At 41.8% G+C, this 121896-nt stretch overlaps 7 protein-coding genes across 11 annotated transcripts; 4 read left to right on the top strand and 3 right to left on the bottom strand.

Annotated features, from left to right (window-relative positions):
• Nucleotides 1-895: 895 nt before the first annotated feature.
• Nucleotides 896-46333, top strand: LOC311265316 (prickle-like protein 2). 2 transcript variants are annotated; one of them, XM_084366844.1, is made up of 9 exons: nucleotides 896-1386; nucleotides 32911-33095; nucleotides 37530-37643; nucleotides 37806-37943; nucleotides 38392-38595; nucleotides 39770-39956; nucleotides 40631-40785; nucleotides 40889-41690; nucleotides 41781-46333. In XM_084366844.1, exons 2-9 carry the CDS (start codon nucleotides 32964-32966, stop codon nucleotides 42734-42736), a joined length of 2688 nt encoding a protein of 895 aa, XP_084222970.1. In that variant the 5' UTR covers nucleotides 896-1386; nucleotides 32911-32963; the 3' UTR covers nucleotides 42737-46333. The 2 variants fall into 2 exon arrangements, with proteins under 2 accessions (XP_084222970.1, XP_084222971.1); XM_084366845.1 differs by lacking the exon at nucleotides 896-1386 and adding an exon at nucleotides 1948-2030.
• Nucleotides 46334-46354: 21 nt separating this feature from the next.
• On the bottom strand, nucleotides 46355-56942 carry LOC311265318 (uncharacterized protein). Its single transcript, XM_084366847.1, has 7 exons — nucleotides 56597-56942; nucleotides 52313-52393; nucleotides 52128-52231; nucleotides 51774-51979; nucleotides 50309-50367; nucleotides 47766-47927; nucleotides 46355-46921 (listed from the first exon to the last, which is right to left on the bottom strand). Exons 1-7 carry the CDS (start codon nucleotides 56633-56635, stop codon nucleotides 46739-46741), a joined length of 834 nt encoding a protein of 277 aa, XP_084222973.1. The 5' UTR covers nucleotides 56636-56942; the 3' UTR covers nucleotides 46355-46738.
• Nucleotides 56943-58044: 1102 nt separating this feature from the next.
• On the top strand, nucleotides 58045-64248 carry LOC311265654 (receptor-type tyrosine-protein phosphatase V-like). The gene is made up of 11 exons (XM_084367544.1): nucleotides 58045-58124; nucleotides 58589-58685; nucleotides 60525-60624; nucleotides 60716-60806; nucleotides 60914-60990; nucleotides 61100-61234; nucleotides 61951-62073; nucleotides 62213-62370; nucleotides 62492-62627; nucleotides 63486-63547; nucleotides 63678-64248. The coding sequence occupies exons 2-11, from the start codon at nucleotides 58681-58683 to the stop codon at nucleotides 63898-63900; spliced, it is 1110 nt and encodes a 369-aa protein (XP_084223670.1). The 5' UTR covers nucleotides 58045-58124; nucleotides 58589-58680; the 3' UTR covers nucleotides 63901-64248.
• Nucleotides 64249-65738: 1490 nt separating this feature from the next.
• Nucleotides 65739-73901, bottom strand: LOC311265653 (transcriptional regulator QRICH1-like). Of its 2 annotated transcripts, none has more exons than XM_084367542.1 (12): nucleotides 73671-73901; nucleotides 72711-73001; nucleotides 72529-72624; nucleotides 71377-71517; nucleotides 70497-71288; nucleotides 70232-70409; nucleotides 69947-70101; nucleotides 69731-69845; nucleotides 68349-68457; nucleotides 67972-68120; nucleotides 67788-67878; nucleotides 65739-65962 (listed from the first exon to the last, which is right to left on the bottom strand). In XM_084367542.1, the coding sequence occupies exons 2-12, from the start codon at nucleotides 72963-72965 to the stop codon at nucleotides 65776-65778; spliced, it is 2268 nt and encodes a 755-aa protein (XP_084223668.1). In that variant the 5' UTR covers nucleotides 72966-73001; nucleotides 73671-73901; the 3' UTR covers nucleotides 65739-65775. The 2 variants fall into 2 exon arrangements, with proteins under 2 accessions (XP_084223668.1, XP_084223669.1); XM_084367543.1 differs by having other exon boundaries at nucleotides 70512-71288.
• Nucleotides 73902-75108: 1207 nt separating this feature from the next.
• qars1 (glutaminyl-tRNA synthetase 1) lies at nucleotides 75109-91973 on the bottom strand. Of its 2 annotated transcripts, XM_084366619.1 has the most exons (24): nucleotides 91874-91973; nucleotides 83103-83307; nucleotides 82549-82699; nucleotides 81853-81962; nucleotides 81687-81762; nucleotides 81525-81589; nucleotides 81347-81400; nucleotides 81162-81219; nucleotides 80988-81062; nucleotides 80785-80870; nucleotides 80592-80678; nucleotides 80403-80502; nucleotides 80239-80317; nucleotides 79909-80148; nucleotides 79728-79820; nucleotides 79470-79607; nucleotides 77875-77962; nucleotides 77620-77766; nucleotides 77400-77501; nucleotides 77196-77288; nucleotides 76119-76246; nucleotides 75975-76041; nucleotides 75758-75883; nucleotides 75109-75658 (listed from the first exon to the last, which is right to left on the bottom strand). In XM_084366619.1, exons 2-24 carry the CDS (start codon nucleotides 83211-83213, stop codon nucleotides 75608-75610), a joined length of 2325 nt encoding a protein of 774 aa, XP_084222745.1. In that variant the 5' UTR covers nucleotides 83214-83307; nucleotides 91874-91973; the 3' UTR covers nucleotides 75109-75607. The 2 variants fall into 2 exon arrangements, with proteins under 2 accessions (XP_084222745.1, XP_084222746.1); XM_084366620.1 differs by lacking the exon at nucleotides 91874-91973 and having other exon boundaries at nucleotides 83103-83315.
• ogg1 (8-oxoguanine DNA glycosylase) lies at nucleotides 83639-86837 on the top strand. The gene is made up of 7 exons (XM_084366621.1): nucleotides 83639-84007; nucleotides 84122-84486; nucleotides 84572-84751; nucleotides 85222-85400; nucleotides 85498-85645; nucleotides 85776-85825; nucleotides 85917-86837. The coding sequence occupies exons 1-7, from the start codon at nucleotides 83898-83900 to the stop codon at nucleotides 86115-86117; spliced, it is 1233 nt and encodes a 410-aa protein (XP_084222747.1). The 5' UTR covers nucleotides 83639-83897; the 3' UTR covers nucleotides 86118-86837.
• LOC311265211 (uncharacterized protein) lies at nucleotides 91187-107692 on the top strand. Of its 2 annotated transcripts, none has more exons than XM_084366617.1 (4): nucleotides 91187-91706; nucleotides 99628-100533; nucleotides 100764-101069; nucleotides 103319-107692. In XM_084366617.1, exons 2-4 carry the CDS (start codon nucleotides 99711-99713, stop codon nucleotides 105334-105336), a joined length of 3147 nt encoding a protein of 1048 aa, XP_084222743.1. In that variant the 5' UTR covers nucleotides 91187-91706; nucleotides 99628-99710; the 3' UTR covers nucleotides 105337-107692. The 2 variants fall into 2 exon arrangements, with proteins under 2 accessions (XP_084222743.1, XP_084222744.1); XM_084366618.1 differs by lacking the exon at nucleotides 91187-91706 and adding an exon at nucleotides 94813-94866.
• The last annotated feature ends 14204 nt before the right edge of the window (nucleotides 107693-121896 follow it).

Genomic DNA, 121896 nt, shown 5'->3' with positions numbered 1-121896 from the left:
CTTTGCTTTACTAACCGGTTAGCGTGCTAACTTCAGCAGATACCCGTGCAAAACAAAACATAGACTGTTGATAATTCCAGTTAAATTTTTAAAACTGCACTGATAATTTGTCACGAGTGATTAATTGTCTTGTTTGTACTGATGATTCGAACAGAGAAGCCTGACGTCCATCCGAGCCTTGCTCCAACTGCCAGTCACCGAACAATGTCCGTATTATAAAATGAGCAACAAAATAGCCCAGGATGACGTCCCCTACTTCACTTCACAAAAGGGCACATTTCATGGCAGGCAGTACGCTCTGCAGATTAGTGTGTAGCAGAGTAGTGGAGTGGTGCTCTATTTTAGTCCTTTTCCTTCATTTTACCAGGAAAGTTACGGTGGTCAGACTTCATTGTACTCAAACGTGGCAGCATCATACAGAATGAATCATATTGCACAGTGAGTCATGCCTCACAAAGGACTGATCATATTTTATCTTAATGCTGGGTGCTCTGTACATGGTCAAACGAATTACGAGACCTTACGAGATAATAACATGAAATTGTCAGGGAGAAAATTAAGGAGAAAGCGTCTGCTGTGTCGGTTTTTTGTTGTATAAATGATCCTGATCTTCCCAACCCAGAGCAAAGTATGTCAAGTCCTCCCAGACAATTCCCCATTTCATCTCCATCTCCTGAAAACAGGCGTGCATAAATACTCCTGTTATTCTAATCGGAGGCTGTGTGCCGCTGCACGATTGGCTGAGCGCTGATGACTCACTTCAACAGGCTGGTGTGGGGCTGGCAGAGGAGAGGGTTGGGTGGGTGGATGGTTGGGTAGGTGGTGGTGAAAAAAGGGGGGAGCAGGAGGCGGGAGTAAATCTCTCTTCCCACAGGCTTGTACGCCTGTGCGCATTGTTGTTGTCAGAGCACGCTGTTTTGTCACACACAAACACACACCGTACATAACTTGCAAAAAAGGGAGTCAACTTAATCTATAAACACTTTCCCACTGTTTTTCTGTTCATCTCCTCAGCTGCGGTCGCCTGTAGCCAGACTTGAGGAGAGACACAGAGCCTGGAGGAGGGAGAGAGAGAGAGGGAGAGAGTGGGAGAGAGAGCCTGATCACAGAGTCTGCAGCCCCCAGCCTTCCCTCTGTTGCTGCTGCTGCTGCTGCTTCTGCTGCTGCTGCTGCTGCTGCTGCTGCTGCTGCTACAGTACGTGTGAGAGGCAGAGAGGGGAGAGAGGCTGGTGTGTCTCTGAGACTCAGAGGGAAGAGGAGAGCGCTGTGAGCTGTGCGGTGCAGAGCAGAGCAGAGACCAGCCAGTCCTCTGGTATGTGTCCAGTGTGATTGACTCAGTCCAGTCCCTGCGCACACCAGGACTCTGACAGCAGCCGCACAAAACAGGTGAGTCTCAACAGCATCATGATGAACTACTCTATGCTGTGTGATGCCAATTTGACTTGACACTTTGATATGATAGTTAATGTGATTTTTCACTGGCGAATGTGTATTTATGTATGGATTTATCAAACATTTGGTTGCTGAAAGTTCGCCTAAGAAATGAGGCGTATCCATCATTAGTTGTGTGTGTATGTGGATGTGACGAGTGGGGGTGTTGTTTTTTCTTTTTCTTTTTTCTTCTTTTTTTTTTTATGTATGTTAGTTTGTGTGAAGGCTTGTTTACCTCTTGACTGACAGGTGAAAAAGACCACCGGGACTTGGGGAAAACGTTGATTTCATACCCCGTTTCCCCCCCCATGTGTGAATCCATGTGTCAGTGAAGGAGAAAGTGGGTGGAGTGGGAACAGCTCTGCTACTGTTACCTCAGTCTTGTTTAGAAACAGAGAGAGAGAAAAAAAAAAAAAAAAGAAGAAACACGATGAAGACCGTGCCATCTTAAATGCTGCACCACAGTATATGATGGTAATGCAGATTGTGGGTACATCTTGGTTCGTGGTGCGTGTGGACACAGCGATTTATCGACAACTGTCAGGAAAATCTGCGGGTGTTTACATTTTGCATTCACGCTGCTTTTTCGGGAGCTTAGTGTGAGTCTTTTGTCTCAACTGCGCAAGACTGCATCCATCCCTAGTTGCTGTGGCAGGATCATCGTAAGATTGTTCACAAAATTCTCAGTTTAAAGTCTAATCCATTACATGATGAGGTTGTCAACATGCTGGCAGAGCTGAAAGATCAAATCAAAGATCCATGTAATGAGCACGATTATCTGTAGTATTAGATATAAAGTTGTGATATTAAATGGTGGATTTTGTTGCACTGATTGTCCACATTTTGTCACATTTAATTTGTCAGATTTATTGATTTTTGGCTCAAACTTCATTCATTTTTATGATGATAGAAAGCTGTCTTCTAATCTGCCATCTAAACCAAACATTTCAGGATGCAGCACCTTCTCCTCCATGTTAGTACATAACAGTTGTTGCGTGTGCCGTTGCATCCTGAGCTGTAATTTGTGTGTGATGGCAGCTCAGTGTGTTTACCGCAGGGAGTCAGCAGGTTGGTCCAGAATGATTTCCTTCGGTGCACAACTTGTTGAATCAACTTCAGCTCTTTTGAAGTTTTTTGTCTGTGAAGTGAGTCCTAATCTGCCGTGACTCACTTCAAGCCTGTATGATTTGAGAACTGAGAGGGCAGAAAAAATACAAGACTTTGAATAGCACTGGCTGAATGAGATTTAATTGTCGGTGTCTGGATGGTTTAAACCCCTGAGCCATGTCCGTGATCTCGCTGCCATTGAGAGTGAAAAAAAAAAATCCCCTTGGTGTTTGTCTCTCTCACTGTGGATGCTGCTGTTGTTTGCCTCTGACTGTCAATCTGTCACAGGCTGTGATGTTGAGGAATCGGCCCCAGCTCCCTATTGACCCTGCCACATCCCTTTATCACCCTTCAATATATCTGTCCCCCCCATCCATCCATCCACCCATTCCCTTCCTTCATGTGTCTCCCACCGGATTTCAAATGTTTGTCTCTTCACTTTCAACGAGCACCTCCCTCCACCCCCCTTCGCTCTGGTCGCCACAGAAACGGCTGATTCAGGAAGGGTGGGCGGGTGTCTCAGAGCTCTTGCTGCTCTGCCCCATGCGGTGCTTTCACAGTACATTTCTGCTTCTGTGCTGCTTTTATGGCCCTGATATGCTGACAGTTCAGGTGGCTCAGTCAGATGTTATACAATTGTATCAGGCACACAAAGGCTGTTTGTTCATTTCCCTCAAAGGACGTGTTGGGTGTTTAGAGTTGTGTTGCCGTTCACGTCAGTTTTTCTTCTAATGACGGTACAAACAGAGGAAAACAGGCTGACAAATCACTGGTGCTGGGAGGTTTTTTATATAAGGTTTTGCTTTGCTGAATCTGCGCACACATTATTTATGTTTCTGACGTAAATGTCTGACTTCTGACAGGTCTGCTAATTAACTGTTGGGTTGATCCTGTGAGACCGCAGGCCTTTTTTTTGCTTAAACATATATGACACCAAGGTTAGCGTCACACTGTGTGTGTTTAGAGACTACACTGAGGTGATTAATAATGTAACGCACCGTGACCAAATCATTTAATAATAGATATGCTATGACCTTTTTCTTACATAAGGTCGATGAAGCAGAACGAGAGTGATGGCGTACAGGGTTTAAATAAATAGATGGAACCGAAAAGAAAATTCTTGGATAAATTACCATGTTCTAACCGTGCATTACAGTCGACCTCCCACTCAAAACACAGTGAGCGCCAGATAAAAGATTTGCTTCTGTAATTACAGATGAATTTATCACAAGTGGCTTTTTGTTTTTGTGTTTATTTTTTTATTTTTTCATCCCTTTTGTTGCATTTTTAGGATAGCTCCGGTTGCCATGGTGATAGTTTGTACAGTAGCTTAAAACGCCGCCTTTTAGAGAGGCTGCTTCTGAACAGGAAATGAAACCTGCGTTGCACAACAGTCAATTCCAAACAGGACCCTGTGAGCTCGTCCTGCTGTGCCTGATTAAATTAAAATGGGAATTTGTATTCACTGAGAGGGTAATGGCTAAGACCTACTCTGTCTAAATTGTTGTGCTCCCTGAAAACCAAGCACTCAGTGTTTTTGTGTTCATTCAACACATTATTGATCACAGAGTTACAGTCTTTCTGCTGCATCATATTTCTGACAAATTGGCTGTTGTAAAAAGTTACCTGCAGTTAATTTTATTTGACTATTTACTTGAATGAAGAAACAGTTAAAGTGATGCTGATAATAACGGCTCACTCAAAACACTTTTTGATCTCATCTCATTCAATGAAGATGAGGATGATTATGTCATTTCTTCTTTTTTTATATATTCGAGAACAAAAAGATATAAATATATGCAGGCTGCAGGGGTTTTTCCACCCTGCAGTGTTCAGCCATTACAGTCAGTGGTGACGCAGCCTGAGACTCACACAGCACACTGCAGACCCGTCACAAGACACTGCCAGAACAAAGAGCACACACACTGTCATCTAAGAGAAAAACTCAACATGGATGACAACACAGAAGCAGCTTTTTCACAATTCATTACAGGGACACTGTCCCAGGTTCTGGTGTGGTACTGGACACCTCTGGTCGGTGCCTTTAGATAACTTTGACGTCCCTGTATTTGTTCACTCTTTCATGGTGAACATGCGATGACGACATCCATTACGTCAGGTACTTAGATGTTATGTTTTTATGCCTGCAGCCTTAATTGATGGTGTAACAAACCCATAATTAGAGCACAAAGGTAAGTTTATAATATAAGAATCAGACACTGGACTTTAAATGGTGAAAAGGAGAACGTTGTTAATATATTAATGTCGACCCCAGCAAAGCTATCTGGGAATCTAAATGAAATAAACTGTGAAAAGAGATTTTTATTACAGAGATCCAATTTTGAAAGTAAAATGGAATAAATAATAAGTAACACTACTGCAAAAACTCCCTGTAACATAAAAAGACATCTGTTGGTACACAAATCCACTTAAAGTTCATTGAAAGGGACAGAAATGTGTGCTCCACACAATCTATATGCAGTATTTAACTTCAATTAAATTACGTATGGGGCGTCATTTAACTACGTAAGGGACTTAAAAGAACTCACCGTTAACTTTTGGTTTCACACTGGACATTGACACCTGTAATTGCTTAACCCAACCTCCTTCTTATGCGGACTTTGTCGCTCTTTATACTATACTACTTTACATCAGTTCCTCCTTTGCTGCTGTAATAATTACTACGGCCACTAGAGGTTGTCCAAGAACAACAAACACACAGACAGTACGGGCTTTAATAAGCTGCTTTCACAGTCATCCTGCTTGCTTGTTTTCCTGATGAGGACAGCCAGAATACATACAGAAATAGTATAAAAACTGAAAAGACAGAATTAGAATAGAAGAGTAATACTAGATAATAACCCTCTGTTAAACCTTTATGTTGCTGCTAAAGATTTATTTGCACGAGTAATCTGTTAAACGATAGATTGATCATATTTCAGAATTTATTACTTGAGGTCCCTTTCCTGTGTTGTGATCCTAGTTCCACTATTGGCCTCTGCACCCCCAAGATGATAGAAGGTCCTGCCTTCATGCCCCACTGTCACAGAGTCGCTGGCACAGGAGCTACATGTTAAAAACGAAAAGTTCAACAAGCTTGTTCGGTCGTTTGTCTCCAGAGGATGTGACACAGCCCTATTAACCAGCGAATGCCGCGACATAGAGGCAGTAAATAACATTTGTGAATCACAACGAGCAAAATAAAACTGTCTGAGGAAGATCTACTGTAAGAGGGCAAAACAGCAGCAGGTATCCTGCAATATCACAGACTGTTGGCAAGCATCAACCTGATTTACTATAACAATAAAGAGGAAAATCAAGGATAATAAAGGTAAAACCAAGCTTTAAAACATAGTATCTGGGACTTCAGTATATAAATAACTCCCCAGCAAACCAAACCATCAGGCACAATGTGGAATATAGATAGCTCTAAAAAACTTTTAAAGATAAGTCTGGGGATATTTTATATTTTTTTTACTGTTCCAATCCGACGACAAGACTAGCAACAACAATGAACCGATCCTGACACTGGGCTCCTTCAGTCAACATGTTCAAGTGTTTCTTAGGCAAGACACTGAACCCTGAATTATTCCCGGTGGGTGCACCATCGATGTGTGAGTGTGCATATAAATGGCTGTTGCTCCTGATGAGCAGGTGGTACGGGTGAACGTGTGTGTGAATGGGTGATTGCTGCCTTGTGCTGTACAGCGCCTTGAGGATTCTGTAAGACTAGAAAAGTGCAGGTTATTCCTCTCTGCTGTTGACCTCAATTGTTGTCCAAAAAGACACATCTGCTGCAGTAAATACTCTCTAGGGCCAAATCTACAGCTGAAAATACTCCCCAAATAATACACTATTTACTCCTGTCTAATAACTTCAACCTGTGGCCAGATGTTTAAGGAAATTGTTTGGCATTTCTTCTTATAATTAAAGTATATATTGGTGATCTTTTTTTTACTCCTGCACTCAAGTGCCACATAAAAGGCGGGGAAGTTTGAAGACTGACACAATCTTTCTTTGACAATAACACAAAGGCAGAGTATTGTCAGCTGTAACCTTTAAAGCCAAACCATCAGGATCTGTAAGAAACCAGCAGCTGACTTAAGTAATGTGGAAACATATTCAATAAAACCCAAGACTTGTATTCATCTAAAACAAATGTCGACACCTAGAAAAGACACACATTTATCAGTTCAATTCTGCAAACAACAAGCAAACCTCACATATATGCAGTAGGAATATCAGATATTTTTGATTTTGCTGCTGAGCACCAAAGCCAGATTTGGTTGTACTTGTGAAAAAAGATTAAAATTAAAATTAGCCAGGATCTCACTGCAGGGAGATCGTTCTCCTTTGCTTTGGTGAGCAGATTAATGATTATTGAGTCTTTCTTCCTTTATTAACTTTACTCTAACCACACTCAGCAGCCACCAAGATTGATTATTCCAATAAGTTGGCCCTGTCTTTTAAGTGAACTGTTCTGGTGAGGGACTGGGTAATGATTGGGTGTTGAAGACTTTCTCAAAAATGTTTCCACAAGGAATTAATGCAGATAAGTTCTTTGGTAATCTTGGCTGAGTGAAAAGTGACCGAATGTTCCACTGCCCACGAGCTAAATAAAACACACTCAGCTCAAAATAATCTCAGAGGTTATGCGAATGAATCATTCCCCATATAATGTTTGAGGTGCAAATGGCGTGAATATATACCCATGTGGAGTGAAAGGTGTAAATTACCACAATCAAGCTCCTCTTGAAGTAGATCCTGGATGATCCCTTGCAGCTGGCCTCTTTCTGATGACTAATCCTCTCCCAAGCGTCATATTAAGGCACCTTAATTGGTTAGAATAAATCAATCATTAGCTCGCTCATTAAAGCTTATTGTAGTGCCGAGACCACAGTGACTCCATCTTAACAAACTTCTGGGAGTGTTCCCAAAGCCGAGTCGTGGTCCTGTCTGTGACATTACTCAGGACTCATCAACACCAACGTCCTGACTCACTTTGGTTCTTTAAAGATTCCTCAGCACTTAGTGTCAGGGTGTTTCTGCACTAACCTCGCTGTTCTGGCCAAAAATCCCCATCTGGACCCACTCTTCCTGCCATCTGCTCCTCTGCTCTGTCATTGGCCGGTCCCTCTGACAGCTGTGAGGCCTCCAGTTCAAAATGGCCTCGCCACGCTTTTGTCGAGCAAAAAAAGAAGATTGAAGCTGAACTGGAGGAATACAGAAGGAGGCTACAGAGGCTTAGAGATACATAAAGCTCCGGGTTTTAACTCGATTCACCGCGGTGCGTTCCTTTGTAGCGGCGTGGCACTGTGCGTGAGTCTCAGCAATTTCAGCCCCATCTCTGTGTATCCTAGAAAGTGCTGACTGGCTTATGATAGGGATCACTAAGAGAACAATATGCAGTTTATGCTTAGTCAGAGGGAGACTGTTTCACTTAAATTAAAAGTTACAGCCAGAGAGGAGTTGAGAGAAACAGGGATAAATGGAGGCTTCTGTCATGGTGTAGCTGTATGGATTATTGCCAGGGGAGAGTGACAGCAGATTGTAAATGCTGCTGCTGCTGGTGTTGATTGTGGTGCTAGTTTGGCCTCGCTGACTGATGGATACTAGGAAAGTAAACTCCAGGGGAAAGATCTGTGGTGATGCTTTGCCCTGAGGTTTAGTATTCACTCTATCCTCATATTGAGCCATCATTACTTGGCTTCTGAAATAGAATTTTCCTACTCACCCAAATCTGGGCTGCACAATATACCGTTTCAGCATCGCCATTATAATGCAAAAAACAAAACAAAACGCAAATTAACTCAGCTCTTTGACATTTTAGATGATTATTTTGTTTTTTCATGGCATTTAAGCTGAATGCTAAGATAGATATTAAAAATGTTGCCTCTCAGTAGTATTTCTGCCACTCAGGTTGTAACCATGGTGACTTTCACCTACTGTGACGCCAAGTGCGTAGGCTCAGTACACACAGACACACATTAGCAGTGTTATAACACGTACCCAAAAGTTATACAGTGAAGATATCGTGTTGAAATATTACTTTGGTAAAAGTGAAAGCCAACCATACAAATAGTTCTCTAGTAAAAGTCTCTGATATCAAATGTACTTAAGAATCAAAAGTACAAGTAAAAGCAAATTCTACTATATTTACACATATGCCTCCAGAATGTAGGGCAGCGGAAGTATAAAGTAGCAGAGAATGTACCTCAAACATTGTACTTAAGTATAGTGCTTGAATAAATGTCCTTAGTTATGTTCCACCACTGCACACTAGAAGCAAATTACCCATTCTCCTGCACACACAAAAACTCTCACATGCACATTACTGAAAATGAATAAAACATATCCTTAATCAGACTGTAAGAAATGTATGCATACATGCATTTATGATTATAAATGACCTAAAACTGTTTAAAGTGGGAAATGTGAGATTTTACTTCATCTGTCTTACATTTATGAGTTAATATTGTACAAATAAGTGCTTTTCTGTGACACTGACTGAAGTAGTGAAGTATACGCCATGAGTTCTTCACTTTCTCACTCATATCTATCCCTGCCCTTATCTAGATAACAGCGAAGATATGAAATGCTGGAGGAACTAGCACAACATGTACCTGCCAAATGGGACATCTCTGCAAAAAGGCTTCTTTTTGAAGCTAGGTTAATTTGTAACATGATCCACAGCCAAATCAAATCTCTGTTTTAAACAGTAAAGATAGACGAATGCTCTATTATAATAGGCCTTGTATTTCTCTGCACATTTATGGCTACATACTTTTATTATTTTGATATAGCATGTCAGTTGTTCCCCATTTTTCCACATATCTACAGCAAATTGCTACTCAGCCGACTGTGTGGATAACAATCACTGAAACATCCCAGAATTAATAAATACATTCCAAGCGCCCTTTAAATCATCATCTGTAGTCGGTTTTATCGTCCTTTAACAGTCCAGTGAGATCAGCTGCAGGATCCAACTGCTAAATTAAATGTCTTGCGCATTGGCCAGCTGATGCTTTCAACTGATTAATCAGGCATGCACAATCTGACAGTATATAAGCAACAGAAGGCTCGACTAACTGGGATCATGTATTCCAAAGCACCCCTTTAATGGACACGACCATTTTGAAAATATTCCTGAACATCTATATTAATTTAGTCATCTCAAAAACAGCCTTGGAAGGTTTTTAACCTAATTTATTTAATAAAAGTGTTGAATATGTTAGAATCGACATGTTTATGGCAGGTTGTTAAAGTCACGTTCAGTATTAATGTACATTTGAGCAACTATAACCCTTCCTGTAGGCACCAGTACGTGGAGGCTGGTTTTTAAACAGATAATGATACTGTCTTGATAAAAGGAGTTATGATTGTTGACAAATAGTGTACATTCATTTACATTTATGTTGTAAATGCTAAATAGGGCACCTCAAAGATCAAAGAAAAAAGTCCTTTAAAAGATGAAGTTTAAAATGCATAGGACGCCCTTTACGACTGCTCCAAGCTGTTCTGGAAAGGTTCCTGCTCTTTGCAGAATCCATAAGGCATTTTACCAATTGGAGCGTTTTTTTAAGGATGGCGTACCTGAATCGATTTCCAGGTCACAGAGAAATGAAAGGGCAGGGATGTATAAATAAACAGCTGGAAAGAACCCCAGATCACCCCGATGTCCTGGATTCAAATCCAGCCGGGGCCTTTGCTATGTGTGTCATCTCCTTGACTCTCTCTCATTTTTTCCAGTCGCTCTTCAGTTTCATCTCTCGTAAATGCAAAAACCTTACAGTATTACAGATATAAAGGTTTATGATATCACTCATAAACTCGTAGACTGCAATCCTTTGACTTGCATTATGGTAAAACATTCATTTTCAAATCTCCAATTTATCTTTTTCACAGTTCCATCTGTCTCCTCGAATCTCATGACTTCCTCTGGAGCCCTCTTCACCTCTAATACAATTCAGGATGCACGAAACAATGTGAAGAGGATTTTTTCTTGTATTTGAGTGGGCATTCCACCTCGGCAAAAACTGTTGTAATCAGGATGGTGAGGCCAATACAGCAAATTCACAAACAATTTGTATTATGCGGAGGAGGCATCAGAGTAGTTTAGGATTCATTTCCCTTCAGACAGAAAAACAACATGAGAAAGGGGAATTTTCTACCTAACTTTTACATTACATGTGAACATGAGCTGAGTTTTGCGTGGTGGAGTGAGTGGTGGTGTGGTTACAGCTTGGCGAGAAGGCTTCCAAGCCAGTGACCACTGTTCAAGACTGTGTTTCAAAAATTTTAAGTGCCAAACTACTGGATAGTTTCGATAAGGGACCATGTTGTTTCAACATTCGTAAGCGTGACACCACTGGATATCTTTAAGGAGACCTCGGGAATTTCCAGCCGTGTTTGTGCCGACAAAACCAGATATTTATTTTAGATATTTTGATACATTATGGGATAGGAATAAATATTTTTAATTGTAGGCTCAGTCATATGAAACACAATAGACCTATACCTTCTATAATATAGCCTATAATGACATGACTTTATTTTAGTCCACAGAACAAGGAATGCATGGGTATATGTGATTCAAGACTGTAAATTAAAGTGCACTCGGAGGATTAGGCTTAGTCATTAGGCCTACCAAATACAGCTCATTTCAGTCACACAGAGGCTGAACAAAGAAATTATAGGCTCAGCTATATTTAACACACAGAGCCTATATTAATGTGGTCATGTTGGTGTGGATGGATTCTTAAAAAAACAACAATAAACTCTTCACTTTGGTGAGTAACACAGATTGTAATTCATTGCGTGACATAACTGTAGTGATATATTACTGAAATATCATTAGTAACGCATTACATTACTCTATGAGTAATATATTACTGTAACACTGGACATTCTCATCCCTGAGTGTCTACCCTCCCCAAAATAATAATCCCTTTAATGGAAAGAGTTAGAGGCACTGCTATTCATTATTTAAGTTGATTAAATTTTTAATTTTCTTACAAGGTAATTTATGTTATGTATGTAAATGGGAAATTACCACTACACTCTCGAGAAGATGTAGAACAAGTCAACAATGCCTGATTGAACCATTAAATCCTACGGTCCTGTGAGGCCACAGCCAAATTACTTCACAGACCAAAATCTTTGGTTTCCTCTTATGAGCTCTGCGTCACTCTAAACGGCTTTGACGAGATGAAAATGTGACGCCGGCGAAGCTGTTAACTATTACACCTCCTTTGTGAAAACTGCACACACACATAGACACACGCTCAAATACTTCTACCAACAGATCTTCTCCGTTGCTGCACCACCTGCCTCTCATCAACCCCCTCATCCAGCAGAATAAGATCACTGTTAATCCACTTGTCTCAGCCCATCGCGTACCAACAGCTCTCCCACTGCAGGGCTCAGCTGGTCCCCTAGGGCTCCCTGCAAGCCAAGAGTATAGAAAGGTGCTCACTGCCTACACACTCCCTTTATTTCTCTGCCTCCCTGACTTTCTTTTTCTCTCTGTTATACGTTGCCCTCTACTGTACTTGTATTGTTTTCTCTTATATAAAGGGCAAGGTTAGCGGACTTAAAATATTGTAATATTTGAAATATTGTACTCTTTACTCAACTACATTTTTTTCACCACAATAGTCATGAGTTCAAATTTTGTCACATTACAGATGTCTGTGGCCCTGTTCAGACCTGCTATAAACATAAATCCTGAGTGATACGATTACAAGGGACAGCTCTAACTACAGGTGTGAACGCCCCCTTTGGAGGATGCATTTGAGATCAAATCACTCAGACCACATTTGATCATGATAATAGGTTGCACACTGTCTGAGTTCCATTTAGTTCACTGTAATGCAAATTTCATGTTTGGGAACTCTTGCCAGTGTTAGCAGCAGATGTTTGGGAACACAACTGATCAAACCATTGAAGTAGTAACTGCAATATCTCCAGAATCCCTTAACAAATCCTGCACTTTTGAGAGTTGTTGAGTGAGGAGAAACTTAAATAACTTGGAAAGACAGCTACAGCTAAATCATTCACACCTTCTTGGTAATTCAGCCTGTATACTTCACGTTAAAAGTGTGTCTTCTCTGGCAACATTTAACAGCTGTTTGAACCCGCTGTCAACTGATATCAAGTTTACACTCAACTTGTTCAGAAGAGCAACATTTATTGATGTAAACATGCCAAATTTGAAATAATATAGGAAACGTTAACCAATGAAGGCTGCTTCTTTGTCAATTTTATGAGGTGTTGAGTCAGGAGGAGAAACTTCGAAACGCTCCCTATGACTTGTAAATTCTTAATTAGTTGGGCCTTTCTCAGAAATTCAGCAAATATTATGCATTCATTTCTTTCTTTGTGTAAAAAAACACTGTACATTTGTCCCAGTGATGTACATGTTTGTTTGCATACTGCATGTCGAGATGCATGCTAATGCCAGGCATGAATTGTCGGATGTAGAGCTGACCACTTGTGATTGGATCACCCAGGATGGATGTTAATACCAGGTCTAAACAGGGCCTCTGGGTTGTTAGCGGTAGGCATGGGACAATTTGATAATTTCATGTCACAATTATCCAACCCAACATAATTTCGATTCACGATGTAATCCCGATAATAATCATATTGTATCTTTAAAACTTTAAAATAAAAGCTAGAAGTGCACTAAAACATCATTTTAACTTTACCTTTTTTTTGGAAATAAAGATTTTTATTGCATCACAGACAGGACACACATCTTAAGAAAATGTAAAACATAAACTCTTCCTGCAGAAATACAGGATAAATAAAAGGTGGTAATCTTGTCTCCCTGTCGTTTTGTAGTTTGGAATCTGTAGTATTTAACTTTTTGTAGGGTGATACAAGCCTTGGTGACAGGCTTGAACAAAATATATCAAGAAACCAGTCTTCTTGAAATCTTTTATAGTCCCATCCCTTGTTGGTTAGTTAGTTATTGTCTTAAGTAAAAGATCTGAGTACTTCCTCCTCCCCTGGAAATGTTCCTGTGTGTGTCCTATCCCGCTGTGTGGTTACTCAGTCTTGTGGCAGGAACAAAGGTATTATTTTTTTCATAGCTCCCTAAATGTTTCTTCGAGTAGCTCTGATTGTGTTGTTAAGTCGATGGCGGCTCCTGATGGCGGGAGAGTTCACAGAGGTGGGGGAGTTATGGGAATTATCTTGGCCGCAAAGTCTTACAGAGGACCATCAGGAGAGATCAAGTACAGAGGAGTTAATTGAATTTGAGGTTTCAGCTAATGATTTTTCCAACAGCGGGACACCCCCCCTTCTCCTGGGCTTGCAGTGTCATGCATGGGCTGTACAGAGGCAAGCCCTAAATCAACCAATAATGGCTTTGGGGAAGCTAAGTACCTCTTACTCTTTTAACAGGTGTGTTTAAATGTCACTTGTTATTCCATACATATAACGAGCTTTCCATTTTGTGTGCGGTCTTAAAGGCTTTGCAGAGCAGATGTTAAACTAGATTCATTGCCTTTGGACAAGAGCATCATTGTTAAAAACCAATTAGGGGATAATGAATCTCAATAAGCTCAGGATACAATATTATATCCTCACATATGAATTCATTAGTTGTCTTATTTAGGTTCTTGTGTCTATAACTATACAGGGAATTTGTTTAACCCCAATCCACTCACATCTTTATCAGTGTTTCCAGAGCTTGAAGTGTGAAGTTCACTAATTACCTATGACCAGAGCAGTGAATGGTCTGTTTAATCTTTCCTGTCAGATGTCAGATATTGACATCTCAGCTTTAGGTTGGACAGTAGCTGCTTTAATATGGAGCCTAATATTCAGATTAGAATCGGTTTAAAAGACCAAACAGAATAAAATTGCGCCATTAAAAACACCTCAATCAGGATAAAAGAAATTTCCATTGGTTGCAGAGGGGTAGTTTTTACCTTTTCATAAAGTGATCAAGATAAAAATTGTCCGACGTAAACCATATACCCTCATTATTTTCCGGCTGAGTTCTTTCTGTGCATGCCCTCCATCTTGATATAAATGTGTAGTTATGTACGTTTCTCCACTTATCAAAGATGGCGGCTTCCGAGGAAAACACTGCGCTGCATGGATGTTACATATTCATCTTCAGGATAGGGAGCTGATCAAACACATGCCAAAAGAGATAAAATATCCGATGAGGAAGAAGAATGCATGATGTAGCATCACAATTAGCTGTTTCAAGTAAACACCAGACCCTATTAATCCCATCCCATGTAAACAGTTGACCCAAAATCTTCAATCAGAATTAGGAAATATTGTCTATGTATATATCCATGTAAACATAGTAGCTTTAACATCTATGAGACTTAGTTGATAGTAAAACATCTGATGACTATCTAAGTATCTTTAAAGTAGTGGAAGTATAAACTCTGTTAGACCTCATGCTGTTGTTTACCCCAGACAGATTGACAACATTGGAGCTGCAGTTAAATTTTAAACCTGCACTTCAAGGCTGATTGGTCTCCATTTGTAGTTCAGTCAGGAACAGAGACTTCTCCCCTTGGACCCCTCGTCTCCTCACCTCCATTGTTATCCTTTTATCCTTTTTTGCGTTGCTCCAAATATTCTACATCTCACTTTCTGTCTTTTCTATCACCAAATCTTATTCCGGTATCTACCCTCTATTAAGTCATAATATATTTATTTCTCCTTCCAGCTTGGAAGCAGCTCTTATCACAAAATGAGTGGGTATCATAATTGCTCCTCTTATCCCACCTCAGCTCAGCCCACTGCTTGCACACACACTCACACAGATATACACACACAAGCAGTCGTCCTCCCTGGTGCTACGTTATAACCCATTTAGGTGCGACATCTTGTCGTTGCCCTTCAGCTGCACAGACTCGCCGCTAATGGCCACCAGGTTTTTCTCATTAGTTAATTATGTTTTGTGATAAGGTCCACAGCTTTTAGCTGTTAGCTGAATGGCTTTTAGGCTAATAGTAACTAATCATCTCTGCAAACAGACCTAAATTGGCCTTTTTTTGGACTTGTTGCTTTGTCACGGCCATCTATTATGCCTGGCTGCATCCTTCACAGACAAGCTGGTGTTTGTCTTGGGAAGCTCTTCTGCACCATCCCATTGCACTGTGACTGAGGTCAGAGGCCAGTAAAAAAAATAAAAAGTCCCCATCAGAGATAATGGTGGCGCCCACTGATCTATATGCAATCACACTCTTACCGGTGGCTGCCCAGTATAATTTTCCTCTCAGCTTGCTATTCTGATCTTCCAGTTATGGAGGTGTAAGTGATTCACATATTTACAAGTTCACAGGGAACACCTGCAGCAGCTTCAAACTGTCACATACATACACTGATTTGTTCCCTTCAGAATGCTTCCCTGGCACTGATTTGATCCATCGAGATCTGATCGACTTGTCCCATCCCATTGTCTGCATCTTTTGTACTGTCACAGTCAATTTATACTTCTTTGTTCGCTTTGGAACGACTGTGGCGTGAGTCATTACATGTCCATTGTTTGCGTCGCTGCACAAAAGCATTGGTTCCCAAAAAGGCTGCAACAATGATGGAGGGTGTCAAATGAATCATGCCTTCAGTGGCTACTCTCTCCATGCTTTTAAATATGGGCTGCAACCCAACTCTACATAGTCAGTATTGGATTGTCTTTCTTTAAACCCAAGGCTTCAGTGGCAAACAGATGTTGTCGGTGCTGGATTTTCCACTAGCGAACTCTTTCTTGATTTTTCTTTTCTCCCCAGCACACCATTTTTTCAGTGCACATTGAGCTATCTGCTCGGCTTTACTCAGCAGCACAATGATGCATTGAAATCGTTGTGCCGAAGCAATATTTAAAAAAAACCTTCAGTCCAATTCAAACCTCTTGGGTCCATCTGCTGTTTCTTATAAAATAGTGTGAACACTTAAGAAGAGATTTTCTCTGTTCTCCGGTTTACCACTCATACTTAATCATGCTACCTCATCATGGCTGCACCGTTAAAGCAGTCCAGGAACAGTAGCTCACACGACTCATCTCCAGACTGAACACTAAAAGACACCTCTTTCATATGCACAGCCCTTTACACATACATGGAGAGCTGTAAACACTTCCCATATGGCAGCATCCACACATTTGTCGGCCCGTCTCCGTTAGATAAAAAAAACAAAAACGATTGCAGCCAGATCGCTGCCAGTAAAAAGAGATTATGGAAATGTAGTGAGATTTATAACATTATTTCTGGAGAGAGTGCTGAGATTGTGAAATTCATACAGTGCTGTCACGTCCATGCCAAGTTGGTATCAGTCTCACATGTCAGAAAAGAAAAGGCAGACTTTACTTAGCCCTAAACAGATTACCTTCTTTTATAAATCATTGCATCAGAAGTGTGTGGATACTGCTGTCTTATCCATTTGCCATTGTCAATGCTGGACCTAACTAATAAGTATACCTGTAGGTTGCATAAAAACCCTGATGTAATTATACTCGCCAACAAAGGAAGCAACATAATTACTTTTTTAAATGAACCCCTAATTATATCAGTTCATTTTCATATAACATCAGGTTCCTCTCAGGACCATATAGCACTGGTACTGCAGTGTTATAACGTCTCAGCTGCACACATTTAAAATATGCAGTTTTATGTCCTTATTTCAGCAACTTCCTTAAAACGACATTACGTGTGTTCAAGTGACAGAGTCTCTCTCAACTCAGAAGGAATTATCATAGGAGCAAAGGAAGATCTCAGGTGACCTTATTATTGAGTGACAAAGTCTGTATAGAGAAGTCAGGGTGGATGGATGGGTCAAAAATATACAAAATACTTATACGGGAAACTTCTGTTTGTTTCCTTATTCCTAAAAACATTCAGTGTTGGTTTTATTTAACCACGACTCCTTTACCACCTGTTTATTGTTGACCCAATCTTATATCATCCTGTGGTGTTGTTCCTGGAGCACATATTTGTAATGTTTAGCTTTGTGAAAAAATGGCCATAAAAATATGCACGTGGGAGAAGATATCCTTTGAAACATGTGTTTAACATTGTGCAAAGGTGTATTCTAACCCTAAACATGTTTTCCTTAACCTAACCAAGATTTTTTGTTGCCTAAACCTAATCAGTTGTTTTAATTGCCTAAACCTAACCAAGTATTTTAATTTGGCTGCACCTAACCAAGTATTTATGTTGCTTAAACCTAACCAAGTATTTTCTTTGCCTCAACCTAACCAAGTATTTTTGTTTCCTAAAGCTAACCAACTTAACAGTGATGGAAACTGAAAAGAAACAGGAAATAATAAGTGAAGTTATTAATGAGTGAGTAGTATAATAATATGTTCAAACAGGATACAAACCCCAGTCTACTGAGTGAGAGTCCTGTACTGTAATCAGCTACAACAGCGAAGAGAAACACTCTTTCGTTAGTTGAAGTGATGGTCCTGGAACAACATAAATCATGATGTTCTACAAACAAGAACAACATGGCGATATCAGATAGACATTATTGTTGTAACCGTGATGAAGAGCGTCCCTCCCTTGGCCTGAATGAAGTGCTTATTTTGACCTGAGGCAGGACCATTTCCCTGTAACATAATCAAGTGGTTTTGTGCCTAAACCTAACCAACCTTAACCGTAGTTTTGTCACGTTTTCTATGTGTTGTTCTAAAGTGCATAGACCAATGATATATTTGGTCATTTGACTTGAAGAACTTTATAAGCATGAAAACACCAAGTGACATTGTTTGTTGGTTTCCCACACGTTACTTTATTTACAAGAAGTGGAAGAAAGGAAGAAGTCGTTTCAGTCAGATATGCACCTAATATTTAAGCTATTACGTAACTCGAAAGTTACATAAGAACAAATATAGCCATGACACTTCACCACAGGTTAAACTGCAAAATAAAGTAGTGCTTTGATTCAACCATAAAAGACAGTGCACTTCCAGATTGCTCTGACCTCAAAATCCATCGAAGTAATGGTGCAATCTGGTGAAACAACAAGCAATTTATGGGGGTTCAAGCCCTTTTCCCCCACATCATCAAGACGACTCAGGGATATACCCGACCTCTAACGCTACGCTGAGGCTTTCACTGCTTTTACTGCTAAAGTGTTGTTGCATCACAGAAAAATGGCTCAGCTCTATGTGTTCAACTCATCTCTGCTGTGATGTTTCATGTGAAGAGACCAGTGGGAGGACGTGTAAAAATGCATAGCAACAGACTTTTTCTCTCCTGTTCTCTCTCACACATGCTCACACAGGCACATTAACACACACACACATGCACATGCGTAGACAAATAAATACACGCCTGCACTGAAATTAGACAAATGTAACCCCCCAACACAAGGCTCTGTGGAATAATAATGGCCCCATATTAAAGATTACACCCTGAGGCAAGTGATGTAAATGGCATCACACAGCAGGAATTAGCCTCAGTTTGTGAATCCCCAGCAGCAGTTGAGGCAGAACATGCGCTGCTGCCAGCCCAGCTGCACTGCTCGCACAGGTCATCAGCTCGGTCTGAAAACTGATCCTCACTTTGTGCATGTGGGTGTGTTGGCATTTCAGACTCATACCCCTTTCACACTGTGCATAACGCACTAACACCCACTAACATCTGGCATTTGTCTTCATAAAGAGCGGGGAAAGACTACAATAAGCATTTATCCCCATTGTTGTAGCCGCGGGCATTTAATGGCTCTGAGCGACAGTGATGGAGACATGACACATGGATGGACACGCTCATTTTCACCCCTTTCCCAGTGTGATGCTGTGACACCTGTTGAGGTTCTGGACTTTGGCACATAAATACTTTCCCATCCATGTCCGTTCCAGCAGTGCTTGAACACCGTTCACTAGGGTTTGAGTTAAAAAGAGACTGATTAAGATTAAGAAAAGTAACCACCATAACCATCTCTGGCCTCCATGCTGCTTTCTGCTGTAGCCTGTTTTACACCCATCCGTGAAGTTGGCACACTAGACAAAAACAACAGAAAGGCAAACTCTCCCAGTGGCAATACACCATAGTCTCACGGCAGCCATATTTCTCTGACATCACACTCAGGGTGGGAAGCAACCCCTCAGGAAGAGCACCAGGCTTTGATGCCAACTTTTTGTAGTGGCCAAAGAGTGTAATTACAACGTCACGTGAACTTACTTGGGCCTTAAGATAATTTTCCCCATAAGTTTACATTGTGAAAGAGGCAGCTGTTACGCAGTGGATACCAGCGAAATGACTCCTTTCACTATCAGATTGTGAGCAATGCTGTCTAAATGAAAAAAAAATTGGAACGCCTAGAGGAACCGCAAGATTAAATCATTTAATCTCTATTCAAGTTAGCTCGGCGCTAAACTGGAAGTCTCCAGTGCGCACACTCAGTGGGCTCCACAACGCAGAAGATCCGGGAAGTCAAGATGTCTTTGGTTTCATGTGCCACTGAGCAGCTTTCATAGAAATTAATGGGGCACCATCTCCGATGCTTTATCCAAATTTTAAATTTTAGATCCATGGTGGGAAGCAAATGTGGCTGACAAGCCATTATCATTTCACTGCAACTGAGAAGATGATGAATAGTGAAAATCCATTCAACCAAAATTCAACCAATTCCTAGGTAAGATTACTGTTTCATAGTTTACACAATACGAGAGGAAAGGCGTAAATTAATTCTGAAATATCAACGCACATCTTGGATAAATTGTGGATGTATTCAAATGGTAATGTTTGCTCAGAAGTAGTTGAATGCTAACATTAGCTAATGGACTGTCAAATGTTTTGTTTAGCTTGAAATGTGTCCATCCAGATTTTCACTTTCCATCATTTTTTTCAGTTTCTGATCAATGGGGAAGTGGAAAATGTTTTATATTCCCCATGGTTAAATGATTTGCTGAACACAGCTGCATGATATTATCTCAGCATTCCAACTTCCCACCCTGAGAGTGACTTCAGAGGAAAATGGCCGCTGTGTGTGAATATCAATCCCCTTTTTTTAACGGGTTTGCCCACGTTTAAAAAAACCCTGCATGTAAGCGCTCTACAGCCACTCCCAGCCATCGCACCTGATCACACCTTTCTGTCAGAACAGATCATTTATTGTAAAATTACAATAATGACGGGGGGCTCATGAACACAGGCGGTATCCGTTTCTTGCTGAGACTCAGGATGGTGCCTGTGCAGCGGTGTAGAGTGCGCTTCGCCTGTTGAAACCCTGCAATTCTATTTCAGGCCATCCCACACACAGTGGGAGAGGAGCAGAAATGTGTCACCCTTTAATTACAGCTTTTCAGGTCCTTGTGAAATTTTGTGCATCTGTAGGTAAGAGAGTCCTACTTTGGATTTCAGGAACACACCTCCAGCAATTAGCACATCAGGGACATGAACTGCAGATTGCGTGTGCATGTGTGTGTGCTCGGGTCTCTATGTGCTTTAATTTGTTTGATTAAAGCATTTCGGTTTATTCGCCTGTACTTTTGGGATCCGCAGCTTCGGCACATGAAAATTATGTCCTTCCAGCTTCTGATGACAACAAGGCGTGAGTAATGCGGATGGCCAATTGGAGTGTGTGCTATGTTCCCAATTATATCACCACCAAGTATTGTCACCCACTCTGAGCTTTTCTCAGTCTGTTCTGCCAGCTGAACTGTGGAGCCGTATTCCTAAAGGGTCAACCCCTTTCAATTAATTTCTTGTTAGTCTTGATCCAAATAAGCTGCAGTAAGAATTTAATCCTCATAACTGGATTATGAGCTGATTAGCGCAACAAGAGAGCTGTTTGTTGTTGAAATGAAGGGTTACACAACTGTGGATTTGATGGCGTATTGACAAGCAGATCAGAACCCGATCAGCTAATGAACGGCTCTGTCATTAGACTCAGAACCTTGTTAATTTCTAGCTGCTAGCAGGAGATCAGATCTGACGGCGTTTTTGGCTCTTTCTATGAGTGTCCTTGATAATGATTTTCCACGCAGACCTCAGAGAACCATTGAACACACTAACACACACATACACACACCTCCCCCTCTGCGCGCATTAAGATTAAGAAACAAGATGGAGGAATGAAGGACACCGAACTTGCTTGAAAGATCGCTTTAAAAAGAATTTCCAATCCTTCCTCTCAGTGATAACTTCTTCTCTATCTCCCAAACACACCAACACACACACACACCCTCAGACACACACAAACTACTCAGTCATCTCGTGCATCTGTATTCCTACATTTAGATAAACGAATAACACATTTCCTGTGGAGCCTCTTGCTCGGTTGCCGTGCTGTTATTGAGTTTTTCCCTTTCATTACACGGGCGCATATCAGAGTTGGGGCGAGGGTGACTGTATTTACTCAACCAGCCTGACTCCATGGCGACCAACTCCCGTGCCATTATCCTGTGTAGAAGGTTACTCTGGCACACTCCCTCCCTGCTGCGTGTAATAATTCCCCTCATCATCAGGGGGCAGGCTGGGTGTGAGTAGGCAGCCTATCGTGTATGTGAGTCTATAACCCTTTATTATTAATGACAGATTGCTGTGAGTTCAACAGGGGAGGGGAGAGAGGCCAAGGGTTGACATTTTGGGCTGTTGTAAGTCCAGTCGGGAGGCTCACACAACAGCGTTAGTGGAGCAGTAGGTCACTGTTTCAGTCCTGGACAAGGTGCTTTGTTGTGCCACTGTGAATCTGTGATAAACACATTTAAATATTTGTGAAAAGGACATCAAATTTTAACAGGAATATTTTTTTTTTTAACCTCAAGATTTGTCACATTTCTGTTTGTGTCCTGGAGTGTTACAGAACACACTCAGCCCAGAAATGTCGATCATAACTGCACTCGCGGAGGCAGTTGAAAGCATCAGGAAACTAATCGAGGTGAAGAGAAGGAAGCCAGATTTCATCCATCTGTTGTCCTGTAAAATTGATTATATCAGTCGATTATGTAAGTGAGGAACGAGATGAGCCAGCAAATTAGTTTCACAGTGCAGGGATGGGAGTATCAACAATATCAGTTGATGAAAACGAAGCGTATCGTTTTAAAAACCCCGTTTTTGTTTTGTAAAAGCAGAACTATAATGTGGTGAACATCCAAATCCTCTTGTTCCACTTCAAAACAACTCCAAGGTTTTTTGTTTTTTTTGTTGCAGTGAAAGTCTTAGGTGGATAATCACCATGAGAAGAGCTCGAAGAATGATAAAAATATTTGTGACACAAGACTGAAAGAGCGCAGGGAGAAGCAGGTCTAAACTAGGAGGATAACAACTTTAAAGCAACATTATGTAACTGTTTTACTCTAAAATAACAGCTTCACGTGGTACAGTGTCTTGTAATAGGGTGAATGGTGTCCCCGCCCATCTATCACTTGTTTCTGCTGGGTGGGATCACAGCGTTACATACATGTTTACTTCAAGAAAGAGTTTTCAGACATTACATTGTTATAACAATAATGAGTTTTATTTGTAGTTAGCACCTACATCACACCTAGCAAATTGTTACAACAGTGGTGTTGTACTCAGAAACTGTGGGGGGCGCCAAATTGCAAAAAAATGTCAATTTCTACATAATGTTGCTTTAAGAAACAAATATTGGAGAAGGTAAGCCTCTTTATCATCCGTTCTGTATTGTTGTTGTTTTTATGTACTCTCAGTTTTGGATTTTGACTCATCTCTTGGTATCTGTGGATCATTTTATTGTCTAGCAGTGTCTGTTAAATAACTGAATAAATGAATGGGGCCTGGCTAAAGACACATGGGAAAATAAGTGACGAGATACCAAACGTCCACTTCCTCAGTCTTTTTATTCACCGAAAACATTTGCATTTCAATTTTCTCAATGATCGACCTTTATGTATATTATGTATTTGTCTGTTCGCAGTCTCCCAGAGGAATATTATTGAATTGTTTTGCAGAGGGTGCCTGAAGGCAAACTAAACCTCTTCTTTAACATAAGGAGCATAAAGGCAGAGGAAGTAGAAAATGCACTTGTTAAAACTCTCCACTGTGCTCTAGCTTTGCTGACGCTGTTGGAAGTGGTAAATTGCTGCCATTATCAGCAGCGAGGAGCAAACATGCGATCTTGAATGTGCTGCATCTGATTTCAGTTTCATACATATGGTGAACAGGGGTTAGTATTTTAACAGTATTCACAAGTCCTGCACGGTTGTTTGTTGCCACATTACTGCAGTCCACAACAGACAAAGGATGATTAATCGCCGTGTGTTGGAATCATAATTCCACACAGTGTTTGTTTACAGTGAAATAATTGCCTACATACAGCAACGAGATTAGCTGACAACCAAGAACCTGTTGAGATGATTAGTATCCTCTTTTGTTCGGCTTTTGTGTGTTAAAGGGGACGCAGGAGTGAGCATGTTCAATTTAAAACTCATCACCAGTCTTTTTAATTGAAGCCTCTAATGTTTAGTCCAATTTAATGATTGGATTCAAAGCACAAGTTGATCTTGTTTGTATGAAATGTCCGTGACTGCTGTCTCTCCATTTCTGTGTTGTTCTAAAGGGGGAATCTGTAAATATAGAGAGCCTGGTAATTTAACAACCAGTTGACTGCAGACCTACTGTATAGTGGTAATGGATAACGGGATTAGAAGTCGGATTTGTGTTATTATCGATGTCACAGAGAGTCTGTAGATTTTGACTGGTTTTGCTGTCACTGTGAAGAGTTAACAGAGCCTTGGTCAGGCTCTGTGCTTCATCCGAGCACCTCCTCTCATGTCAGCTTTTACATAAATAAGAGCTTTTTCTCTCCATCACTCCCTCTCCTTCTCTTTCTCTCATGCACACCCACACAGAGCCTGTCAGAGGCACATGAGGATGGGAGGAGGAAGGAGGGAGGTGGGTGAGGCATGACACGTGAAAAAGGAAAAGCGATGCTCTTAGCACTGCGTCTACAGCCCTCTATCTATTGTTTCTCGATGTTTTTTTTCTCTCTCTCCTTCTGTCTCCAGATAGCGTATGTATTCAGGACTATTTTCTCTCGCTGAAATCGGAGCTGTTGTGAATTTTACACGCAAAGCCTCTCCTCTTTGTTCTGAAAATTACCCAATTACCCAAGATCTTCTCTCCTCTGGCTCAGAGATGTTGATTAATCTCAGTTAATTTATGTGTAAATTAAGACACTGCTAATTGGATCTAACTAAAAGAGATGCAAATCATGGAGAAAAAAAAATAAATTCAGATTCAGCGATGGTTTGTGATGCGTAAAACACGCTATGCCCACAGGCATACAGTGCATCGTCCATTATATAACTGTACCATAGTGTGTGAGAAGAAGAACACTGAAAGATTAATGTCTCCCAAGGACATGAAAACATATATCAGGTGTCTTTCTGTTTGTACTTTATTGCAAAATCGATAAAATCACACAATTTTTCGGACACTATAGTAAATGGGTGGTGTTCAAGACTTTGCACACCAATCGGTTGCCACGGCAACTTGCAGAGTTTTTTCCAACTGACCTACAGTTAGCTGCATGCTGCCTCACCGAGATACAGTTTGGATGATATCTCCTCCGTATACTAGTCCCTGTACCTGGTTAAAGTAATGATCCGTGTCGAATAATTACAAACTCTGTATTCCCAAACGAAACCTGTGTTTTGACTGTGGTTATTTGACAACAATTATCTCAAAGTGAGATTCTCTGCAAGCAGATTATATATTCAGTGCCTCATAAAAGAAAAAAAAGCATTCACTCCGTTTGAAATTTGTTGTGTTTTTAGTTTAAAAAAGTAGATATAATGTGGCTGTTTTGACACTGATCAACAGATACATACCTTTAATGTTGACGTGAAAACAGATCTCTGCAAGGTGATCTTAATGAGTTACAGATATAAAATACAAAATAAATGTTTCATCTCCTTTAATAGGACGCACTGTAATCATCGCTGGTGCAGCACATTGATTTTAGCAGCAACATAATTCTTGGAGTTTGGGGCCCTGTCCAGTGTCGACACATACACAGGCGTTTCCTAAACCCTTTGCTTTTTTTCAGTGTATTTTTGGCCTTTCATACACATTTAAATGGCATTCTAGGTCACAGAACACAGACCTTCAGGGAAAACTCCTTCTCCACTTGAGATTCAGAAACTCGGGCAGAAACAGAGATGTTTGGAAACGATGACGCGGACGCCCACGTTCGCTTCCTAATTAGGTCTTATCAGTGTATGTAGCATCACGGGCAAATGTGAACTCCGGTGATACTGTTGAGTATTTGGGATGGTAGGCCTAAATTGACGGAATGGATGTTTTTGCCAGAACTGATTGGATGAGAGGTGAAACGTCTTCAAGTAACTGAAACAAGTCCGGTTGCCTACGATGCAGCACTTAGAATTACCATGACCTGGATGACTGAGAACCTCCGTCAACATGTCATTGCCTATATTTAAAAAGACATGAACAGAAATTGAAAATATTCTGTGTGGATTCTGTGAGGAGCAGGCCCATTTTACTGCCTCTTCATTTTTGCTGTTCTTAAGAGAAATGATGTGTTGCCACGGTACTGGCCTCGTTCCTGTAACATATGTAATGAAAGCAGAAGTAATTTAGGTAAAGAATGAGTAAAAGTAAGTCTTAAAATTTTCCCCTCCCCTCTTTTTCAGCATATGATATGCGTTTACAGGTCAGTACAGATGGAGATTATTTCTGAACGGAAGATCAAACTTTTGGTGAGTCAGTATTGTGTCAAAACATAAAAAAGCTCAGGGGATGGATAAATTACTGAGCATTACTTTTAATACACAGAAATCAATCATCAAGAAAATTGAAATCTACCTAGAGCAGAATGTGTAACCATGACACTGGTGATGGAGGCCACCAAGAGACCTATAACAACTCTGAAGAGGCTCCAGACTGAATACAGTTAATTGGGTCAAAGCCACTCTCACTTTGACATTAAAGGGTCTTTTCTGTTCACCACTGACAAAAAAGGCACATTAAGTCTACCTTGTAAGACAATTTAACATTATAACACATTATGATATAGTGTATTATTGCATTATTTGTTGGCATGGAAACCAGATGCTTACATTACTAAAGCAGGTGTGAAAAAGTGTGACTCGAAAAAGGCATACAGAGAAGTAAAATTGTAACTTCAAATAAAATGAATGTGAAAAAAATACATATAAAAATTCACTGCACACTAATACTTATTTTAACATACAGTGAAGACTTGTGTCTGCTCAGTTCCGACAACATTCGTATTTTACTGTAATAATTCTGATGCAATCATTCCTGCCTCCAGTGTGACCCCACAGAGAGAGTTTATCATTTGTCCACACATCACCGTCGCAATTTGAAAAAGACACTTGAAGTCATCAAAGGCGAGATGATTTCTTCCTCCAAATGTTGAATATTTCTGAGCTATTCAGTGAATGTGAGCCACAAAGAGGCACGGGAATAATTGATGATAATTAGGATGTCATTGCGGTCTAAAGGTCAAATACTGAATAAGAACTGGGGGAAAGTCCAGACAGATTTTTGTAATGATTGTAGACTACATGTTCAGCGGAAGGTCAGCAGCTTTTCTTTTTCCCAGCCTTTAACTCTTCCTGGTGATTTCACTGATTAGTTCCTCCTATCTGGTTGAAAGTGTATTGATTGGAGGACGAGCAATCTCTAGGTCCCGGCTGTATCTGCTGTAGACCTTTTCACACTGTTAATTACATGGATCCTAATCCTGTCACAGCTGTTCACAGATACACCAAACCATCTCTGAATGCACCTTTGGTGGGCTTTTTCAACATCTCACATTTAGAAATTGAATGATCAACGTCAACACAGCACAATGTTCTATAATCAGCTCATATCAAATAATACTACCATGGATTAAAGGGAAATAACTAATTGTTCTACATGATTTACTGTAATTATCTATAATCGATCATCAGTCATCAGAGTTCAGCTCAAAACATGTTAATGCAGCTGCAATTAACAACTGGTTAACGTCCAGGATAGCAAACAAATCACAAAATAAACTCTTCTTCTTTCCAAATGTATTACCGCTTCTTTCTGAAGCATGAAAACCCGAAAGCGTGCCTCCTCCAGGAAACAGAAGTTCACAACTCGCTTCTCCTCTCTCCTTGTGTTGCTGGGGAAGAACAGAGGAGTGTGTTATGACTAACCAGTCAAGTGTGTATTACGTCAAAAAGTCACACACTCATCAGCAGCCTTCTGTACCAGCTGAATGTGCATTCAGTCAAAAAGTTGGGGTGTAAAGATGACGACTCACTACATTGAAACTGTTTGACACCAAGGCTGCGTCTTTGTTTGAGAATGCACAGTAGAGACTTGGAGTACATCTTAATAAGTGGGGTGTGAAGGGACCATTAATCGAAGCACTGGTGCAACACAGTGACGCTGTCATTCCCTCCATCTAACAATGTGTACGTGCAATATGAATGTCACATGCTTCACCAGAGTTTTTACTAATACTGGGCTGAGAGAAAAAGGATTAGTCTAACTTATTTTTCGACAGCAACCAATTGGCTACTTGATTGTTCACATATTACACATGATATAAAACCTGGCTTAGTGAGAAGAAGATAGTGGACTCCTGCACACTGTCTACAGACACAGCAGACATTTTGACTCTAACTCACAACATTAATCATGGCTCTGTTTCATTTAGGTGCCCCGGTAAGCCATGTCACTGAGCCAGCATGCACAAATATCAAGGCCCCAGCCGTCATTAATGTAATTCGTTACACCTGTGGTTTTTCCATGGTATGACATGTCAAAATGTCTCCTGTGAAAAGGGCCAATTAGAAATGTCACATTTTGGTTACAGGCCTTCATTAAACTTGATTTACCTGGAGTTAGAGGGTGAGATCATCTCTGTGGTCAGGAGCAGAAATAAACCCACCTTGCTCCGCCAGCATCTGTCGTAAGTACACGTTTTAATCTTCTGTGTTTTAACACTTGTTAACATAGAAAACAAGAAACTGTAGCTTAACGAGCAGTTTGAATACGGAGCGGAGCCATTTCTAAATGAACAACAGCTGCGCCAGTGGACATGAGCAGCCTCTTCAAAGTCCTGTCATAGTGAATTTGCCAGCTTTGTACACTTGCATATATCTGAACAAAACTCAGTTGATATTTGTGTAGTTTGTGGCTGGCTTGTTAGCATACAGGATACAACATGTAAATAAGGCAATTTTGGAGCCGAAGTAGATCTCCTATTTTGAAAGAAAGCTAGCTGTGTTTCCCCAAGCGTTCAGTTTTAGCCAAACTAAACCCAGCCTGTCTCTCTTCTGACACCATCCAGACACAGAAACAATCATTAAAAACAGTGCTTTTTTAGATCTAATTTTGAACTGAACTGAGTAGTATGAACCACCAGCAGCAGACTGAACTGAAGACCGTCAGAAAGCAGTGATATGATAACACAGCTTAACGAGAACGGCACTCAGTAAAGTGCATACCTCCGCCAAAGCCCCTTTTAATTAAATCAAGCCTAATCCAATATCAAATAAAACACATTGAAATCTGCTAAATCCAGATTTTTATTTGGATTCACATCAAGTTGTACTCACTCATAGATACCAGCAACCAAAATATGTTGTTTTTTTCATCAATATCCATGAATTATTCTCTAAAATATAAGAAAAAAAAAAGTAAAAATGGATAAAATAAAATAAAATAAAATAATGCCCTGTTTCGCAACGTTAAAGAAAGTGAATAAAACTTCCTGGATATGTCCTTTTATCCAGATCCCACCAAAAGTTAAGGGGGTCTTTCCTGGGCCGAGACCCATCCTCCATCCAAGTTTCATGGAAATCTGCTCTTCAGTTTTTTTGCAATTCTGCTGACAAACCAACACAGGTGAAAACATAACCTTCACGGTGGAGGTAAAAATGAATAACAGCAATTTAGTTAATGACCAGTCTTCATGATTAAGCTTAACTAACCAGCTGCTGGCTGTGTCATACAACATACAGATGTGACATGCCAGATGGTTTGACATGCAGAAATATCTGGAAAGGTGCTGCTAGAAGCTGTTTGGAAATAGGGCAGGCCCTTCCAAGAAATACTTGGCAGGTGATTGGATGGACCATCTGCCAATCACCGTATATCAATCAGAAGCAGTAATGCTACCAGCAGAGTCAGTTTGTAAATCAAACTCTTACCAAAGCCAGTCAAGAGGAGAACGAAAACATCCCTTCCATCGAGAACAGCCTTCAGTGGCGTTATTTGCTCTCATTTTAATGAAATATACTCTCCAGTTCTGATATAACTGACGCAACAGCAGCTACGCTAACCTCTTGAGGTGCTGCAATCGTTGCTTTCAAACGAACAGTTGCTCCCCTTGCGGGTTGTCACATCTTATCAAACTACAGTCGTAGCTGTCAGTAGTTCCTCGTAGGATGCTGATTGGTTCAACCGCTGTGTGTTCGGCCACAGGAGCATAGCTTGAAGTCTGGCGAGATTGATTTGCGAGATCACAGGATCACGTATCCGTCTGCTTCACAAGGTAAGTGAGTGGTATCAATCATCTCGTGTAGCTCTCGGCAAGAAGGGGAATAAGGGTAATCCCCAAAATGTCAAAGTATTTCTGAGGAGAATACAAATCAGCAAAATGATTCATAATTTCTACCTCTAATATCAATATTCTCATGTTACAAGCATGATTACTAAATTATTTAATAAACATTATATTTTGTTTCAGTGTTCGTTCTCGAGCAGCTCACTGATCTGATGTCATATCGCCAGCATAAGAACTGACGTCTACCTGGTGCAACAGGCTGCAGGTTTTTTTTAAGCAGGCCCACTCTCTCTCACCCAGCCTCCGTACACTAATGAAGAACAGCCTCAGGCCAGGCTAGAGGCTCAAGGTTACATACCTGTAATCTCTCTTCACAAAGAAATCAGCAGCACCCATCTTAGAGAGATAAACAGTACTCAGCTCTGCTTGGATGGAGGCTGACTCACTGGCTCAGTCTGTGGAAATGTCTGCTGTTCCTTGGCCACTGCTTAAGCTCTGTTTTTCTCTGATTTCTGGTCTCTGGGAAATGGTGTTGCTCTCTAAAACTGCCTGAAAGGACCCGTCTGATGGTTTGGTAGAAAATCATTTTGGATGAGAAATGTCAGGGCCGGTTCACAGTTTCTCTCTGACCATCATGCTGTTGTTTTTGTCAGCTCTGACCTTGATACATGACCTACAGATAGAGAAAAAAACAGCTCATCTGATGTCTCACTATTCTGTGCTGGCGTGTTTACACTGATCACATTATACTCTGTGATTACGTTACAGCAACCTCAGCAAGTTCAATAATCACCATGGGTTTTTCAGATTAGGTTCTGACATTGTTAGAAAACCATGTTTGTTTTCTTCCATTTCAAACTAACTGACTCTAATATCTTTCCACTCATCAGCTTTCAGCATAACAAGCCATTAGATGTAAACAGAACTCGTTCTTGCTCTCGTTGCTGGCTCACTAGATATTCGAGTTGCCTGTAAAATTAGTTTGCATTTCATTTTCATACTTTAGTGGTGGAGGCGATACCTAGTGCTGTTAATTATTCATGTGTCAGTAATGTGTGCAGCTGTTCCCATCTCAGACTGGAAGAAGGAGGAGAAGACTAAATTGATCTCTAATCCATACTTTCAAATAAGGCAATGAATACAAAATGCAGCAGTATCTGTTGGTAATGATGTCTTGGGACTGCATTGTTAGAGCGATATTATGTAGGGCTACATCTCTTTTATTTAATATATATATAGTTATATGAATGCACTTGACAGATCTGACAATGTCGGTACATCAGTCGTTCTACCACTTTGATCCGGAGTGAAATATCTCGACTGCTATTTGATGGACGTTCGTGGTGTCCAGAGGATTAATCCTATTAACTGAAGGGCACCTTGACATTTACTCTAGTGCCACTGATGTGACAAATGTCAAGTTGTTTTGTCCAGTCAGTGACGGAACAACAGCCTCTGAGAAGATGGAGGCAAGACGGTGCCGAGGAGGTTTCCTTGCCGGGTTTGTCAGCAATAGGACGCGCTAACTGTCTAACTGCAACTACATTAGCAGCAGGTACCGGTTACTTAAGCAACAAAGCTGCCAATCAGTGTCAATCCATCAGAAAACGTGTATACCCACGGTGCTGTAACTGACCTCCGTCATTCCCAGAGAGCGTCTACAGCCCCTGGTCTGAAGGATAGATTTATATAGAAGAACTAGATACCAGACAGGACGATGGCGCCCATTCAAACCAATGAGAATTGATCACCTAGCGCATACGCCAAAAAACGTTGTCCGGCTTTCCTTGCTGGTTATGCGGCCCATTGAATGGGCAATAGAGTTTCTCCCGCTGGCCCACCCCTTGAGTTTTCAATCACTTTTCTCAGCTTGATGAAAGCTTTACAAATATAAAACCTCCTGGATCAAAAATACATAATAGAAAGAGTCATAAGCAACCGTGTTTGCAGTTCATTCGTGTTCTGTCAAAAAGCTTCACACACATCTCTTTTATAAAGGCGGTCTATGGAGAAAATGCTTTTTGGGCCACAGGGGAATTTTTCACCATTCCAGAGTGAAAGCAAGGCTGAGTGGTACCCTCCGGGGCCTGGTGCAAAGGTGTTTCTTGGGTTAACTTGGCTTGTGGTTGGTTACTTTAGCAACAAGTAAAGCTATCTATCCAGCAGACATCAGAAAATATGATCCAGTTTCACCCAAATCAGTGAATAGCTATAAGTTAGGGTCTTATTCAAAGTCAAAAGTTGTGTCTTTTGTGCAGTAATTCTTAATTATGGCAGCATATTTCGTCTTATACATCATGGCAGTGTCATAAAAATGAATTAAGTGTTAATTTGCTGAAAATTTAGTATCGCCACCTGAGTGCAGGATGAGTCACTTTTCATAATTTTCTGGGCAATTCCAAACTGTAAAATCCCATTAAGAATACCGACAAACCTATTTTTCACCATTGTTTTGCCTGATATTAGTGTATAGATACATCTTAACAATACCATACAACTGATGTTTGCTTTTGCCAGTGGTCCACCTTTAGGATGCCTTCCGAGGGGAGAAAGTTTGGGCACCCCTCAGCCTTGTCCAGATATACCTTGAATGCATTTTAAACACAAAGACCATTGATGTTTCTTACTCCTGTGAATATGTGAGAGCGAGAAGGAAAAGTATGGTTCACAACACTAATTTTTTCTATAGCCTCCTTCAGTGCGCATGATGTTTACCACTGCAGAATCTAAATCTGTACACCACACCTATAGCCTGGAATACTAATAAGAAGACTACTAAGACTTTGCGGTCTCTCAGATTTTTCATGTTTCTCAATCTCTCACCATCTCTCTTTTTTTTACCTGACTCTTCCTTTTCCGCCTCCTTCCTCACTCTCCTGCATGTTTCGTCAACAGGAATACCTGTGTCCACTGAAGCGGTTCGTGTAGAGGAGCATGTTGTGACAGCCATGTCTCTGGAGATGGAAAAGACCATCACCAAGCTGATGTACGACTTCCAGAGGAACTCCACCTCTGATGATGACTCTGGATGTGCACTGGAAGAATACGTCTGGGTTCCCCCCGGCCTCAGTCCTGAGCAGGTACGCAAGCTCAAGAACCTTCCCTTTTAAGTCACAGATATTCAACCTGCACACCCCTTTCTCATGGCTCCTTAGTGTTTCATCAGCTAATGCTTAGCCAGACTGAATCAAATTGAACCGGATCGGTCAGAAGAATTTAATTATTCAGACGATAAAGCATCTGTGGCTCTTTCCTAATAATCCTGAGATGGAAAATTCACTGATCTGAAAACAAGAAAATGGATCATTATTGTTTTTAAATCTCCTTCATGGGGTTTTAGTCTTGTGGGGTTGGAGGAGGGGAAAAGGGAAGGGCAGGGATGAGATACAAATCACTGAGACTTAGCTGTCAGGCGCTTCATGGAAGAATAATTGTAAGGACATTTTTCAGCTGTCAGTGTTACAGCTGACACTGTGTAAAAACCAAGTTTGCAGACAGACAGAATGACAGCCATAACCAAAATCACGAAAAGGAACCACGGAGTCATTAGCTGATTACACTGAGTGATGAACAGATGTGAAGCAAAGAGTGAGTGAAATAGGAAAATATTGTCTGGATTACTTTGTTATCAAAATATTATAATAAATAAATCAAGCCTTTATATATTTAGTTTGAAACCTGTTACCATTTGCCCTCATTTGACAAGTTATGAGCTTATATGCCCGCCCTGTGGCCTACAGCAGCCAACGAGTGATTTCATTGACAGGAGACGTACTCTCCATCCTCTTTCTCCTGAGCCACTTACATGCCAACCCCTGGACGATTGATGCATCATGTCACCAATGAGATTTCAAATCTGTGAATATATCATTTAAATGTGTTTTAAAGCTCTAAGCTTGGAAATGATGCAAGTCTTTGTCATTTTCTGCAATTTTCTCTTTGTATAGGCAGTTTTTCCACCTAAGCACTTGTTTTGACTGTTTTATATGCACATAGTATGTGTAAATAAAGAAATAAAGAACTATAATGAGTTTAATGCTCCTGTTACTCTCAAACAGGAGTATTTTGCAGTCACAAAAGGGCATTTTTTCCCCCGGGCTCCTGGGTATTTAATTAGGAAAACATGTGTTAAAGGTTTATTTTTTAGTGATTTTGTTATTGAAATTGAACTTGGACCGTGTAAGACTATAGGACGTGGACCCATTGTGTTTTCCAGCTAATTGGGGCAATTATAGGACATCTGCAGGCTTACTTTTGCATTAACAAATTCAGGCGAGAGAAATAAATCAATTCAGTGTGTTCAAACTCCTATAGATCAATAATAGAGGCAAATACAGAGCTTCTGCCTATTTGGGGGAAAAATTCAGACTGTAACCTTTCAAATATAGAAATCATGTTGATGTTGTTTTCTAAAATGAGAGAAATATGTCAGTTTTGAATTGTAAACGTATCATAATTTTACCGTTTAGTGGAGTCTTTGGTTATGCTTAGCCTCAATTTGTCCTGTATTTTTGTGTATCCCTAAATTTAAACCCAGAGGAATGGAAGTAATTTGCGTCAGTGAATGTTTGGATGAATCTAATTGAAAATGTGTGGCAATGTGTTTATGCGTGCAGGTTTCACAATTCCCTGTTTGGACTCATTTGCAGTTTAAATGCCTTTTAATTGCATGCATGGCCGAGCTTATGCAATCAACTGTGCTGCCGTTGTTTTCATCAGTTCTGACATAAGATAAACACAGTCCTGCTCAACTGTTTTGAGTATCAACAAACTGTCTTCATTTAATAAGGGCAGCACTCTGATGCAACAGGCCTCCTACAGTACTGTTAACAGATGACAGAGCTGGGTTGATAACAGTCATTTTCTCCAGTCAGCCATCTTGACAGGATCCTGAAAGAGGCTGCAGCCTCTCTCATCCAACAGGGGGTGCAGGCCATTTCAGCTGCTTGTTGCTTTTTTTAACACACTGATTATTCTCGCCAAACAACGCCATTAATGTGCCTCTCAGTTCATGTAGCACAGTTCATTGAGCTATCAGAACTGAAAATGCTCAGTTTCGTCATCGTTTCTTTGTGAAAATAAGGTTAAGTTGTGTCAGGACTTGCTTCTTAAAATGTTTAATTCCCCAAATTGTTGATAAAATCTACATTACTGTGGTGCCTCTGACAAAACTGTCTTCAACCATCAGATGCTTACTGTATTCATAGGTAACGCTTTGAAATAACCATAATTGATAAATGGTAAATTTATAGTTAATTCAATTTTAGTTAACTGTTATTTCAATGTTAACAAACAAGGAGTTATTATCCATTTTTTAGGCATTGTTTATTGTAACGTTGCAACTGATGTTTATAATACTTAAAAAATAAAAACTGTGTCGTTTAATGGCCATTATAAAGTTGCAACTGATTTAATTGTTTTCATGGAGTGAAATAACTATTAACTAATGTTTGATAAACTATTTATTCCCCAATTGTTAATGATGGTTTCTATACGGTGTCAACTATACTTTAAAAAATATAAAAATAATCATTGCAACACAAAAGACACTTTTTCTCTTTATCCTGAGATACCAATATGTATCTTTTAAAAGTTATTTTAAGAGCTTGAGACAACAGTGTTAAGCATGAATTGAAACAGAGCTGAAATTATTAGCTAATGAAACGATTAGTCAATTAACATTAAATTATGCGTCAAAATCTTTTAACTTGATTATTTGTCAAAGCATTTTCTAAGCAAAAATAACAAAAATGTAACCACCTCGTTTTGCGTTCATTTTCACTCTCAGCATTAATCAATTATTAGTTGCAGCCACACATTAGTTTCCCATGTTTGAGCATGGAGCAATTAAGGAAAGTGTCACAGTTGAAGTGTTCTTGCAGCCTGACGGGCAAGAAAGAAAAAATTAAGCATGAGAATGAATATTCAGCGATATACTTGTAGCTTTTAAGGTTACCTGTTGCCTCTCCTTCCAAGCTCTCCTCATCTGAAGGGGCAGATTCTGGAGAAAAGTTCCTCACCTTAGATTACCCCGACTTACAGAACTGGCACAAGGTTCAGTTTCACCTTTCACAATGTTGAATAAACAAGCAAGTTGGTTATGGAGAATCTGTGGGGCAGCACTCAAAGACGCACCGCCTTTCCATCCAACTCTTCACCCCACTGATTATGTAAATTGGATCACAACAACTTCAGCAAAATAGATCTTTACACTGCGCTGAACACTAGACCGCTTTATGTCAAAGGGGTGTTTTGCTGCAGAGACAAGTGACAAGATTGCTTTCCATCCGTTAAGTGTTTACTTCTAAAATCAAGGTTTCCCCTATTTCACCTGCTATCATGCAAACACAAAAGTACTGCATCATGAATTCTAATTGCAATACCGGTATGAGTAACTGAGGCTTTCCTACAAGCACTGCGAATATTAGCTGTTGGAAAATTAAAGAACCTGATCCTGCTCAAGGTTGTGTGTGCAGCAGCAGCACAGAGCTTATTGTGCCATACACGTTGAATCCCACACACAAATTTTCAAGGGCAGTGATGATAGAGGGCAAAAACAAAAACAGATTCTGTTGGCATGAAGACCATGATAAATGCATTTGAAAGTAATTTCAGACTAATCGAGAGAGTTTGTCACGTCGAATTAATAAAAGACTTTTAATTCAGCAAAATGAACACATAATGACTCAGCTACCACTGTCGACTCACACTTAAAGTGGTTGTAATCAAAATTTAAAAACCAAGGGAGTGTTAGTGTATCCACCACTGGCTATGGATCAGAACAGGCCAGGGCTAGCTGGTTAGCATGCTAACTTCAGTAGACATCTCTGCAACACAGTACACAGACATCATAATGTCAAAACTGCTATTTCTTGTCATTCTGTTGATAATTTTAGTTGTTTAGTTTTCAACTAAAATTTTTACAAATTGCCCCTTTAATAAACCTACCTTACACTTCAAGTCCACCATCAAATGGCAGACAGACAAAGATAGCAACTAGCACAGTGGCAGCTAAGCATTTAGCAGCTAAGGAGACAGCTATTTATCTCAGGACTGGTGGAGACCAAAAGCAGAGCTAAACAGGAGGGTTAATATTGAATAAACCTTCAATCAAGTGGCAAGAGAAAAAAAAAAAGAAAAAAAATGGTGATAACATTTCAGCTCTTTTCCCTAAAGAGGAAAAACATAAATATCAAAAGATATAAAATAAAAAAGATCATCCCTGCAACTGGATGTTGTTCAGACAAAAAAGTGTTTTTTTGCAGAAAAAACACTTAAATTCTCATCAAAATCTTAAAGTTTCCAAAAATACTAAACTGAATTTTAGGGAAATTTGCATAGAAAGATGTACAAGACATGAAGATTTTTTAATTTTGATGCGATTTTCCAGCCATGAAAGCCATGATTACCGTCCTGGGTAGTTGAATATTCCATAATATAAGCATCAAAGAGCTTGAAACATATGTTACTCTAAGGCGGTATCTGAACTGTATGTTTGATGTTGTTTGTTTCAGGTGCATCAGTATTATAACTCCTTACCAGAGGAGAAGGTCCCCTATATAAACAGCCCTGGAGAGCAATATCGCATCAAACAACTGCTTCACCAGCTGCCACCACATGACAATGAGGTGACGCCAAATTTTCTCAAACACGTGAACAGTTTCTTGCTGTTTTGATGGTCTGATGTATTAATTTATTTGACATGTTAAGCACCTTGCTCTGTGAAATGTGCTATATTAGATGAATTTAACTCAACTCACTGTATCTTTGTTTTTATGACTTCTGTTCAGGTGCGTTACTGTAACGTGTTGGATGAGGAGGAGAAGCGAGAGCTCAAGCTGTTCAGCAACCAACGGAAGAAGGACAACCTGGGACGAGGCAGCGTCCGTCCTTTCCCTCTCAACGTAACCGGGGCCATTTGTGATAAGGTAAAACCAATAACGAGCCTTCCTTCCTTCCTTCTCCCTTTTTTTCCCCCTCGATTTCACTCATTGTAGATATCAAGGGTTAATCCAACAAGTGTAGAGGCTTTTTACTGTCTAAAGAAATTTCATTTTAAATTCTATGTGTATATTTCAACCCATGTTTTTTTTATCGTTTTCTTGGTTTTGCCTGCCTGGGCTTCTTTTTGATGTTTCATCAGATAGATGAAACAGATTAAAAAGCAGAAAACATTTCAATCTTGAAAAGATAATAGTTATTTCTATTATTTTCTCACTCGCCCTCTCCACATCTTATAGTTTGTATTAATCTTTTTTCTTCCTCTTCTTTCTCTTTCTTTTCCTTTCCATTTCCATCCCTCTCTTCTCCTCTCATCTCATCTCCTTTTCGTTTCCTCTCCTTCGCTCTCTTCCTTTTTACTCTCCTCTCCTACAGTGTGGTGGTCAAATAAACGGTGGGGACATTGTGGTTTTTGCTGCGAGGGCGGGTCACGGAAAATGCTGGCACCCTCATTGCTTTGTCTGTGGCATGTGCGAGGAGCTGTTGGTGGATCTCATCTACTTCTACCAGGATGGCAAGATCTACTGTGGCCGGCACCATGCCGAGAGGCTGAAACCCCGCTGCTGTGCCTGTGATGAGGTGCGCTTGTCTGGGCCTAGAGCCCTTTGGGTTGGAAATGGCTCAATGGTTCATAGCTCGGAGACTTGGATGTGGGTGAAACTGGTCTGGAGAGAAAAGATGTCTCAGTATTCTTGCCATGCCTCACAAAGTCTGCTTGTTTTCTAACAGTGATATGTGGCAAGACGGCCTGCGAGCAATAATAATAACCCACAGCGTGCTCAATAATTGAAGCGGAGTAACGTTTGTTTTCCTTTAAGAAGATTAAAATGAAACAGTCCAGGCATCAATTTTATTCATCATAGGTGGATTTTTATTTGATACACAATGTTTGATTTTCTTGAACGCAAAAATTCTTCCGTACGGCTGATTTGACTTTCACATGATTAACTGATAAAAGATTTATGCCGGCTGTTGATATGGAAGGATAGTGAAGGTAGGGACTCTTTTTTTTGTGCGATAACACTAACTTTGGTTAAATTTGAAAATAAGCAACATCGGCTTTGAAGGTCATAAAAGAAATTTCAGAAGGATGTCTAGATCATCAGTGTTATTTGACTAATTGTAAACTAAATGTTTTTCTTTTCTTTAAATGACATAAGGCAGTGATTCCCAACCTCTTGGTGGACCAATACCCCGCCGAGATAAATCAGAGGGGTTGTAGGTGATTAAGATAAGAGTTAAGAGAAAAACGATTCTGCTCTACAAAATATACCTTTCTCTAATCGATTTCTCTAATTAAATAATAATCAGTCACTTTAGTGGAATTGCAAACAACTTACCGTCAAATGCAACGTGTGACGAGGGTTGCCAGACGACTTTGCTTTATTTTGAAGGGGTCATAGAGAGACAAGGTTAAGAACCGCCGTCCATCAGTGGTGGAAAGAGTACTTAAAATCTGTAATCAAGTACGAGTACAGTTACCTTACTGAAATGTTACTCAGTTACAAAGAAAAAAACGACTGGTATTAAAATAATACTTAAGCAAAAGTACAAAGTATTCTTCTCAAACGTTACTCAGAGTATGTATATGGGATATTATTGGCCTGTTCGTGATCGAATAGCTTTATTGGCTACAAAAATGCAGATGAAAGGTTTGATGGTCATTTTACATCAACTTGTGAACTTGATTCAACTCAATGGAATCTCTGTGTAGATTATCCCCACTGATTAATGTCATGTCTGGGTCATACAGATCATATTTGCTGATGAATGCACTGAAGCAGAAGGCAGGCACTGGCACATGAAGCACTTCTGCTGCTACGAGTGCGAGACCGCCCTTGGCGGCCAGCGCTACATCATGAAGGACGGACGGCCACACTGCTGCAACTGCTTCGAGTCCCTTTACGCAGAGTACTGCGACGCATGTGGAGAACACATAGGTACACTTTTCCTGTGGGCTTTTTTTTTATTGCTGCTTTAAGTCCTCTGATATGTATGAACTGTTACCAAAACACATGGACATATTTTTTCTTACACCGGCATCAAAGAAACGTCTAACAGCCATTTATTGTAAGTGTGGGTGTTATCATTGCTGTGAGCCTTGTGTGCCACAGCTGTGGAGAGGTGGATGGTTATTATAATGCCAAGCCCCAGTAACAGTGAAAGAGTGTGTTTCAGAGGATGCTCCCATGTTGTATCCATATGGGAGCTGTGAAAGATGATTACTTTCTCTAGCTGGGGAGCGGGGTTGGTGAAATGCCTTTGTGCTATCTAACAAATCGAGTGATCATGTATGGTCATAAAATCACAAATGTTTTCCTTCAGGAGAAAAAAAAAACTTCTGTTTTACAGTATTTCTTAATCCTCTTAGCACTAAGCGGCATATTTGACAAAAATGAGCTTAATCTCCTGGATAATGGGTAAAATCAGACTGTGGGCTGTGTTCATTAGCCGCACACACTTTGTAGAATAACATTTTCACAGTAGTGTTAGAAATCGCTGCCATCAGATTACCATTTTGAAGAAGTTGAAGCTAGATCCCTTGTGTATTAACTAATAAACTTGTTTCTGTTATGTCACCGTATAAAATTTACTTTTTCACATCTTACCAAAGGTATTGACCAGGGTCAGATGACGTATGATGGGCAGCACTGGCACGCAACTGAGGAATGTTTTTGCTGTGCCCGTTGCAAGCGCTCCCTGCTGGGCCGCCCCTTCCTGCCAAAGCAGGGGCAGATCTTCTGCTCACGGTCCTGCAGCGCTGGGCAGGTCGGTAACCAAAAATATGAATACAACATAATTGAATTATATTGTTGAAAAAACATACATGACATACATTAACGCTAATAATTGTACCAAACTGTTCAATCAGGATCCAGATGAGTCTGACTCCTCCGACTCAGCCTTTCAAAGCGCCCGTTCCCGTGAATCTCGCCACAGCACCAAGATTGGGAAGAAGGAGCGCAGGAATGCTGAGCAGGAGCGGCGGAGTGCCGAGGCCCGCCAGGCAGCTCCTCCACCCATGCCTGACCGTCTGTCTGCTGAAGGTGAATCCCTCTCTGTTCAGATGGACCGCCTAAGCCTCTCATCAAGCCAGACCCCGAGCAGGACACCTAACCGCACGCCAAGCCGTACTCCGAGCCGTGCCCCGAGCCTTAACCAGGTGTGGATGAGCCGGGATGACCCCTACGTCCCTGGTGCCTATGAGGGCCCCCAGCTGGAGCCCTCCCCCACACCGGCACCTATACATATGCTGGGTCAGTGTAACCTCAGGCAGGGCTACAATCCCAACGCAAATGCTCATCCTCCAGCTCAGACTCCTGCCAACCCAGTGAAGAGGCCTGATTCCTGGGGGAAGGAGCAAGGCAACGCCAAGAGGACCCCTATGGCTGCTCTGAGGGGCCACTCCTTCAATGAGAACTGGACCCACCACAGCCAGGATGAGTTCAGGCCCAACAAGCTGCGCACTCAGATGAGCTTCAATGAGATGTCCAGCCAGAACCAGGGTTTCTCTGACAAGAGGAGCATCAGCCTGCATGGATTCCAGAGAGATGGCAGACCCCCGCTGACCAGGAGGAACCCCCTCAGTGCCATGAGCTTCAATGAGCCCCTCACCCCTCTGGAACAGACTCCTCGTGGATCCATTGACTCCCTCACTATGTCCAATGCTACAGGTACAGTGATGTAAATTATACAGTGTGGCACAGTAATGATTTAATGCCAAATGATATGAAAATGTGACATTTGATTTATGGTTTTAACAGGTAACTCTCTGGACGGGGTCAGTAAGCGCCAGGAGCATCTTTCTAGGTTCTCCATGCCTGACCTGAGTAAAGACTCAGGGGTGAATGTGTCTGAAAAGAGCAACATGGGCACCCTCAGTTCCTCAGTCCAGTTCCACAGCACAGAGTCACTGTCCTCGTCTCGCCCCTTCAACAATAATAACATGTACACTCCACCGAGAGTGGGCTACCCGCTGCAGTACTGGGATGGCCCGCAGCCGCTGGGCTTCGACAGCAAAGGTCGTGTCGGCGTCATGGGCAGCAGTGGAAACCTGCGGATGGCTCCCATGAGCGACAGAATGCCTCGCCGACGCATCACCACCCAGGAATCGGTGTCACAGCCACAGCAGCCACAACCCCGACGCCGCAAGCACCACCGTGGAAACCACGGTAATGGGCAGCACCGCAGCGGCCGCCATCACAAACGCTCTCGCCGCTCTCGCTCTGATAATGCCCTGCACCTGGTGGCGGACCGGCCCGCTCAAATGGTAGAGCTGCCCTACCGTCGCGTCCAGGAGGATTACGATCGCTTCCCCTCCGGTAATGCTGCTCGGGAGTTGTTTGGCCTGGATGCAGCCGGGTATAGACAGCAGCCCCACCGGCCCTGCCCCCGCACCACCTCTGATCTCACCCTGCAGAATGCTGGCTGGCAACCTGTGGGGCTGGGTGGGCCATGCTGGGGCGACGGGTACATGGAGGCTGCTGACCCCTGGTGCTCCAGCTGCTCCTCTTCCTCCGAGTCAGAGGGAGATGACGGTTATTTCCTGGGTGAATCAATCCCTCGGCCTGTGCAGCTTTGCTACATAAACAACGAGGAGCTGCGCCATCGCTACAGCCCCTCTGGGATAGCTGGCCATCACGGACCTCTGCACGGACCGATTCATGGCCAGCTGCACACCCGCCAGAGGAGGAAGAGCAAAAACTGCATAATTTCCTAGATTTAGAGCAAAGAGATGGTGAGGGAAGAGCAGGAGAGTGAGAGAGATGAGAGAGGGAGAGAGAGAGGTAAGGAGACGGTTAAAGCAGCAGAGAGGTGGAACAGAGGGAGTGGGAAGGTGAGAGTGAGACGGTTGACAGTGAGAGCGAATAGTGTGTTTGTGTGCATGAGATTATGTATGTGCGTGTGTGTGTGTGTATGTGTGTGTTAGTGAGTGTGTGTTGGGGTTGAAGAGAGAAAAGGCCTATTTTTTGTGCTTGTGAGCTTACACAACTCTACACTGGGTAGTGTTTGTGTACACCTACACAGAATGATCTAATCATAAGAGGAAGCTCAGCTGGCTTACACAACAGAAATGTTTACAATGACAGAGATCAACTCCTCTAATGGTACCAGGAAGCGCTGAAGAATTTGACTACTAAATATACTGCGGTCGAGGTAAATAACACGATGTATGTGCGTGTCCGTGCGTGTCCATGTTTCCGAGAGAGGTCGAAGAAATTCCTCTACAGTTTGAAAAAAAAAAGGGAACTGGTTCAAACTGCAGTGATCTGACTGTTCATGTCGCGGCTACAGCGATCCAAGGCCCTGGGCGGTAAAACTTATTCTATGTGGACAAACCCCCGAAAATCGTGTTGGGATAGTGAAAGTTACGTGCTAGATTCCAAGCTATGTCATTGTTTACCTCAGTGGAATCCAAATGCTGCTGGAATATAGTGTTGGCTCGCTAGCCCTGTTATCACCTTGTACAAATAGTCTGTTGAACTTTGTGCTCTACATAGCCGGCTCTCCATGCTTTACCAAGGACAGAGCGCCGGACAGCCCTCTGCTCCTTGACCATTCAGGCACAGTAACGTCAGGTATGGTCCCGTTTTATCTTCTGCAACATGCTTTGTTTTTTGAGAGTTTACCTATAGATAAGTAAGAGTAAGGATAATAATAATAATAATGATGATGATAATAATAATAATGGCAACAATAATAATAATAATGCAAATAATAATCATGATGATATTAAAGAACAATACCTGTTAAATGTATATATAGTAATAAACTTAATAAAATGATGGATGTAGTAATGTAAATGTTCTGTACATATGGTCTTAAATATTTATATATTTTGTAACTAAAGAATAATTATTTGTATAACATGATGTAGAGGTAGGGAGACTTGCATGTTAATTTATTGTTGTTGTCTCATACTGAAAATAAAGTGTACTTCAATGAACAACCAGCAAGTTGCATCTATAAGTTTTATGCCTTCTCTGGTTAATTACCTCTGATAGATCAGCTTGATTGATACATTAGCTGCGCCCCTGATTCATACTTCTAAGTAGACGCGCGAAAAAGTGCCAGAATCCAGAAATATTATGCTCGGATATCTCAAAGATTCTCTGGAGAATACAGAGTTTTGTTTATATCAGGTGAAATATGTGCTGTACTTCATGAGGACATATAATTTACTAGATACATGTTATTTTAGTCATGTATGTGGTCCAAATATGACCTCTTTTCTACAGTATCTGGGATGACATGAACTCCAGATTCCAGTGGTATAAAAGAGTTGGATATTCTCTGAACCAGAAATTATATTTGGATCATATCAGGCAATAATATCTCTGGATTTTGGGTTTTTTTGCGCAGTATGAAGTGACACAAAGAAAGTAAAGTCACCATTACTTTTTTTCACTGAGACATTTTGACTTGCCCTGGAAAGGAAAGCAAAGAGGAAACAAACTTGAATACAATGGCTCGGTTCCGTGAAGTGTGCCAGTGAGGCGGCACAAACAATACGATTCCAAAAAAAGTTGGGACGCTGTGTCAAACTTAAAATAGATAAATAATAACAGAATGCAATCATTTGCGAACAAACTTTGTTTAACCTACAGTAACAGTTTTACAAAGTCTTCCCAAGTAATATCATTTCTACAGTCATGTATCACCTTCTACTAACTTGTAAAACATTAAATATATTGTCTTTGCAGTGTTTTTAAATTCAGTATATATCAAAAAGGATGAGCAGATTATCACATTCTGTTTTATTTATATGTAACACAGCGTCTCAATTGAATTTTGGAATGGTACATATGTGTTTCCTGCCGTGACGTTTGCTGGAAAATGTGGCAAAAATGTCCCACAATTCAATGCAATTCAAAGGAAAATGGAGGAGCTACTTGTACAAAGTACAGCTGAGGCTGATGGGAATGTCATTAGATTTTGCAGGTATAAGGATACATCTAAGGCAACCATCGTTATCTGTACCAAGTTTCACAGTGGTGGAATAACAGGCTAGTCTGGCTAAAAACATGTATTGTTTTCTGTTTGAGAACCAGAAATGTTGGTGTTTTCCAAAGCAACCATTTGATTGACATTAGTTGGTACACATTTGTATAATTTCCTGGTGAATGTTGAAATTTTATGTATACTTAAGGCAAAATATGGTATACTGTTACAAATAGTTTATAGCACATACTGTATACATATAGTTTATAGTATGGAATGGGGACATGGCAGTCATCTTCCTGCTAATGCTTACCAATGATCAAACTAGAGCCTAATACTACTGGCATTAGGGTTAGGGTAAATAAATGTTACTGATATTATATCCAATATTTGTGTCTTAACATAAACACAAGTGTTTTCATAGGAAAACCTAAGATTTGTCAATTTAAAGGGGTTTTCCAGTGACTGAGCATGTCAAGATGGGAGACTCAGATTGACCAATAATGGTCCAAATTGAGGCAGCAGAGGCAAAGAAAGTCGAGCCATTCGTCCCTGGCATTGGTCAAGCTCCAAAAAATACTACTACAAAACTACAATTTCCATAATGCAACTGGGTAGCATCTTTCATTTGACCCTTCATGCTTGGTTTACACTCCTCTTTCTCTCCACACCTCCAGCTTCCTATAGTAGTCTCCAAGTCCAAGCTGATACAAGGGGATCTGAGGTTATTTTTTTGATCAGGCTGTCCTCGTGATGAGTAAACTGAACTTCATGTGTAAAAATCAGTGCCCCTTTAAAGGTCCAACGTGTGGGATTTAGGGCGGAAACTGAATAATAATTCTGTTTATCACAATTCTGTTTTCATTGGACGGAGCAGGTCCTCTTTCCAAAACGGACAAACCAAACACCACCTCTAGAGGGCGATTTTTGCGTTTATTTCCATTTTCAGTAGACATTGTAGGGGAGGGTGAGGCGAGGGGTATTCAGTTGGTTGCAAACTGCAACTTCACCACTAGATGCCATTACATCCTACACACTGGACCTTTAGAAACTTTGACCATGATCTGTACAGAGCATGACTTTTTAGGGTTGAAAAAATAAACTTGTCAGTCTGGTGAATAACTTCAAACATATCTTTGCCATTTCTGTGCTGCTCTTGTTGTTTATCAGCTGACATTTGCACTGATATCAATATTTCTATGATAAGCCGGTATCGGCAATGCTGTTGTATCAGAATATCCACTTTTTCCTCTTCTTGCAAGTGTTTCAACCCTAAACAACGTGTGGCTTAGTCACTTTATGTCCCATTATGTATATCCTGCTATGACTTGACTTTGTCTTTCCAATCCAGCCATGAATAAATCACTGAAAACATTTTAAAGAACATGATGTTTAATATGCAGCAAATTAAATTACAAGTGATTGTACAGTAAGCACATCAGTCAGATATCAAAATACGTCTTCATAAGGACACTTTAAGCAATACAACCAGTGTATTTTTTTTTTAACATTAACATAACATTATCGAAATCAAAAGTAGCATCAAATGTCTAAGATCCCTTTTTATGTTTCACCAGTGTTGCTCGTCATAAGGCCGAGCACAGGGGGAGACTTTGTTGAAGCAGCAGGCGAGAATGGACAAGCTTATTGCTTCTACTGCCGAACACACATAAAAAACAAACAGAAAAAGCATCGTTCAATCACCTGAAAGAAAATTCTTCAACACGTCTTCCAGTGGGATCAATGCTAGGAAGAGAAGGCTTGATAAGCGTGTGTCTGATTAGTGAGACGACTCCCGTGAGTCATAGTCCTCGATAAATTTCTCCATGGCCTCCACACAGCGCTTGCCGATGTCCCTGAGGTTCTCCTGCAGCGAGGACTGGATGGAACCCTCCAGGGACTGATCCTTGGCTATCAGCATCTTTGCCACGAGGCCAAACATTTCACATTCCTGGTAGTACACCTGTTTAGACACACAGATCCATTGTATTAGGGGAAATGCGTAAAGACTAAAGAGTGAGGAGGGAGGAAAACGGACAAAAACAAGGAGCGTTGGAGGGAAAGGAAGAGAGGCCGTCAAACGAGTTGAGTGAGAAGTCTGGTCACGCGTTTCCAATTACCGCTGAATGGATTAACAAATCGGCGGAAACGCTCACATGCAAACTGTTCACAAGCATCGTGTGTGCCTGTATGCAAGAGTTTTGTGGACATTTCTGCATCAGCTACCTGTTGCCAGACTGCTTTTTTTTCTTTCTTGCAGTGCCTCTATAATCCTGCAACCATGGAGATATGAAAAGCAAGAGGCCATCTTTTTCATTCAGTGGGTGGAAGCACGCACACACACACATACACTCTCTCACACAAACACACAGCCGATGAGCAGAGCCTCATGTGATGTCTGTCACATTGAGGACGGTATTACAGCACGTGTCGGAGCCTCCTGTGATGCAGGTGAGCAGCGACAAACAACCTCACTTTGCGTTTTTTGCCCACTTATGAAACTAAAAAAAAGAACCCCATCAATCATGTCAAACGATGAGTAAGACTTTCTTTTCCAGGCTCGGTAAAGTGAAGACAATAATGACACCAGGATGCCTCGGGCTCAGCATTTCAAAATTAATGTTTAGTCTACAGAAAACAAATCTTTGTTCTTGTCTTGTGTCTCCCAGCGCTTTCCACGATCTTTCCTCTGTCACTCTCTCTCTCTCTCTTATCCCAGCTTCTCTTATCTCTCCTCTTCCTCAGTCTGTTTATAACTAATCCTGCTCCCAAGGTGTGAGTGTGTTTGTGTAATGACACTCCTTTACCTCGTCTATCTCCTTCCTCTTCTGCTGGATGGCTCTGTCTCGTGCCACCGTCTGGCTCGCAGTTGAAGGGAGCTCCCCGTCTCTGCTGCCTCGTTCTCTTTCTTTGCTTTTGCTCCCCCTGTGATCTCTCTCCCTGCTTTGATTCCTGTCGCTTTGAGCAACCTGCAAAAATAAAAATAAAAAACAGAAAGAAGTTGGCCTGTAGTAATCAGACAGTTGGCCAAAAACATGGCTGCACGCAGTGATGATGACTCAGCTGCTAATGACCAGGAGATGACTAAAGTGAAGTTCCACATGTCGACTTGTAACACTGAGTTATAGTTTCAGAATTTGTTCTGACTGCATATGAATTTATTAAAAAATAAATAAAGATAAAGACGGGGTGTGAGGTAACAAATGTAAATCTGGCACCACCTACTAATAAGTCACAGTTTACAAAAGCTTTATTAATGGTTTACAGCTCATGTAGCTCCACAGAACAACCACATTCATTCATTTTCATCTGGAGTCACATCAGATGCTGCTCTGACACAACCCCTTACAGACGGGAGGAGAGCTCACAGATTACATTTTAACTTTTGGGATTAAAAAGCTGATTTATCTTCACTCCTGTTAATCAACCTGACTGCAGCAGAGATCTACAGGGGTGCTTATGTATTGTAATGTTCACTGATGACTGGAGCTGCAGGGGAAATGTACCTAACTGCACGAACGACATTAAAGAGAGGAGAGGAAAAAAGAAGAGAGAGAACCGGAGTCGGTGAGTGCTGAATTCAGTGAGAGTTGACCTGAGTTTAAAAACACATCCTAGGCAGTGATGTTGCTCTCTAGCGTATGGCTAATGTACAGTAAGAAATTTGGCTGTTTGGGGCGAATAAACACTTGCACAAATAACCCTAAAAACGGAGATGATCCCATGGTCAAACTCGGTTCGCTGGTAATATGTTAAAGTTTTATATCCTGTTAAGTCTCATACACTGCTTTCCCTATTCTGGGAGCGACCAGGGCGACATCAGGTGACCAGTATTATATCTTTAAAGTTGCTATAATCAGTATTTATATATTAACAATGGATATACTGGAGCACTGAGCAACTGAAGATATTTCCCTCAGAGCTGGTGGAGACCAAAACCAGAGCCAAAAAGACACTGAGTACCTGGTTTGCATCCTTCTTAAGAAAATTAATTAAATTAAATACTGATGCCGCTATTTGACCTACATAAGCAACCGAGACCATCAGCAAAACAACTAGCTTTTTCTGTATAGTTAATATAGTTATTCTCAATGCCTAGCAGGTCGTATTCTGACTTATCCGGGTCGGGTTGGTCATGAAATTTAAACTATTTTCTATGGTGGTTTTCTGAGGATGAACTGAGGGGTTTTAGAGCCTGAAGACAGAAGCTGCTCTGTAGTCTGGTGGTTCAGTACAGCACTAAAACAAAGTTTACTTGTTTTGCTTTTGTCCACAGGGGCCGCCAGAAACAACAAAGATTCCAAGTTTCTAGTAGCAGCTAGTAGTGGTACAGCTTGTTTCCACTGCCCCCCTCAAAATAACAGTTTATAATTATTTAATGAAGGTTATGAAGGACAGCTGAAGGGATGTCTCACAGCCTGTCAACCCAAAAGTTGCTCCAAATTTCTACTTAACTTAAAAAAACATCAATAGAGAATCTTATTAGGAAAGAAAATGGCGTTTCCTGATTACATTTTATATCTGATAAATCTAACACACGCACACATTAAAGGCTTAACAGTAATTTTATTTCTAATAAATCACACTGATGAATTTAACAATATAATGCAAGCATAGACATGACATAAAGACTATCAGAAACATTAATGACCAACATGCTAAGAGGATTTAATTGCTGCCTCACGTTAGTGCCATTAATCACTCAGATTGTACCTTCAGGCGTCATCTAGAAGTCGTTATCACCGGCTCCAGTCACGTTTATTAACACAACACTGATTAGAACATTTAAAAACTGGAAAAAAAGAGCAAGTCATTCTTGGATTCCTCCTCCTCTCCTCACTTTAACTTCACTGCAGCAGTGACCGGCGGTGATTCATCATGTGCTGCTCTGCTCCTTGTTGTGTTTAGGTCAGCCAAGAAATTCATGCGATCATTTGATTTCAGCTTTTTTTTTCCCTGCAGCACCTGGGCTGTTTGAATTATAACTGAGTCGGTCTCTGCTATGAGGAGATGTCTAATGAACAGAAAAAGCCCAGCATATCCAGCGTTTTCATGAACAAATAAATAAATAATTCAGCAGATGACTTGATAAAAAATAGCAATTAGTTGGAGTCCTTATTACAGACACAAGTGGCACTTTCTCCCAAATCATTTTCATCTTGAATTGTTTGTATTTGCTAATTAGGATAAAATTGTCAAAAGCTCTTACAATAATTCAGATTGTGCTGCTTTACATTAATCACACACGTTATTTTGGGAGTAAATTGGGTTATAATAAGCCTCCATTTCATGACAAAATAGAAAACCAGAAGGGGGTGAAGAGCAGCAGGTTTTCTGCTTGTGAACTTACAATGAACTGCATGTCCTTGTCTCTGCTGGAGCTGGACCTTGGTAAGAAAGCTCGAGTAGCTGGAAAACAGACAAAGCACAGGGTCAACACAACAACAAGCTATTAATTATACATGTCAGGGGGCCTTCATTCTCTATCCACTGAGTCTATAGGTGTATATGTACGTCATCGCTGATATTTAAAGCTATTCTTTCTCTTCATCCTCTTATATGATGCATGAAAAGTGTTTGTTTTTTTGCGTGCATCACAGCCCAAAATCAATAAATCTTTGAACAGGACCTGCGAGGAATTTGGTAAATCTCCCTTGTTATGTTGTACCGCAGTATTCTACGTGTAGCATTAGTTTTGTTATGGCTCATTATGTACTGCTGGCTAGTCTCTCGCTCTCCGTTCCTCTGCCTCTCTCTATCTCCCGCACGCTCATATACACACACAAATCAGCGATGAGTCACCATCATCGCACCATCACTCAGGCACACAAAAAACCTGTTCCACACTCACACATACACAAACACACACCTCCACAGTGCTGCAGTGTGCGCACACATACAGTGCCTGAGTGCGAGAGAAGATAAAAACATACAGTACCAGCAGATCAGTCGTTAAAAAAAAAAAAACAACACAGCATACCACTTCACACCAGGAAAAGATCAACAAAAACACAGATTTCGGTTGGTGTTAAAAACAAGGGAACACAATCGTAACAAATTTTACTTCCCACTGACTGATGGTGACGTAATTCTCAAGTATTAAAAATAAATCTACCTGTGACTAAACTGCACAGTTTACAGGAGACATATCATATCATTCCTTGACAAGGGCATTGACATAATCGGTGTTCTGAGCCCTGGAAAAGCTTCTTGGTGGCCTGGCATTATGTAACGCTGGTTTGTTGCTACCAGAGTGTGACTACCTATCAACCACCAGATACCACGATGAGCAAATGCCCTCCAAATATTTGTAATTCAAATTGCTCATGAAAATGTGCATGTGTGTGTGCGTGTGTGTGCCTCTGCTTGCTTATACTGCCACCCAATGGTCGTTTCATAAAGTGCACCAAGATACTTTGAAGCTCTGATGTGCACTATTTAAAAACACAGTATGCAAGTGTAAATGTGCTCAACAATACTGAAAACTTAAAGCTCATGTGTCAAAAACAAAACTCATCATTTAACACACTTTGCTCACCTGGAAAACACAAAATGCCACATTTGCCAATTGGAGGAGGAGGAGGAGGACAAAGAAGAGGAAGGGGAGCCAATATCTTTTAATAAAATGAATAAAAACTTTGGTTTGAACTACGTCAGTTCTTATAAACCTGTCTAACTTCTTGTGATGTCTGGCACGCTGTCTGTGCTCCTCCCTGTGTATCTGTCTGTCGTACTGATTGTGTTTGTGGTGAGAGGTGAATACCCCCGATAAAAAAATCTGTCTGACAGATGTTTGGCTGCAGACTCGAACTTACTGCCGCTTGGTTTTGGAGGTGAAGTCCCATCGGTGCTCTTGCTCTGCTCGTAGCGCTCCTTCTCCTTCTCTCGTTCCCTCTCCTTCAGGGCGACGTGGTGAGGTTTTGGATGAAAATGTTCCCTCCGGTTGAAAGAACCCCGCGGGTGGAAGTGGTGGTACCTCTGGTAGCTGAAGCTAGGTTTGTAGAATGGGTGGTGGTCATCCCTTGGAGAATGGCATCATGTGAGAAGAGGGAAAAAAAATAATTATCTTCCACCTCATCATCAATATTTTGCAGGCAACTCAGTAAAAAAAAAATTGTAGCTATGACATCGTGAGGAAAACAAAATCGACGCGTGCTCCGTTCTCTTACCGAGGTTTGTAGAAACGCCCTCCTAACTTCGGTTTGTAAGAACCGGACATCCACGCCCTCGGTCTGGACGGACTTCGCACTCTTCTGATCGGCCTCTTCTCACCCTGAATCAACATGAATGTTCCAATTTATCACATCATGGCACTTTACAGACAGCAGAACAGCCTTAGAAAGCAAGGATGTACCTGAGCGGGAGATGCAGATTTGTCAGCGGGCCTCTTGTCGAGTGACTCATCGCCATGTTCCTTGTGCCGCAACATGACGCCCTGAAGAGAGGAAACAGCATGTTAATCAGCTACTGTGGTGTGACGGTACAGGAAGTATGTGATATTATTAGAGCTGAGAAATATTATGATGATCAATTAATCATTTCAGTCATTTTGCAACGTCTTAAATGTGAGGATTTGCTACTTTTCTTTGATGATGCGATGATAAACTGAATGTCTTCTGGATTTGGATGTTAGTCAGAAAAAACAAACACTATTAATATGCCACTTTGGACTCTGGAACACTGTGTCAGACTTTAATCACTATTAATCACTATTATCTGACATTTTATAGACTGAATGATTAGTAAATTCATCAAAAAAGTTGACGGATTGATCGATATTGAAAAAGTTGCAGCCCCAGATATGATACAAATAAGGCTGAAACATTTAAATTATACGCTGGAGCCTTAAATAGAGTGTTACACTACAGTCTAAATACAGGAAATCTAATTTACATGTGCTCGTTGTAAACTCTGAGTATCAGGAGAGTAAAAACCACACACATGCAAGATAACAACATAGAGGAGAGTCATATGCATTTCCAAAAATAGCCTCACGCTCGCTCACACTTCTAATACGCAGTGTCTCGTGAGGGAAGTTGCAGTAAAATAAAATGCATTATTATGACTCAGTGAACACGTGTTGATGTTTTACGTGTCAGGGGAACCCTTGTGTGCTTAAAATTAGACTTTTTAATTTCCTGTGGTCGTGACGCTTTGGGCTGGCGTCCAGGCGTGTATTCCATCTCTGCTTTTTATATGATTGCCGATAAAATTAGTTAATTTAAAAATGTGCTTCTTTGGCTCCGGCGCAGCATGTTATCTGAAAAGTGACTCAAGGTATCAAATATCTCTCCAGTGGAAGAATAAATAGCAGCAAATGGAAATTGTACCTCAAAATTGCACTTGTTGTGCTCACATCACACGAGGCACCATAATGTAGTGCTTAATGCAAGAGTTTTGGGTTAAATTTGGCTATCAATAATAATTAATGATTATCAGGGATAATTATTAATTCTGATTACTAATAAGATCCAATTTACATTAGATCACCTTGGGGCACCACCCTTGAAGAAGGGAAAATATAGCCAATTCACCAAATCAGTCTCAGAAAAGGTACTAAACTGTTTGTAACTCTGATTAATAATTAACTTAATAACTACAACCAATATTACCATAAAAGCTAGTAATGATGGAAGGATTTTGGAGCTCTTGACAGAGTAGAGGTTGGCAACATTCACTCTTGTACAATTTTAAATAGACAACATGAGGGTTAAAAAGTATTTTATTCAACACAAAGATGAAAACACACTAACATGTACTATATACAGGTGTGTGTGTATGTGTATGTGTATGTGTATGTGTGTGTGTGTGTGTGTGAGTGTGTGTCTGGCAGAACAAAGAAACAATGGTGGTCACTGATCTGGCATGTGGGTGTGATATGCTCCAGGCTCAAGGACTGTGTGTGTGTGTGTGTGTGTGTGTGTGTGTGTGTGTGTGTGTGTGTGTGTGACGTGATGCCAGGTTATAGAAGATGGCTAGTTGTAGGGTGACCATATTTGGATTACCAAAAACCAGGACACTCAGCCCAGCAATGAGATATGATACCCAAAATTTACTCAGATGCCTTAAAATTAACATACATTTAAAGTATGCCTCCTCTGTATGGATAATGAAATGTATATATTACAAACAAAATACTATCTATAACCAAAGACACACATTCAGACATGCTTCTCAGAGGTTACTCAACATGTTTTATTATAAGTTTAAAAAACAACGAATGAAATAATGATAGAAATAATGTCTCCTGTATTAGAAAAATAAATAATAATAAATAACTGAAAAATACCTCTGCTATATTAGTAATCCAACTACTACACTCACCTTGCACACTTTTTTTTATGTTTTTCGGTGTCCATGTGGGCTTTGAGGTCTAAGGCACCCCCATTGGACACCGAAACATAGGTACCGGGTTTGCACACAGTGCACAAAGCCTCCCACTTGTCCCGACCGGGACGGTAAGTGGGGGATTTCTTTTGTAGCTCATCGTTAAATGTGCATTTACGCTTCGGCATGATGATGCAGGTCACATGCAGCGTCAATTTAATGGCCCAATGAAAACCAGGACATTTCACCACTTTATAAAAAACTCCCGGGACGGCCAGGACAGGACGTGAAAACAGGACATGTCCTGGGAAAACAGGACGTTTGGTCACCCTAGTTAGTTGCATGCAAAGACCCTGAGTCTGTGTGAAGCATCATTCGACTAACGTCGAATTAGCCGTCTAGGAAAGCAAACTACCAATAACCTGACCTGAGATCACAATAACACTCAAACAGTGGACACACATAAATTGAACACATATGCATTACATCAACCAGAGTTTAAAGTCCTGTGCTTAGCCGTGCTATCTAAGCCCAGTTCAACGTTACCAGTCTTTGAAGAAAAGGTGCTGGTGGTTGCAGGAGAACGTTGGGATTCCAATGTTGAATGTTGTTCTTGCTGTGCAAGGACTGATGAAAGTCGGCAGAGGAGGAAACGGTTCGCTCCTTTCCTTTGCAGGGATAGCAGCTCAGTGCTAACTTGCTTGATGTTCCTCAGATTGTGAAGTTAACTGGCAAGCTTTGCGTCGCAGCTGCTGGTGCTAACTGATCAGGAATACTGGCAGGACCTCGTGTCGCTGCAGTGAGGAGAAGTTCTTTGGGCCTGCTGCAAATGAAGCTTGCAGCTCTCCGCAGCTGTTAGGCCCAGAAGAAGAGATCTTGAGGGCAGGCAGCCCCGTGGGGGGGGAGATGGAGAGGAGCCCTTGAGGATGAGAAGTTGGAGGAGAAGAGAGGCGCGAGGAGAAGAGAGAGAACAAAGGAAGGCGCTGGAGTTTTGACTCTCTGATCAGAGGGGGGTCTGTCACCCTGACCAATAGTAGCTCAAAGCTGAATTTTGCACCTAGGTGTGAAGACTGGGGAATTCTGGGACACTGAGTTCAGTTCAGAGTCCATTTTGAAATCCACAACGAATGACTTCATCTGTGGGTCCCAACACACTTTAGCACAGTACTTGAGTAAATGTACTTAGTTACAATCCATCAGAAAATGGAAATATTCAGCTTAAGTACAAGTACCTCAAAAATGTACCTGTAGTAAGTAAACATAATTAGGATACAAAAATAAGGTAACTGTTCTCCGGTAAAGTTACAGAAAAAAAATGCAATTACATTTCAGATAAAATATGACACTATTATAAAATATATACGATTGACAATAAAATAAATTAATTTAAAAATGTGCTGCTTTTGCTCCGATGCAACATGTAATCTGAAAAGTAACTAGTAAAGTTATAAGATAAATGTAATGGAGTAAGTACAACATGTGCCTCAAAAATGTAGTGGAGTGGAAGTGTAAAGTAGCAGAAAATGGAAATAGTACCTCAAAATTGTACTTCAGTACAGTACTAGAGTAAAAGTTCTTAGTTACATCCCATCACTGTTTTCTATATGATTGCTGATAAAATAAATTAATTTAAAAATGTACTTAATAGGCTCTGATGCAGCATGTAATCATAAAAGTAACTATTAACTAGAGTAATAAAACAAATGTAATAGAGTAACTACGATATGTGCCTCAAAAATGTAGAAGTGTAAGTATAAAGTAGCAGAAAATGGAAATATTTAGCTAAAGTACATGTACCTCAAAATAGTAATTAAGTAGAGTACTTGAGTAGATGTACTTAATTACATTCCATCATGTTTTTTTTATATGACTGCCATATGTAATCATAAAAGTAACTAGTAACTAAGTTTATACAATAAATGTATTGGAATAAGTACAATATTAGCCTAAACAATGTAGTGGAGTGGAAGTATAAAGAGGCAGAAAATGGAAATTGTACTTAAGTACAGTACTCGAGTAAATGGTCGTCACTGCGTAGAGAGTGGCATGAAAGTGAAAGTGCCTCAGAGGTGTTACTCGAGTACAGTGGCATTCTTAAGTTACATGTACTCGATTACATTCCAGCCTTACATATTCATGAGGAGGTGTCCTGTGATCTCCTGTGATAAAGGTGGAGCAGATCTACAGACATTTATAAACTACATTTATAACCTGAATCATCTGGTGTGAGGGGACAGGCGGGTCACGTGACTGTCAGTCCTGCCCTCCATGAAACTCCTCAGCGCTGCGGCAGCTCAGTAAAGTCTCTTACCTTGTTCTGATGTGCGTCCTGCGGTGCTGCATGGTCCATGTCTGTCTGTCTGTCTGTCCGTCTGTCCTCAGCCTGTCCGATCTCTGTCAATCACCCGCGGACTTTATGTCTCGAGTCCAACAGTCCAGGAAGCGCGTGCCCACGACCTATTAAACTAGTGTCCTCGGTGCATCTGGAGAGAGAAACCTTCACATGTCTGTCTCCCCTCTCAGTCTACGCAGCCGGACCGACTTTAAAAAGCTTTGATGAGTCGCGCTGTCGACGGACAACCTGTGTTTTCTCCAGTGTCCGCAGGAAAACAACCAAAGTTTTACTTCCCTTTTCGACGGCGTCCAATCAGAAGAGGGCTCGCTCATGAGGCTTATCAAAACGAAACAGAGCGAGGCTTTTCACTGAAAGACGCGCAGGCGCAGTGCGACACATGTACTGTCGCCTGCCCTCACCTTTGTTTCACAGGAGAGTCACACCTGGGATCAGTGGTCAAATGTAACTGAGTACGTTTACTCAAGTACTGAGCTAAGTCACAAATTCAGTGAGTTTGACTCTTGACTCAGTACTTACTTAAGTACTGTACTTAAGTACTATTTTGAGGTACTTTACTTGAGTATTTCTAATTTTTGATACTTTACACTTCCACTTTACTACATTTTTGAGGCAAATATTGTAGTTACTCCATTACATTTATTTGAGAACTTTAGTTACTAGTTACTTTTCTGATTACATGCTGCATCGGAGCCAACAGTAATGGAATGTAACATGAGTACATTTACTCAAGTACTGTACTTAAGTACTAATTTGAGGTACTTGTACTTTACTTGAGTATTGCCATTTTTTGCTTTGTACTCCACTTCATTTGTGAGGCAAATTGTGATTATTTACTCCATTACATTTATTTGATAACTTTAGTTACTAGTTACTTTTCTGATTACATGCTGCATCAGAGCCAAAGTAGCAAAGTAGGCAATCATACAAAAGAAAAATAGTGATAGAATGTAACTAAGAACATGTAATCTAGTACTGTGCTTAAGTACTATTTTGAGGTACTTGTACTTTACTTGAGTATTTCTATTCTTTGCCACTTACACTTCAACTCCACTACATTTTTGAGGCAATATTGTACCTACTCCATTACATTTATTTGATAACTTTAGTTACTAGTTACTTTTCAGATTACCTGCTGCATCAGAGGCAGAGTGGCACATATTTGAATTAATTAATTTCATCGTCAACACAAGCTTGCATAATGAAAGGTTAAGTTGAGTTGAAGTCATTTTGTTCTCGGGAACACAATTGAATAGAAAAGGTGAGGCCATCGGATACTGACATACCTCCCAGCCTTAGTGTTCTTCACTCCACCCACTGTCGCCACCCATCACACCTCCTCCCTCGTAGAGAGGAGAGACTGGGAGGGAGAGTTATTAAAACAACTCTCATTACAACTTCAAGATGACTCGGAGCAGTGCAGTCCAGTACTCTGTCTTCAGCCTGTGGCACATTTAAACCATTCAGCTGAGGCCTGTTTGGAAAGGTAATCCTGAAACTGTCTGTCGTGTCCTTTTGCTGTTGGTGTTTGGGGTTGACAACTTGTTGGAACAGGTTTTCTTTCTTGTCCGGTTGGTTACTAATAGTCCTGTGTGAATGTTGGGTAGTTACGTACAAACTTCTGCTCTAATGAGGCCATGGGAAGAGAGGCGTAGTTTGATTATAACCTATGATTTCCTTGGTTTGGTTCAGTAAATCCTCTGTACATGTGTAATGTTACTTTTCTGTCATCTGCATAATTGTGTGTGGTTCTTTCCCTGGTGTCGCATACCTCTTTTTAGGAAGAAAAAAAAAATCCCTTTTAACAACTAGGGGGAGGGGACAAAAGACGTGGACATACTGTGAGACGTAGACTTCTCAGTTCTCGTCTCACCTCTCCACTTGTTGATTTGTTGATTTAAACTGATGGAAGTTCACTCTCTCAGACAGCTTTTGGTATCTTTTTCACAGCAGCAGCACTGAAATCTTTCTGGGATCGTTCAACACGCTGAGTCCCAGCTAAATTTCCACTCTAAATAAGAGATTGACTGCAAGAAAAAGCCATGAGGTAAGGACGCATTTCCTTCTAGCATCCTGAAAATATGCTTAAAGGATTAGGCTGACAGAAGTCTTTATTTTTGCTCAGGTGAACAAATCTCACAGAGAGACCAAAACCAACAATGTGTTCGTTTGTCACTCAGTATTTTCCAACTTCCCCGCCCTGTCTGTGGCACTCGAAACGTACAATCGTAGATTCAGTAGCCAGTTTATGAGGTACACCTTGCAAAAACAGATGCAACTAACCCTACCTTCATAACATTCAGGTTTTGTTGAAACTGTTTTAGAGAGGTGTTGAGTTAACGCTGTTGTTATTTTGAAGGATTCATATTATGACCAAGTCTTTACTGCAGTGGCCAGTGTTTGATTCGAACAATCTCCAAAAGCCAATAAAATAATCCTTAAAAATGTGACCAAGAGCATAATAAAGGATCTATAATAACCTTAACGATCCATTGTTTTCATTCAAGATCCAGTAGCTGCAAAAAGCATAAACTTTTAGTAAGTGTATGGTTAACTGCTAATGAATGCATAATGAAGTTTCTTAATAAAGCAACCAAAAAGTTTAGTAAAGGTTTAACAATGGCATGAAGTTAGTGAGCACAATAAATGTGTTTGTAATGTCATTGCGAACATTCAAACCAAAAAGGCTTCTATAAACTGTCAAGTGCTTATAAATGTCTTATAATAATATAACCATAAATGTGTGGACCAAAACAGAAAAAAATGAATATTCCAGCGCAAACCAGGATAAGATTGATTTTTTATTAACAATTACATTAAAAACGACAAGATCAAAGATTCAACTTGTTTATTGTCCTAAATAGTAAATAAAATGTATTTGGGGGGGGGGACATAACAATAATAATAATGATAATAATAATGATGATGATAATAATAAGAAGAAGAAGAAGAAAAGGAAAACAGTATATAGAATAAATAAATAGAATAAAATGCAGGGATAAGGTGCATATATCTTTATATATATCTGTATGTATATAAATGAGACAATACAACACAGGCCACAAGGATGTAGTTGTTGTTTGTGCAAACACAATAAGTGTAAACATAATATATAGAGTAATAAAACTGTATAACGTAAAGTGTATGAAGCAAACGGTATAAAAACAGCAATAAAAACAATCTGAGGCGTACCGATAGAAGGTGCAGCCACGGTGGTGGCAGTGAGGTGCATGATGTGTATTCATTTGTCAGATATTGCACCGATGGTTGGATTATGTGTGTGCGCGTGATGTGCACTAGTGTGTGTGTTTGTTTGTGTGACAAGGAGGAGGAGCGACAACAAGGAGCAAACTACATGCTTCTCAGGTTGCTTCAATAGCCCCAGCGAGGTCACATTCCCCAATACAAGTACACTTCAAAAAGGCAACAGCCACCGTTTTATTTCCTTTATACGTAAGATAATGAGATAGGAAAAAGTCTGGCTGATCCATCTACAATACTAGAGGACGACTAGATACAGAACTCATACAATTCTGCAGTATATCACAAATCTATAACAGAGCACAAAGTACATGAATTGCCTCATGGTATCCGCGTCAAACTGTTAGAAAAAAGTAGAAAAACATTTATATTAGAGGAGGATAAAATTCTGAATTTATACAATGCCAGTAGATATCATAAATATCAGTACATGCTACACAAATGGAGGTACATTCCAGCCAGTGCAACACCACTGCTCACTGACAAGCTATGGCCACTTATAAGGATCCATAAATAGTTTGCAGACAACAAGAAAATTATAGAAAACCACCAGACGTATCCATATTGCCTGAGTGCATTAGTGATCTTAAAATGTTTCAGTGTTTAAAACAATCATGTCTCACAGGGTGCAAACGTTCTCAAGAACGCAAATTCACGAGGAGTTTCGTTCTCGCTGCCAGGAGCTCGCAGCAGATAACATCAGAGGCTTCAAACAGGAGTTCGAGGTATGTTTTTCACTTCGATTTCTGATTTGTGAAGCGAGGGGTGTTTGTCATGTCATGTCATGTGTGCTAATGTCTTTTGCTCTCTCAAAAGGAGCTAAATGAAGTTGGCAAAGACCTCCCCACAAGGACGGGGGACTCGGAGGCCAACAGAGAGAAGAACAGATACCCCTACATCCTGCCGTGTGAGTGCACAGCTCATCATACTTGAAGAGATTACAGCAACTATGTGAGGCAACGTATGAGACTCTAATGTGTCTGCTTTCCATTTTCTGACCACGTCCGGTTGCAGATGACCACTGTCGGGTGAGGCTGTCAGTTCAAAAGTCCCATCCACACACCGACTACATCAACGCAAATTTTGTGCCTGTAAGAGCTCAATTTAATGTTGTTTGTTGTTTTGTGTGTCTTCCTGCTGTACCACCTGTCTGTCTCTCCACCTGCCTGCGTCTGTTAATGACAGTGTGTCTGTGATCAGGGTGGAGGATCAGAGAGAGACTTCATCTGCACCCAGGCTCCGATGCATAACACCATGGCTGACTTCTGGAGGATGGTGTGGGAGCAAAACGTCAGGATAATCGTCATGGTGACAGCTCTGAGACACAAGGACATAGTGAGAAAGACACATTTGCTTGGCGTGTATGTGTGTGCCTGTGTTGGTGTGAGTGTGTGTGAATGGAAATAGGGAGGAACAGCTAGCCTGCTAGACTGTCCTCCCTGTAGAAACAGCTTAAACTTAGTTTTTGAAACAGTGGTTATGAAAACGTCTCAATTTAACGTTGATGCCTTCTTTTTGACCTACATAAGCAAACGAGACCATCAGCAGGAAGACTGTAATACTATTTTTATACAGTTATTCTTAAAGGTGCTATTTGTAGAAAAAAGTTGTTTTTTGAGTCTCATTCCCAAACACAATGGGATTGCGGTCGACCCATCCTACATCCCAAAGTAGACTACGAAACTGACAGCGCTGGCAGCTGTGCTCCAGCCGCTTTTGTCCATGGGGTCACCAGAATCAACGAAAATAAAAAGTATCTGTAGCTGCTTTAAGTCTTTTGAGCAGGTGTCCAAAATCTTCAGTGGCTGTAATAATTCTGATATGCAATAATAAACTATAGCCTGTATTGTTTTTATTTACCTCGCTCTGTCTAAAAGTAACAAAAACCCCTATAAACAACTCTATGGTTAATAATGAACAGGTTCCATCTCGTTTGTTTAAAACGCACACATGACCTTCTCATCTAACTCTCAGCAAGAAAGTAATAACATGATGTGAGGAACTTCCAAGTCCTTCAACATTTGAGCTTGTCCTTTATTCTGTGTGTGCAGGTGCTGTGTGATAAGTATTGGCCTCTGGATCCAGGATCAGTTTATCATGGACTGATCCAAGTGACAACAGTGACCCGTAAACAAGGCCCAGATTATTTTGTCTCCACCATTAACCTCAGAAAGGTGAGACAAAGACCCATCTATCATCCCCCGTGGTCCCTTTAAAGTGCTTCTGTTGGCCTCTGAGTGCACTGACCGTACGAGTAATCAATCAAAGAAGAAGCCCTTGTTGTTGGGTTAAAGGAAAGTGTTTGTGTTTCAGAGAGACTGTCCAACAGACAGGATGATTACACACTACTACTACCCTTCCTGGCCGGATCAGGGCGTCCCTAAAGACGCATCGCTCTGTGCCTTCACTGAGCATGTCCGGCAGGTTTTGGAAGCTACTCCCCGTCTGGGGCCAGCTGTGGTGCACTGCAGGTCTGACCTTCAGCCCATCACCTTCTAATTCAGGAAACAAAGATCCCCTTTCAGTATTAATCCTGGATCAGATGGATTAGGCGATGGGGTTTAAGGTCAATCCTCTGTTTATGTGTTTCAGTGCAGGTGTTGGGCGCTCAGGGACATTTGTGACGTTGTTGTGGCTGATGCAGCTGTGTGTGAGGGGCATCCGGCCTGATGTCCGGGCTGCTGTGGAGGATCTACGGCTACATCGAATGTTGATGGTCCAGAATCTGGTTAGTCCAGTACTGATGCTTACCTGCAGTGGAAGAGGAACAATTGTGATATTTTACTTTCATATTAAGAAGCAATAACAAAAATACTCAACCTCTCATCAGTTGCCTTCCTTAGTTGCATTCTCTACGCTTGACTCATAGTGTAGCGTGCCTACGTTTGTTTTTCTTGCAGATACGTGGTCTATGAGATGTAGTTTCCCCAGTAAACACACAGACCTCTTCAGCCTCATCCTCTGGAACATCTCTTCACTGCCAGTGTCTCTGGGCTAGGCAAAGCGGACAGGCTGGGTGTCCTCACTGCAGATGCAACAGCCGAAGAGGTCGGTGTGTTTACTTGGGAAACAACAGCTCACAATCTGCAATCGACTAATTTCCAACCATTTGTGGCCCACTGATCTTGTTCTCTGGTGAACTACCAGGTCCAAAAAAAATCTCAGTTTTGGGACCTAAAAATTAAACTGTTTTTAATGGTGAAATGAGTATGGTATCAACTTTCTCATCTTGGCAACACAGCAAATAAACATATTTCCCTAATTGTCAAAATATTTCTTTAATGTATAACAATGGCTCTAACTCATAAACAAAGTCCCTTTATTTGGAGGGTAAGTATTAACTATCATTTAAATGTATACCTCAGAATCATGTGTTTTCCACCACTGCTTGGTGTCATAATCCTGCTTATTTAAAATATATACGCACTTAATATTTCTATGTACCTAAAAGGACCATGTTGAGAGTATTTAAATGCACACCTGTAATTCACTCACCCACTCGTAAATCTGTCATCATACTCATAAACGCTGGTACTGTTTGGAAGAAGCTTCCTCATTACCTGCTCATTCCTTTGTGTGTATTCAGGACCAGTACATATTTGTTCATCAGTGTCTGCTGCACTGGCTCAGTGAAAGAACCTCAGCAGGGTGAGAACACAGACATTAACTCCCAACGAGCACCAACACACACCATATTCAATTTCTGCACAGGCAGTGTATTATTATTCATTGTAAAGTATGATGACATTTTAATTAGGTGTCTTCTCTTTCATGGCAGCCCACAAACTCAAGGAGCCAGTTCAAACGCTAACCACCGCACACAGGGTCGACCCCACAGCTCCTCAGCACGGGAGCACCGAGAAGGGAGAAGGAAACAACACCGTCGTAGAGCGTCAGAGCAACCACAGAACTCGGTGCAGCAGATGTTACACCCTGGGAACATACTGAGGAGGCTACTGCCTTCCTCCTCACTGTTTAATTCAGGCTCACACACTTCCTGAGCTCGCATACTGTATAGCTGAGAATACAAAAAACAAGCAAGACATTGTTCGGATATAAAAAAGCCCTTGAAGGAGGAAGGAGGAAAAAGACTGCAGAAATAATGTGGCGTGTGCTTTCTGACATCAGGCCCTGCAGGAGGAAAACTGGCCTGACAACATGCAAATAAGTGCTGGTGGAGAAAACACAGGCGCAGCAGATTGTATTGTCACCAGAAGGGGAAATTAAGGAGAGAACCAGCCGTTCAGGTCAAACCTGTTCCTCTGCTGTGGATTACTTAGTGTGACATTCATGAGAACAATTCCACCTGTGCATGCTGTTAAATACAGAGGGTTAGGTCACACAAAACAGAAACCACTCATGGTAACACAAACTGTCTATTTGTAAAGCTACCAAATATGTAGTCACTGTTTTTGTATGTTTGTTCTGCCTCCATTACTGATGAAGTGATGCTGTGAGATGACTTTTATTAAGGTTCTTTTTCCCTTGAAAAATCATTGTGCATCATTTTATATCACACAATGCAGGCTATCAATACTTAAAGGATAGGTTCAGCTAAAAATGAAAAATAAGCCTCATCTACTCAGCCTCATGCTGATGGAGAGTCAGGGGAAGTTTCTTTCAGTTGTTCACCATCTACCTCAGTTGTTTAGGAGACTGCCGCAGCACTGTTTTGCTGTGAAGCTCCAGACATGTTTTGTGGACTACGAAAACTTCACCTGACTTTCCGTCGGCGTGACAGTGAGTAGATAATGACAAAATTTTCCTTTTTCTGTGAACACATCCTTTAAGGATGCATGTGCAGAAAGGCAGACACATGGTATAGTGGCTGTACAAAAAAGGTCATGTTTCAAAAACACACAGGCACTGCCATTCTCCTTAGATGACTGAAACCCAATACAGTACATGAAGGAGCTATGAGTATTATACATTATAGAACATTAAGGGCTAACCCACTTTTTTTTTTTTTTAGCGTCTTTCATCTCATGTAATAAACATGTATTATACAATAGATTCCTCTTCGGGGTGAGTTTTTGGGGCGGACAGAAGAGAGAAAGGAGGATCCAGCAGCAATCAGCATCCTTTGCCCTCCATCTGCAAGTGCTAGTGGCTGCAGGTTGAGTGGCGACACTGTATTGCATTAAGTCCATGTCCTGATACGAGTCAACGCTGCTGTGGGGCGCTACAGCCCAGGCAGCATTCACTAACAAGCAGGTTCAGTGAGTTCGCATGTGAACTTGGCTCACGACAGATGACAGTGGGATACAAAGAAAGAGGGAGATTTCACACAAGTTGAAATGAGCTCTTAGCCTACGTTTGGCTAACTGATGCAGTCTTAATACCACTGAGGTATATTCTATGTGAGACATAACCGTGAACAAGGCAGATGAGGGTAATGTAGAGCAACGAAGAGGGATGTCTATGAAAAGCAGCATAGCGCAGGCCAACCCCAGTGAAAATATATATGAAATATATTACAGATTAAAACAAAAGTGGGAAAGAAATTTAACAATTGTTCCAGACTATTGGTGAGGAAAACCAACAGTTAAAATAACATTTAAATTAGAGTTCAGGTCCAATAAAATGATTAGACACTACATCCTTTGGCCAAAAAACAAAACAAAGAAAGGAACAGATGGTAAGGTTGACGGATTGCCTCAATAAGACAAATTATCATCTGTACTGGCTGTATGTGTATGTACAGTCTTTGTGTGTAAGATATGCTGACACATAATGAATATAAACATATACATGCCACCCTTAAAGACCACAAGAGGGTGTGAGAGAATAGAAAACTACTGATAATGAGCAATCAAAAGGCTGGGTGAAGAGAAAGAGGAAGAGTCTAGTCCATTTATTGTTCTCCTCCGGTCCCACTAGTGCACGCTCTCCGACATGTTAATGGCTTCCTGGATTTCGCGGATGACGAGGATGCGGGCGAGCATCTGTTCCAGCTGTTCTTTTGGGATTGGTTGGGTTGAGTACCAGATGGGGCTGTTGGGAGCCACCACGGGCTCTGGAGTCAGGTAGAAGGTGTCATTGCGACCTTTAGCGCTCTGCGGACTGAAACAGAACACAGTGTGAGCACATTTGCAGGATATCAATATTACAGTTTTAGCTTGTCTCTGCAAACTGTAATGTTATTAAAGCAGCTAAAAAAGAGCCTTGGAGCAGCCTGTGGAAACCACAAAAAAAAAGTTGCCGTGTAATACAAATAGTCTACAGAGCAGCTTCTTTCCTCAGGTGTAAAGTCCAGTTCAGATCAAAGATTCCCAACAAGACAAGTTAAAACTTGCTGTTACTTTTAGAAATTCTGCCAATTTGCACCACTTTGACAAGATGCTGTATCATTTCCATTACAAAGACTCTCTGTTCTTCTGTTCACACTGCCGTGTCTTTTGAATGAAGGAATTATCATTTTTATTTTGGTTGACATAATACATTATAAGAAACAAAAATTATTTCACACAAATTTCTCAGTCAATAACCGAAAAAGGAAAAGGTTGAATTTTTCCTATCCTAGACTACCAGAACATCAGCAGTACCAAAGAAAGAACATCTTACTTTAAAGTATGATCTTTAATTATTTAACATTTTAATAATTTTATAACTAGGCCCTGAACGATATGCAATTTTGGGGGCTGATTGAGGATATCGATACTTTGCAGAAAGTGAAAGTCGTGACATTATCAGTTTAGCAGTAAATTGAAATTTGAAGGCTTGCGTCATGACTGTTCCTTAAACAAACCGATGTGGTGGTTTTCTCTTTCCTCTGTCCAAAATTCGGCTATTTTGTCGACTGTTTCTGACTGACTTGATCAACCAACTTTGCTACAAAGCTTTGATTGGCTATTCAACAGATGACAAACCTTGCATTTAAAACCAGCCACTGGTGACTTGACAAGGTGAGTCGCAGCTACACCATCAGCTGGTGTCAGTGGAGCAGAGACAGGCCAGTTCACATGGCTGCAACTTTTCTCTGCAACCATCAAAAACAGTTTCATCTTGTTGTGAATTTTTGGTCTGAACTGGGTTTAAGACCCAAGATCAGCACAAAAAATTGTTTTGATGTTACGATCCAAATGTGTCTGAATCCCACCCAATGCCAGGTGTTACAAATAACTATAACTATGAGGAAGCAGCCAATCTTTTTTTCCACTTTATAGAAGGATCAGAATAAAATTGAGATAGTTTCATTTCCATTTAAGAAAAAACCTGTAGTACTTTTAAATACTTTTTCTGCCAGGGAGAAGAATAATCGGAAAGAGTGTTTTCATATTAAATTTATGGTCATATAATGCCAGAATGAACATAGTTGCCTTGAAGGAAAATTCAGTTTTTACAATCTGGCTGTTATTCTTTCAGTGTAGGCCAACCCTCTCTAGACACAAAAGCGGCAATTTGCCGTTACGTTTACTATCCATTTAACTGCTGATCATAATACTGTCCAATAAACATTTAAATGGTATTTGGCTGCATTTTATATACGACACTTTGACATGCAGACTTGAATAGTGCTCACATGGCCGACCAGTTTCCCTTTGTAGCCTTTGTGTCACTATTCTCAAGTTGTGAAGGACACTGACATTTTTATAGGCAGCGAAGGCCAAAGAATATATTTGCTTTCATTCTCTGAAATATAAAGAGACATGAAAATATAAAAATCAAGAGTTATCCTCTGTGACATCCATGTTTTTGCCAGTTGCCTGGCAACAGTGTTCTTGCAAGTTTAACCACTCAGTTCAACATGTACTCTACAACCCATGTCAATAACATAAACACAACAGTTTCATTTACAGGTAGCAGCAGCACCTTTTCTACCAATTTTTTTTTACCAGTCGTTCCTGACAAATGTTAAAATTTCATATATGTCATGTTTTATACTTACCATTTGAAGAGGTAGAAATCATAGAGCTTGATGGGGCATCGCAGCGGGTTCTCTGGATCCTCCAGCTGCTCTGAGTACATGTCATCTGTAACTGAATAAAGACAAATATACAAAAAGTTAACTAACCTTAAAGAAATGGGGTTTCCTCTCAAGACACCACATCACAATTCAGATGCACTCTTACCTTTCTGTCCGATGAACCTCTCCGTTGACTTTAGGTATCGGATACTGGTGCTCTTGTCTTTGGGGTTGTTGGGACTCTTTCTGGTGTGTCTCAGCACCTTAGAAAAGGCCACTTTTAGATGCTGATCCACTGTCTTCAGGTGAAAATACCTGTTGATAAAATATGCAGTACATACATTGACTGATTTGGGCTAGTGGGAGGTGACTGGTGGCTACCATGTGAGGACAGAAGGGAAATACAGAATAAGTATACATTTTTATTTCGCCATTATGTGGTATGAAATGATGTGTTTTCTAGATTAAATTTGCTCTAACGTACAGAGATACACAACAGACAATATTGTTGCATGTCAATAAAGAAATCAATCAATCACTCACTTGGTGTTGAAGAACATTAGCGTTGTGAGCAGCGTTGAGGGAGAATGAGCTCCCAGCTGTTTACATTCCCACAGCATCTCCTCCGTCACATGGCTGGGGATAACGTAACCTGGTAGGCGAGGTAAGGAGCAGATTAAGAAAACATGGCATGTTAATAAAATCATCACTTAATATATAATGAATGACAACTGCTATCACAACAATATTCTGCGATGCCATACAAATCTTTGTAGTAGTAGTAGTAGTAGTAGGAGAGCTACTGTCTGGCTATTTGAATATTGTTTAAAAAGTACCCATAATCCAAATCTAAGCAACCATTAGTCCCATCACCAAAACTCAAAAGACTGGAACCTTCTGTCACTCCTAAATTGATAAACCCATCTCCAAATTCAGTAATGTTTATAAACACAGGAATAATAAAAGGTCTTTAATTTCAATCGTGATACGCTACCAAACAGAATTTTTTTTTTTTTCAAAAATGTCACACTCTTAAAAGCAAAGCATACATTTTTTTAATTAGGTATTTTACATTTTGCTCATAACCACAGTTATGCAAACAACTAAATAATAGTCATTAGCTTTAATTACTATCTACTAGTAATTCACGATCATTCAAGATTATATATAGTCACAATTTTGATTCTAAAAATTGATCAAAATTAACTTTCGACAGTCAAAATCAGAAGCAGGATCTGCGATTCTCCCCGTTCTTTTTTTCTCAACCCCTGCCTACTTGCGTGTTTCCAAAGAAGAAAAAGAAAAAGAAAAAACACTTCAAAGACAACACTGCTAGCATACAGGTAGCCTGCAGCGGCACTTCCAGACAATTATCCTGTGTCCAGGAAGAAGTTCAGCTGTCTAGCATAGAAGGTAACTTAGGTTTATTTTCTTTTTCAGTGATCCTTTATTGATTTGTCTAGGGAGAGGGTTTACTCTGGGCAGATTTGAGAAACCGAACTTTGTAACAAACTGAATTTCTATCTTTTGTTGTTTAGTGTTGAATGCCTGAAGGACAGATTGTTTTGTCCAATCCCACAATATTTATTTTTGGTGAATATTATTTGAACTTGCCCAATGCTAAAAGCCCAAGGATAAAGTCAAGTTGTTTTTGTAAAATTCCCCTGTTAGAATTTGCAAATGTAAATGGCAGTTGCAAGGGCATAAATCAATACTCGTATGCAATATTCTAACAATGGCATAGCCGTCAGTTCCTTTTAGAAAATCAAATTGAATTATGACCTTTAAATAAAAAGCAAAACAAATCGTGGATTTTGAGAATAGTGGTGGGTCTGTGTGTTTACTACTGTGCACTATATCTGAGAGTTAATACAATCATGATGTTGATTATAGAGGAACATGCATTGCAGGTTTTTCGTACACACCTAGCGGATGAATAGATGGTCTCCACGGATCCAAGATCTGGTGCAGACTGTGAGCGAAGCGAGTGTAGTACTGATCCGAGAAAACGTCATCCACACGACCGTTGTCAAACAGATACTGCAAAGAAAATTGGATTAAGATAAAGGCGGTCAAACCCAGTATTTCCACATTAAATAGATGCTGAGCAGAGTGTGCTTATGCCTTCAAAGTGTGCATACCTTTTGTATGCACAGAAATACATAATAGAGAACATCCGCCTCATAAGACTCCCCTTCCAGCCCCCTAGCCTCTGTCGTCATCAAAGAGAGACCCATGCAGAGCTCCGCTACTGCACACGACACCAGGTCCTCCTGGAAACGCAGTGCCTGGCGTCCTAAAAAACACACAAATCAGTGGTTTGGGTTGATAGATGAAAACAGAGATGAGACGAGACGATGGCAAAACACATGTGCATCAACAACAAAATATCGTTTTCACATTATAATAAACATTATTGTACTTACGGCCAATCGGGGCCAGCTTATTTTTATCAGATTTTTCTAACTCTGTGTTTTTCCTCTGAGCCCAAAGCCGCCACACGTCCAGCCCCTCCTCTGGCTTCAGAGTGGCGGGTAGCAGCAGCTCCTGCACCTGCACTTGCTGCTGACCATGGCCATCTACCTCTGCTACCACTGTCTGACCCTACGCAGACACAAACACACCAAACAGTTAACATCATGTACTCAAGAAATAAATGTTTATATGTATATCAAGTCTTAAATAGCTCACCATTTGTGTTAGTACCTGGAGCTGCTGTGCATCTTGCCCCGACAGCCCTTGTGTGTGTAGCACCTGCTGTTGTGGATCCCAGATAAGAGACTGTGTAGCGTTGGAGTAGCCCTGTACTGCCACTGGGATGTGGATGTTACCATTCATCAGCTGGGCAGGGAACAGTGTGTTCGCAGCCAGTGTGTGCACCACCTCTTCTTGGCCACCCATTCCTCCGGAGCTCGTAATGCTGGAAACGGCCTGCGCTGTCTGACTCTGGCTGGCAGGGATTTTCAGCTTGTCATTTTCAACAGTAACTTGTGTTGGCATTGTAGTCATTGTTGTAGTGTTTGTCCCAGCAACCTGCACTGTTCCATAGGCCTCCTGGGGGATGGCGATGTGTGTGACCTGCTCACGTCCACCTGAACCAGCGGGAGCAGAGTAGACAGGGATTGTCCAGGTCTCCCCTGTGGGACTGGTGATAGTGCCTGTAGCGCTGTAAAGGTGGGAGCTGTCCACAGTTAGGAGGTCTGGCCGCAGAGACACGTAACTCTGTTGCTGGCCCTGTCCCTGAGGGATAGCCAGGACGGTGGCTACTTGCTGACCAGGCAGGGCGTAGGACACAGTGATGGGCATGTCAACTTTGCGTTTCTTTGCTGGCTGGAGGACACCTGCTCCCTGCGATGTGGCGACGGTGGTTCCCAGCACCCTCCTCTCAGCGTTGTCCTGCTGCTGGGTGGGAGAGAGGGCACCCACTGTCTGGATTTGGATCTGTTGACCTCCTGCAACAGCTGCCACCAACTGAGCTTGAAGCTAAAACAGATGGGAGAGAGATGATAACTTCAAACTCTGACTGGTGACAACATTTGGAATTGTGCCATGATGGTGTGCTCATGTATACCTGTTGGTGCTGCTCCTCTGTGAGCTCCCCAGGCTGAATGAGCTGTGCAGTGGTCACACCTTGAAGCTGTTGATGGGAGCCAGAGGGCACTTGAAGGACCTGACCAAGCATCTGACCTTGCTGCTGGCCCTGAATCTGCACCTGAAAATAGAGGTATGGAGAAATAAAGAGATATTAGATGGGCCTAGGACTAAATGGACCAGGGTGGAGATGCACAACATGGATTTTTTTAACCAATACCAATAACTGATAATTACATGCTTCTCATGGCTGTTACCAACAAGATAACAGGTAATTTCATGTTTTAGTATTTTACAAAATAAGTGTCTAACGTTTAGTTTATGTTCGCTTGAGGATGAGTCAGGCTGAGGTATAGTCGGCAAAGATGGATGATTAATTATGCCACGCTGCCCTACAAAGGCTAACCGCAGTAACTACACCAACAATGAAGAAGAGAATGTTTTTTTTGACTGTCCAGTTGTCTGCATTACAGGTACAGCAATGGGTATGCACTTATGAAATACATACTCTTACGGCAATTTTCATGGCTTAAAACTCACAACCAATTTTTGACCTATGACCAAAAAAATATTGCATTCTGCTTTTGTATTACTTTATACAGATATATATGTAGTGAAAAGCCAAACTCCAGTAACTACAATTTTTCGTTTTGTCTTTTTCCTGTAAAAATCTAAATCTCATTTTTTACTTATTACATTATATCTGTATTTAATTGTTTGCATGGTTAAAAAGTTGAAATAGTAATAGCGTAATTCAAGCAACCCTCTAGTATTATTTTGTATTATTGATTTTTAACCTATCAAAATGGCTAGATGGATTTAGGTTCATTGCAAAATGTATGTAAACCTATTTTAAGAATTAAATATATGCTCTAATACAATACGATTTATTTCCTGTCTCAGAAATAAATACCCAGAAAATCTAGGTTAATAAACATTAAAATGGTCATAATACTTGGTGTATAAATTACAGGTTGAAGTTATATTAAGCATGACTTAGCACAAATAGTGTGCAATGTCATTTTTCCGAATTGTGCTGAAATTAGCTATGATACAGGTTTTACAGACCCTGAGGCTTATCGTGCATCCCTCCAACAGGATTAAATGATAAACACAATAACAAGGTACAAACCTGCACTATCTGTTGCTCTGTACTCTGCTGTACAGACTGCTGCTGAGACGTGGCCTCCTGTATCTGTTGCTGCTGTGGCTGGACCTGCACTTGAACCTGCATCACAAGACAGAGTCTGTCAGAGAGCTTCACTTCAATGACAGAGCTCTTGAACAGATTCACCATTTAGCATGTTGATTTACCGGACAAGCCAGTTCCAACAACGACCCTGCCACCTCCGTGCTGTCCGTGTAGATGCAGTTAGCCTCTTGTTGGTAGACCATAGTGGTGGTGGTAGTCGTCGTATCTGCGCTTTGCTGGCTGAACTCCTGCAGGGCATCTGGACCCTTGCTGGCCAGGGACTCAAGGAACTCCTTCATGCGATGTTGAGGGATGCTCCGAGCCTTCTGCCTCACAAGCTCCTCATAGGAGCCTGTACCATCCAGGGAGTTATTCATGGCTGCTGACAGTGTCTTCTTCTATGGGAGGAGGATCTAAAGAAAAGCAGAAATCATGTAAGATTCATTTAAATAAGTTGCAGGTTTATGAACTTTCTTTATCTGTATGAGCAAAGACTGACCATGAAGCAGATTTCAGTAAGGCTGCTCGTGAAATAATATAAAGGACAAAAGGACATCAGCTTAAACATTACACTGTTTACAAACTGACTCCGGATCACTGTCCGGTAGCAACACAGACAGATGGTAATAGGAAAGGGTTAATTCTAGCAGAGTGGGTACGAGCAGGGACAAAAGCGCGGCCACTTTCCAAATCCGATGCAGTATTCACAGCAGCGACGGGTGCTGCTGCATAACGAAAACACACAACTTCTGTACAACAATTGAGTAGCGATCGCCTGCATGGTACAGTGTCTCTGTAACAGCCAATCTAGCAGCTGATTACACAACAAGCTAGGTTAGCCAGGTACACGGCTAACTAGCCGCGTGTTGTTTGCAAATAAGACCCAGGCACAGTTGTGTTTGGGAAAGTGTAATTACGCCATCATGCACAAAAACAACAACGTATTAGCTACGTAAGGGGCACATGGACAATAAGCAAGAGAAACTGGGTTGGCTCTCTCTTGTCTGAAACGTTACACCGACTACATTTTTTTCTGTTATCACCAAAGCTAGCAGGCTAACATTGGTGGGCGCGTTAGCTACCTCTCTTCCTCAACCGGGCCGAGGGTCGAGCCGCCCACAACCGCTTCTCTACCCTCGAAACGTCGCTCCTCTTCCAACGAGCGGGGAAGCGAAGTGCTACTGACGTGTCTCTGTGACTTGTTTATCCTTTATTTTTCCGGATTTTTGTTAGATGGCTAGCTGTAGCTTGTCTTTTTTCTCAACCACTCATATTTCGCTGGGCGCCATCTTACAACAGTACCTCCAGACCAATAAGCAAGCGATTTGTAACTCTGGCGTGCTCTCGCGGTATTTCCGCCGCACGGTATCGCGATAACTGACGCTCATAGGGTAGTCCGTTAAAGGCGACACGCACAGGCTGAGTACCCGACGAGATCAGGTAGATGTCAGTCCACCTTAAAACCCTGTTATGCCAGACAGACGCTCCTAGTGGTTCACTGGCTTCTGAATCTTTTAAGGTGGTCCCACAGAGATAGGCTGAATATTTGGGTGGTGCTCAGGGAGCTCTGGGCAGTTGAGGGTTAATTCCCACGCACTACACTTCAGCGTGGTCTGTATTTCCCACACTGCTTTCTGTTTGGACCCAATACCTGCCTCAGTTTTCACTTAAACTTTATTTTGCTTATTGGAAAAATGTAGGAGGAGACACCTTTTCCTTTTGAAGAGTAATATCTGTCAGGTAAACCCCATTTTGCAACCTTTAAGATGTCTTTTCTTTTCTGTTCCTCTACATTCAGTACTTGTGGTTTATGCACACATGCATGCCAAACTTTTTGACTTGCAGCAGTGTTAGGTCCAATATCATTCTTTAATGTAGAAATGTACCTAATTGCTGACTCAGCCATAGAAACTAGTACTGCGAAATATGTTGATATAACATAATATAAGCCTGGGATTATCTGTTTGTTTGTTTTTATATCATGATATTAAAGGTGCACTATGTAGTTCTGGCAAATACATTTTAATGAAGAGAAAGATTGTCATTGACTGATTTTTTTATGCCTGAATAAACTGAATAAACAAACTGACCTTAAAGAACAACACCATTTCAGACTGTTTTGTTTATATGTGGCGGACGCTGCCACCTCTTTAGCTTCAAACAGTGTTGTGGGGATCTTATTTTCCTCTGAGAGCAGCTTGTTTATTCAGTTAATGAAAAAATAAATATTTCTGAGTTTGTATTATTACCCCCGATATATTGTTTTATTATAATATTAAAATTCTGACTTTGAATTTCTTCTCCAAAACTACAAAGTGCTACTTTAATCAATCTTAGAGGTAACATTACTGTCGCAAGCGCCTACTTTTGCCTAAAACTTGTTAGACTTTTCATTTCCCAGCTAACGTTGGGTAAGTGTCAAATATCTTTTCCAGAATCTCTTTAAAAGTTACATAGTGTTGCTTCAATAAAACAAAAGCTTTTTAAAAAACTAAAGAATATTAACTCAGAGACATTGCAGGTTTTTTCAAATTATTATTTATTCTTCTCTCCCGTCAAAAAGACACACATGAACCCCTCTGAGTCTTAAAAAAAAACACATGGTGGTTTGGCAGTGACTCGCCACCTTTGTAAGAAAGTCATGTATGGCATTTGAGAGCATCTCCTCAGTGTAACACCTGTTTAGAGACAATATTAAATTAACTTACAGTAGCCCCTTTTCAAATTGATCAAAGTTGCATACATTCAACAAAGAGGAAACACTGCAGGTTAATTATTTTTGCAGCAGATATAGAAAAATAATCACTCTGACAGTGACGGACCAAGCGATACTGCAGCAATTCTGTCGGCCACAATTCTCTTCTGAATGTGGACGTGTATTTCTTACAGTATCTGATTTGAGTCAGTCTCAGTCAAAGCACTCTGCGCGGTCTCTGATGTTACACAAAGTGATGCAAACAATCTGGACATGTATCTGTGGGCTCATGGGAAGCAGGACGTGCGGCTTGATTTTGGTCAATCAGATCTTCCCTGGGTCTTCTTTAAGGGTGACCGTTCTGTTGAAGATGAGCTGCAGTGAAAGAAACATTAAAGTTACTTCTTCACCAAAATAGAAGGCTTTCCTCAAGACGCATTTGTGATATAATAATCAATTGTTTCATAGTTGTACCTTATCTGCAGTGCTGTCGGGGTCCAGGGAGAAGTAGCCAACTCTCTCAAACTGGAATTTATCCAAAGCCTTTGCTCCCTTGACTGAGATATCCACTAAGGCACCGCTGATCGTCTGCAGGGAATGCTACAACGCCAAAAAGAAGAAATAATCAGAAACAAACACTTCTCAGTTAATCCAAACAGGCACTCTGTCACAGGAATGAAGAGGTACTCACAGGATTGATGTCACTCAGGAAGCCATTGGGCACTTCAGATGTATCCTCTGGATGTTTGTGCAGGAATCTACAAAGGAAAGTTTTCATTAAGCGAGTGAATGGAGTATTATTTGTGAATGACAGCGAGTGATTTTTGCAACTTACAGTCTTTCATAAAGGCGCACTTCGCACACGAGTGGCTGGCTGACCCAGTGGATGAAGGCCTTTGGTTTCTCTGCGGTCTCAGAGCTGCTGCAGGTCACCTCCAGTTCCACCACTTTACCCTGAGCGTCCTGAGAAACAAAGTGGAAGTCAGCAGGACATGCTGCGAGAACATGGACCAGATGGTACATGAAAACGAAACTTTACAAAATGGGTACACGGAAGGTAAGACACCCACAGAGGGAAGCAAACACTGCCAAGAAAATGTAATATCACGTCCGTGTAATAAGCTCTGGAGAAACTGTCAAACATTACTCGCACTGAAATTAAATAGCCCTTTTACCCAATGTGGCGCTCACCCATTTCCACATGGCAAACATGGATCCCAAAATTGACTGTTGACACATAAAGACTCACGTGTTCAGCCACTTTGAGAGAGGCGGTGAGATTGACCTTCTTTAAAGAATTATTACTGCATGCCAAAATACAGACAGCAGGGAAGGAAGGACACTACTTGCAGTTGTTACCCTGCTAGCCATGTCAGCGCCTGCATTTCACACATACTCAACCCACTCCGTTTCCTGTCCTGCCTAATTATCTCCACGCCTAGAGGGCACATTTTGTCCATAAAATCTGGTCTGACCGTGTCAGTCTTGCAGAGCCAGTCCTATCTCATCATCTCCACCATCTCTGGAGAAAGGTCTGGCTGCACCTTATAATCATTCTGGTATAGGGGAAAAAATTATCTGGCTTGTGTGTACTGTACTGTATTTCTTTAAACCAATCACAATCATCTTGAGCAGCGCTAAACCCAGGATGCAGCGCCTTCAAACTAATGTCGAGGGAAACCTGTTTTGCACGTGGGGAGGTGAGCTCTGGCATTAACATTGCTGAATCATTGCAAACGGAAAGGCAACTGCTGCCTGTTTTTGTTTGTACTGTTAGTGTGAGGGCAACTTGACATTTTCAAAGTGTAGGTAGGATCAGGGAATTTGAAAACAGCAGGAAGCAGCAGGAAGAGCGGAAATAGGTGCCCAATAAAATCCCAATAAAATCTCTTTGAAAAGCCTGGAGTCTTACCTTGATGACCTTCTGGACAGAGATGACATACCCAGCATGCCTCAGACCTACAGGCTGTTCTGGGGTCAGACGCTTGTAGCCCTTCTCCATCACCTGCAAAAGGAGAGGAGTCTATCATCTTCTTTCCACAATCAAAAAATTGCGCGAAGAAGTCTGCCGCTTATACTGTGAGGGTCATTATATTAGGTTTTCTTTCTCTCTAACCTCTCTGAAGTCGCTCTGTTCGATGAAGATTGTGCGTGTAAATGGAACCACATGGCTGCCTTTGGACTCGTTGGCAGGGAAGTCTGGCACTCGTACATCTGACTGAAGACAGAAGAGGTCGACAGCAGGAAGATTTAGCATACAATACACAGGATATTACGAGTCCTCACGGAGCAGTTTAATGTGTAACGTCTGTGCATTTCTAAGACGTGTGCAGAACCTTTGAGTTCTCAGGAAGGTTAGTTATGGTGACTTTGAGCGGTTCCAGCACAGCCATGGCTCTGGGTGCCGAGTCGTTCAGCACGTCCCGCACACACGACTCCAGGAGGTGGGGCTCTGTCGTTGTCTGGGAAACTGTGACTCCCACCTGCCAGCAGATGTAACATATTATTACACAACAGCACCGTCCTTGCACTGCACACGTAATCACTAGTTCCTCCGTCCAGCCATTCATCCATCCATCCATTCAGCCTACCCGTGCACAGAAGTTGTTTATCGCCTCTGGTGGGAAACCTCTTCTCCTCAGCGCAGTCAGAGTGAAGAGTCTGGGATCATCCCAGTCTCTGCAATTAGAAATGATATATTCTACAGTTAACTGAATCTGTGCAGCATGCAAACATTTTACCAAACCACAGAGAGAAGTACATCTGGTTTCACTGATCTTTAAGTCTGCTGCAAGAGATCTGAATTGTTGTCACAATACGTGGTAAAACCTTTAAACACACTCGAGGACTTAAGCCCTTCTTCAAATATTGAAAAGATGACATTGCTCAAGGCAACGAGCTTTTAAAGTGACTTCTTTTTGTCCTTCAAATGTACTTCTACATACATTTTACTTACAGCCTTAGCTGAAATTACAGAGCATTTAATGTAAGAGCCGTGTGTCTGTGCAATATTACTAAAATATTTTTATAATTACAGTGGGTTGCCCTTTTAGCATATTCTATTTTTAGTGGTGGAAGTTGCCCATATAGAAATTTCGACTGTGACCCGAAAGGTGCTCACTATTTTGTATGAATTACATCCATTCAGTGGTTTATTCACTTCTGATTCAGTTGCCTCAGACGATATAAATATGATGTTGTGATGCTTTTTCCTTTTAGCTCTGAAGAATGCACGCTGTTTATTCAGAGTTAAAAGAGTTGCGTACATGTCGCTAGGTCTGACCTACTAAACATTACAAATGTGACTAGGGTCAAATTCATCTTTAACTTTATTTACTGTGTGTCTTGTCTCTTTTTTGTAAATTAATAACTAAGTGTAGGGAGGTGGAGAGAGAGTTTGTAACCATAATTGTATAAAAGCTTACAAAAAGACCAATTACACATTAAATTTAAAATTACCACCACCTACTGTTACAAAGTATGTGTATCATTAGCATGATATCAATATTTAATTGTTAAATATCATGTGTATCGTTAATACCGATATATTCAGACAGCCCTAATTATGACTTCAATAGAAAAGTGGTTTGGAAGCTTATTCAGTCCTGAGAACAAAATAGAAATTGGCCTGACATTTACGTAGAGTTGCATGTCTGAAACGTTGATCACAAAAAAAAGAGTGGCATGTCTGAAACAGGCTTTAGTGAAAAAGTAAAATTATAAAATAAAAAGAATAATAACACATTATGAAAAACAGGGTAGTAGGTAGGGACGCATGGACCCAAATCTTTCTCTTCTGACACCTAAACTCAGGTTGTCGGCCAATATTGATCTCAGATCCTTCCAATTTTTATCCATTATAACATGCAACCAGGAAGGTGAGGCACTAAAAACAGAGTCAACAGCTCGCCACTGACTTTGTGGACATAAATAAAAGCAGAAAACCACATTGACAAATATGGATCTTTAACATTTGATTAACACCCAATCAAACAATTTAGAAGTCGGTCCTTCACCTATTGCTTCTAACCTTGAGTTTTCTGAGTGAACAAATGCTTTCCATCCATCCAGCACTTTTATAGCCCATTATTTAAATTCATTACAAGGCAGACCATTTTGTTATGTGATGAAATATAAATAGTCAAAATGAATCTGTAAACAAATGGCAAAAGACATTGAATTTTACCTGACAACGCCGGTCTCTACCAGCTTAATGATTTTCCTCTTGGACACAACAGTGTAGGTGAGGTTTAGGCGACCGTATTCCCACTGAACAGGGCAGTACACATCCAGAGCGTTACACAGCCAGAAATATGATGAACGCCTGTCACAAAAACAAAATGAACCAATGGTGAAGGTGAATATCAACAAAGCATTTGCATGTCTACTGAAAAGATTGTGATGCAGTTGAACTACAACAGATCGCCAAATAATTCATGTGTACCTGGCCTGGAACTCTTTGGTACAGAGTGAGTGTGTGATATTTTCAATAGAGTCACACAAACAGTGGGTGTAGTCATAAGTGGGGTAGATGCACCTGCACAGAAACACAAGAAAAAGGGTTTTAAACACAGATTGATGTGAGAACGATACATACATATTTTTTAAAGTTTAGGGTTTCATACCATTCATCTCCTGTCCGATGATGCGCCGTGTATTTGATTCGGTACGCCACAGGATCCATTTTCCCGTCCTCCATCACCATCTTCATCCTGAGCGTAGCCTCTCCCTCAGCGAACAGGCCCTTCTTCATCCTCTCGAACAACACCAGGGACTCCTCGATGGGTCGGTCTCTCCAGGGCGACGGAGGAGCGTTATGGCCCTTCAGTTCCTCCCCCTTCTGGTGGCACACATATGCATGACCCCTGAATGAAGACAAAAAAAGGACTCAGACATCTTTGGCTTTGAGCAGGTTTACAAATGTTTTTAAAAAAATGTTTAAATCCTAGACTCACCTGCGAACAAGATCCACAGCGAGCTCGTACAGTTGCTGAAAGTTGTCTGATGCATGCGTGACATCATAAGGTTTGTAGCCTGTGTAATACAGTAATCTCGATAAGAAACTCATCTTCATGAATGTCAGCTTTCATCAGATCAAAAATAAAAAAATCCAACCCACCAAGCCACTCCACCATGTCCTTGATAGCAGTGAAGTATTTTTCCTCCTCCTTCTCTGGATTTGTGTCATCATATCTCAAGAAACAAATTCCGTTGTTTGCCTACAGGAAGAGACAAGATTTTACAGAAAACAGCTGCAGACAGAATTAAACAGCTAATGTGGTGGTGATGAGGACAGAAAGAGACATACCTTTGCATAACCAAAATTGAAGTTGATAGCTTTGGCATGTCCAATGTGAAGGATACCGTTGGGCTCAGGAGGAAATCGCGTACGAATCTAAAGGAATTTGTAAAAGGAAAGGAGAGAAATCCTTATACATAATCATTTTTAAGTTAACGTGCTTCTTCTCCAAAAGTTCAAGTGAAACGCATAAAGATTATACCTGTCCACCAGTGATCTCCATGTGCTTTTTCAGCAGTTCCATTGTTTTAGGTGTGACCACATAGCCCTCAGTTTTATAGTTTTCTCCTGTATTGTAGAGAAAGAATGAAAGAACAACATACTCATAAGTTAATCCGTTAAATTGCTCTTCATGGCCTTGGAAAGAAAAAAGAGCAACGAGCAGTTCAGGTAGTTCTCTCTCACCTGGTTTATGGAACTTCAGTGCTTCTCCTCTGAGCTGCTCCATTAGTGACTTTCCCTCCCCAGCCATCACGTCACCTTAACAACCAACAACCATAGTTTATAAAAACAAAACAAAACACAAACTTTAACCATTAAACTCAATTCTGTCTGCTGTCCACTTGGCCTGCTGCTTACCGTTCACTGCCGCCTCCTCTTTCTTCACCTTTTTTTCATTCTCCACGACTTTAACTTTCTGCAAAATAATTACATATTAACCAGATGAAATCAAAACATTCAGGGTGGAAGGGGTATAAGTTGTGATTTAAGGAGCATTTCCAAAAATGACGAACTATTCCTTAAATTGATGTTCCATTTGTTACCTTAGCTTTCTTTTCCAGGTCAGCCTCTGTCTTCGGTCCTAGGAGGTGGAGGACCTGTAAAATCCCAGAGTTAGTTGATTTATACAGTTGGAAGAATCTAACAACCTCAAATAGCAAATATTCAATCACAATGACAGATGTGCTACTTCTAACACTTAAAGCGTTTTTAAAAACACACCTGCAGGTCCACTTCATTTTTGATGACCTTTCCATCGGCCCATTTCAGGGCAGAGCGTGCCTCTCCTGCAACAGACACAAAAAAGCCCAGTGAGACGTTCTGTCCGTCTGTTAAGCTTGAACAGTTTCAACAATATTTAACTACTCAAGTGTGAGATCATACCCATTAGCAGTCCCATGTTGAAGTGGTATCTCTCCTTTAACAGCTGTTCCTTGTGCTTCTTGACCACAATCTCCACCTGCACGACATTCCACCGTCACTGAACACCGCACACCCAGTAAAGCTTGTGAACAATAAACACACTTCCAGGGAATTTAAGGGCACTTACAACTTCTTCAATGCGCTCCGGTGTTATGACTACGCCAACTCCACACGCTTCTTCAAATTCCTTCTGGTTGATGGGGTCCTGAGGATGACTCTTTACAAAGTCGAGAGCAGCTGCAAAAAAAAGAACAAAAAAAGAAGAGGGATTAGACATTAATGGAGCTGGAAGACACATCAACCTCACAATCATTAGTCCCTATAATCAGACGGGCACGGATTTCTTCTGCTTTCATTTTTGCTTTCAATGCCTCTTTCTTCATACTTTGCAGAAATGGCTCCAGAGGACGCTGCGTGTAATCACTCAGTGTCACTCAGTGACCGTTGGGTTGTGGGTAATGTAGGTGCCAGGTTTTGAAAGGTAGTCTATCATTTTAGCGTTGTCCATGCAAAAATGCAAAAATCCATGCAGCGTAACCAGAGATACGCCTTTTTTATTGCGCACATTCTTCTTCCTTTTCAAAATCTGATGCCTGCATTACCCACAGTGCAACTTAGCCAACGAGTTACATCACTGGAAGCAATTTATTAGATTACATACAGCTTTTTCTGGGGCCACAAAAGGTTTTATACTACTTTTTTCCCCCCACATATCCAGTAGTACTCCTCAAGACCTGTAAACACACTTTATTGTTTAAAATTGGTGGAGTTACCCTTTAATTTATTGCTGTGACCAGTCAGGTTACAACATGTCAGAAATTACCTGCCAGCTGTAGCTCTGTACAGATTTTACCCTGAGCAATACTGTCTGACAGGAAGGTCAGGCGTTTGGTGTCTTTAAGGCGAGATGCCATACTGTACAGCAATGTCCCCGTGGCTTTGTCCACTCCTGATGCTCCACAGACACGCTGGGCCTGTTGAAAGCAAATGAAAATAGACCAGTTTTTTATTGTTTTCTCTTTCGAAATGTGTCAAGAGCTAATAAACTGTGCTAATGATAAGACAAGACAGGGAAAATCAGTGGAATTATTCTCCTTATCTTGAGCCTGGGAGGGTCACACAACCTAAGGAATGTGAAAATGAAAATACAGTGACCCCTGCCACTACACCTTCTCACTTATCTTTAACAAGTTAACAGAAACGTATTCATAGGTAGGTGCTTCTGAAAACACAACAAAAGCACCTTTTAAAAGTGACAAAAACTGAGGCTGAATACATCAAATGAGCTTTAAAAGAAAAAGTAAATGTCAAGTCACATTTGACAGCTGTTCCCCCCCAGGAAGTTGAGTTTCCTGATAATGTAAATGTGGGTCGTACCTGAACAATGGCGTCCTTCAGAGAAGCACTCAGCGCTTCATTTTTCAGCGTCTCTTTCGCCTTCTGCTCACTGAGCCCGATGGAAGTAAAAAGTGCCACCGTATCCGCCATTTTTCCACCGTATTCACCGGCTAGACAGGAGCCACACAGACACGCTACCACCGCACACTACTTTCCGTTTGGGAGAGGGAGGGACGACGACTTCCTGTACACCTCAAAGAAAAAAATGACGTACGTGAGGATTCGCCAATGGGACACGGCGGGCACGGATTGCACTGACCAATCGCGAATGAGCTCCCGCCTACTACGAGCAAGAGAGCCAATCAGCAGCTGTGTTGACATCAGTAAGGGAAGGGCTACCGGAATCTGAGTAATGTTGCATCAGAATGACATTTCAGTAATTATTAACATGAAATTAGGACTAGAATCAGTTCTTATTTATATCAGATACCATTTTATAATTCAAGTACCTTTACTTTGCACTTTTTGAAAACTCTTCTTCTCCAACATCCGCAGCTTTGCAACGCAGTGTAAGGTCTTTGTTGTCCATTTTCCTGATGCTAGCTAAAACAACTCTGCGAAAGTTTTCATACGGACTGTTTCAAACGTGAATTGAGGTTGTTGATCGCCGTAAAGTCACTTTACATGATTGTTTATGTCTTGTGTCACGCTGCCACAGACGACAGATCATACCACAATGACTTTTAAAAGTATCGAGGCTCTGTGGTAGGTCCGTATACGCTTTGTTTATACCTCTAAACAGATAGCAAGCTAATTGTTAGCATCAAAACAAGTATGGCCAAACATGCGGTTCTACCATCGGGGGCAAAAATGTGGAGATGTCTCCCCTGTGTTAAGTCAGAGCTGCGGCTGGATCTCACTCTTGCATGTGGGCAATCTTTCCGGTAGGTTTGTCAGACTGATGTAATCTGCTGTCATCACGACGTACAGGAGAGTTACAGGACAGACCTAATACAGTTTAAATGCTCAAATGTGTCTTTATGCATCTGAACCCACAGCTGGAGAGAAACTGCAGAAGGCCACTGGACCGGAGTGATCGGAGGACGAGTTTGGACTCTGACCCAAACAGATGACTCTCTTTGGTACCACATTTACCAAAACCAAGACAATTATGGAGGGGAATGTGACAGGAAGAGGAAAGCTGGTGTTGCTCTCCAGATGGAAAACAAGTCAGAGAAGAGGTTCAGAGTTGCTGTGAAGGAGGAGGAGAAGGAACCGGTGGCTGTGACTTTAGCACAGCACACTGAGGAGGAGGAAGAGACGCTGAGAGATTACTTCCAGCTAAATGTGAAGCTGGTGGATCTGTACAGGGAATGGGGAGCGGCAGACCCCCACTTCAAGCGCATTGCAGACATCTTTACAGGTGTGCATGCATGGTCTCTCTTATTACACATCAAGTGATGACTGAGCCAATATTGTCTAAAATATATAATTTGGTCTCTCCCCAGGTGTGCGAATGCTGCGCCAGGACCCGACTGAATGCCTGTTTTCCTTTATTTGTACCTCCAACAACCATATCTCTCGCATCCAGGGCATGGTGGAGAGGCTGTGCCAGGCTCTGGGCGCTCCACTGTGCCAACTGGATCAGACCTCTTACTACAACTTTCCGTCCCTGTCTGCGCTTGCAGGTGCTATATTTTTTCTCCACAGACCTTTTCTACTCATTATCACATTTCAAGAACACTGTATCAGTGGTGCAGGGTTCACAACTGAGTCAGGACCCTTTTATTATATTGTTTGTTCTTTCCCTTTCGCTTTTGGTTCAGTGGTACAAAATCCAACCAGGAGATCTTGATTTATATCGTGGGCATTGCAACAATATTTTCAGCTTCAAGCTTTGTCTGTCTTGTTTATTTCTTCCTTCAAGTGCCTTGATATTAGATGCAGCTGAGAGAAACTGACATTTACCAATTAGCAATGTAGAAAAACATATACTTAAACCATAGAGTGAAGTAGGCAAATTGAGAGTCATGTTCACTAGCCATTTGTCATTTTAAGTTGGGTTAGTGAATGTGAATTTACTTAATTATCAAACAGAAAAAACAAAAAAAAGATATTGTCATCCTAATTGGGTAGTTTTATACATTGTACTTGGCAGACAACAGCGTAGAGGCCTGTCTCAGGGATCTCGGTTTTGGATACAGGGCTCGGTTCCTGCAGCAGAGTGCAAAGCAGATTTTGGACACCCACGGGCTCCAGTGGCTTGAAGGCCTACGCAATGCCCCATATCTGCAGGCCCGTGATGCTCTGCGTACACTCCCTGGTGTGGGCACTAAGGTAGAGTAGGAAAATAATCTCTAGCCTCTTACATATTTCTGAAATTAAGTTAATTGTATCAGTAACATGTAACAATCACCTGTGTTTCTCCCTGTAGGTGGCAGACTGTGTATGTCTAATGTCCCTGGACAAGGCAGCAGCTGTCCCTATAGACACACACGTGTGGCAGATTGCTAAACGTGACTACAACTACACTTCTGGCACTGCACAAAAGAGCATCACAGACAAACTCCACAGAGAAATTGGTAAGTATTCATGCACCTCATCACTAGTACTGAATGTTTGCAGTGTTACACTGCTTGTAAACATAGAATAATGATTTTTAATAATCTTTTTAATTGCAAACACAGTGTCCAATGTTTTATTTCTACAAAGGGGACTTTTTCAGAAAGCTGTGGGGTCCTTATGCAGGCTGGGCACAGTCGGTGAGTGTTATCCTCCAGTATTTGTCAGTGTGTTTCTGTCATGTCTCTTACAGTCTGTCTGCAATAACCACAGTGTTTTCATCTGTTTCAGGTGTTGTTCTGTGCTGACCTCAAGAAGTTCCAAAAGCTGAAGGAGATGCCACATTTGAAGCGACCGCAGAAAGAGGAACATGTCAAGGAAGAAGTGATGGTGGCGTGTGAAAAAACAAAAATTAAAACGGAAGAAAATGAAACTGTGAAGAACATTAAAACCAAGTCAGCGCGTCACAAGAAAGCAAAGATTTCTGTCTAGAATGAGGGCGTGTTGTGAGGTCAACACACACACTTCACAAATTCTGTCCGTCTTCGTTTTGAAAAACTACTGGAATGAAATGTATATAAGATGTATTTGTCAGGAACATTTTTATAAAACAAAGTATTGTTTAAACAAAAAAGACTCGGGGTGTTTGTTTACATTCTGTATGTTCTGTGAGTTCATTACTACAGTAAAAATACAGCACACTTGTGTTTTTTCACAAAAAGACAAAATAACATATTTCCTATTTTTGTTTACGTATTTTGAGGGAAAATGTCCATATAAGAAGAGTCATCAAGCCTACTGAGACCATCACTGTCATACTGGCTCTCACTTCTGCTTAATATTACCAGAAAAGGCCTCTAGGTGGCAGTTTTCATGAGTCAAAATGTATTCTGAAAGATAACATCATAGTAGGTCATTTGCTAAAGCCGGCCTTTTTTAAATTTCAGAACAAATCTCATTATTTCCCTGGGTGAATACTTTCTGTGATGCCCTGTGGGTCCTGTTACACCATCTAACAACACGTCATGGCATTTGTATGCATGTCTGAAAAGGTCATCAGACCCCCACCACCAAAATTATGTGTTGTATTTCTTCAGTGCATTCCCTGCATTAAAATAGTATGTCTGGTTCATAAAAGGTTGCGTGTAACTCATGGTGTCTATGTGTTTATCTATAGGCGTTAGCTGACCGTGTCAGCTGGTCTTTTTATAGCAGGGATTGCAGTTATCTGGGGGGCAGTTTGACTGTCTCTGGTGCAACTTGAACATGTCTCTCAGGGTGTCTGACCTATTTCTGGCCCTTTATGGCAATGAGGGAGCAATATTTTAGTTCATTTAAATTGTATGTAGAGAGAAATTATCCTCAAATGTCGCAACAGCCCTCATGGCCATCAAACCTCTTTATTTGACCTAATTTGAAAGCTGTGTTCCATGTTTGCTTTAGTGAGCAGGTGCATCATGCACGTAGTCGTTGCATTCTGTGCATATCAGCGTGTGCACGTCTTGCATCCATAGATGTTGTTTATTTGCTGAAGTGTGCAGCCGTGCGTGGTAATGAATATGTGAGTCAGCTTTCATCCCCACTCCAGTTGAGCTGGACAGAAGCTGGGGGCCAGCTTCAGGGCAGAGTCACAGTGAAGAAGAAAAGAGGAGTAAAAATAGACATCAGAGAATAAGAGATTTTTTTTTTTAAGGCAGAAAGGTGAAAGTGCGCTGGAGGTGCTGACATGAATTTTAAAGAAAAAGCTGCATACACACACATGTTGACACACAAAGACTAAAACAAGACAACAGTAGCCTGAACATTATGTAAGAGGTGGGTCTCAGCTTGCGTGTTGCCCTCGGGAGTTGTTTAGTTGAAAGGACATCTCTAATTGTGCACCTGCAGGCACCAGGGGGCGCCACCTTTGGACTGCAGCGAAAGGGAAAGGGCCTCTTTCTACTTCCAGATGTGCAGCAGCAAGACTGAGTTGGTTTGTCTCTGAGTGACAGGATGTGAGAAGTGGCCTCTGTCATAATTGAGGTAGAGGGATGTGTGGGACATATCCTAAATTGCCTATCATAGTATATCGAATTTTATAAAAACATATTGATATACAGTATATCGTGATATTATTCATTTTCTGGAAAATCATAAAAAAAATACGGTCCACAAATAAAACAAACAGATGGTTGTTCACTGGATTTGACAAATCAAAGTACATCATCACACTGATGCAGAAATTATGCAAAATATCTGTATCACCATAAGGAAGTACTGTTCAGTGATCCGCAACATTACCCACAATGGCCTAATAACAGGAGATAGTGAAGAGATAGCTACCATGATATAAAAGGTGAGATAGATAGATAGATAGATAGATAGATAGATAGATATTTTTTATTGTATTAATATTAGAATATTAGAAACACCTCTCAATATAATCCAGTACAACACCTCCACTAACTGCGGCCTCAATAAAATGTAATAAACACCTCTATGACAGTGCCATAAAAAGAGTTTATTTACCTTGATAGGCATTATCAACTTTGTAGCAGCGCAGCTGTATTGAATTACATTACATTCCACAGGTGTTTTCAATGAAGTGGCCAAGAGTTATGGTAAAATACATCAAATATAGGAATGTATATTCAGTTATGTAATATACATTGAAGTATGAACAGGTATGTATGAACAGTTGTGTCAGATTTTGGATAATAATAATGCACGGTTGAAAACTTCAGTACTTTTTCTCGGTATAGTCATGTTGACATTGATTTTAAAGCTGGGAGGAGATCTTATTAAAAGTAATGATTATTATTTTCAGTTTTATTTATTTATTGTTTTTTACACATCCAGACTCTGAGTAAGTTTCTTCTCTCCTATGAGCCCAAAAATGGTCTCAGCACATCCACAGTCAGTCTGCTACTTTAAATGATGGATGTTATTATTCCTGAATAGCTACAGATGTATTATATAACAGTATCTGATACAATACCGAAAATGGATAAAATTAAAAGAGACTTGTGTTGATTCACCATAGATGTGGTGAAACCCAATGCTGCTGCAGGCAGCCGTGGGGGAGCCTGAGGGACGGGCGGTGAGGTCCCCACATGGAAGTCTGTCTTTGGGGCCCTGAGTTGGGGAGATTATTCTTTTGTGTCTAGACAACCAGAGCGAGGGGAAAGCCACAGAGAAGAAATACTGAGAGCACGGAGCCGGCAGACATAGTGGAGATTTGAAGCTTTTCTGACTCATATGTGTGCATGGATGTTAGCATACGAAGGTCTTGGCTGTTCTTAATGAAAGAGGCTTATTTTGTGGAGAAATTAATACTTTCTACCATCTGATAGGATCTCCACTTGGCTGGCTGTGATTTAGGTTCAATGCCTTATAGATTAGGAGAGAGAAACGTCTGCCCCAGAGTTATATTTCAAAGCCCCCACTATAGGATCAATTCAAATGACTAAGTGGAATGTATTCACCACATTCCTGGACAAAGATGGTGTAGAAACACTATCCACGGTTAGTATATATGGGTGTGGGATAGGATGAGTTCCATGTGTGGTTTCGCTGTATGTCAGTGCAGAGAACTCCCTCCTTTTTAAGAAATTGTTCATTTAGCGAGCTTTAAATACTGCTTCCCTCTCACTTTATTTAAAGCCCGCTAAAAACTGCCCATATGAATCAAGAGTTGTCACTCAAGGGTGATATACATATAAGTCACTGGGCTGACCTTCTTTCATCTAAGTGGGACATGCAAACATACACTTATAAGTTTGGGTTATTTAAGATATAAGGAAAAATTTGAATTATTTAATTTAAAAAAAAAGTCTGATAATGATAAAAATCTTTTATTAATTGACTAATGGATAAACTCTGAAGAGGGCTCATTGCTTTAAAAATGCAATGAACACTACTTTGCATGAAGCTCATCAATATCAACAATATGTCACAGAAAGCAGCAATATAAGTGTAAAAAAAACTTATTACCTCTCCGGTTAATTCAACAAATATCATTTTATCCACAAAATAAGACAGAGAGCAACAATACAAATGTAAAAAATATGTTTCATGATAGATGAAAATCAAAATCTTAAAAATAAAAAGGAAGGAAGGAGTTTAAATGTATTTTTTACACTTGAAGAGGAGGACCACGATGTTGAGGCTTCTCTGTGTCATAATGTACAGTCACCTATAGCATCAACTGCTTGACAAAACGGTGGGTTTGAGCACTTGGGCCTTAAAGGATAAGTTCATCCAAAAATGAAAATTCAGCTCTTCTCACCTTGGGACTGAGGTATGCGCTCTACTGAGTTCTAGTTTTAAATTAATTTATCATATTTAAAAACGACATCTTCTTCAGTTGTTTTGGAGAATGCTGTAAATGTTTTGTGGACTACGAAACTTTACCTAACTTAGGTAGATAGTGGTATATAATGAGTGAATTTTCATTCTTGGGTGAACTTTTCCTTTAAGACTAATTGGGATCTGTTAACTGGGACAGGAGGACAAAAGTCGCCTCGTGTCAGGGCATTAATTTTGAAAGAAAGGTCTAATTTTATTCAGTGAAGCAGCACAGGACCGCCGATGCTCAGACCTCGCTGAGCTCAGGCTCGTTTTCCAATAATGCTGTTAAACGTTCAGACAAGAGTAAGAGGGCAGCCGTGCAGAAGGAAAGACACCTCTGGGTGTTTTCTTATTGTTTGAGGATGTCGGATGAATTAGACCCCTCTCTGGTACACCGGATTACAATAATCTTGTTACAGCAGCAACATAACTGGATAACAATCAGTTTGTATGATAAACATACATGGGGTGAACAGCAGATAAAAAGCTGTGAACGCACAAACAAAATACCTTCATGTGTTTATAATCTAAATTACATAACATCTCTTTCCCTTCCCCTATTTTTTCATATTTTATGGTGTCGTTATATACGTATAGGGTTTGATATCTTATCCCCAATGGAATATTAGCCATAATCCATGTTTAATAATGTGATTACCATCTTGAAATGTTCCCGCTCTTTGTGTCCCAACCCTTCACTGCCTCTCCTGCTGGCTCAGTAGTAATGTAATGGCATTAGGACAATCCTCTGAGCTGCACGGGTTATTTTAGGACTCAGATGTACAGTGAGTTGTAGGATCTAATAAACGTGACAAATGGGCTACACACGGAGAAAATACAGGTACAGAGAGGCTTCCTGGGGAATCTACAGTGTGAATTTGGGCTCGAGCAGGGGCAGAGCTGCAGCCTCAGCCGCGTGCATGTCCAAACTGGTGTGTTTTGTTTGTGTAAGGCCGAGAGACAATCAGATAGAGGGGGGGATGAAGAGGAGGCATGAAGCCAAGGTGCAGCATGAGGAAACAGTATCATCTTGGCACTGGATGGCCTCGCTCCCCTTTATGCAAAAACCTGGTTGGAGGGCAAGAGAGGAGAGGGAGCTAGAGTTTCATGCACACCTTTGTTCCCAGCTCATTGGCCTCCTTTTCCTGGTGCCAGAAAATGTCAGGTGACTTCTCACCTGTCTCCACATGACACTCCTTCCACACCACGTTAACAGCCCCCAATTTAGAGCACTGGCAAGGTTATTTCCAGCTTTATGGATAGTAGCACTGCATGCTGTGTGGTGGTGATGGTGGTGATGATGTCAATGCCAGTGTCGTCATGTTCCCACTGGGCACTGTCTAAACACGCTGCTCTCTGAACAAGGTAGATGAAGTGTGCTCAATGTGAAACTGCGTTGCCGGACTGCTGTTGCGTAACAGGCGTGCCAGGCGGTAGGTTGGAGGCGATCGTGTTTATCCGCTTGTGAGGAAGAGAAAAAAAGAGAAAAGCTGAGAGGGAGGGAGCGATGTAGAGAGAGATGGAGCGGCTGGAGGGGGCGTACATCTCCTTACTAGCTCATGGATAGGGAGCTGGCAGCGGTACAGGGCTGCTGAATGCAACCTCTCTGTCGATAGAGGAGCGTTTTCACCTCCACAAGGCGCTGAACCTGGACTAAACGTTTTTTTTTCTCCCGCTTTCGGTATGTGAACGTCCTCGTACGCTGCCGCAGAGGACGCCATCGGAGAGGAGCCGCACCGCACAGACCCGCAGGTATGGACTTGAGATAACAGTTGTGGAGTGGCTGCTATGCGGCGAGACTTGGCGCAGTGATCCACGCGTGACGCTGCTCCTACCTGTGCCGCGGTACCGACCGTCGGTTCAGGTTTGCAGGCAATTAAGGTTAATTTAACACAGCACAGGGGGGGTTCACATTTTACCTGTAGGCGGTTTCCTCTATTTGTTGTTGTTGGCCATGAGGGATTAATCATGTCCGCTTTGTTAGTGCGGGGCACATTCTGTCAGTTGGAGCCATCACGTTGTCTTCCTGCCGTTGGGATGGGAACGTTAACGGACATGTAGCCTTTAGCTGCTGCGTTTCGTGACCGACGGTAAATAAGGTCGGCAGGTGATTGTTATATACAAAAACTAACATTTAATAGCCCCTTTATTAAATTCAAGATTTAAAAAAATACTATAACTTAAGTTTATATGGACACCCTATAGCTTACCAACTAACTTACCAACTAGCTAACTAGCTTACTTAAGCTAGGTTACAGGTGAGATACTTAGGCTAGCTGGCTAACTACCAATTTTGGGGGTGTAACGTCAAAGGGGCACTGTGTAGATTTGGAGAAGACATTCAAACTCAATATTATACATTGTAATATTTATGATATTAATGAGTTATTAATACAAATTCGGAAATATTGTTTTTTCCCCCATAACTTAATAAACAAGGTGTACTCAGAGGGAAAATAATGTCCTCAGAACACTGTTTGAAGCTAGAAAGGTGGCAGGGTCCGCCAAATATAAACAAAGTATTCAGTTTGTTTAGGCATAAAAAAATCAGTCAATGAAAATCCTTCTCCTCTGATTCATATTTCCTCCCAAAACTACATAGTGCACCTTTTAACGTAGCTAGTATGGAGGATGAAATCATGTAATGTAACTAAGTACATTTACTCAAGTACAAGTGTCTCCATTTTCTGCTACTTTATACTTCCACTTCACTTCATTTAGGAGGAAAATACTGTGCTTTTTACTCCACTACATGTATTTGATAACTCTAGTTACTAGTTACTTTGCAGATTTCATGCTGCTGCGGAGTCAAAGTAGTGCATTTCTTAAAATTAATTTATTCTATCAGCAGTCGGATTAAAAACAAAAAACAAACAACAAAAACACTGATTCCAATAATCAGAATATGCTGAATATCAGATACAATAATCGGGCATGTCAATAATCCATCGACCTCATGTATACAGTGTACATGTAAATATATGTACAATTTACTTGTACTTTTGATACTTAAGTACATTTAGTGTTGGATACTTCAAGACTTTTACTCAAGTACTATGCGTTTGGATGAGTTTCACTTTCACCAAAGTAATATTTTAACATAATATCTCACCTATAGTTATTGATTTTGTCCCATTTTTACGTTAAAAGTCGACCCTTAGATTCAGCTCTCTTAGTATCCCATCACTAGAAACGTATATATCTTTGAAATGATCCTACTTTGAGTGGCAGTTACACACCTCTGGCTATAGCTTCTCGGGTTTCAGTCAATTTGCATAGCAAATATAAAATGCCAGAATGTTCCAGGAAACTTAGGAAGAGGAAACCTCGTCATTTGAAAAGGCTTGACTGTAAATATGCTTTGGTGAAACAGCAACAAGAGGGGTACTATTTCTCCATTAGACCACTGCTGGCAGGTGCGCAGGGTGTTGTATGTGTTTACAGCTTATTTATGAGAGTTGTCCAGCCTCAACATGTAAGCACAATGGCTGCAGCACTCAGAGGATCTGGATTCACCTGTTCCTTATCAGAATTTGAACGCATTCAGTGGAAGGAGAAGGCAAAAAGGTGGAAACAAATGCGCCATGCACGCACTGAGAGCGTGCAGGCAGAGCTGCTCCACAGTGCTACTGGGTGTAACGCAGAGACCCGCCAGACAACTCGGATTGGGAAGAAAAACAGCACACCCTGATCCACTGACAAGAGAAAAGGGCCCTATCCAATTGTAAAGCAGCTCAAGAGAGATTTACCGGCTGTTTTGATAGCGTCTTCACAGAGAAGTGGGGTTTTGAAAGAGTAAAAGTGTGCAACAAGACAGATGATGAGCCATGACTACATGCCTCAGTATTGAGTAGCCTATAAATGGTTTATGTTAACGGCTTAGCCTGTAAAAAACAGTGATCATTCATCCATATTCTGAGCCAGACACTTTCAAGCAGGCAGTACAGTTAAACAATACCTTCCAGTTAACAGCAGACATAACAAACTTCCCAGAACAGGCAGTCCCGGACTGTCATAATAGTGGAAAATTAAACATACATCAAGACTTCAGTATATCACTGAAGCACAAACCTACCAAGCGCCAGACACAGTCTGGTTCTGAGTACTTTTATGGTGATAGTAGTCCAGTAAATGCATAATTAGGTTTTTATAAGTTTGTTAATATGCACCAAGGACATGTATGTGCAAAATACAATCTGTCTGCAGATGTAGTGATTGCCACACACCACTTAATGCAGCAGTCATTTTATTGCATCCAGCTGGAACAATGTGAGAGTCTCTTGGGTTGAAGTTTAGCTGTGGTTAACTCCCTGCAGCAGGCACACAGTTACGACTCGCAAATGCCTGTAATCTCTTTTCCTGAAAGTGTTTTGCGGCTTGACATGGTTTAGCAGCTGTCCCAATCAGTCACCGCACTCGCTATCTCTCAAGGGTGTGTTTCTGGGAATGTGTGCGCGCTAATTTGAAGTTCAATTCACAATGATTCACTGGAACTATGTTGACAATGCAAACTCTCTGGTGAGCTTACTTTGCATGGTCGACTATCACATGTCAATATTCACAGCGTGTGTTTTTTAGCCAGGGTTGTGTGTGTGGGTGTGTGTTGTGTGGTGGAGTCACAGTGCAGTAAAAGTGCCTCACCCTTTTAGGCTGACCTTCAGCCTTTGATCTGTGGCTCGCATGAAGGCGGAACATCAGTCAAAGATGTTTCGGGGCTCAGCACTTTCAAGCTGGACATCCTCTTCAACCCGGGGATCAAAAGCATCCACGATTGGTTCTGGAGCCTCCTCTCTTCATATGGCATGACCTCGCTGTGTGGTCGGTTGCTCCACTGGATTTTTGACACCCCACCCCCCCACCCCCACCCCCAGGCAGGAGAGCGCCACAAGGGAGGCATCTTTAACAGGCTTTGGTGTGTCTTACGAGCTAAATGGACAGCTTTTAATCTAAGGCAGAGGTCTGGAAGTTGGGTGACCTCGCCTGGAAAATTTCCTGGAGAATCTTTGAGCTCGTATATCTCCTGATATCTAAATCAACGTCATTTAAACTGAAAAGTTAGATGTCTGTTTTATTAAATTGTTTTTTATTGAAAAAAGCCAGAGAATATTGTGGGGGGCTGTTTGCAATGCATATGTTATTTCAAGGTGTGGAATTTTTAACGGTCAAACCAGCGACCTCCCCCACTACCGGCATACCAAGTTAACCGCACATACTCCCTCTCCCATTTCCCCCCTTGCTCTGTTGCTCTCTCTGTCTCACGTACACACAAATTCACGTACGTACACTGCTTCACAGTCTCACCTCTCCCCCTGCATGGCACAGTACAAACAAGTTATACATCTGCATGGCAAGTAAGTTAACTGCTCTGTCAGGCTGAGGAAGCGTTGCAGTGCAGAGGTCCACAGTGACACACAGCTTTCTCTGCTGGTTTATTCCAGTCCTCTCTGGCTGTCACTGTGTCCCTCTCTTTGTCTCTCTGTCCATCATTACTATTCCTCTGTCTTTGCTCTTTGTGTCTGTCCATTCTTGCTGTCACTGCAGAAACCCTGTTACTCTACCTCTCTTGCCTTGTAATCTGATTCTTACTGTCAATTTCTTGTCTTTTTTTTGGAGGGATCCGGTCTGTTCTTATTTTGTACTGTTCCAGTCGTGTGCTTCCCCCGTCCTCCATTAATGAGCTCTTCTTCTCAACTGAGAGCCTCTCTGTTCATGTGTGACTTTCAGTGTTAAGTCCTGCTCATTAGCGAGCCACCTTGACATTAAATACGAGTCAAATCAGGTGACGGACACTGTCAACATGGTCTTGTAATCTCATGCACTGACACACAGCAAAAGCGTGTGTCCACATTATCGCACATATACTGATGGAGACTGGGGCTAGGTCATTTTTAGGAATGCTTGCTGTAATGGCAGTGTTGGACAGTCCATCACAGGGATGCAAATTTTAAGCAGTTTCCTTAATCCATAGTTGGCTGCCTTAACGATCGATTATCGGTTAATCATTAATGATATATAAATTATTTTGGAAGTTTTTCCATTTGAAAACTGTTTAAACTCCATTAAGGAGTTAGACGAACAGGTAATGCAAACACCAAATTACTTGAATAATAAACTAAATAACACAAAATAATGACTTCATTTTAATAGTGGACCTCCCGTCTGTTGCTATTGAACAACTGGCCAACAAAATCTAACCCATGCTGAAGCTACTAAATGGCTTAAATATAATAACATCAGCTGGTATCGAAGGTCTTTTTGCATTTTTAAAAAGTGCAATTTCTCATACCAGTATTTTGTGTTACTTTGCTATATTAGATAAGCAGGTATTTCTAATTTCTAACAAAATACTTTTTGATGTATTTGTGACAGTCTCTGATTGTCGGTTGATATATTTTAAATCGATTAATCATTAATCATTAACATTGTGACGTCAAGAGAGAAAAAAGTGTGTAAGTGACGTGGGGTCATCAGTATTTGTTTCTGTATTTTTCTTTAAAGTGGAATTGTCACTCTTTAGCCGTGACATTGTGCAATCAACATTTACTTCGTAATAATAGTCTTTCGCCAGTTGAGTAATATGAACATGTTTTTCTACAAAACCCTTTATTTTAGAAACCACAATACAAGACCTTTGCCTAAATACGTTTACAGTCTAAAATGAGCAGAATTGTGATTCCAAAAATGACTAGATATGCAAAATGGATTGAAGTTTGGTACCCAGCAATGATTGAGACAAATGTCCATTAGACAAGCCTTTGTGAACAGACACAGATCTTTTTGTTCACAAACAGACTTATGTCCGCCTCTGGAAATGTTCACGCAAATTAATGGAAAATCTGCACTGCCAGACTGTCTGGAATCTGGCAGAGAGGAGAGAGAACATTTGCAAGAAAGAGGCAGATTCTCCAAGTTCACTGCCCACCCCAACCCCCTCTGCATGGGTCCTTATATAAAGCTCGGACAGTAACTACTCATATTCATGCATTGGTGTAGACATGACATCACTCTCTGCAGTAGTGATTAACCGATTAGTAACAGCTGCTGTTGTGCCTAGTCATGTGATTGTATAACCAACAGGTCTATAATGTGGGCAAGGAGTTTATAGTAATCTTCAGATTGCCGCTTGCTGCTGTTCTATTGGACATTATCCGTGTGAGCATTTCCTGCTCTGGATAAAGAACGTATTGTGCAAGAGGGAGAGAGGGAGAGTGACAGCATCTACACAACATGCAAGACCCACTGCAAATTAAATACAGAGCGACGTGTCCCTCGGCCCCGAGGGGTTCAACATGATAAAAATACTCTCAGTGGCCGTGCACCCATCTGCCTTTCTCCCTGTGGACAGTCACAGAGGGACGGCTGTCTTATTTGTGAGAGTGTGTGTCTGTATTTTACAGACTGTCGAAGGGGTTGTAGTACATACAATGGATGTGCGATGGTGGGCTGAAAGCATATAGGTTTACATTGGAGCCAAAACCCAAACCAGCTGAACTCAGACTGCTTAGAGGAGCTGCCAATCAGCCTAAACGTACTCCATTTGTATTAGCTCAATGGAAATTGAAGTCAAATTGTTTAAATCCAGTCAAGGAAAACACTGTGGGGAACCACTACTGTGCGTGTGTGTTTGTGCTTATGGCGCCGTGTGTGGAGATGAGATTAATGTTGACAGCGTTTCAAATACAGCAGCAGAGTCTTTCGCTCCTCTCACTTAAGCTTATATGGCGAAATGCCTTTTGAGACTCATTAATCTCTACTACCTACCTTCATGTAAACACCCACGCTGACGCACGCTGGATTACTCTGGAATCATGATAGTGGTACGTTTACAAAAAGCCATTTCTCAACAGTCAGGTTGTTTATCTGCGGCTGCCAAGGACTGTGCACCTGCCAGTTAACCTCCGTGGAAAGGTGAAGCAGGCTCAGCTTCTCCGCATGCCTTCCTGGACAGACTGCCGTGTCTTTGCTTGGACCACAACAAAACCTGTTCATCTCGAAACATAATTCCCTCGTGACTCATAGTTCCTGTCAGTTTCTATCAACTAGCTGTCTCTACATCGTCTAAATTTAAATCCCTTACCACGTCCCTCAGTCTTAATTTTGTCACAGATTCCCTCCTTCGCTGTACCCTCCACTGTCAGCCTCACTACCATCACCACCCCTCCTCAGCCGTTCCATCTCCGTCTTCCCCCTCCTGCCTCTCCTTTACGTGACCAAACTCATATTTCTTATCTCCGCATTCTTACATCCACCTTATCTCCCTATCATCAAGGGCCTCTTTCAAGCCTCACCTAGGAACATGTCGTTGGACTGTGATGAAACAACTCCAGTTTAATAGGGGACGTGAGGAAAAACAATAAAGGGGAAAAACAGGGATTAATCAGAGGGTGAATTGGCCAACAGCCGACTAGACTGAGAGCTGAAGAGGTGGCTGAGACAGGAAGGAAAATAAACATTGAGGCTACTGTGAATAGGTGGAGATTGAGATATACAACCACTTCTATTACTCTGCTCATGGACAGTTTTCTTGTCAGCTGCTCATGTGTAGCACCACCAACACTTAGTAACACTGAATCAAGATTAGCTCAAACACAAGCCCCGTCTTTTTGTGCACTTATTTTCTCACATACGTACAGTATGCTGTGCGGCTTCCTGCTTGGTGACCGACCCCTTGTCCACACACACTTCAACATGCTTTTTCCATATCCTCACATATATTACGCCCTCCTTACATGCGCTCATGAGCACGATTTGCCAGCTGCAGTAGTTTCTCAGAGTGAGTGAGACATTGCTGCTTTGAATGGGCCCTAGGTGAGTCATAAGCAGCAGAATGAATTCACCCATAGGCACTGATTTCTATTTTTTGTGCTTTTCCTCCTCATGTTTCAGCTGTAGTTTCGGTATGATCCCGACTGCGCCCCCAAGGTTATCTCCCACTGTGAGTCATAGCTAGAGACCGGTTTGAGCAAGCGAGGTTTACGAAAGGGGTGTTTTTTGATAAGTTGAGGGGATGCGACTGGCAGCTGTTTAGCTCGATGACTCGTAGCATTGTGTAATCCTCAAGGGCCCGGGGCCTTCTCTATGTCACTGGGCTCTCTGAGCTTCAGCACACTCAGAGGGTACAGCTGTCGGCTCCTGGCATCCATGACTCAAACAGAACTCTCAGGAAAAAGAGAAGAGTCCCGCTGCTTGGAACCAAAAAACGATGGAGGATAAGGAAACTGACATTCATCCAAAGAACATTTTATGGCAGAGATAGTGAGGAAAAGAGTTAATGTGACCGTCTGTCACTGAATAAAACCATCTGTGACGAATCTTTTTTATTTTTTGGCTTGATCATTTTTGTGGTGCTACTTGTTATATAAGTTACAAGCTGCATCTGTCTGTCAGCATATGTGCCATGTACTATGAAACTGTACACCTTACCACACCCTGTGTCTTTCCACTGGTGTCATGCTGCTAAAACCTTGTGGGAGTGTCATTGACAAGCCCTCTGAATCAGCATCGGAAGGATGCAACGTGCACTCCTAAAATAAGACACTATTTTATGAGCGACGGACCATTAGTACTAAATAAATTCTGCGTGGTATCAATGTTTTCATACCTACAGTGCTTTTTGTATAGGTTGTTTTATATCGTGAAATGTAAAAGAATACCTGTTTTTCTCTGTCAACAGAAACGCAGTGGAAGGATGTTGTGACGCACAGACAGACAGACAGCCAGAGGGACCAGTCACTGCTCACCACTCAGAGGCAAACCATGGCTCCCGTGTCTCGCCTTTTCCTGGGCTTCCTCCTCTCTCTTCTCCATCCTTTAGAAGCCCAGACCATCATCGGCTCTTCCTCCCTCCCCCGCCTGGACCTGCCGAGTAATTCTTCACCTCAGCCAACCAAGCAGACTGCTAGATTCTGGCCTTCTTTGCCTCCCAGAGGGCGCAGCGATGTGCCTATCAGAGCTACAGCTCGAGATAGACTGACAACTATGAACACAGTGCAACAGGAGCAAATATTTCCCCGACCTACTGCACAGTCGCCTCCTTCGTTTATATCTGCCCTTTCTACGCAGAACCTCAGCAGCGGGCCAATAGTAACTCAACCAACTGCCTCCAGGCCCAGGACTGATACAGCTAGTTTAGCAATCATCAGGGCTTTAACAAAAGGAGACGCTACTACAAAACTCTCCACACCACCTCTGCCCACTTTGCCCTCCTCTGCTGTCGCTGAGTCTGCGGTTGATAAGCCAGTAAATGCGGGAAAACCAGAGGAGGAATCAGTTAAAGCGACAGAGGATGATGATTTGCAGGGTTTGGGATCAGGTTATAGTCCAACAGTGATGCTTGTGAAGGAGGAATCACCTGGATCTCTGCCAACGGTCGGTGATGAAATGGCTCAGTATCAGCCAAAAGCGCAGACCGCAATAGCTAAAGTTTCTGATGTAAATGCGCTACCAACGGACGGTCAGACCCTGAAGCCTGACCTGTTTGTTCTTACAACAGTCAGCAAAATCTCTGCGACGTCAAAGACAGGAGCCACACTGTCCCCTGTGATAACACAGACGACACCTCGGACTGTAGTAGTACCAGGTGAGAAATCCAACATGTTAGAATGAGAGTAAGGTGCTGTCACAATCTTTACACCATGTCTAACAGAGTACAAATACTTTGTTACTGTACTTTTACTGCCTACATTTGAACATAAATATCTAGAACAGGCTCATTACTTTAGTTTTAATACTTTTGCTTGAGTAAATGAGTTAAATCAGTTCTTCTTTTACCAGTTTTCTTTTTAAATGTGTCTTTTCTACAATTTTTAGGTGAACTGACAGCGAACACTCTTTCCACCGCCAGAGTTACTCCAAAGGAGACGTCTGCTGCTGTGACATTACCCCAAACCACGACTACCACCACTGGCTCCGTCCATAAACAGTCACAGACTATGACACAACCTGTTAATGGCCAAAGTGGTTCGCATTCAAACTCCACGACATTGAAAGTGACAACTACATCTGCGACTAGTATGCTTACTACTACACAGGAGGTCAAAACGTCGAATCAACCCAACAAAACAAGACAACTAGGAAGAAATACAGCTAGCCCAACTATACAGTCATCAAGATCAGGTAAGACATGAGGGTCTTGTGCTCTGTACTTGATCATTTGGTGATTTGAAATAGAGTTATTTGTGCAGCTGGGACATTTTTACTGGAACAATCTGGAAAAGGCTTCAAAGGGAGGGAAAAAGCAGCAAAACATTTCCATGGAAAGTGGGGTGGTAGTTGTGTGGGGTAGAGACAGCAAGGGAAGAAAGTATGAGCAAGAGGTGAAGAGGGGGTGGGTGGAATTGCAGCTAGCCAAAGAGATAGACAAGAGGAAAGTAGGGTTCAAAAAGAGACTGTTGGGAATACCGATGAGAGAGCAGATTGGGGTGGTAGAAGAAAGGTACAGGCACAGAAATGCAGGGAGTGGGGATGGTAATGAAAACCAGATGCACAGGGATGAAGGGAGGGAGTTGAGAAAAAAAGTGGATGGAAAAGGAAAAGCATGACACATGGGGCATACGAGCCAGTCTCTTAGATATCATGAGAACAACACCTTAATAACTTTTAAACATTTGTTCTTATGCCTCATGAGTACATTTAAAGTCAAGTACGCCCCTTGGAAGGTCATTGAAAGTATTGCATCCATGGCAGTACAAATTTGTGCTGTACGTTCATATCTGTACCCGAGTCCGATGAGATGGAAACGGATATTTATTTTTTAGTTTATTGCAACATGTGGACATATAAAGCAAGGGTAAGCAGTGTTATGTGTGTGCGTTAAAGACAGAACTCGATGGTAGGGGTAGGTCTAAGTGTATCCAGCTGTGAAATGTGATCAGCACATCTGGAATGTGTCTGGATCTTGCTCCTGTAAGAAAAAAAGAAGTTTGAGGGAAGGAAGTAAAACATACCTTTATATAAATAAAGAAGTGTGTCTGTGATCTGTAGGCAGTGCCCGCCTATGTGAGCGAAAAGTAAAGGAGGGAGCGAGGGAGAGAGAGAGAGCCAGGAAGTGAGACACATGTTGGAGCAAGTCATTAGTCAGTGTGTCAGCTTTATGGGTGTCTTCTGCACGGTGAGGACGTGCTTTAAGCTGTCCAAGGGGCCGATGGTTTGAGTGTTTTACCACTGATTATGTTGTTCCACCATCCATCAAGTTAAAATGCATGTGTGTTCTAGATAGATCCCTTTAAGCTTCACCTGTTTCTTAGCTCCCTGTCAGTCACAGTTTCCTTATATTTCATGTTTGCCGTCTTCCTGTAATTAAATTTTAGTAGTAGTGTTCACATTATTTCCCGGTGCTCGCTCAGGTCTTTGGTGGTGTTTTTATGGCAAGTGTTATCTTTACAGTTGAGTAGTTCACAAAGCGCACAGTGATGAATGACCCCATGATTATTATGTGGTTGGGTGTTTCCAGGGTTATGCAGGAATCTTAGGTGGAGTGCCTTGAACAAATAGAAGTGTGTGTGTTCATGAGAAAAAGAGAGAGAGAGGGAGAGAGCGAAATAGAGAGATAATGAGATGCCACATTGTCAAGGTGTTGTCTTGTCCCATGCGGTAGTTCTGCACTGTATAATTCGGCAAATCTGAAAGGAGAGTTTCCCCATTCGCGCCCGCATTGTGACACTGTTCGGTGTTACGTAATGTAGATGTTCTTGTTAATTACATAATCTAATCCAATCAAGCCACACAATAACTCTCTTTTTAGGGATATAATGTGAATGATGTGGTGGCATGGTGTTCAAACCCTACTGACATTTTTGCGTGTTATGGTTGCTTTTCTACTTGTAAAACATGAGTAGAGGATCATTTTGACGTCATCATTTTTTTTTCTTTGATGAAAATGACAATATAAGATTGCGATATAAACACTCAAGATAAATTGGACGTGGTAAATTTCCATTATCGGGATAATCGTGAATGACGAGCTCGATAGCACAGTCCTGAAATGATTTCTTGATTTCTTTTGAATCGCCACAAGATGTGTGTCCTGTCATCCAATAAAAATATCTTTTAACAGAATATAAGGTAACGTGATTCCAGTCTGTCTTAGTGTCATTTTAAGCATTTTAAGCATATTTTGATGATTATTTTGATCATATTGTGAATGGCAGTTAGTTTGGCTAGGATAATCCTGACATGCTGGAATTAGTTGATGTATGTACAGAGCTGAGGGAGCCAGTTGGTTGTAGCTCATCACTTTGGTGGTGAGCTACACCCCCTAGTGGCTCTAATATTGTATGTCATGTACTTTTTTTACATTTTTTTAACATTTTAGTTTCATATATTCAAAAAGCTGAAAAACCAAACCTCTGCTTCTCTTTTGCCAGGGACCTCATCCTTTCTTGCCACAGGTGTCGTACCTGTCACCCGAACAAGATTAAACCCCACATATCAGCCTGGTATTGCTAAGAGGAACCGCTCCATCCTCCTCGGACATCCTCACCAAGCTCCACGCAGTACTTATAATCCAGCCCCCTCACCCAGCGCCAGCCCCTCCCCTAATGCCACGCTTCTCTACTGGGGGGACCTGAGCCGGACGCTGGCTTTTGCGTGGGAGCTGCATGTCTACGGCTCGGCAAGCCTCTTCCTCCTCCTGTTTGCTGGTGCTGCTCTCGGCCTCACCCTGTCCCCTGGCACAAACTGTCCCCATCGAGGGGCGCTAGCACTCGCCAACGCTCTGTTGTTTCTGGCTGGAGGCCTCAGGGCAGCTCTTTTTTTAATCGACCCCTATGGGACACGGAAATTTCTCCCTCGCCCTGCAGTTACAGCCCTCTACAACCTGCCTCTACACCTGCTGGTGTGGACACAGGCCGCCATCGCACTGCTGGCATTGAAGGCAGCAGGAGTAAGTGTGTTCCCTTCAACTTTGGAGCGTCCTCCTCTGGTGGCTGTGTTGGCTGTGTTACAGTGTACCCTGCTGCTGGCTGCTGATCTGCTTTCCCCAGCCCTGTCCCCCGTGGTGCCTGTCACTCTGCAGGTCCTGTCCCTGTGCTGGGGTCTGGGTCTCTGCCTGGGCTTCCTCTGCTATGTCTTTCCACGTCTACGCTGCCCTCCAGTTCCCCACCCTGGAGTTCCTGAAGAGGCCAGGAGGAAGACTTGGACAGGGAGCAGGAGGAGTGGGGTGATCCTGGCGAGAGTGCTGGCAGTTTGTGCAGTTCTGGGGGCACTGTGCTGTGGGCTGCATGTTCATGCCACCTTATGGCTCTATGGACTGTTAGGAAACTGGACTCGTTTTAACTGGGGCTGGTGGCTGGTGCACTTCTGGGCCCGACTCCTGGAGCTGGCCTGGGGCTTCTCCCTCCTACTCCTTGGTTCCTGGGTGTTCTGGAGGCCTCAGGGTTGCCAGGGAAGGGATGAGGGTGGACCTGATGGCAGAGCAGCTGGAGACCTGCCCTCCCCTGGTCAGTCTGTAGGCTCCACTCAGAGACATACTTGCTGGTCCAAGATAGTCCAGAGCCTGAGGGGGAAGCCCTGTAGGAAGTCTGACAGTAATGGGGTGGGAGGAGGAGGAGGAGGAGGACAAGGGGAGATGCCTAATAACTGGGCTGGCCATGAACGTCCTGGAGCTGATATCAGTAAGAGTCTGATCAGGAACCAGAACCACGAGCAGGCCATTGCACAGCCACGCTGCGTCAAAGACAGCAACCGGGGACGCAACCATAGGGGCCACTCTGCAGAGCGAGGCATATCCGACGGCTCCACAGGCTCCCTGCTGAGACTGCAGGCACTGGGCAGACCTCCACAGCGCTCAGTAAGTGGCAGTCTGGATCAGGATAGGGACACTTCAGTGTCTCTTTATGAGTTCGATCTGCGGCCCCCATCTCCCATCGACCTGACCCGCAGCATTGACGAGGCTCTGCACAGGGAACACCTGCTTGGAGGAGGGAGCTTGTTTCATCCTTTCGGCCAAGCCTCACAGTCCCCTTCCCCGGGCTCAGGGGTCAGCCAGGGTCCCTGGCTCCGCAGGAACAGTGATCCTCAGATGTCTGAGAGCAGCGATGCCCCAACAGAGTCTTCCATGCCACTAGGGGGCAGCGTTCTCAGCAGTGTGCCCAGCAGGCAAGTGACTGCTCCTCCCACGCCCTCCCACCAGGGACACAGGTGGGCTGGGAACACGGTAGGAAGCGTCCCTTCATCAGTGTCCTGCCCCGTGTCACTTCGTCCCTCCAGAACATCAACAGGGCATCTGGGGGAAGATGGAGTGGACGACACACGGCCATTTATCACCCCAGACTCAGAGACAGTGCGGGGGAGAGCCGGGAGACCGGTGGGATCCCGCAGTTACTTGGAGGTCAGCCGACATGACGACTCTGCTAGTGTCAGCAGTGAAATTATTGATCTATGAACCAAACCTCGGACATGAGGACCAATGACTGCACATCAAACACAACCATCTAACAAATACTCTTTCTAACCAAGACAAATATTGGAAAAAATTTGATCAGTGTACTGCAGAAAAATGATTTATTTTTAGAAGAGGGAAATCATTTCAAAGTGTTTCTGGGTGATGACCTCAAAGGATATCATCTAGTTGCCTTTTACCTCGTTAAAGGCTTTAAAAACAGTGTTTGTGAAACAGATATGGTACCTTTTACTCTGAGAGTAAAACTGGGAGATATAGCACAGATAAACAACACATGACACGCATAATTCTTCTCGTCTCTTTCTCAACAACACATTATCTCCCTCTCTTTTGTTTCCTGTTTTTTTAAACACACACCTGCATAACACTGGTACATCTTCAAGTACACTGGGACCATAAATACAGTCCAGAAGTCCTAAAAATGGCTCTTTAGCAAGAACCTTATTGTGGGGAGTGTGTGTGATTAAATAGGTTTAGATTGCCAACTTCCTGTCTGGGAACAACACCATTAAGAGAGTTTCAGTTTGAGCAGGTTTGAAGGGTAGAGGAAAAATGTGGCTCTCAGTGTCCGTAGGTCTTATTTCTATTGTTTCTTTGAAAAAATGTCAACATATCAACTCTTGTGAATTTCATTGCTTCATAGACTTTATTTTCTGTCTTTCATATTCCAGCTTGCTTTGTGATGTAAAGATGTGCCATACATAACCTCGGTTTGTTCTGTGCTATTTTTATGGTTTTATAAACCCATTATTTGGGTTAACCCTCTATCGCGTCTTATTAGTGTCATCGTGACTCACCTATGGATTACTACTTCTAAGCTATCATGCTGCTGCTGTCATTGTCCCGTCTGCCTTGTATGTCAATGTGAAGCCGGTTACGTAAAGAGACGGGCGGTAAACAACGGCCGGAAAACATGCAGAGACGCATGCTTACATTTAAAATTGTTGCTGAGGCTTTTAGCTGTAGGAGAAATAGTCAACCTTCAAAATGAAATTCAAGCGTTCACCTTAACAGATTTCATCTTTTTATTTTTGCTATAGGACAAAGCTTTTGCAAACCAGTAATTATGTCCAATTATCGCCACTGACTGCATTTTTACAGAATTTGACGAAGAATATTATAATCACGAGCTGTCAGTTGCACCGAATCAATTCCGACTGTTTGATATGTTAACTAATTAAAAAGCTGCACAGCTTTGCAAGGCTGCACCCCACATGACTGGCTTGGCATGAGCCTCAGATCTCTTATACTAGACCTAACTCGATAAAAGAGCACTAAACTGTAAGCCTGAGCACTAGACTGAAGTATTTTACTACTCAAGAGGAAATATCTTTCAAATATATGATGTATAAGCAACAATGTAAATAATGTTATTTTTTGATGTTCATGAATAAAGGTGTATTTGAAACATAGTTGTAGTTGTTACTGTGAAAGACAATCTAAAGTGGTGTTGCTTTTGTGTCTGAGCTGCGCTGACAGTTATGCTACAGTATAGTGACATCAGACTGAGGTCTGTTTAAGACACGAGGAGCTGTGACGGTTGATGCGTGACTGAAGGGGTTATGTCAAGGACTTTCTGGGCTGTGCTCATGATCGTGATGATCCAGGTTTTACAAAACGATTTATTCATGGCTATGACTAAGACATCGGAATGAAACAGAAAAACACTTCACAGTCTGTTTATGAACTTGAATCTGTTTGGTGATCCTGGAAACAGCCCAGCGGTTCTCTCCTCTGTCTAACATTTGAAAGGTTTTGTTCCAACATTTATTTATTTTGTTTTTAAAAAACTGAGCCTTGTTCTCACAAAAAAAAATCACTGCAGTTTTATCTTGGGTTTCTGTTGTGAATACTTCATGATACATTTGAAAAAAATTACATTTATCCAAAGTGGAAAAACTTGGATAATATATTTTGGAGCAAAACATTCATTTCTGCCTCTGTTCCTGATGAGAGCCAGTCCATGACCTGTTTTTCGGTTACCTCGAGGTGACTTGCAGTACCTCCCAGTGATGTGAGATGCTTGACTTGTTTAGTATTTACAGTACAATGGCCTTGTGTTGTTGTCTACATTCCAATGAGCCCGTGAGATTTCACTGTATCAGTTCTCGCTGTTACCTCTTTTACTCAATGAACAGGGTGGTACCTCCAGCACCCGTAGTGTTGTCCCCTCCACAAAGCAGTAAGTGCCATAGAAAATACAATTAATGTGCCCCCCTCTAGTCACAGTGCTGAAACAGTGTTAGATTCATTTCTTGATTTTTGCTCATTGAACTTTTGTTCTTGTATTTCTTGCTGCATTTCATGTCTGGATTCAAATAAAATTGAGAAAACTTGATGTATTATTATTGCAGTTTATTTGTTTATAAGTTTTTTATGTATTTCACATAGAAATATGCAGAACTGTGCAAAAGTGAAGATCATCAAACTCTTCACTCTGGACCACAGTGAAATGGTTCTTCCAGTCACCAACCTTCCCTGAATGCCAGAACCACCAGTCAGGTGTTTTAGCTGAAGGTGGAGAGTGAATTTTGTTTCATTTGTGTTTAAATCACTGTTGACTTTACCTTTTCTGATGAAGGAAGAAACTTCGAAATCCTTTTCTCTGAACGTTGAATGGTTGAGCATGTTGTTGGATTTCTTTTTATCAAACTGAACTGTGTCTAAAACTCTTTCCTTTTCCTCAGCTGAAGGAGACAAACCAAGGAAGGATCAGAGTTTGTCTATTTGCCGTCCGGTATCCTGGAAGCACCACGGTCAAATATTATCATTGTACTATTACCAGCTGGAGCAGAGCTTTGGAAAAGTAATGTGAACAGGAAGAGACTTTGGAGTCGCACAAACAAATAAATTACCTTTTTCCACTCATTACTCTGACCTGTGTTTCTCCGCCCCACTGCACCTGCATCTCATACCCTCATTAGTTTAGTTTGAAACTTCATCCGTTGCACTTCCCGCCTGCCGTCTCCTGAATTTGGGTTCACCTTCTCTGCTCCAGCGTGACAATAATAGATCCAAAGCTGAACTGAACTAAATGTAATATGTACGTTATTAGACAGTGAACAAACCCAGTTTTATCCTAACTGCACTTACAAGATGTAAAAAGCATAATTTTGTATCTAATTAGGCTAAAAGTAGACACAATATGTAACTTATTAGGCAATCAACAAACGTAACCCAGGTCTACTTATGTTTTGAAGAATAAACCTAAATCAGACCTTTAGCTTTTTATTGGGGGTTTCATTGTTTCATTGTTTCATTGGGGGTTACACCAGTGACGCCACTCCAGGGGACAATAACTTTCATGATATATTTTATAATATTTAGTTAGGGCCCGAGCAGGGAACCTGCAAGGACCCTGTTGTTTTTGTAGTGATCATTTTTTGTCCCAAATGATCGCATTTTTCACTGCCTGAACATACCCCAAAACTCACCAAACTTGGAATATATGTCCCACCTGGCGAAAATTTTTATAATCTGTTGTCGTTGTGAATTTCCATCACTAGGTGGCGCTATAATCAAGGAAAATGCGTTTTGGCTAATAACGCCCACATACTTTGTCACACATTCAAAAACCTAATTTCCACACGTTCAGTGAATTGTGCTGTATCTCCTGATGTAGGCCACGCCCATATCCGCCTAACTTTTTTCACTAGCTCGCGAAATGTCGCAAACCTACTTTTTCGAACTCCTCCCAGGCTATTTCACCGATTTGCACCAAACTTTGCACACAGCATCTGTGGACCCTCCTGACAAAAAGTTATTAAAAGAATTTTGATATTCCAAAGAATACTCAAGTTATTAAATAACAACTTCCTGCAGATTTCTTTCCAAATAGGAAGTGTTGCATATCTCCACATTGGTTTGTCCCAATGACATGAAACTCAGGATACTACTTCCCCATGAGCCCCTAAGGCCCTGTGCAATATCTTTGCGGATGACCACTAGGTGCCGCTCTTTAAATTGAAGTATTTTATATCTCCACATCGGTTACTCAGATTAACACGAAACTTGGTAGAATTATTGTCAGTGCACTCCTGAGAATATCTGTTGAAGGTTTTAACGATCCGCCACTAGGTGGCGCTCTGGTGGCAGTCTAATTTTATATTTGGCACTGTGCCCACACCATAACACTTATGGATATGAAATTCATAGAGGTGGTATAGACTGGCATCTGTAACTCACACACCAAAAATGACCAACAGGTGGCGCTATTAACAAACACAAAACCGTTTTTGGTGAATAACTCCCACATTATATGGCGCACATTGTTAAACCTTATATCTATGTGTTCCCTGCATTCAGCTGCATTGTGTGATGTAGGCCCCGCCCACTTTCACATTACATTTCCATTCGCTATTTCGCAAAATGTCACAAACCTACTTTTTCGAACTCCTCCTAGGCAATTTCTCCCATTTGCACGAAACTTTGCACACAGCATCTGTGGACCCTCCTGACAAAAAGTTATTAAAAGAATTGTGATAGTCCAAAGAACGCCCAAAATATGAAACACTTCCAGCACATTGTGGTCAAACAGACAGTCTTCCATATCTTGGTGAAATACGATCCCATTACCACTAAACTTTTGCTAATTGTGTTCCATGGCCCGGTGACAGTTTCTGCAAAATTTGGTGCCAGTCGGCCAATAGGTGGCGCTGTTATTGACAAAAAAAACTCTTCACTGCCTTCACTTTTGATTGTAAATTCAGGCTTTCTCCAACAGATGGCAGTGCTGCGTTGCTAATGGATACAAACCTCTGTTTAAGAGTCTGTAGGGTCACGCAGTGTAGTTGTCTCATTATTTGTTCTTCATGTAGATTGCAGGGAGTTCTTCGAACTTCAGCGTACATTATTTACTACAGGCAGGAGAAGCCCACCCAAACACGGACAGTTAAGACATGTGTACACAATAATTGGGCAATGGGGCCGGGTAAGCAGCACGCACAGACAGCAGCACACCCCGACGCGCGTGGACTGCGAGGGCCCGTTCATCGCTGCTTGCAGCTTTAATTTTTATGATTTTTTATTTATTTTTATATGTAAATATTACTATGTTAGCTCAATAGCTTCTAGGTCATGTGATCAATTGACTCAAAATCATGTTGGGATCATGTAACTACACTGGCTGCATGAGATACACCTCTTGTTTTTACATTTTACATCTCTAAATATTTTTTTAAATTTTTATTTATTTTGATATGTAAATATTAGCATGTTAGCTCAATAGCTTCCAGGTCATGTGATCAATCGACTATAAATCAGTGTGGGATCATGGAACTACACTGGCTGCATGAGATACGCCCCTTGTTTTTACGTTTTACATCTCTAAATATTTTTTATTAATTTTTATATGTAAATATTAGCATGTTAGCTCAATAGCTTCCAGGTCATGTGATCAATTGACTCAAAATCAGTGTGGGATCCTGTAACTACACTGGCTGCATGAGATACACCTCTCGTTTTTACATTTCACATCTCTAAATATTTTTTATTAATTTTTATTATTTTTGATTAATTTTTATATGTAAATATTAGCATGTTAGCTCAATAGCTTCCAGGTCATGTGATCAATTGACTCAAAATCATGTTGGGATCATATATCTACACTGGCTGCTTGAGATACGCCACTTGTTTTTACGTGTTACATCTCTAAGTATTTGTTATTAATTTTTATTATATTTTATTTACTATTATATGTAAATATTAGCATGTTAGCTCAATAGCTTCCAGGTCATGTGATCAATTGACTCAAAATCAGTGTGGGATCATGTAACTACACTGGCTGCATGAGATACGCCTCTTGTTTTTACATTTTACATCTTTTCATATTTTTTATTAATTTTTATTAATTTTTATATGTAAATATTAGCATTTTAGCTCAATAGCTTCCAGGTCATGTGATCAATTGACTCAAAATCATGTAGGGATCATGTAACTACACTGGCTGCATGAGATACACCTCTTGTTTTTACGTTTTACATCTCTAAATATTTTTTTGTAATTTTTATATGTAAATATTAGCATTTTAGCTCAATAGCTTCCAGGTCATGTGATCAATTGACTCAAAATCAGTGTGGGATCATGTAACTACACTGGCTGCATGAGATACGCTTCTTGTTTTTACGTTTTACATCTCTAAATATTTTTTATTAATTTTTATTATTTTTTATTTAACCTCGTGTTGTCTTTACATTTCACCCCACACAGAGGGTTACAGTGACCCCCCAGGACAATGGCAGGGGCGGGTTTGGTGTCTTATCATTATAGCGCCACCTAGGGACTATACACAGTATTGCAGTAAATCTAATATGATTGTTGAGGGCAGATGGTCACAGTGACCCCCCAGGACAATGGTAATGTGGCAGGGGCAGAGCTTGTGTCCACAGAGGGTCACAGTGACCCCCCCAGGACAATGGCAGGGACAGGGACAGGGTTGGTGTCTTATCATTATAGCGCCGCCTAGGGAGTATACACAGTATTGCAATAAATCTAATATGATTGTAGAGGGCAGAGGGTCACAGTGACCCCCCAGGACAATGGTAATGTGGCAGGGCCAGGGCTGGTGTCCACATAGGGTCACAGTGACCCCTCAGGACAATGGCAATGTGGCAGGGCTGGTGTCTTATCATTGTAGCGCCATCAAGGGACTATACACAGTATTGCAGCAGTAAATCTAACATGATTGTAGAGGGCAGAGGGTCACAGTGACCCCTCAGGACAATGGCAATGTGGCAGGGCTGGTGTCTTATCATTGTAGCGCCGTCAAGGGACTATACACAGTATTGCAGCAGTAAATCTAATATGATTGAAGAGGGTAGAGGGTCACAGGGACCCCCAGGACAATGGCAATGTGGCAGGGCTGGTGTCTAATCATTGTAGCGCCGCCTAGGGACTATACACAGTATTGCAGCAGTACATCTAATATGATTGTAGAGGGCAGAGGGTCACAGGGACCCCCCAGGACAATGGCAATGTGGCAGGGGCAGGGCTGGTGTCCACAGAGAGTCACAGTGACCCCCCAGGGCAAATGGTAATGTGGCAGGGCTGGTGTCTTATCATTGTAGCGCCGTCTAGGGACTATACACAGTATTTCAGTCAGTCAGTCAGACAGTCAGACAGTCAGACATGTCCCCTTCTATCTTCTCCACCACTAATCTCAGCTCCTAAATTGAAATGCGCACAGGTTGGACAGAATGGCAGTGTACATCCTTTGCATATAAATGTTTTACAACCAAAGCACAAAGTCTGTTTTACGGTCCTTCTTTGGTGGGCATATCTGACACCTCTTCCTCTTGTTATGTATTCCAGGTGAGCTGACAGCTGATGAGGTGGTGGTGGTGGTGGTCATGGGCTGCTGCTGCTGCTGCTGCTCTTGTTTTTGTTGGTCTTTTTGTTGTTGTTGTTGTTGTTGTTGTTGTTGTTGTTCTTCTTCTTCTTCTTCTTCTGCTTCTGCAGCCTCTACATCCTCATTCTTATCCTCCTCCTCCTCCTCAGGCCGATCACGACATTTAGCGCTACTTCTCTGAACAGCTCTCACGACTGAGGCCGATGCTGCTGTGCGAGGTAGACGCTCCTTGCTTTGGATGAGTGGAGTCACCAGCGCCCTTTCCAGTTGTTCCAGGAACAGCCTCCTTGTGTTTCGTTTACCCGACAGCCAGCCTGGGTTGATCTCTCGCCATAACACAAAGGCATTGTACGAAGAAACGTCGATGATGTTGTGAAAGATGACCAAGGGCCAGCGCGCTGTCATTCTTCTACAGCTGTATGTTCCAATCACCTTATCTAAGTTGTCCACACCTCCTTTGTTGCTGTTGTAGTCTAGAATGATGGCCGGTTTCCTGTCTTTGCGATGGCTGACACTGCCAACGTTGTCGGGAGCCTCTGTGTGCAACGTGCTCATGAGCATAACGTTCTTGTTTTTCTTTGCCATATAGGACACCAAAGTGGTGGTGGTCGTGAATGCAAACTTTGAGGAGAAGACTTGTCTGTTCTTGGATGTCAGCAGTGCTAGCGGGAGTTCGGGCTTGTTTCTTCTAACCGTACCGACCATGGCGATGTTCCTCTCTAAGAGGCGCTGTCCGAGCTCATAAGAGGTAAAGAAATTGTCACGTGACAGTTTTGTTGCCACCCGTCAGTCCCTCTGTGACATCAAGCACAACCCTCATCCCCTGGTTTTTCTCTGAAGCGCCAGAGGTCGGCTTCCCGGTGTAGACTTGCATTTTCCACGCGTAGCTTGACTTTGCATCACACGCCACCCATGTCTTGATTCCATACCTGGCTGGCTTACTTGGCATATACTGTCGGAAAGGACAACGACCTTTTGTGTGTGTGTGTGTGTGTGTGTGTGTGTGTGTGTAAGAAAGAGACAAAGGGGAAAAAAAGAATAAGAATAAAAAACCAAATAATTAATCTCAAACTCACTCACTCGCTCACTCACTCTCACTCACTCACTCACTCTCACTCACTCTCACTCTCTCACACACACACACACACACACACACACACACACACAACAAAAGCATTTATTGTATGCCAACTACTACTACTACTACTACTACTACCTCTGAAGAGAACCAGTTGCTCATCCACTGTTATGTCAGGCCCTGGGTTGTAGAGGTATGGAAGCCGCTTGGTCCATTTATCCCACACCTCTCTTATGGCTGCCAGTTTGTCAGTGGCGCGTCTCTCGGGTCTCGACTCGTGATCATCAAAGCGTAGCATTCTCGAGTAAATGTGAAACACTTTGAGAGGCATGGTGGCACGGAAAATTGCCCTACCGCTTTCCGCGTCCCATAGACTGGCTGCGGCCTCGCCTCGGGACCTGTATACAACTGCTAGGATTAGCAGCCCTATATAGGCGTGCAAGTCGATTTGACGCAAGTCTTTCCAGCTGTCTCCGTACTTTCGAAAACCCTCCAGATTTGTCATATCTAGCACAATTTTGTCTATCGCCGGTGTGAGAAACATGTGAAATGTTGACACAATGTCGTGGGCATTGGCAATTGCGTATGCGGTGGGTCCCAGTGGGTTTGCTTCTGCTGTTGCTGTTGTTCCCCTTCTTCTCCTCCTTCTCCTCATATCTCTGACATCGTCATCATCATCATCTTCGGCATCGGCATCATCATCGTGTTGCGCTATTACCCTGCGATGTTTGTAAAAATGCCTCTGAGGACCATTTGATAGTGTTGTTCTTGGACATGTATAGTTCTCCTTCTTCTTCTTCATTTTCTTCTTCTTCTTCTTCTTCTTCTTCAGCCGCAGCCTCAGCCTCTTCCTCTACCCCTGCGCAACAACCGTCGTCCTCGTGTTCCTCCACCACGTCCGATTCTTCCGACACGTCCTCTTCGGAATCAAAGTAGTGTTGCCTGGCGTTTGAGGAAATCTCATCTAACACCTGTTTAGCTGAGAAACCCGCAGTCGCAGGTGGATGACATCGCGTTAGTTGTACAGAACAGTACCGGTTGGATAATGTCGCGTCGGTTGGACTTAATAGTACTGGTTGGATAACATTGTGTCGTTGGACACAACAGTACTGGTTGGATGACATCGCGTCAGTCGGACAGAACAGTACCGGTTGGATAACATCGCGTCAGTTGGACAAAATAGTACTGGTTGTGTAAGACCATCAATCCAATGAGGGATACCGTTTAGAGTGTCCGACTGCCAACAGTTCCTCTAACCGGTGATACTATACTGTACAGAGTGTCAAGTCCGTTGGGTTGCGTGGCCAACCCAGCAAATGTGTGTGTATATATATATATGTGTGTGTAAATAGACAGCAGAACAGCTCCATTTATTCACAACCCTTCTTTCTGTGTACCAAGTCTGTACTGTACTACACCAAAGCCTGTGACCATGGCGTGCCCTGTCAATGTGAACACGGTGGATAAAGTGTTAGAAGAAATGCTGAAGGTGGAAGCGGACAATGCCCAGAGCCCGGGCTCAATCAAGTGGCCCTCGCGCATCCAGATGCTGCAGGGGTATAAGCACGACATAGCAGAGAGACACCAGTGTATCGGAGGTTATCTGGATCGTTTACTGACAGAAGATTCGGATGTTGATCTCCTCGGGTCTTATTATCACCATAAGATGAATCCGGTTGAGATGATGCACAAAGTCATCGATCACTACCTCAAGAGCGAGGAAAGCGCAATGAAATTCCTACGGGTCTTATTTCAGGTGGACACACGCTTGTATGCAGACCTGCTGAAATACAGACCCCGGGGGAAGTTTAGTGAGTATGTGCTACTGAGCATATTAATCAAGGCCTGGAATACGATCACCACACGCTGTTCAACTGAAGTATAAATAATTTCTGCATGTTTGTTTGTATGTTTCAGTCAGGAGAGATCCTCCCATTGTGGAGTTGACGGAGAAGGTGCGTTCTGCGCTCGGCGATAAGGTCGTGCATCTCAAAAACATGACGACGACACCCCTTTACAGGAACAAGATCCTGAATGTCAACTGCGCCCTGGATGTACTGATGCAATACGATCAGCTGCTTCCAGAGGAATATGCCGAGTTCAGGTTAAACGGATGCGATACAGTCGCTATGACTCGGATACTGCAGAAACTGTGCAGTGACACTACCATCCCTCAAGCCAACCGGGAGTTCATCTCATTGGTGGTGGCCTCCTTTAACATGCACGCCTTTGACCTTCTAAGGATGTCTATGAAAGATGTGCTAGTGTTTGTAAAGTAAAAAAAATAAATAAATAAATAAAATCTCACTGTACCAATCTACATGTCGTGTCGATGTGTGTTACAAATGAAATAAAACTATATTGAACTGAAGAAACTTGACTGGTTGAATGACATCGCGTCAGTTGAACCAAATAGTGTCGGTAAGATGACATCGTGTCAGAAATCCAGATCCATCTCCATTTTCACATAACAGCACAAGGTTGTCAATGTGAACGGCGCAGCACAGGCTGTAAAAAAAATCAAAAAACAAAACCCAAACATGTCAGATGACATTTAGACTCATCTCCGTGTTCGTGTAACAGCGCAGGCTTGCCAATGCAAACAGTACAGCACAGGTTGGATGACATCGCATCAGTTGGACAGTATAATGCCGGTCGGATGACATTGGGTCAGTTGGACAGTATAATACCAGTCTGATCCAATGTTGACAGAGATATCTCAGTCTCAGTACTGGTTCTTTCATTCATTCATTCATTCATTCATTCAGAGAGTTTGATTCTACTCTTGGGTTTGTTTTCGTCTGTTATAATGGACGCATTTGTCGAGACCAAGTTGAGAGAGTGGGGTTTTGAGCGTCATATCCCAAACTTTACATCTGAAGAGATTGACACACAAACGTTCCTGAGTCTGACAGAGGAGAGCAACAGACCCTTGCTGAACAAGTTGTGCGGAAAGATTGGACCCTCTGCATTGCTTAGAAAACGTATCCAACGCTTCAAAATGGAAAGCGACGGGCATGTCAATGACATGAATACAGAAGACAGGTAAGACTCAGAGTAACAACCTGTGTTTGTGATGTGTAATTGTTACCCTCAACCTTGATCGTAAAACAAGTCATCTCCGTATTTTTTTTTTTACTACTGCTCCCAGCTCTAAGAAGCCTCTCGGGTCACCCTAAGAAGCCTCTCGGGCCGTGCTAAGAAGCCTCTCATGTCTCAAGTATTATGTGATGTGATGTGATGTGCTTTGCTGAGCTGAATAAAAACAAAACTCTGCGAAATATCTACCACTTTTGTCCTCGTATTCTTCAGTGTTCCTCTGCCTTTTGCAGATATATTTATGAAAACCTGCAGTACACAGTATGAGATATCTCTGTGTCCTTCATGTTACACATCTTACGCGTAACCCGAACCTTGTGCTCATGAAGGCTGGTCGGCTAACATCGCGTTGGTTTGACTGAGAATGCGAACACGGAGACATGTCTAAACGTTTGAAGGCCTAACCAGCTGGGTCAGTCCAAAAACATGTAGCAAAAGAAACAGCACAGTGTTGTTGTGATCATTATCCACCGTTTACATTGGCAAGCCCTGCGTCCTTCTCTTCTTCTTCTCCTTCAAACACAGGGAAACTTTGATATCTGGAGATAATTTAACTGGGGAGGTTGGCTGCCTGGAGATCAGATGAAGGGGGAATTTGGGTCTCTGGTGATGGGAAAGTTTGGGTCTCACTGGAATGGTCAAAATGTAGACAGGATAAAAGGGGGGGTCTTTTTAAAATCCACATCCAAACCTGTCCAGGTACACAAGCCCGTACACAAGGTACACAAGCCCTTACACAGTGTCTGTGTATTGGGTGATATTTTTTTTGTTGCATTTTGGCGCACCCCTTTCCTTTTCAGGCCAGCAGATGTCGCTGTGTCATGTCATCCGGTTAACCGGGGAAGTTGGGTGCCTGGAGATCAGATGAAGGGGGGAGTTTGGGTCCCTGGAGATCAGAGGAAGTGTTTGTTTATTCTGTTGCAAATCACGTGACGGGGAAGTTTGTGTCTCTGGAGATCAGAGGACGGGAAAGTTTGTGTCTCTGGAGATCAGAGGACAGATGTGTTTATTCATGTGCTACCAGTCATCAACTGTTAACGGTCATGCATGACAAAAGGCAGAGGGGGTAATAGCGGCCTCTACCGGAGACACGCGGTAATTATTAAGGGGGCGGGTCACCCTGACCCCAAGGGCAACGCAAGGGAGATCAGAGGACAGATGTGTTTATTCATGTGCTACCAGTCATCAACTGTCAACAGTCATGCATGAGAAAAGGTAGAGAGGGTAATAGCAGTCTCTACCGGACACACGTGGTAATTATTTAGGGGGAGGGCCACCCTGACCCGAAGGGCAACGCAAGGGTTAAGGCTGAGGTTAGCGTTAGGGTTATGGGGCTAGGGTTTCGGGTTACGGTCGTCTTTTGACCGATTGACTCGAAATTGAACTCAAATGTTGTCCATACTGGCGAAAGAAAGGCCAGCAGTTTTTATGGAATTCCAGTGGAATTTGTATTTTTGGTGAATATTTTAAAGAAAAGTCGCCTTTTTCATGAAAACGTCGGCCGATTTTTTCAATAGCTTCCAAGTCATTGGACCGATTGACTCGAAATTTATCCCAAACGTGGTCCTATACTGGCTGAACGAGACACAGCAGTCCCCATTGGATTCGGGTGGAATTTGTATTTTTGGTGAATATTTTAGTGAAAAGGGACAATGTTTCATGAGGCTGGCTTAAGGCTGATGTTAGGGTTAAGGTTATGGGGTTAGGGTTACGCTCGTCTTTTGACCGATTGACTCGAAATTGAATACAAATGTTGTCCATACTGGCGAAAGAAAGGCCAGCAGTTTTTATGGGATTCCGGTGGAATTTGTATTTTTGGTGAATATTTTAAAGAAAAGTTGCCTTTTTCATGAAAATGTCGGCCGATTTTTTCAATAGCTTCCTGGTCTTTGGACCGATTGACTCGAAATTTCTCCCAGATGTGGTCCTATACTGGCTGAACGAGACACAGCAGTCCCCATTGGATTCAGGTGGAATTTGTATTATTGGTGAATATTTTAGTGAAAAGGGACAATGTTTCATGAGGCTGGCTTAAGGCTGAGGTTAGCGTTAGGGTTGTGGGGCTAGGGTTTAAGGTCAAAGTCGTCTTTTGACCGATTGCCTCGAAATTGATCACAAATGTTGTCCATACTGGCGAAAGAAAGAACAACAGTTTTTATGGGATTCCAGTGGAATTTGTACTCTTGGTGAATATTTTAAAGAAAAGTTGCCTTTTTCATGAAAACGTCGGCCGATTTTTTCAATAGCTTCCAGGTCTTTGGACCGATTGACTCGAAATTTCTCCCAGACTTGGTCCTATACTGGCTGAACGAGACACAGCAGTCCCCATTGGATTCGGGTGAAATTTGTATTTTTGGCGAATATTTTAAAGAAAAAATGGCCTTTTTCATGAAAACGTCGGCCGATTTTTTCAGTAGCTTCCAGGTCTTTGGACCGATTGACTCGAAATTTCTCCCAGACGTGGTCCTATACTGGCTGAACGAGACACAGCAGTCCCCATTGGATCCGGTTGAAATTTGCATTTTTGGCGAATATTTTAGTGAGAGGGACAATGTTTCATGAGGCTGGCTTAAGGCTGAGGCTAGGGTTAGGGTTAGGGTTATGGGGCTAGGGTTAGGGTTATGGGGCTAGGGTAAGGGTTACGGTCGTCTTTTGACCGATTGACTCGAAATTGCACACGCATGTCCTCCTCACTGGTGGAATGAGGCTCGCCGGTTTTGGTTGGAGTCCGGTGGAATGGCCTTTTTCATGAAAACGTCGGCCGATTTTTTCGATAGCTTCCAGGTCTTTGGACCGATTGACTCCAAATTTCTCCCAGACGTGGTCCTATACTGGCTGAACGAGACACAGCAGTCCCCATTGGATTCGGGTGAAATTTGTATTTTTGGCGAATATTTTAGTGAGAGGGACAATGTTTCATGAAAACGTCGGCCGATTTTTTCAATAGCTTCCAGGTCTTTGGACCGATTGACTCGAAATTTCTCCCAGACGTGGTCCTATACTGGCTGAACGAGACACAGCAGTCCCCATTGGATTCGGGTGAAATTTGTATTTTTGGCGAATATTTTAAAGAAAAAATGGCCTTTTTCATGAAAACGTCGGCCGATTTTTTCAATAGCTTCCAGGTCTTTGGACCGATTGACTCGAAATTTCTCCCAGACGTGGTCCTATACTGGCTGAACGAGACACAGCAGTCCCCATTGGATTCGGGTGAAATTTGTATTTTTGGCGAATATTTTAAAGAAAAAATGGCCTTTTTCATGAAAACGTCGGCCGATTTTTTCAATAGCTTCCAGGTCTTTGGACCGATTGACTCGAAATTTCTCCCAGACGTGGTCCTATACTGGCTGAACAAGACACAGCAGTCCCCATTGGATTCGGGTGAAATTTGTACTTTTGGCGAATATTTTAAAGAAAAAATGGCCTTTTTCATGAAAACGTCGGCCGATTTTTTCAATAGCTTCCAGGTCTTTGGACCGATTGACTCGAAATTTCTCCCAGACGTGGTCCTATACTGGCTGAACGAGACACAGCAGTCCCCATTGGATTCGGGTGAAATTTGTATTTTTGGCGAATATTTTAAAGAAAAAATGGCCTTTTTCATGAAAACGTCGGCCGATTTTTTCAATAGCTTCCAGGTCTTTGGACCGATTGACTCGAAATTTCTCCCAGACGTGGTCCTATACTGGCTGAACGAGACACAGCAGTCCCCATTGGATTCGGGTGAAATTTGTATTTTTGGCGAATATTTTAGTGAGAGGGACAATGTTTCATGAGGCTGGCTTAAGGCTAAGGCTAGGGTTAGGGTTCGGGTTATGGGGCTAGGGTTAGGGTTACGGTCCTCTTTTGACCGATTGACTCGAAATTGCACACGCATGTCCTCCTCACTGGTGGAATGAGGCTTGCCGGTTATGGTTGGATTCCGGTGGAATTTGTATTTTTGGTGAATATTTTAAAGAAAAAAATGGCCTTTTTCATGAAAACGTAGGCCGATTTTTTCAATAGCTTCCAGGTCTTTGGACCGATTGACTCCAAATTTCTCCCAGTCGTGGTCCTATACTGGCTGAACGAGACACAGCAGTCCCCATTGGATTCGGGTGAAATTTGTATTTTTGGCGAATATTTTAAAGAAAAAATGGCCTTTTTCATGAAAACGTCGGCCGATTTTTTCAATAGCTTCCAGGTCTTTGGACCGATTGACTCGAAATTTCTCCCAGACGTGGTCCTATACTGGCTGAACGAGACACAGCAGTCCCCATTGGATTCGGGTGAAATTTGTATTTTTGGCGAATATTTTAGTGAGAGGGATAAATGTTTGATGATGCTGGCTTAAGGCTGAGGCTAGGGTTAGGGTTAGGGTTAGGGTTATGGGGCTAGGGTTAGGGTTATGGGGCCAGGGTTAGGGTTACGGTCGTCTTTTGACCGATTGACTCGAAATTGCACACAAATGTTGTCCATACTGGCGAAAGAAAGGCCAGCAGTTTTTATTGGATTTTAGTGAAATTTGTATTTTTGGTGAATATTTTAAAGAAAAAATGGCCTTTTTCATGAAAACGTCGGCCGATTTTTTCAATAGTTTCCAGGTCTTTGGACCGATTGACTCGAAATTTCTCCCAGACGTGGTCCTATACTGGCTGAACGAGACACAGCAGTCCCCATTGGATTCGGGTGAAATTTGTATTTTTGGCGAATATTTTAAAGAAAAAATGGCCTTTTTCATGAAAACGTCGGCCGATTTTTTCAATAGCTTCCAGGTCTTTGGACCGATTGACTCAAAATTTCTCCCAGACGTGGTCCTATACTGGCTGAACGAGACACAGCAGTCCCCATTGGATTCGGGTGAATTTTGTATTTTTGGCGAATATTTTAAAGAAAAAATGGCCTTTTTCATGAAAACGTCGGCCGATTTTTTCAATAGCTTCCAGGTCTTTGGTCCGATTGACTCGAAATTTCTCCCAGACGTGGTCCTATACTGGCTGAACGAGACACAGCAGTCCCCATTGGATTCGGGTGAAATTTG

The sequence above is a fragment of the Pagrus pagrus genome (genome assembly GCF_965226575.1).
Source record: "Pagrus pagrus genome assembly, chromosome: 11".
Lineage (NCBI taxonomy): Eukaryota > Metazoa > Chordata > Actinopteri > Spariformes > Sparidae > Pagrus > Pagrus pagrus.
This window is presented reverse-complemented; position numbering and strand designations above follow the sequence as displayed.

What these genes read in the sequence shown, in the direction of transcription:
- LOC311265318 (XM_084366847.1), bottom strand. Translation starts at nt 56,635, where the DNA reads ATGGACCATGCAGCACCGCAGGACGCACATCAGAACAAG. An exon ending in ACAAGGACATGCAGTTCATT is followed by an intron (nt 47,928 to 50,308) that starts GTAAGTTCACAA and finishes TTATTTTTGCAG; the next exon opens with GTTGCTCAAAGCGACAGGAA. An exon ending in AGAGGAAGGAGATAGACGAG is followed by an intron (nt 46,922 to 47,765) that starts GTAAAGGAGTGT and finishes GTGTCTAAACAG; the next exon opens with GTGTACTACCAGGAATGTGA.
- LOC311265654 (XM_084367544.1), top strand. An exon ending in TCAACGCAAATTTTGTGCCT is followed by an intron (nt 60,991 to 61,099) that starts GTAAGAGCTCAA and finishes GTCTGTGATCAG; the next exon opens with GGTGGAGGATCAGAGAGAGA. An exon ending in CCACCATTAACCTCAGAAAG is followed by an intron (nt 62,074 to 62,212) that starts GTGAGACAAAGA and finishes TTTGTGTTTCAG; the next exon opens with AGAGACTGTCCAACAGACAG.
- LOC311265653 (XM_084367542.1), bottom strand. Translation starts at nt 72,965, where the DNA reads ATGAATAACTCCCTGGATGGTACAGGCTCCTATGAGGAGCTTGTGAGG. An exon ending in TAAGCTGGCCCCGATTGGCC is followed by an intron (nt 70,102 to 70,231) that starts GTAAGTACAATA and finishes TGTGTTTTTTAG; the next exon opens with GACGCCAGGCACTGCGTTTC. An exon ending in TATTTCTGTGCATACAAAAG is followed by an intron (nt 69,846 to 69,946) that starts GTATGCACACTT and finishes TTTTCTTTGCAG; the next exon opens with TATCTGTTTGACAACGGTCG.
- LOC311265211 (XM_084366617.1), top strand. Translation starts at nt 99,711, where the DNA reads ATGGCTCCCGTGTCTCGCCTTTTCCTGGGCTTCCTCCTCTCTCTTCTC. An exon ending in TCGGACTGTAGTAGTACCAG is followed by an intron (nt 100,534 to 100,763) that starts GTGAGAAATCCA and finishes TACAATTTTTAG; the next exon opens with GTGAACTGACAGCGAACACT. An exon ending in TATACAGTCATCAAGATCAG is followed by an intron (nt 101,070 to 103,318) that starts GTAAGACATGAG and finishes CTCTTTTGCCAG; the next exon opens with GGACCTCATCCTTTCTTGCC.
- qars1 (XM_084366619.1), bottom strand. Translation starts at nt 83,213, where the DNA reads ATGGCGGATACGGTGGCACTTTTTACTTCCATCGGGCTCAGTGAGCAG. An exon ending in ACCTTCCTGAGAACTCAAAG is followed by an intron (nt 77,502 to 77,619) that starts GTTCTGCACACG and finishes TTCTGTCTTCAG; the next exon opens with TCAGATGTACGAGTGCCAGA. An exon ending in GTGCGCCTTTATGAAAGACT is followed by an intron (nt 76,042 to 76,118) that starts GTAAGTTGCAAA and finishes TTTCCTTTGTAG; the next exon opens with ATTCCTGCACAAACATCCAG.
- ogg1 (XM_084366621.1), top strand. Translation starts at nt 83,898, where the DNA reads ATGGCCAAACATGCGGTTCTACCATCGGGGGCAAAAATGTGGAGATGT. An exon ending in GCATGTGGGCAATCTTTCCG is followed by an intron (nt 84,008 to 84,121) that starts GTAGGTTTGTCA and finishes CTGAACCCACAG; the next exon opens with CTGGAGAGAAACTGCAGAAG. An exon ending in GTCCCTGTCTGCGCTTGCAG is followed by an intron (nt 84,752 to 85,221) that starts GTGCTATATTTT and finishes TGTACTTGGCAG; the next exon opens with ACAACAGCGTAGAGGCCTGT.
- LOC311265316 (XM_084366844.1), top strand. Translation starts at nt 32,964, where the DNA reads ATGTCTCTGGAGATGGAAAAGACCATCACCAAGCTGATGTACGACTTC. An exon ending in GCTGCTGTGCCTGTGATGAG is followed by an intron (nt 38,596 to 39,769) that starts GTGCGCTTGTCT and finishes TGGGTCATACAG; the next exon opens with ATCATATTTGCTGATGAATG. An exon ending in CACTATGTCCAATGCTACAG is followed by an intron (nt 41,691 to 41,780) that starts GTACAGTGATGT and finishes TGGTTTTAACAG; the next exon opens with GTAACTCTCTGGACGGGGTC.